Below are 144179 nucleotides of genomic sequence, written 5' to 3'. Positions count from 1 at the left end.
TGCTTCCTGTTTGTTAGGAATTATTTATTACTGCTGATTTATACAAGCAGTAAAAATTAACAGTTGTTTTGCAGGTATCTTCAAAAAATATCCTAGAAGGATTTCACCGTGAAAGTTGTTTTCCTTCCCGACAACACCCTATTCCAATTGTTTCCTTTAAATGCCAACAGAAATGCACTGCTGGCATCTTGCCTAAACGAAGACTATTTTTTATTGCATTTTTTTTCTTTGTTTTAAATCTTAAAGACAGTAACTGAGCTTTCTCTTCCGAATGCTTCAACTTTACTGTACTAATTTTTTTTTCAAAAAAAATTGGAATCGGTCCAAGCTATTTAAAACTGTAAACAGAAATAAATTGTCCACCGGGTAGGAAAAACAAATAAGTGAATTTTCAATGTCACTTCACCGATACGAAGGGAAGGGAATCCCAAGGGTGCTTTTTCAAAAGGGAGCTGGACTTTGTTTTTCCTTGAAGACGTTTCGCTTCTCATCCAAGAAGCTTCTTGGATGAGAAGCAAAACATCTTCAAGGGAAAAACAAAGCACAGTTGCCTTTTGTAAAAGCACCTTTGAGACAACCATGACCAGGATGACTGCTAATCTCCATAGACAATAGAATGGGAAGAAACATGACATTTCATAAGGGGGGAGGGAAGGATCAAACAAGAATTGATATCATTTCCATATCTTTTTAACTTACAGAACCAATATACGGATTAACGGCAGATTGACAATAAAACTAGAATCAAACTATTCACTAAGTCTACATTACTATTACTATTAAACTTCTCATTGTTCCTATCACCCTTCTCCTCCCACTTATGATTGTATGACTGTAACTTGTAGCTGTATCCTTATGATTTATATTGGTTGATTCCTAGTATGATTTGATTGCTTATTTGTATCCTAAAACTATCATTAAGTGCCTGGTGGCTCAGCAGACTGATAGCATTGTGATTAACACCAGCTGTCTGTAATTACTGTAAGTTCGAATCTCACCAGGCTCAAAGTTGACTCAGCCTTCCATCCTTTCTAAGGTAGGTAAATTGAGGACCCAGTTTGTGGGGGCAATAAGCTGACTTTGTATAAATATACAAAAGTATGAAGGCTATTGCTTAACACATTGTAAACCGCCCTGAGTCTCTGGAGAACGGCGGCATATAAATGAAATTAAAAAAAAGTGTTGTACCTTATGATTCTTGATGAATGTATCTTGTCTTTTTATGTACACTGAGAGCATATGCAACAAAGACAAATTCCTTGTGTGTCCAATCACACACCTGGCCAATAAATAGAATGGAATGGAATGGAATGGAGTGGAGTGGAGTGGAGTGGAGTGGAATGGAATGGAATGGAATGGAATGGAATGGAATGGAATGGAATAGAATAGAATAGAATAGAATAGAATAGAATAGAATAGAATAGAATAGAATAGAATAGAATAGAATAGAATAGAATTTTTTATTGGCCAAGTGTGATTGGAATTGTATTGTATTGTATTGTAAAGGGGAAGTCCAATATTAGCAATTATAAATTAACAGATACTTTCTTAGATAAAAAAAATAAAAATCCAGGTTAATGCATGTGTGTCTTTGCATGTGTGTACGTACATACAAAAAGGGCAAAATTAATCTGAAAATTTAGTGAGGTCACAGTAAATGACAAAGATGTGAGCATGTTTTTTTGTCTTCCATGCGCTCAACCAACTGATATAGAAGAATGGCGTATTGCAGAAATAAAGACGAGATTTATCATTCAGAAGAAGACAAGGGCAACCTTGGACAAGTTCATGAAGGATAGAGGTATTTCTATGACAACAAAGATAGTGAAATCAATGCTTGTTTTCAATGATAACACACAAGTGGAAAAGTTGGAGTTTGAGGGGAAAAAAATAAGGGGAAGAAGAAGGATGCCTTCAAAATGATGGACTTAGAAACAGTTACGGAATACCAAGAGGTGACCCCCCCCCCCAAAAAAAAAATCATATTATTTACCAAATAAAAACTGATGGTTCCACTGAGACAAGAATCAGAATGCAGGAACTTATATTGGCTATGTCATGAGCATGGGTGATGGGATTAAGAAATTGATACACCATAGGAAGATCCAAAGGATCGAGTTTGGGACAGGTCATTGTGGAGAAATTTTGTGGTGCTTGTTGAAAATCAATACCAATTTGATGGCACATAATCAATCTTTCACATTGAGTTAATTTGCCCTTCCAGGCTCTATTTTCGACCATGACGGTCTCCTGCCACCCTCTGCCAGTGAAAACAGAACTCAGGGAGGCCACATGTGGCCCACCCAGGCTCCATTTTCACTGGCAGAGGGCTGCAGGAGGCCATCATGGCTGAAAATGGAGCCTTGATGGGTAATGCCACCACCCCCCAGCCACGACCCCCCCTGACTTCCCTGATGTCAGACACGACCCTTATGTGGCCCTCAATGAAATTGAGTTTGACACCCCTGACTTAACCAAGCTTGTTAGATTTTCAGGGTTTATCCAGAATTTCATATGTACATCTCATTTGTGATTGCCATGGGCATAGTTATTATTATAAAATGTTAGGAATAATAACATGTAAAAAAAAGAGGTTCGGTGTAGAAAAATGGGATCTGTGAATTGATTCAGGCTTAATATACTGAATGGGATTCCCCTTATTTAATTATTCATTTATTTAGGAAAGTTATATTTTGGTCTGAGCATGGCCACTGTAAATATTCAATAAGCCATTGCAAAGAAGGGGATAATGTTAATACAAATGTACACATTTGTACTTTTAGAACAAATAAGGAAAGCAGGACATAATTACCACTGTTTACGCTTGGCTAGATTTCCACTACCTTGTGAGGAATAAAATATGTTTGCTAAATAATATCACTGAAAGTAGGTACATATTAGAAGAAGAACTTCAGGGAAGAATGAATCAAAAGTTCATTCGGAGTTCTTTAAAACCTGCAAATTGAAATGGAAACTCAGAAGGTAGAAATATTAGAATCTAAAGAGAATAAATATGACAGTTTCAATCATTTTTTCTTTTTAAAAAAGTGGAAATGGTGTTCGCCAATAGGCAGACTCACTACTAGGATTGCCCAGGGGTGAAATGCTACCAGTCCGGTCCAGTTCACGTGAACTGATAGTAAAAAATGCTACTGGTTCGCCGAACCGGTAGTAAAAAAATGTAAAAAAAAAAAGCTCCCACAATCAGCTGAGCAATGCGCAATCTCTGGAACTAATAGTTAAAAATGCTTTAAAAAGTAAAAAAAAAAAAAGTTACAACGATCACGGGTCACTCAGCTAATCATTGGAACTTTTTTTTTTTTACTTTTTAAGCATTTTTTTACTACCATTCGGGCAAATAGGTAGTAAAAAAATGCTTTAAAAAGTAAAAAAAAGGCTCGTACAATTATGCAGCACAACTGTAATCATCTAAGCCTTTTTTTTTGTTTTTGAAAGCATTTTTTACTACCTATTCGCCCAAACTGGTAGTAAAAAAATGCTTTAAAAAGGTTTTAAAAAAGGTTCCCAAGATCACAGCTGTGCCACGCGATCTTGGGAACCTTTTTTAAAAAACTTTTTTAAAGCACTTTTTTTACTATCAGTTCGGGTGAAGAGGTAGTAAAAAATGCTTTAAAAAAATAAAATTAAAAAAAAAAGGTTCTGACAATCACGCGGCAGAGCTGTGATCGTCGGAACCTTTATTTTTACTTTTTAAAAGCATTTTTTACTACCTATTTGCCCGAACCGGTAGTAAAAAATGCTTTAAAAAAGTTTTTAAAAAGGTTCCCAAGATCACGCATCACAGCTGATTTCCAGCCCCCTGCTGTTCTACTTACCTTCCCAAGCCTCCTTTTGGTGCGTACTGTGTGTCCATGCGCAGCGCATGTTTAGTGTGAACTGCGCATGCGCATACAATGCGTGCTTGGCACGTAGCACGCATGCACAGCCTGCAAACCGGTAGCAAACCAGTTCAGATTTCACCACTGGGATTGCCCCAATATAAATGATGACATATCTATGCATATGTATAAAGATAAAGAAAATATTTTCCCTGTCCAGTCATGTCCAACTCTAGGAGATGCTGTCATCTATGTTTGTTAGCTGAGGGAGCCAGCATTGTCTGAAGATGATTCTGTGGTCATGTGGCCAGCTTGATGATATGCTGAGGCATGGAATGCTGCTACCTTCCCACTGAAGTGGTACCTAATTATCTATTCCCATTTGCATTGTGTGATGCTCATGTCGTGAACCTCGGCTATCAGCTTTCCAGCTGACAAACCTCAGCATCTTTAACTGCTGAGGTGTGCTCATATATATGCATATGCATATGGATGTGTTCTCATACATACATATGTGCATACATTTACGTTTACACGCACTCACACACATACATTCATAAACTTTACATGCCATAAACATCAAAATCAGCTTGCATGCTTTAAGACCAACAAGGCTGGTTTGATTTTTTTTTTTTATTGAAAAAGTTTTCAATTACAAATTTTTTCCCCCTTTTTCCCCCCTCCTCCCTAACCCCCCCTCACCACCCCATCCCCCCTGTGACTTCTTCAAAATAAAAACCTAGTACATAACAGATTATATAATATTTTACCATCCCCTTACTCCCCCCTCCAAATACTGACCCTTACTTCTAGTGATATTATTAATATTATTACTTCCCCCTCTTACCAAACACTTCAAAATAACATTCCATTATAACACTGTATGATAACTTCTGATTTAACACAGTAATATTATTATAACTCCCAATTTATCGATAGTCTGCCCTTTTTTTCCCCCTTCCCCATACTTATGTCTGTATATTAATATAACATTTCAAAACAACCTTCCACTTTAAAACTATATAATAAATCCTACTTTAACATTTAATCTTTTGTGTATATTAATATAACATTTCAAAGCAGCCTTCCCCATGAATTCTAGTTTTACATTTATTCTACTCTATCCATTTCCTCCACTCCCATATATATGTCTCTTAAGCATCCCTTTTTTTAATCTATACAATCAATACACTAGCCTGTCTCCACCCACTTTCCTACAAGATTACCATGCACAACAATTCTTAATGTCTTTATTCTTCTGCCCATCCTACTAAAAAAAAATATTCCCTTATATAAACAAAATCAATGACTTTAAATTTATAATCCATATAATATCTTCTTTGATGTCTTTCCACTGGATTGCTGACTCCATCATCCGGACTAGGGTAACATAACATCCCCGTTGCAACAGAGTATTCAAAATCCTCAGTTATCATCTGCCCCCATCGGTAATGAATATCTTCACATATATATAAAAAAAAGAAAACAACCACCCGAGTGACTTTATAATTGTAATCCATATCTGTAATAGTGGCTTTCTTCAGGATTATTAATTCCCATTCTCATAATGGGGTAACATCCAGATCTTCTGCATGCCCCAGCATAACTCTCTTGCCTTATAGCTCAACATAAATATAATACGTTAATCAATAAAAAAAAAGCAAAAATAGATAATTCCAATCCAACAATTCATAGGCCCTTTTCACATCCCAAAATTACAGCATTGCAGAGGTCTGTCACTCTCCTCAGGATGATATCAACCACTACTTCGCCTCATCCATCTTTTCATATATTCAGTCATGTATTTTTTCAAAGTAACTGGCTTTACTGTTGCTTAGTTTAGAAATTTTTATTTTTGTGAGACCTGTTTCTTTTTTTCCTTTCTTTTTGTGGGTTGGCTCTCCATCCTGATTTCCTTCCTGCCAGTTGTGTATCAACTGGTCGATTTTCATTCTGTTTTATAACTTGATCCTGTTGGTTTTGTTTTTGTGAATCATATTTCTTTTCTGTAAATTGTATATCAATTGGTTGGTTTCCATGGTTATCTGTAACTTGGCGAGTCATCACGTTAGAATCCGATGCCACTTCTCTCTTATTTATAAATAATCCATCTGAGATATCTGAAGAATCCAGAGGCAATTCATCTGCAAAGGCCTCTGTAACTCGATATTTTTCATTTATTTCTGGCTCCTTCTGCTTGTCTTGTGTTGTACATAAAGATGTTAAGTTCATTTTTAAAAATTTTTGATAAAATTCTTCCGCTTTTTCAACAGTATTTAATTGATATCTTTCTCCTTGATATCTCAATATTATACCAATTGGAATATTCCATCTGAATAAGATATTTCTTTTTTTAAGCTCAGCCACCAAGAAGCCAAATTTCTTTCTTTCCAATAATATCTTAGGCGGGAGCTCTTTATAAATCCAAATCTTTCTTCCAAAAAATTGCAAAGTAGACTTAAAGGATTTCTGCACAATATTATTTCTTATATCTTTATCTGTAAAATAAATCACCACATCTCTAGGCAATTGCCTTTGCTTTGTAATCCAGGAGTTTATTCTATAAACTCTATCAATCCTACAAAGTACCTCCTCAGACTGAACCTTTAAAATCCCAGCCAGAACTTCAGAAGATATTTTTCTTAAATCCTCTCTGTTATTTTCATGTAATCCTCTCAGTCTGATCGCATATTCAGTAAAATTATATTGCATCAATAAAACTTCCTTTTCAATACATTGCTGTATATTTTCTACATTACAATCAGCTTCCATTTCAGGTTTTTCTTCTAAACTATTGTCTTGAGTATTTATCAAATCATTCTCAATTTTTTCTATTTTATTTTCCAAATTGTCTTCAATTTCCTCCACTTTGGACTCTAATAGATTAGTATTTGTATCCAGCCTGATCATAAATTCTGAGAAACCATGATTTTTTTTTTATCTGATATTTTCTGAAGTTAACTGTCCCAATCCATATTTTATAGAAGAAAGACATGATTACATTAATAAGAAGACCAGATACACTTCTTTTTGTCTTGATCACCAGTCCATTTCAACCTCCGTTTCAGAGGTTGGGCGGGGCTACATTTGGTGTATAAGATGCACCCAAATTTTCACCCTCTTTTAGGTGGGAAAAAGGTGCATCTTATTCTCCTAAAAATATGGAGTATAATATTTATAGTTACACTATACTTTCACTCAAGAGAAGCAAGAGGAGTGTGAAAGGAACCTGGAAAAAATAATCTGCACTCCATCAACATGCATGAAAGCAGCAATACCGTTGATGTGGGAATAACAGAAGATTAATTTCTTCATTGTAGCCAGCAGCGAGGAAGGTAAATAACAAAGGAGGCATCGAAGAAGCAGAGAACATCAGTTAGCAAAAAAAAAAAAAAAAAATTGTGGGTATTTTGTGCTACAATGAACTTGCCAATCACATGCAATGATGTTTCGGTTGAAATTGTTATGTTGTGCAGAATATTTATGGAATGATGATGTAGAAGGTAATTTGCCTGTCCGGTCAAAACTTTGAGTCCAAACAAATGCTTGTGTTAACAGAATATTAAGTATCCTTCAACAGATGTAGGTTTGTTTAATATTTCCTTGGCTGAGAAGAGGGTATTCTCTGAGCTCTGGTGGTGCAGGAGTTAAAATGTAGTATTGCAGTCAAACTCTGCCCACAGCCTAGAATTCGATCTTGACGGGCCTCAAGGTTGACGCAGGCTTCCATTCTTCCAAAGTTGTTAAAATGAGGACCCAGATTGTTGGAGGCAATATGCAAATAATGCTTACTTTGGAAATAGCCCAGAGAATGGTATAAAAAGTTATGGGACAGTATATAAGCCTAAATGCTATTGCTATTGCTAGTCTACATTTCCCAATGTTGTGTTGGAAGAAATCTCCTGGATTCGTTCCCCAGCTGAGACACAGTCACAGATGCTGAGAGGAAATAGACACGGAAGCAGGCTGCCAGAAAGCAGGATTCTTTAATTCAGAAAAGCAAGAAGCAGTAGTGACTCAGCTCAAGTGTTCCTGACCAGCAAGCAAATTGGGGAGGTAAACCCATGCCTTCTTAGACTTGATTTTCCTTTGAAGCTCCTACAGTTTGATGGGTTTTGATCACTTTATCTGAAGTGATTGCCCTGCGTTTTTGATTTCCTGCTTTACTGGGTTAATCCTGGTCCAAGGTATTTTGTTTTTTGTTTTTCCTATCCTAGGGGTTAATCCTGTCAGGGAGACAGGAAAGAGGAGTTCTGGTGTGCTTTAGTGGGTTATTTTAAGTGTTTTCTGGGGCTGCTTTGTAGTTAGGTTAATGGCTTTTGGCAGCACTGCCCAGACTTCCAATTCAGCCTGAGTGCTTGCTTCAGGACAGTGGTGGAATTCAAGTAATTTAACAACTGGTTCTCTGCCCTAATTATTTCTTCCAACAATCAGTGTGCCAAACTACTCAGAAAGTTAACAACCGGTTCTCCCAAAATGGTGCGAACTGGCTGAATCCCACCATTGCTTCAGGGTCTTTCTCTTTTTTTAAGGAAAAAGACTGTTTTTATTTTCTGCAATGTTTTAGGGGTTCCTGGCACTGTCTTTTTGGGGTGTACTTCCCTCACTTGCAAAACCAAACAGAACCCTTAGTTTAAAGCTCAATTGCTCCCTAACATTTCAACATTTTGAAATGGGGTATTTACGAGACCGCCTTCTGCCACCAATAGCCTCCCACCGGCCAGTACGCTCGCACAGAGTGGGCCTCCTCCGGGTGCCGTCCGCCAGACAATGTCGGCTGGCGACCCCCAGGGGGAGAGCCTTCTCTGTGGCGGCGCCCACCCTCTGGAACAACCTCCCCCCAGAGATACGTACAATAACAGACCTCCGGATTTTTCGTCGGGCCCTGAAGACCTATTTATTTCAACTAGCTGGGCTGGCTTGAGTTAAATTTTAAATTGATTTTAAATCGGATTGTTTTAATTTACAGCCAAAATATTTAATTATTTTAAACTGTTTTTTAAATTTTGTATGTTCTGTTTTTTACTTTGGCTGTTCACCGCCCTGAGTCCTATTTGGAGAAGGGCGGTATAGAAATGGAAACAAATAAATAAATAAATAAACATTTCAACCAATGATGGTAGTGCTGGCTGCAATTTGGAAGTTAACAAATGGGTAATTCTGCTTTGAGAGAAGAAGGTCCTACCAGCTTCCCTCTGTGCCACATTTGACAACATTTTTTTTAAATTTAAGATTAGAGCAAAGTCTTATTAAAACTGGACCATCAATTTTATCTCTCAGATCACATAGAGAAGTACAGTGAAAAAGGTATTGATGTAAACTAAATTTAGCTACCTTTATATTTCTTATCCCAAGTTTAATTTCTTTGGTTTATTTTTTTCCCCTTATCCTTGGTCTGCATTTTGCATAATTCTGCATAGACCCAAAGGTGATTCATAGCAATAGCATTCTTAGATGTTTATGATAAGTTCAAAAAGATAAAAACCAATAAAATGGGGCACCCTAAATAGCATGGGAATATTTCAAAATAAGGGAAAACCGCTTTTGCTTTAAAAAACATAATTTTGCACTGATCACAAAAGAGAAAAGAAGACTATTTTTTTTATAATAACACTCTCAATGGAATATCACTTGTGTGTATTATCTCTTCTTAGAAACTTAAAGTGGTTTTTTTTTTTACACATTCCCTTATTTTACCAAAGAAATTCTCATAATTATATCATTCTCTTTGCTGTGTTTCTAGTAAAGAGTACTAGAATGAGTATTAATCTTATGTTGCCAAAATATTGTACACACATTCACATTTTTCTTTAAAGCAGGCTTGGAGAAATCCCAAAATTTGTAGGTAAAAATTGTGCATAACTCCTTTCCACAGTCTGAAGAAGAAATATGTCAAGGCAGTCCAGTGAGCACTGCATATTCGTAATGGGCACATCATTCTGACTCAATGATGTACAGAATTAGAAACAGAAAACTAAACAGAAGACAAGCTGAAATATCAAGAATACTGGCTGAATTGGAATCCTTATTCTCTCTGTATTAATGAGCTGAGGAAAAAGGAAAGGGAAAATAAGTAGGTAGTAGGTAGGTAGGTAAATAGGTAGGTAGGTAGGTAGGTAGATGATAGATCATTAGAAAGATAGATAGATAACAAAAACCAAGTTTTGTACTTTTTAAAAAGGTTTAAAAGCAATGTAGGTTGGCAGGTGCCGAATGTCAAGATAGACAGTTCCAGTTTATTGAATATATTGCAAAGAGCAGGAATTGATGGTAGATAAATAGAGGATAGCTAGATTGAGCCTGCTTTACTTTTGAATGCAGTTACAATGAGACAGGATCTGCCATCCTACAGGGCACCGTAATGACAAAGAAGCTCCCAGAACTTTACTGCAAGCCTAACCATTTCATAATAATAGAAAATTTGTTTTACAAAGACTTAATACACTCAATTTGCTTGTTAACACCTCTCCCCTGAAACCTCTATAATGATGGTTTATGTTCTACTCGCGGGATGGCCACCTACACCGTGGCAAGAACAAGTATTGTTCACTAACAATTGGGAACAAAAAAAAAAGTGAGTTTTGTCTAACATCCATAATCACGCCTGATGATACAATCCATCAGAAGAGGGCAGTTTAGATGTTTGCCATGAATAGTGACAAATAGAATTGGTGAATATATTAGCGTTCCTTAGAAAGAAGTAATCTTGCTCAGTCTGCGTAATACAAAAGGGGCACTTCAGATCATATTGTCCTGTCCTTTATGGGGATAATCTGTATATTCAGCACAATATTCTGCTTCTTTATTGCTGGGTTAGTGTAACTACAATCGTTCTCTGCTTATAAAACTGTTGATGTGCTATTATCTCATGCTCTTCTGGGCTGGGTATTATAATATTTATTTGAAATGAAGGCAATCCCCGCATTTAATATGCTTTCCCCAGCTAAAGTGGGAGAGAGAAATGCGTAAACACAGAAAAATCCTGTAGAATGCCCGGCTTCTCTGCTTTGTGAACTCTTCGCTGAAAATCAGTCTTTGAGATTATTCATCGATTTATTTATCTGTCAGCTGCCCATCTCACATTCTGATTCTGAGAAATGCACAACATTTAAGCCGAATACTTAAAACGAAAATTATGAAAAACAATTATACAGTATATGTACATACGTGTGTACGCACACGTGTGCGTGCAGGCGCGCACAGATATGGGTATTTATGTGTGTCTGTCTGTGTGCATATGTGTGTCCATACATATTTTGCTAGGGGACTGGTGAAATCTTTAGAATGGTTTTATCACTGTGTCTCTGTTCTCTGTCATATGTTTTTTTAGAACATAGAATATCAGGGTTGGAAGGGGCATTTGAGGTCTTCTAGTCTGCTGAAGCAGAAGCAGTTTTATTTTTAAGTAATATTTGTTTTACATGCTAACAATGACTGCAGTTTTATGCTTGTTGTTTTAATTCATTTTGTATACTGTCCAGATGGGCACCTATATAAATAAATAATGTTAGAATATATATACACACACACATACATATACATATATACATACATACATACATACACTCATATATACATACATACATACACTCATACATACATACATACACACATACACTCGGAGGCTCCAGCTGGTCCAGAATGCGGCCGCGTGGGTGGTTATGGGCGCAACCCGTTGTGCCCACATGACACCCCTCCTGCGCGAGCTGCACTGGCTCCCAGTGGTCTTCCGGGTGCGATTCAAGGTGTTGGTTACCACCTTTAAAGCGCTCCATGGCATTGGACCTGGATACCTTCGAGACTGACTTCTGCCACCAACAGCCTCCCACCGGCCAGTTCGCTTCCACAGAGAGGGTCTCCTCAGGGTGCCATCGGCCAAGTTATGTCGGCTGGCAACACCCAGGGGGAGGGCCTTCTCTGTGGGAGCCCCTGCCCTGTGGAATGATCTGCCCCCGGAAATGCGTAAGATCTCCGACCTCCGTGTATTTCGCTGTGCCCTCAAGACCCTGTTGTTCCGCCAAGCCGGGCTATCAATGTAATGATTTTTAAATTGGGTTTTAAATTCTGGGGTTTTAAATCTGAGCCGAAATTATGTAATAATTTTAATTATTTTTTAATCTTTGTGTTTTTAATAGGCTGTACACCGCCCTGAGTCCTTTGGGAGAAGGGCGGTATAGAAATAAAATTATTTATTTATTTATTATTATTTATGCATACATACATACATATTATGTACTCCTCACAGGGGTGCTATTCAGCAGGTTCTGACAGGTTCTGGAGAACCGGTAGCGGAAATTTTGAGGAGTTTGGAGAACCAGCAAATACTACCTCTTACTGACCCCAGAGTGGAGTGGGAATGGAGATTTTGCAGTATCCTTCCCCCAGGAGTTGGGAGGTAATGGGGATTTTGCAGTGTCCTTCCCCTGCCACGCCCACCAAGCTACACCACACCATGCCCACCAAGCCACGCCCACAGAATCTGTAGTAAAAAAAAAATTGAATTCCACCACTGACTCCTCGCCTGGTTGGAACACCTGACTGACTGGTCAATGGGGAATAGAAACTGAGTCAGGTAGAGTTTGTACATGGATGGAAGACCAAAAGGAAATATTAGAGCTGTTGATTAGATTTTTTTTTTTAAAAAAAAACATTAGGCAATAACAAATCCCTTTTGTTCTGATGCCAGAAAAATTAAATCCCTTTAATGGGAGGTTCTTAAAATATCCAAACTACAGTAAAGTTCTTTACCAATTTATGAAAATAAGAAGAAGTGATTCTGGCAGTGAGCAGCCTATCGTGAACGGGACTATCCATGTGCAAATGACAGCAAAGATAGAATGACTCTCTTGAACCGTGAAGCCAAACTATCAGAATTGCCCAGATGGAGGAGAACTATGTGAAAAAAAGATCGGATGTCACTCTTCCTTGTCAAAGTTGCCCTACCAGAGGATCTAAGCATGGTCACCACTGTTAACAAACGAGGTATATCCGATATAACTACATTCAAGAGATATCCTACGGTTAATAGAAGAGCGATTAGTGTAAAATGTATACTGAATCACTCTAACTTCCCCGATGAACCGTATGCAAATATTTGGCTTTGCAATATATATATATATATAGCTTCAACTTCTCTGATTCAATCATGTATTTGCATCTTAATTATTGAACTAAAAGACATCTAGGGAATTGTTTGAAGTTGTTCTTTAATGGTTGTTTTTTCCTGAGTTATTTCTACAATATTATCATCTCTACAGAAGCTCTGAACATCATGGAATAAATGCTTTAACAAGCAATAAAGATGTTACCGAGTTTCCCCAAAATTATGACCAGGGCTTATTTTCTTTTGACCTCCCCAAAAAATGCCTAGGGCTTCTTTTTGGGTGGGTCTAATTATTGATTCACCTCATGCTGGCTGTACCAACAGCCCTGCCCAGCAGGAGCCCACTGCCGCTCCACTTCTGTGGATGCTTGCCCCCTCCGGATTGATCTGGAGCTCTTTTATCGGCTACAGAGAGCTTTCTGGAAGGTTCTGATGGCAAATGGAGGCCAGGGGGCGATGTGTGTGAGCGGCGCCAAGCAACCACAGGAGAAGTGGGCTTGCAAGGTGAGGCAGATGTCGGGTTGTGTGAGGCCTGGTAAGAAGGGCAGCTTTACCCTAGCTTAATTTTTACCTGTGTGCCTCGCCCCACCCCCTGCACCCCATGGTGGGCGGGGTCTTAATTAGGACTGATCAGGGCCAGGCTATCTTTGAAACCGCCTTCTACCGCATAGCTCCCAGCAAGCGTTAAGATCCCACAGAGTTGGTCTCCTCCAGGTCCCGTCAGCTAAACAATGCCGGCTGGCAGGCCCGTCGGGAAGGACCTTTTCTGTGGCTGCCCCAACTCTCTGGAACCAGTTACCTCCTGAGATCCGGACTACCCCCACCCTATTGGCCTTCCAAAAAGCGGTGAAGACCTGGCTTTTCTGGCAGGCCTGGGGCAGTTGATCTCGCTGTTGCAATCTTGCGAGATCCGGCCATGAATGGTGTGCATGGGCTTTTAATATTTTTAAATGTTTTATAAATGTTTTTTAATAATGTTCATATTATTTTTGTTGTAAGCCGCCCAGAGTCCCTTGGGAGTTGGGCGGCATTGAAATGCAATAAATTAAATTAATTTTGGGGGGAAGGACTTAATTTTAACTCATGTGTTCAAAAACATGAGAGGGCTTCTTTTCGGGGTGGGTCATATTTTCAGGGAAACCTGGTATTTTTCTTCAAAATGGATCTAATATTTCTGTTGGTTAGTTAGATTAGTTATATTCCATTTTGCTATCTTTAACAATGCAAAGAAATTGATTTATGATTGCTGCTGTAAATAGCTCTACTTTTTACGGAAAAGCAATCAGAGGTTACCGAATATAAATGCTTGGGAAATGTATGATGAAAGTGACATTATTTATAGAGAGAAGATTAAAAAAGCAAAAGCAAAATAAATAAATATACGAATAATAATGTCATTGTTCAGAGAGCTGGTCAGGAATCGGGGAATTGTTGAGAAAAAGAAATCACCTGGTAAATTCCATCAATAAATTCTCCAGGAATGGAGAATCATTCTACTACCAGCTATTTTTTTGTTATTCCGTATCCAACTCATGGTGTAGCATCCCCAAATGTTTGATTTTCATCTTCCTTTTTTAATTCTCCTCATTATCTTTTATTTGCAAGAGAAATTGTTCCTCAAGAACAGGAGTGTCAAACTCGCGCTATCACGGCATTGTCATGTATTGGGACTTTTTCCCCCTTTGCTAAACCAGGTGGGGGCGGGGCTAGCATGTGATTCATCCGGCCCATGATCCGCGAGTTTGACACCTCTGCTCAAGAAGGACTGCAATGGAAGCTGCTATGCTGGAAGAAGTAAACCAAAATAAAAAAAAATACCCAAAATTCCCATTACAAACCTTTTGTTCCCCCTATTTCTGCTCCACTTCCTAAATGTGGATTAATGGAAGTAAATGAAGCTTGGGGCTAATTGGCCACTCCCTTAGCTTATTTAAGGAGGAACGCTGACTGAAGCAATTTGCAGGGAACAGCTTCGTTCACATACCTTCGTGTCTTGTCTTGCTTATCTTATCAGCTTCCTGCAAATTGCTTCTGGGCATTCTGCCAACCATAGTAAGTTTTCAGTTATTATTCTTTGAATTCTTGGTGGCTGTTAATGCAATTAATTAACAGCCGTTGTTGTAAAAGACTGGTTTATTCAGTAAACTAAGGTTTGAACGGACTTTGTGTGTGCTGCGTTCTTTGGGTTCTGTAGCTGGGGCAGAACACACTGTCACTTCTTCCTCTGATTGCAATAAGGTACTGTATGTTGAAAACTTGATCTGGTGCAAAGGTCCCATGACTTAGAACAATGGTCTCCAAACTTGGCACCTTGAAGACTTGGGGATGTCAACTCCCAGAATTCACGGCTGGCTGAGGAATTATGGGAGCTGAACTCCACAAGTCTTCAAGTTGCTATGTTTGGAGACCCTGACCTAGCTAACAGATAATGCTATGTCACGGTTTATAAACCATAATGGCTGGTTTCAGACATGCTTCTAAGTCAACTTCAAACAAACGACACCATTACTCTCAATGATATATACCCCCACACCATTGTTTTATGCTTCTTTAGACTTTGGGGGGGGGGGAATGGTCTGTTTTTAGCAGACCAACAAGGTTAAGGCCAGAATTCCTCAACCTTGGCAACTATAAGAACACTGGGGAATTCTGGGAGTTGAAGTCCAGATACTTTCAAGTTGCCAAGGTTGAGAAACACTGCTCTATGCGCTCAAACTTCCCTCAAAATATTACTTTTGAGATTATTTCTCTCCATAGATCACTGGATTGATTTATAAATGCCTATATTTCCCTTTTGCTTAGAGCAATCCCCAAGAAGTGACATACGTCTTGATGACTCAAGGGCAGCTTTTCTGGGCCGCACTAGATAAATATGTGATGAAGCAGCTTTAGACCTTTAGTTCTATGAAAAGGATATATGAAGGCATCTGTGAAAATATTCCTGGAGGAGTCCTATTGTCATCTATTGATTGACCACATAAACACTTTGAGAGATGAAAACCTAAATGAACTACAAGGAAGACATTAGCTTCCACATCTGAGAGGGATAGAGCTTTTACTTGACAATAGGTAGTGAAGATAAATGTGGCAATTACGGCCCACAGACATGGCAACAAATGAAGGACTACAGAAATAGTGTCAACAGACATTTGTGACAGATGTTATAAGGATGGCAATAGACAGGTTGCCAGGCAGAAAAAACAGGAAAGACATTGACAAATATACTGCAAAGGATAACCATTCAAGGAAGGTCAGAGGAGAGAGAGAGAAAGAAAGAAGGAAAGAAAAATGAGCTGAAAGAATGCAAGTGGAATGCATATATGTGCCCAGCAAGAGCAGAATTCTAATGTAGCAACAGGAGAAGGAGAAGTAGGACCTTGATCATCAATGCACTTCCATGCACTTCCTTGACCAGAATGATCTTAATTTTCCCCCCTCCCCATATTTTCTACTAGTTTACAAGGCAATTTGGCTTTATCTCAATGGAAGCAACACAACTCCCCTTGAATAAGGAAGCTGTGTGTCAGGCACAAGAGATCAAGTCTACGTGTGAAGAGTGAAACTGCTTTATTGCTAAAAGCCTACAAACAGGAATCGTCTCATCTAATGGTCGGCACCTGATAAGAGTTAGATAAGGGTTCAACGGCACTCAAGGAATATTGGACTTGTAGTTCGCTTGTGGCTACCTAGGAATTCTAGGCTGATTCCCCTTTTCATTCTGCCCCCAGGTTCTGCCATCTCTTTTCCTACACTGTGAGTCTCCTTGATAGGTCTTTGAGTCACCTCAAGTTTTTATTCCAGCAGCTGTCTGGAAAAGTCCAAATCCATTTCTATCTGTGCATAATTCCTCTAAGTATGTTTGCATAACAAAGCAACCTTCAAGTGAAGCCATTTACTTCTAGAAGTAGGATGTGGGGGGAGGCATAGTCTCAAAGTGCTTTGCATAAGCCTATCCTATTTTATGGCTGGAATTATTAATGAAAGCACTCGCAAGTAAGAAAACGGGGAAAGTTCAGGATGGCTGTCAAATGGAATCTATGTTAGAAAGCAAAGAAAGAAGAATACCAGGTTATTACATCACCAGATTGAACCAGAGGTTTCAGCACTGAGCAGGATCAGTTAATCAAGGAACGGCGTTGTTTGAAACTGACTGCAATCTAGTGTGAGCCTGCGGTAGGCAGGAACACCATAAAGCCAAGAACTGTGAGTTTAAATATGGAATCTCCCTAGAGCAGTGATGGCTAAACTTTTTGCCATTGCGTGCCAAAAGGGGGAGAGCGGGGGGGTGGTTGTGTCTGCAAGTGACCACACCCATAATTATATGTGCCCCACCCCCCGCACATGCGTGTGACACCCCCCTGCTTTTGGCACGCAATGGGCCGGTGGGCCCAGTAGGCCTGTTTTTTGCTCTCCCCAGGCTCCAGAGCCTCTCTAGGAGCCTGGAGAGGGTGAAAAATAGAATAGAATAGAATAGAATAGAATAGAATAGAATAGAATAGAATAGAATAGAATAGAATAGAATAGAATAGAATTCTTTATTGGCCAAGTGTGATTGGACACACAAGGAATTTGTCTTCAGTGCATAAGCTCTCAGTGTATATAAAAATACATTAATCAAGAATCATAAGATACTGTTGGAAGAAATATCCTTCTGGGTTCAGATCCAAGTGGGGAAAAAAGACACTGGATTCATGGAAATCGCTTGGAAAGAAGGTATATTGATGAACAAGATCACATGGCTTGAGTTCCTGAGTAGAAAAGGGCAGAGATGCTGAGAGTGCCTGGGTTTTATGCCCTCTGTTGGGCTTTGAATTTGAGCTTGTATTCTGATTGGTTGTCAGACTCCCATGGGGCCATGCAGGGGCAACTCTGTAGGCTGTCCTGAGTCTCAAGCTTGGTTGAGCCTTGCTGGGTGATGCAATCTCCCCAGGTGCCATGTGGTGAGTTTTATTGGTAGATGGGTAGAGGGCTAATCCTATCTTTGTTGGATCTTGGGTGAGGGCAATTCCTACTATGGCTCTGCCTGAAGGAGGTAGATCTTTGCTATGTAAAGTAGACTGGCTCAGGCCTTAATGGCCCATTGACAAAGGTGAGGGGGTGGGACTATTTTTCTGCCTCCCTTTTAGGGGAAATATTCTGCCCTTTTAATATTTCCTAAAATATCTCATTTTTCTAGGAGGGGGTGGGTGCTAATTTCCTACAATACAACACTTAGTAATAGTCATAGAATACTAAATAAGCAATCAAAATCATACTAGGAAACTAAATAAAACAATATAAATCATAAAGATAGAAGCAACAAGGTTATAGTAATAAGTAGGAAGAGATAGATAATAGGAAGGATGAGAAGAATAATAGTAATACAGTCTTAGTAAATAGTTTGACAGTGTTGTGGGAATTAGTTGTTTAGCAGAGTGATGGCATGTGGGTAAAAATTGTCTTTGTGTCTAATTGTTCTGGTGTGCAATGCTCTATAATAGGGCTGTCAAACTCCTGGCCTACAGGCCAGATGCGTCACATGCTGGCCACGCCCACACCCGGTTTAACAAAGGGGGAAAAAGCCCTGATACGTCATGTGATGCCACCTTGACGACGTGAATTTGACACCCCTGCTCTATAACATCTCTTTGAGGGTAGAAGTTGAAACAATTTATGTCCAGGAAGTGAGGGGTCTGTAGATATTTTCACAGCCCTCTTTTTGACAGTATACAGGTCCTCAATGGAAGACAGGTTGGTAGCAACTATTTTTTATGCTGTTCTAATTATCCGTTGAAGTCTGTGTCTGTTTTGTTTCGTTGCAGAGCCAAACCAGACAGTGACTGAGGCCCAAGTAGGTATTATCAGATGCAATCAGTTCTAAACAAACAGATTTTATTAGAACAGCTGAGAATTAACTCATTCTCAGCGTAGTCCAAACTAATTCAAAACAAATTCTTCATAACACAATTCTTCAGCCTTATCACCAACCTTGGTCTAATTAGGCAACCTGCCAAAGGCTTTTCTCAGCAAAAGTTCAGAAGCAGAAGACGCCGACAAGAAATAAATGCAGCAAGACAAGAAACAAATCTATCAACGTTATTTTACAACAAAGAGCCCAAGAGCCATTGCTGGTCTTTTAAGCCTTATGGGAGGGGCCAATCATCTCTTGGCCTTACTCCCGAGTTGTCCTTTTTGCTTTAGCAGCTCTTCTCAGGAACAGGCTCCTCCTGTTCCTCTGCCTCACTGCTGTCTGCTTCTGGAGGCTCCGGAGTCCGCACATCACTCCCAGATGGCCTTGGCCCCATCTCTGCCTCCAACGCAGAGCCCTCATCCGGGCCTTCCCCAGCCTCCAGGACTGGCCCATGTTCTTCCTCAGCCTCATCACTGTCCGACTCCGCTACCAGTTCCGCAGGCTGCTGGTGGACCACAACAGACAGGTATAGAGGTATAGATTACACCAATGCACCTTACGTACAGTTGCATTTGAAAGTGGTTCGAAAACTACCGCCAATCCCAAATCCAGCTGCTGGAACTAGCCATTTCATCACTGTAATTCAAGTTCTGCCTTCACTGTGTTATCTACCAGTGGGTTTCTGGATTCAGTTCAAAGTGATTTGCACTTACCTATAAATCTTAGTGACTCAACGGCTGTTTAGCTGAAAAGCTCTTCCCAGTCCAAGCTGTGAAGATTTTTCTAAAAGAGGTTTCTGAGAGCCTCCAACCTAGAAGAGGTTAATGAGTTAGGGGTTCATGAAAAAGTATGTAATTGTGATGTAATATTAGAGAACAGCTTCTTTCTGGAGATAGAATTGACTCCCCCTTTATGGTTTTTCAAAAGGAAGTGAAGACCATTCTCGCCGAAGAATTTATGGGACACCATTTAAGCCCTAACAGTGAAGCTTTTCTGCTTTCTTTCTTTCTTTCTTTCTTTTTTTGAACAAATTTTATTGGTTTTTTTCTTTTCTTCTCTCCCACCTTTACCCACATCTTTCTTTCTTTCTTTCTTTCTTTCTTTCTTTCTTTCTTTCTTTCTTTCTTTCTTTCTTTCTTTCTTTCTTTGAACAGAGTGGTGGTCGTTTCTTATCTTATACAATTAGTCAAATTCAAATATATTTTACTCAATTACAATTTTTATCAATATCGTCTTTCCCCCCTTTCCTTTTATTTTTTTGAATATACCTCAGTATTTCTATACTTGCATACATAAACACCTTCTTCATTTATCCCTAAATTCTGACTTTACTATTTGTGCATATTTATCCTCTTTTATTCTTAAACAATTCATTCTTTTTTTTTAATATATTTATATTTGTTTGTTCAGAGCTGCCTTCCTTCCACTTCATCTTTTTTTTTTATTCTACAGCAATCTTTCTCCTCAAACCTAACCTCTCCCTCTTTTCCTTCCAACTTTCTTTCTCCACCTTCTTCTTCTCTTCTCTACTTCCCTTTCCCTTCTCCTTCTCCTCCTCCTCTCTTACCCCCCGTATTACCTTCGCTCCTACTCTGCTTTTCTGCTTTCTATTTGGAGTGGATTGGCATTGATTTGGGTGTTTTGTTTTTAATGGATAGTTGAAGTAGCTGGGAGGCACTGTGTTCTATGATATTTTAAAGCTTTTTGATTTGTATAAACCAGTGGTGAAATCCTCCACAAGTTTTCACCAGTTTGCTGCCCGCACATGAGTGGTGTGAGCCAAATGCATGCTGCGTACACATGTGCAGTACAAGCCAAACACATGCTACATGCGTGCACATATGTGGTGTGCACTAAACGTGTGCTTCACATGGAAAAAGAAACCTTTTGAAGGTAGGTATAACAGCGAGGGGGATACAGCTATGCTGTATAATTTAGATTCGCTAGAAAGCAGAATTTCCTGCTTTCTAGTGAATATAAATTGAGCGTCATAGCTGATTGTTGGGAATACCAGTTCAGACAAACCGGTCTGAACTGGTTTTTTTTTTTTTTTTTTACTATTGGTTCGCCTGAACTGGTGCAAACTGGTAACATTTCACTCCGGTATAAACCACTGAGCAGGAATCCAATTGGGCAGTATGTAAGTGGATGAATAATAATAATAATAATAATAATAATAATAATAATAATAATAATAATAATAGAACTAGAGAATGAAGAAATGATAAAGGCAGTAAAATCAGAAGAAGGCTACAAGTACTTGGGGATTTTAGAAGCCTCTGACTTAATGCATAATAAAGTCAAGGAATTAACTTCAGCCAAGTACATTCGACGAATTCATAAGATATTAATGTCCAAATTGAGTGGAGGAAACATTATAAAAGCCATAAATACCTGGGCTATACCTGTGATTAGATACTCTGCAGGAATAATTCACTGGACCCAGATGGAGTTAGACAATTTGGACAGAAAAACAAGGAAGCTTATGACAATGAATCATGCCTTGCACCCTAAAAGTGATGTTGACCGATTATATTTACCAAGAGCAGAGGGTGGTCGAGGACTCCTACAAGTAAAGCAGACTGTGGAAGAAGAAAAATGCAGCTTGAATGGTTACATCCAGAAAAGTGAAGAACCAATGATTAAGGAAGTAAATAAAGGAGGCCTTTTAAAGACAACTAAAACAAAAGCAGAATATAAGAAAGAAGTAATTGAGCAGCGAGCTGAAAATTGGAAACACAAAGCTCTGCATGGCCAATACTTGAAAAGTATTGAAGGCAAAGCTGACCAGAAACTAACTTGGAACTGGTTAAGATCAGGAGTACTGAAAAAAGAAACAGAAAGCTTTATTTTGGCAGCTCAAGAACAAGCCCTAGCCACAAACTGTATGAAGGCAAAAATTCAACATGTTACCACCAACAGCAAATGCCGCCTCTGCAATGAAAAAGAGGAGACAGTTGACCACCTGATCAGTGGGTGCAGCAAAATTTCACAAACTGACTACCTACAACGCCATGACCGTGTTGCTAAAATCATTCACTGGAAATTGTGCCAGAAGTTTGGATTTGAGTACAGCAAAAACCACTGGGAACATCAGGTTGAGAAAGTTTTAGAGAATGAGAAACTCAAGATCTTGTGGGACTTTAGGATTCAGACTGACAGGCACTTGGTCCACAACACACCTGACATAACAATAGTTGAAAAGAAAAAAGTATGGTTCATTGACATTGCAATACCTGGTGATGCACGAATTGAAGATAAGCAGCAAGAAAAAATCACAAAGTACCGGGACTTACAAATTGAAGTTGAGCGACTGTGGAAAAAGAAATTGTGTGTTGTCCCGATTGTAATTGGAGCCCTCGGAGCAATACCCAAAGGGCTACCCCGCTATTTAGAAATTCTAAATTTGCCGGACTTGAACATTTTGACTCTGCAAAAAACCACCTTACTCGGAACAGCTTACATCCTCCGACGATACCTTAACAGTTCCTAGGTCCTTGGTTAGGACTCGAGCTGCTGAGCTATTAACCAGCCTCAAAGGCTGTGAATCTCACTAAAGATTAACCAATTAATAATAATAATAATAATAATAATAATAATAATAATAATAATAATAATAATAATAATAATAGAAAAATGATATTCTGAATGCAAGGGGTCCTGGGAAATATCGGCAAAAAGATGAAGCATGTTTGGTAGAAATGGTGAATAAATGAATGAATGAAATCTATTACTGTCCTTTTGCCAGCAAATATAACAAAAAGAAAACGTGTTAAGTGAAAGTTATTTCCAGTACAAACAAATAAACAAATGGTTGATGCTAGATGAAGAAATGACTCTTACCTTCACAGTTTGCGTGGCTTAAACCTCTAAGAGTTTCAAATAACTATGTATGGCATTCAATTAAGACTTTCTGCTCTAAGTAGTATATCCTTATTAAGAGCCATGGTGGCGCAGTGGTTAGTGTGCAGTACTGCAGGCTACTTCTACTGATTGCCAACAATTCGACAATTCAAATCTCACCAGACTCAAGGCTGACTCAGCCTTCCATCCTTCCGAGATCGGTAAAATGAGGACCCAAATTGTTGGGAGCAATATGCTGACTCTGTAAACCACTTAGAGAGGGCTTTCACAGCCATACATTGCAACTGGGAAAACCACAAAAAACCATAAAAGCACTATAGTCAATCCTTAAAGATAAAGGTTTCCCAGTCCAGTCATGTCTGACTCTAGGGCATGATCCATTCATCTCCATTTCTTTGCTGAGGGAGCTGTGTTTTCTGAAGACATTTTCTGTAGTCATGTGGCCAGCATGGCTAATGCCAAAGGAACATGGAACACTGTTACCTTCCCACTGAAGTGCTACCTATTTATCTACTTGCATTTGCATGTTTTTGAACTGCCAAGTTGGCAGGAGCTGAAGCAAGGAACAGGAGTTCACCCCGCTTGTCTTTTCCCAGGAAAACATGGGAACTGCAAAAAGCAATCGTTTGATTCTGGAGATATGCATAGCTGCTGAGATATGCAGTGTTGCAGATATAATAATGATTGAAATACCGCTTTTCAAATAATCTCCAAAATGCTACAATATCCTAATACATGATATTCAATTTCTGGAGGCAAGTCATTCTGAGTCAGCCTGCCTTAGAAGAGAATCAGTTGTTTCATGAATAGAATAGAATAACAGAGTTGGAAGGGACCTTGGAGGTCTTCTAGTCCAACCCTCTGCTTAGGGAGGAAACCCTACATCACTTCAGACAAATGGTTATCCAATATCTTCTTAAAAACTTCCAGTGTTGGAGCATTTACAACTTCTGAAGGCAAGTTGTTCCACTGATTAATTGTTGTAACTGTCAGGAAATTTCTCCTTAGTTCTAAGTTGCTTCTCTCCTTGATTAGTTTCCACCCATTGCTTCTTGTCCTGCCCTCAGGTGCTTTGGAGAATAGCTTGACTTCCTCTTCTTTGTGGCAGCCCCTGAGATATTGGAACACTGCTATCATGTCATCCCTGGTCCTTCTTATCATTAAACTAGCCATGCCCAGTTCCTGCAACCGTTCTTCATATGTTTTAGCCTCCAGTTCCCTAATTATCTTTGTTGCTCTTCTCTGCACCGTTTCTAGAGTCTCAACACCTTTTTTACAGTGTGGTGACCAAAACTGGTTGCAGTATTCCAAGTGTGGCCTTACCAAGTGGTATTTACATTTTCTGATCTTGGTTGTTTTCTTGCAGATGTTTCATTATTCAAACTAGGTAACACCAATTGACAACCATGTTACCTAATTTGGCTAATGAAACATCTGCAAGAAAAGAAAAAACCTCAGAGTGTCCCGAGGACCCTTCAGATATACGTATTGGGGAGAGATCTGCACAGGAGAAGAAAATAATTGGTGTGTAGGAGGATTTTCATAGACCAAGGGCAATTATTACTTCTATGACTTTAATCAATATACTAGCTATGCTATTATGAGGAGAAAAAAAAAAGAGACAGAGAAATGCCAAGGAGAAATTCAAGAACTTAAAGCACAGAGAGATAAATAACATACATTAATAAAGGAGAATATGTGTAGTTCAGGGTTGAAAGGCTCAGACGAGGGCTCTGTGTTGGAGGCAGAGATGGGGCCAAGGCCATCTGGGAGTTATGCCAAGGGAGATAAAGGTTGGTGATTATCCCAAAGGACAATTTGCAACTAATTCGGTCTCAGCTGTGAATGGACATAATTCACAACTGTTGCAATAAAAGAGATTTTTGGGACTACTCATGTGTTTTAATGACTCAGTTTAATAACTTTAAACACTGCTATCATGTCTCCCCTAGTCCTTCTTTCATTAAACTAGACATACCCAGTTCCTGCAACCATTCTTCATATGTTTTAGCCTCCATTCCTCTAATCATCTTTGTTGCTCTTCCCTGCACTCTTTCTACTTGATCCAGGGATGGGATTCAGCCTATTCGGACCGGTTCAGGCGAACTGGTAGCGCCGAGAATCAGGTGGGCCCGCCTGCCCGCCCGCCTCTGCTCTATACTGACCTTTATTTTCTTTGTTTGAAGCCCAGCTGATTGGCGTGGCAGAGCAGATACTCAGCTGTTTTACTCATCGGGGCTGCAGTAGAAGGTAACTTTTAGAGCTGAATTCAAATGCACCATGCGTCCACTGTTTGACTTGATCTATTTTGAAACTTAAGATATTTGCATCATTTGTGGAGGGGGTTGCAAGAAGCATAAAAAGAACTCCCAACATTAGCGTGAACATTCTGGACAATTTTTCTTTCTCTACTCCCATTTGGCAGTCTTCGCTTAATTTGGCCATTCTTGTAAAATAGTGTCAGATCTATGTTAATGGGAAATAATGTTGCATCATCATCGTTGTTGTTGTTGTTGTTGTTGTTGTTGTTGTTGTTGTTGTTGTTATTATTATTATTATTATTATTATTTGTAAGTAGAAAATTGGCAACATGTCAATAAAACTCCTGCAGGCATTATACTAATCTTCTTCATTCAGGGTAGATCTACAACGAGCCCAAGCTCATTTCTGGAACTTACACTTTCTCCATTTGGGATTCTGAAACTCCAAATAAATCAAAAGATTTCCTGAATCCAGCATAATACGTCGTATTCTACTTATCGGTAAAAAAAAAAAAAAACCAAAATGGGGGAGGGGGGAAGGGCAATCAAATCAAGTGATTGGCAAGCTTAGTTTTTCATTTCAAAGACTAATTCAAAAGAAACTTTCAATCATGGCATTTTGGATGAGATTTTGGCTCCAGATTTGAGTCGACAAGACACTAATTACTTCCCAATGCTCCTCATAAATCAATACAAAGAGGCACCTTTTCCTAAACAATTCCTTGTCATGAATAAATAGTATCTATTCTATACATACAGTAGTGGCAAAAATGTGAAAACCTTTTGGGAAAAGTGTATTTTTGAGGTTTGATAGCTAATAAGACCACTTTTTTTTGGAGCTTCAAGATAGTCATATTCCACTGCTGGAATGTCCTGGGAATAGCCCAGACCTTAACCCAATTGAAAATCTATGGAACCGACTAAAGAAACTTGTTAGTCAGAAGCGACCCAGCAATAAAACCCACTTAATAGAAGCCATCATTCCATCTTAGTTTAACATTATAACAGTTGCAGAACTAAAAGATTTGGTTCACTCCATGGGAAGACGTTGTAAGGCCTTAATTCATGTAAAGGTTACCCAACTAAGTATTAACTGACACGGTGATAATTTTTGTATATCTTGTTTTTTTCTATGTGTTTCACTTTTCCTTTTTATATTGTAACTGCTATTCCAATAGCAAATCCTTCATAAAAGTGATTGCATTACATTCAATTACCTTTCCATTGATATATAATTTTATGGTACTACTTGTTAGGAAATGGCTATTGTCTAACTAGTTGGTCAGGCAATATATAAACTATCAATACATGTTTGTCAAAAGGTATTATATTGTTTTATGACTGTATTGCATCATCCTGTATCCTGATTGGCTAAGCTCTGTAGCCAATGTACTTAAGGGGAAGCCTGAATCATGGCTTGTGGACACTAGACCATTTTATCTGCTTATTTGCTGTTATTCTCTACCTGTTCTCTCTGTATGATCACTGTTTGATCATTGCTACTTGTTGCTTTCTACTATTTATTGAATGTTTTAATACTGAACTTGTTCCTGTTTGAAATTCAAGAAGAACTGTTTTATTGTGTAATAACAACAACTGGTAAGAAGACTTTGTACTTGGAATATCCCTGAATTGATATTTTAACTATTGCCTTATCTGTGTATGACTTGGGTTGTTATTGGACTTTGCTTTACTTTTTTCTAAAATCTAAAGGCTACCACAACTCAGTGTGCAGTATATTAACTGTGGTTATTCACTCTCAGCCACTTTCATGTGCGTACTCAAGGGGTACTCTGCTCAATAACCCATAACATGGGTTATGAGCCAAGAATATCCTTAACACTACTAAAAAAAGGTGATGCCATTACCTAGTTTCAGAAAATACACTTTTCCCAAAAGATTTCCACAATTTTGGCCACTATTGTATAGTGCTACAATACAACCAACCTTTTAAAATAATTTTCAATACAGCAGATTGAATTTAAATTCTGCCCCCCAAAGCATTTCATCTATTGTTTCCCAGATTGGCAGATTTCTTACCTATGGGCACTCTCAAAAAACACAATAATTTTAATTGATATTGACCAGCAACAAGGGACTTAAGGAATCCTTTTTTAAAGTATCTTAAATGTGTAGGAACCATTTCTATAAAAAAAGAAAAAACCCTCTCAATTTATCTGTTTGACATTTCAGCAGGTTGGAACCTCAGAAAAAGCTTCCTCATTCTTTCCAAAAGTTTGAATCTATTTTTCTAAATTAACCAAACGGAAAAGACCCTTGAATCAAACTCGATGCCCCTATTTTTTCATTGTTCGGAATTATCTTTCACATTCACATAAAATTCAAAAATTTTAGTAAGGGGTTGTTTGCCTAGTTTGCCTGGCGTGGCCATGGTGGGCGTGGCCTAGTAGGCCTCCTGCACTGCAGCAGTGTGTGTGTGTGTGTGTGTGTGTGTGTGTGTGTGCGTGTGTGTGCGTGTGTGTGTGTGCGTGTGTGTGCCCTCCCCAGGCTTCAGAGGCTTTTCTTGAGCCTCTGGAGGTGTGAAAATGGCCTCCCCAGCCCTGGAGGCCCTCAGGAGGCTGGAAACAGTTTCTGGCCTTCCTGAACTTCCAGTAGGCCCATTTTTCACCCTCCCTGAGCCTCCATGCATGCCCTGCACTTACCTGCATCCAAAATGGGCCACCTCCTGGGAGGGGCAGGGTGGGATGGGCAGGGCCAGCCAGGAATGGGATTTGGGGGTTCTCAGTACTGCATGGAATGTTAGCTAGAGGTTCTCCCGAACCCATGTGAACCCCCAGCAGCCCACCCCTGTTCACATCTGCAAACTTTGTCTTATTTTATTGCCAACTATTACAGCTATGTTACTGTATGTTGTAACAGCACTAATCAATGGGAGGAATGACAGTCAGGAATTGGTTCAGGATGGGCAGCCTCTGATCTGGTGAGAATCAAAGCAAGCAAAATCCCAAAGAGCCTTGAATTAAACCTTTTGATCAATGCACACTGCTAATTTAAATATGTCTTAGGTTTATTTTTATTTTTTTTTACTGCAGATTCATGCAGATATAGAATGAAATAGATTCATTAAAACACACACACACACACACATAGAGATGAAAACAATTTAGGACAAATCCATGTTGATTTCTCCCTCTATTGCCAGCTGAGAATGGAAAAGTCTATGTAGCAGATGTCTATTAGCCTAAGAATATTTCTTACCTTTTTGTGGCCAGGAGTGGTGCCTAGAGCTGGAGCTCTCGCCTCACAATCAGGAGGCTGTGAGTTCAATCCTAGGTAGAGGCAGTTATTTCTCTCTCTGGACACACTGAGAATATATCTGCTGAACAAAACTCCACATTGGCATCAGGAAGGGCATCCAACCATTAAAACACTTGGGAAAATTGGGAAAATGGGACCATCCTAGACCAGGCCAAGTCCAAAAATGCCAGGGAATTTCTAGAAGCCTGGCACTGACAAATCAACCATCAACAGACACATAAACATTAACAAGAGCTATAGACTATGCAAAAGAGACAATCAACCAGCCCAAAAGAGAACAAAAAAGACACCAGCACCTCTCCACCAGTAATCGGCACCCAGATCAGCATAGAGTAACTCCAAGGTTAACTTCAGACCAACGATCAAGTAAACAATACCTCAATCAAGAAATTGCCAAAGAGCCATCAGGAAACGACCCAACCAAAGAATCTCTAAGACCTCCCAAACCCATACAGACAGGCAAGACACCACAATATAAACTGATAGCAAACAGCATTCCTGATTAGCAGAGGTGGTATTCAGCCAGTTATGACCGATTCTGGAGAACTGGTAGCGGAAATTTTGAGTAGTTCAGAAAACTGGCATATACTACCTCTGATTGGCCCCGTCCCCGATTTATTCGCTGCCTCCCGAGTCCCAGCTGATCGAGTCCCAGCTCATCGACTGGGTCTTCTTTTGTTCCCCTGCACAGGAGAATGGAGCTGGAAAGCAGGTTAGTGGGGTAGGGTGGGAATGGAGATTTTACAGTATCCTTCCCCTGCCATGCCCACCAAGCCACACCATGCCCACCATGCCACACCCACAGAACCTGTAGTCAAAAAATTTGAATCCCACCACTGCTTACTAGCACTGATGACATTACCTAGTTAGGGTAATAAAAAGTCTGCAAGAAAACAACCTGTTGTGACCTAGGCTTCCTGAGTAATTAAAACACACGAGTAGTCCCAAAAATCTCTTTTATTGCAACAGCTGTGAATTATGTCCATTCACAGCTGAGTCCAAATTAGTTGCAAATTGTCCTTCGGGAAAAGTCCTTCGGGATAATCACCAACCTTTATCTCCCTTGGCATAACTTCCAGATGGCCCTGGTCCCGTCTCTGCCTCCAACGCAGAGCCCTCTTCTGAGCCTTCCCCAAACTCCAGGACTGGACCATGTTCCTCCCCAGCCTCCTCACTGTCTGACTCCGCTGCCAGCTCCACAGGCTGCTGGTGGATCACAACGTAACCAGGCTCAGAGAACACCAAGAACTCCACAGCTACCCCTCCTCCTCCTCCTCCTCCCCCTCCCACTCTCCTCCTCCTCCTTTCAACCCTGAGCTACACATATTCTCCTTTATTAATATATGTTATTTATCTCTCTGTGCTTTAAATTCTTGAATTTCTCCTTGGCATTTCTCTGTCTCTTTTTTTTTTCTCATAATAGCATAGCTAGTATATTTATTAAAGTCATAGAAGTAATAATTGCCCTTGGTCTATGAAAATCCTCCTACACACCAATTATTTTCTTTTCCTGTGCAGATCTCTCCCCAATACGTATATCTGAAGGGTCCTTGGGACACTCTGAGGTTTTCTCTTTTCTTGCAGATGTTTCATTAGCCAAATTAGGTAACATGGTTGTCAATTAGTGTTACCTACTTTGAATAATGAAACATCTGCAAGAAAACAACCAAGATCAGAAAATGTAAATACCACTTGGTAAGGCCACACTTGGAATACTGCAACCAGTTTTGGTCACCACGCTGTAAAAAAGATGTTGAGACTCTAGAAAGGGGTGCAAAGAAGAGCAACAAAGATAATTAGGGAACTGGAGGCTAAAACATATGAAGAACGGTTGCAGGAACTGGGCATGTCTAGTTCAATGATAAGAAGGACCAGGGGAGACATGATAGCAGTCTTCCAATATCTCAGGGGTTGCCACAAAGAAGAGGGAGTCAAACTATTCTCCAAAGGGGGGAGGAGGGCAGGAAAAGAAGCAATGTACGGAAACCAATCAAGGAGAGAAGCAACTTAGAACTAAGGAGAAATTTCCTGACAGTTAGAACAATTTATCAGTGGAATAACTTGCCTCCAGAAGTTGTGAATGCTCCAACACTGGAAGTTTTTAAGAAGATGTTGGATAACCATTTGTCTGAAGTGGTGTAGGATTTCCTTCCTAGGCAGGGGGTTGGACTAGAAGACCTCCCAGGTCCCTTCCAACTCTGTTATTCTATTCTATTCTATTCTATTCTATTCTATTCTATTCTATTCTATTCTATTCTATTCTATTCTATTCTATTCTATTCTATTCTATTCCATTCCATTCCATTCCATTCCATTCCATTCCATTCCATTCCTTAGCTACAAATATTATCCTTGATCAGTACATGTATTTTCAATCACTTTTTATGCTTGAGAAATATCAATGGGCTTGATTCTTTCCATACTGTGTATCAGCCCATGGAGGTGATCTGAAGGTGACAATAAAGCATTCTGAAGAACTAGATTTCCCTGGTGGATCAAACTGCAGCAGCACAAAGCTGTATTGGCTACTGCACTGACAATGCCAATGTCTTGGTCCATATTGTTAGTGCCCCCAGGCTGTCAATCAACTTGAAACATGGGCTTTGATTCATCCTTGGCATCCTTTTTGACCTACAAGATTTAACCGATTAACAGAGTTGGAAGGAAACCGTGTAGGTCATCTAGTCCAACCCCCTCCCCCACCCAAGCAGGAGACCCTACACCATCCCTGACAAATGGCAGTCCAATCTCTTCTTGAAAGCTTCCAGCGATGAAGCTCCCACAACTTCTGAAGGCAACTTCTATTCCATGGGTTGATTGGTCTCACTGTCAGAAAGTTCCTCCTCATTCCCAGGTTGAATTGCTCCTTGGTCAGTTTCCATCCATTATTCCTTGTCTGGCCTTCAGGTGCTTTGGAAAATAGCTTGACCCCCTCCCTCCTCTCTGTGGCAGCCCCTCCAATATCGGAAGACTGCTATCATGTCTCCTCTGGTCCTTCTCCTCACTAGACTAGCCATGCCCAGTTCCTGCAACCGTTCTTCGTATGTTGTAGCCTGCAGTCCCCTAATCGTCTTTTTTATAGTGTGGTGACCAAAACTGGATGCAGTTTTGAAGATAGTTAACTTTGTCTAACGGAGGCCTCAAAAATTTACCCCAAACGTGATCAAGCTAGTCATTTATTGGGAGACTGGTAGTTTGACTTTTCAAGGTGATGTGCTGTTCCAAATCTGTTTCAGCATGTTCATACAACCAATTTGGGGCTGAAACATATATCACAAAGCCATCTGCAATCTACAAATTACCCAGAGGTGGGTTTCACATATTCTTACTACCAGTTTGTCGCATATGCTCACTTCGCACGCACACCTTCCATGCATGTGCCCGGCCTTCTGCGCATGTGCTTTGCTTGCCTGTGCATCTTCTGCGCATGCGCCCAGCCTCAAAAATGTGGCTAAATAGGTCGCTATTACTCTGGGGCAGGTGGGTGGGCCACAGTCGCCGCTACCAGTTTACCCGAATCAGTCCGAACCGGCTGAATACCACCACTAAAATTACCCAACTCCTCAACGACAGAACTCGATGGGAGCAATTCAGCTGATCAATTATTTACTTATTACATGTCCACCTAATGGATGAGAGCCTTATTTCCTATTCACCTTAAATCAGGCTTAATAAATCGTGTTATAATCCATATGTAATGAGTTCCCGAAATATCTTTCCGAGTAAGAAATAAATTTATTCCATATAGTTAATCTCTTGAAGAGTGTAGCTTTCTTTTTTATATATATACATAAGATCATTTGTCAGCTTTATAATAGACTCGTATCACAGTTTTATACAGCTGTAACTGAATTGGATAAATACATTTTATTTTCCAGCATTGTCTGGATCTTGCATCCACTAAGAGATCAGAAGGAAAGTCCACTGTTCTGTCTTGGCTATGAGTTTATGAACATTAAGAAAGGTAACTCCTTCACCCTTACCTAGAACTAGATAACAATCTGGCTTCTAAGCAAGCTACAAATATATAAGTGTCATGGAAATAACAGAATAGAATAGCAATAGCAATAGCACTTAGAATTATATACTGCTTCACAGTGCTTGTACAGCCCTCTCTAAGCGGTTTACAGAGTCTACATATTGCCCCTAACAATCTGGGTCCTCATTTTACCCACCTCGGAAGGATGGAAGGCTGAGTCAACCTTAAGCCTGGTGAGATTTGAACTGCCAAATTGCAGGCAGCCAACAGTCAGCAGAAATAGCCTGCAGTACTGCATTCTAACCACTGTGCAATAGAATAGAATAGAATAGAATAGAATAGAATAGAATAGAATAGAATAGAATAGAATAGAATAGAATAGAATAGAATAGAAGGGACCTTGGAGGTCTACTAGTCCAGCCTCCTGCTCAAGCAGGAGAATCTATACCAATTCAGATAAGTGGCTATCTAGTTTCTTCTTAAAAACCTCCAATGATGGAGCACCCACGATTGCTGGAGGCAAGCTGTTTCACTGGTTAATTGTCCTCATTGTTAGGAAGTTTCTCCTTAATTCCATGTTGCTTCTCTCAATGATTGGTTAGTTTCCAATCATTGTTTCTTTTTCTGCCCTCTCCCCCAGTGCTTTGGAGAATAATTTGACCTCCTCGTCTTTGTGGCAGCCCCTCAAATAATGGAACACTGCTATGTCAGTGTCAGCTATGTCATGTCACCACTAATTCTTCTTTTCTTTAGACTAGCCAAACCCAAATCCTGCATCCGTTTTTCATATGTTTTACTCTCCAGGCCTTTGATCATCTTAGTTGCTCTTCTCTTAACTTTTTCCAAAGTCTCAACATCTTTTTTGTAGTAGTGCAAAAAAGAATACTGCAACCATGGCTCAGGACCAGGGTACTTACGAGACCGCCTCCTGCCACCAATAGCCTCTCACCGACCAGTTCGCTCCCATAGAGAGGGACTCCTCAGGGTGCCGTAGGCCAAACAATGTCGACTGACGGCCCCCATGAGGAGAGCCTTTTCTGTGGGAGCACCTACCATCTGGAACGGGCTTCCCCCGGAGTTACGAAACATCCAAGACTTACGCATATTCCGCCGTGCCCTGAAAACATTTCTATTCCAACAAGCTGGTCTGGCCTAACTCTCCCTTTTTAATTGGCTTTTAAACTGGCTTTTAAATTGGGTTTTAAACCTCTTTAGATAAATTTGGATGTTTTTAATCTTTGAGCCTAAATTACTTAATCTGTTTCTTAATAGTTTTTAACTTCTATATGTATTTGTATTTATTATGGCTGTTCACTGCCCTGAGTCCTTCGGGAGTAGGGCGGTATACAAATATGAAAAATAAATAAATAAATAAATAAACCAATACTGTTAAAGAATAACCCTTGCATAGCAAGGATGTGCCCATGAAAGCGGTTGAGAGTAATTTTGAATAAGCACAGCCACCACACAGATACACTGAGTCGTGTTTACAGTTTACATTCAGGAAAAATAAAGCACAGTCCAATAAACAAAGTCTCCATACCAGTCGTATTAATCATACACAGTAAACAGTTCTTCTGGAGTTGCAAACAGTAATACAGTACGTCAGATAAAGATATCAGAGAGCAAGAACAACAAAGAGAACAAACCATGTTTCTAGCTCCCTCTTAAGGACATTGACAATACTTAAGGACAAAGCTAACCAATCAGGACACAGTATGATGCAATACAGCAGTCTTAAAGCTATACAATACAATACAATACACTGCAAACATACATTGATGGTTTATATATTACCAACCCAACAAGTTAGGTAATAGTCTTATTCCTAACAAATACTGCAAAATTGGTTGAGTATTCCAGGTGTGGTCAGCCATCTCCTCCCACTTGTGACTGTATGACTGTAACCTTGTTGCTGGTATCCTTAAGATTTATATGGACTATTTCCCTATGACTATCATTAAGTGTTGTACTTTATGATTCTTGATGAATGTATCTTTTCTTTTATGTACACCGAGAGCGTATGCACCAAGACAAATTCCTTGTGTGTCCAATCACACTTGGCCAATAAAAAATTCTATTCTATTCTATTCTATTCTATTCTATTCTATTCTATTCTATTCTATTCTATTCTATTCTATTCTATTCTATTCTATTCTATTCTACTCTACTCTACTCTACTCTACTCTACTCTACTCTACTCTACTCTACTCTACTCTATTCCACATGTTCTAGTTTAAAAGGGAAGGCAAAAGTAGGTGAACATTCAAAAGAATTGGTTAACTACGATTGAAATGGATGAAGGAACATTTATCCAGAAGACACTGTCTTCTTCAATTAACATTCCAAAAATTACAATATTCTCCACTAGAGTTTTGTATGCAATATTTCTCTCTCTCTCTCTCTTTTTGTTTTGTTTTTGGAACAGAAATACATTTCAAATAATTGCAGCCCCCCTTTTTTTCCGGAACAAATCATACAGTTACAAATTTATATATGATCTTCTGGGCATTTGTGGGTTATATTTATTTTGATTTTACGGAATTTTCTTGTGAGCTGCGTAGGCTTATCACCTATAAGTGACCACAGAGGTACATACAATCACACTTACATATTGATCAAGTTTGATCTTGATTGGCCTTTTCAAGATCCTTTTTCAAAACTCTGCAGCCATAAGGGATCTGGGAAGACATTCAGAAAAGGAAACAAATATGTATTTGGTGAAACAACTGCTTGTGATTTCCCATAATACAAACTGTTATAAAAAGGATATATATATCTTAGGTACTGTCAAGTGCAGGATAAATCCAGAAAGTCAAGCGAGTTAAAAATCCTTCCAAGCAGTGATGAGTTCTTCGACAACCCAGGAACAGAACAGTGAACACAAAACATTTTTCCTGTTTTTTCTTCTTATTATTTATTTATTTTTCCCTGCAGCAAAATTTTCTACAAAAGACACTTTTCAAAAACTAGTAGCCGGAAAGCTCCAGACAGAGGAAATATGGATAAGATTCCTTTTGGTCTCAGCTCTGGTTAATTCTCAATATTAAAGAAATGTACTGTAAATTTTTAAAGATATTTTTTGGTTTGGGATACAATTTTGAAAGACTGCAACCATAATGCCAAATGTCACTTCCGCCCGTTATTAAAGAGTGTTTTCTGGAATTGTAGCTCTGCTTTTTGAGCATGACTGTCAAGCTGGGGAAATCGGGAGATTCAGGCAGTTGAAATGAGTATAAAGATTTATTGCAAGCTTAAGCTCCCTACAAGAATTTGAACTATTAACGGTCAAGGAAAATTAGCAGGAATTAAGAATAGAACAGAATGAAGGGTGGGCTGCATTAAGATCTCTTGTGGGTGTGCAGGGACTCATGGCTGATGATATATTTTATCCCTCCCTCAGGCTCAGCCTGGTCATCTCCTACAATGACAGAAAAATGTTTGGTAATTGTGGTGGTAGTGGTAAAGGAGGAGGAGGAGGAGGAGGTGGAAGAGGAGGAGGAAGGAGGAAGAGGAGGAGGAGGAAGAGGAGGAGGAGGAAGAGGAGGAGGAGAAGGAAGAGGAGGAAGAGGAAGAGGAGGAGGAGGAGGAAGGAGGAAGAGGAGGAGGAGAAGGAAGAAGAGGAGGAAGAGGAGGAAGAAGAGGAGGAAGAGGAGGAAGAAGAGGAGGAGGAAGAGGAGGAAGAAGAGGAGGAAGAGGATTATGCCTGGTAGTAATGAAGCAAATTGTGTGAATTATATATATATTTTTCTAATCCACACATGTTGGCTGGTAATGTAATTGTCATGGAAGAGACATTTCAATCCACTTTGTAGGCCAAATATTAGGATACATTTGCTTGTACAGTTTTTATTTTCCCTTTGGAATATCTGTAAATGGAGTGGAATCAGGTTGATTGCCAAATTTTATAGCAATTACTGCTACCTTAGGGCTGATTTACACATTCTTCTCCTTCAGCTATGGGCTTTTGATGAATACATGAACCTAACTGATTAAGTATGAGGGGCACGATGGCTCAGAGGTTAAAGACACTGAAATTATCAGTTAGAAACCTGACAGTCTGGGTTCGAGACCCAAGTGCTACATGATGGAGTGAGCTCCCGTTACTTGCCCCAGCTCCTGCAAACCCAGCACTTTGAAAGCATGCACACTTGAGTAGATAAACAGTTATCAGGTGGGAAAATTATGGCATTTTGTGTACTTCGGCATACAGTCATGCTGGGCACATGACCACAGAAATGTCTTCAGACAACACTGGTTACCTCAGTCAGGAAACTGAGATGAGCACCGCTCCCGAGAGTCATGCATGACTAGACAGAGGAAAACCTTAACCTTCAACTGATTAAGTGTCATCAAGTCAGTGTCAGAAACCACACAGAATTTTTTTTTTCCCCAAGGATGATTTGTGTCCAACCTAGTCCTCCAATTCTACACCCATTGCTTCAGGGGTGGGTTCTAAAATTTTTTACTACCGGTTCTGTGGGTGTGGCTTATTTTGTGGGTGTGGCTTGATGGTCATGTGACAATTCTTTAGGATTTAGCAGAGGTACTGGTCTACCAGGCTTTTAACTGCTTGCAGAACTGTACCAGTCTACCCATTTGTTCTTGAAGCGTCCTGGTCTACCCATTTGTTTTTGGAGCATCCTGGTCTACCCATTTGTTTTTGGAGCATCCTGGTCTACCACCACACTGCCTTTTAACACTGATCAGCTGTAGGGCGGCCTGTTGAAGCCCCGCGGCAAGAGTTTAAACAGTTTTTTTCTTCCGGCCGCAGGAGGCAGCAAAAAATTGGGGGTGGGGCCAAATAAAAGGTAAGAATAATGTGGGGGGTGGGTGGAAGGGCCCAGCTCCTGAACAAAGAGAACCGGTTCAGTGATGTCATATCGTCACTGCTACTGGCTCGGCGGAACTGGGCTGAACTGGGAGGAACCCACCACTGCATTGCTTCTATCACTGAGTCCATTTTATCTGGCCAACCTCTTCTTCTCTTTTCTTCCACCTTCCCCAGCATTATGGACTTCTCAACCCAAATGGGATCTTGTCTTGGGTGCCAGAAAAGGAAGTCACCATCTGCTAAGACTTATTGAAGAGATTAAGAAAATCATTTTTTTACTCCAGTAAGAATACACCTGTAAATTAGGATGTCTATTTAGACGTTGTAATTGCCAAAGTTAGGGGAAAGCTTCAGACATGATCATTTAAAGAATACAATGAAAATGTTTTATCTATGCAGCTGGTGCCTAAAACTATTAATGTAACTAATATAGGTTTCCAGAAACAGATGTCATGGAACAATGCTGGTGTTATAGTTTTGGGACACATTTTAAGGAAAGCTGTGAATCATTTCTGAATTTCAGATATCACTTTGCTTCCTCCCAAAATATTTCCATTCCTGTGATCAAGATAAAAAATAATAATTATAGTTCAAATGTATATCTTCAGTGAAATAGTGGGTTTCAGAGGATTTTCTCTTCCCAAAATATTATTATGAAAAGCCTTGAAAAATATTTGTTTTACTCTTTATCGTTTACCTATTTAATAGGGCGCAGAAATAGTTGCGTTTCATTTTTGTTTTCCTTCCAGTGAAAAAATGAACCTGGGAAATGTCTAATTCATTCATTTTTAATCACTTATGGATGCTTTCATTTTAGCAACAAGTCGTATCCATTACCGCATTCTGTACTTTATGTTCCCTGTCTCTTGAGTGCATACAAAACAAGAATACCAAAAGAATTAAGAGGAATCAATTAGTTCTTACTGTCCCTTATATATGTTCTTTTTTTTCTGTCTCTCTCTCCTCAAGGGCTGCATTTTCCCACAATTAAAATGCATAGTTCAATGTTTCCTGCAGTATTCTAGTAATTATGGATTCCTTTTGAATAAAAACAGTGCTTAAACAATTAAAAAAAAAAACACCTCATTACGGAAACAGTTTAGGTTCACTGCATTCCCCCTAGATAGTCACCTTGTTTCCAAGCATTAAATTATAGTCTTTTTTTTCCCCCAGTGTTAACTTAGACTCAAAGTATGTTTTTTTTTAAGGCATTACATCTATTTTGTGTTTTAGTGCAATTGGTAGGGTTCTGAATATATAACTCGACCTTCACTCTCTTGACTGTTTTATTTATCTCCCATGAAATCTATTCAAAATTACAGCGAATTTCATCTTTAAAACCTCAACTATTTCTGATTCGTTGGACACAGTGGTGGTTTTCAAATTTTTTTACTACTGGTTCTGTGGGTGTGGCTTGGTGGGCGTGGCATGGCTTGGTGGGTGTGGCTTGGTGGGCGTGGCAGGGGAAGGATACTGTAAAATCTCCATTTTCTCCCGATCAGCTGGGACTTGAGAGGCAGAGAATAGATGGGGGTGGGGCCAGTCAGAATTTTTACTACCGGTTCTCCGAACTATTCAAAATTTCTGCTACCAGTTCTCCAGAACTGGTCAGAACCTGCTGAAACCCACCTCTGGTTGGACACTCTATTAAATAGGCAAACTATAAAGAATAAAACATATCATGGATGGTTGCCACAAAGAAGAGGGAGTCAAGCTATTTTCCAAAGCACCTGAGGATAGGACAAGAAGCAATGGGTGGAAACTAATCAAGGAAAGAAGCAACTAAGAACTAAGGAGAAATTTCCTGATAGAACAATTAATCAGTGGAGCAACTTACCTCCAGAAGTTGTGAATGCTCCAACACTGGACATTTTTAAGACGATGTTGGATAACCATTTGTCTGAAGTGGTGTAGGGTTTCCTACCTAAGCAGGGAGTTGGACTAGGAGACCTCCAATGTATTTGAGTTTCATTTTCAGGATAGTGACAGATTTTATTTCCCTGGGCTCCAAGATCACCACAGTTGGGGACTGCAGCCAAGAAATTAAAAGATACTTACTCCTGGGGAGGAAAGCTATGGCAAATCTAGACAGCATACTAAAAAGCAGAGACATCCAACAACATGCCAACAAAGGTGCATATAGTCAAGGCTATGGTTTTCCCAGTTGCAATGTATGGCTGTGAAAGTTGGACCATAAGAAAGGCTGAGCGCCAAAGAATTGAGGCCTTTGAACTATGGTTCTGGAGAAGACTCCTGCAAGTCCCTTGGACTGCAAGGCGATCAAACATACTTGTACACATGTTATATTTCTATGACCCATTTGATACCTATTTTATTTGCTCAGTGCTGAATGTTACATGTCTATAATTTGTAGGTGTTTCTGACAAGAATAAAGAAAGTTTTGTTTGATGCGTAAAGTGTTAGACTCAGGTTATCTTCTTTCAGTTCTGAATGCAAGAAAAATATTGCAAGTCAGTTGCTTGAAGGCAAGACTAAATTAAAGGCACAAGCACACACATACCAAAAAACAAAAAAACAAAATCTACCTATTTATCTTATCATAAACCTTGTTGCTTTTATGAATGTAAGTATATCTACAAAATAGGAGACACTGGCATTTGCTAGTATGACAGCAGAAGGACATACAATATACTCATGTCCTTTTGGTATCAGAGTAGTGCTAATGTCCCTGATAAGATTGCAAAAGGAGGCAGAGTATTTCAGCTTAGAAGTGAAAGAGTATATATAAAAAAAGGGATCTTAACAGCAAATTATGAATTTCAAAGAGTGTTTACATGGACCATGAAACTAGAGGTGATATTATGTTGTACAAACCCTACATAGCTCAGTTATTTTGCAAAAAATGACACCCAAAAATTGCTTGGACCACTGAGCTGGCTCTTTCTCTCAAAGATTCATGATATATAAAAAGATGTCAGAATACAAAATAAGATGCTGAGACTAGAAAGAGTGCAAAGAAGAGCAACTAAGATCATTAGGGACCGAAGGATAAAATTTATAATGAACAGTTGCAAGAACTGGGTATGTCTAGTCCAGAGGTCAGCAACCTGTGGCTCTGGAGCCGCATGGGGCTCTTTCACCCCTCTGCTGCAGCTCCCTTGCTGTCACTCAAAATATGCATCACAACTGCCAATGTGCGACATCCACTGACATGTGATTTATTGAGCTTTGAAACTCCCGCTAGGCCAACCATGGATAAATCCAAGAAAAAAAAAGTTTCAGAAGAAAACAGAACATTTAATTCAACTACATATGCTAGTTTTGTTGCCGCTCAGGAAATAGTCAGGCACGGGAAAGGTTTTGTGGCTCCCGGTGTTTTCTTTTCTGTGGGAAATGGGTGCAAATGGCTCTTTGAGTGTTTGAAGTTGCAGACCCCTGGTCTAGGCTAATGAAGGGAAGGATTATGGGTAATATGATACCGTGTTTCCCCAAAAATAAGACCCTGTCTTATATTTTTTTGAACCCCGAAATAAGCGCTTGGCCTTATTTTCTGGGAGGTCTTATTATTTTGGGGCACGTGGTGCAAGATGGGGCTCCTCTTGCTGTCTTACCTGATTTCCAGCTCTGTCTCCCTAACCCTAACCAGAGGAAATGGCGAGGACTGGCTGTGCGTACATTTAAATATTTTCAGGGAGGGTTTATTTCAGGGGAGGGCTTATTTTCGGGGAGGGCTTATTTTCGGGGAGGGTTTATTTTGGGGGGAAGTCTTATTATCTGGGGAGGACTTATTTTCGGAGAAACATAGTAGCAGCCTTCCAATATATTGAGGGGCTGTCACAGAGAAGAAAGAGCCAACCTATTCTCCAAAGCCCAGGCAGGACAAGAAGCAATGGGTGGAAGATCATTACAGAAAGATTCAACCTAGAACCAATAAGCAATTTCCTGACAGTGACAGTAAGTACAAATGCAATTAAAAAGTTAAGACCTAGTTAGTACTCTGAAGTATGACCCACGGAACCTAAGGCTGTAAGCTCAACTGGAAAATCAGTATCTATTGATGAAGACAAAAAGAAATTAAACTCTTATTCTTGGCAAGAAAACTACAGGGATGTGTCCATGTAGACATCTAAGCTGAAGTTAGCTTGATAAGTCTTTACTTTTTCAGTTATTGCTGAAAAGACGAAATGGTAATGTAGAAATTATTATTATTGGTGTAGGTTGTTGTTACAGTAGCCCAGAAAGCACAATCATCCTCTTTTAATGACCGCATAATCCCTCATGGGGTGGAGACTGGGCAACTGAATGGAGCAAAGTATTTACTGGCCAGATGCCCTTCCTGTCACCAATGCGGAGTTTTTCTCAGCAGATATATTCTCAATGTGCCCAAAGAGAGAAATGTCTGCCACTACCTAGGATCGAACTCACAGTCTCCTGATTGTGAGGCAAGAGCTCCACCTCTAGGCCACCGCACCACTCACCCGGAAAGCACAATGCTATTGCAGAATAATAGTTTGGCTTGCCAAGGTACCAGCAATGCTTGTCTGTTTCCCAAGGTGAACCACAAAAGGGTGAGCTGGTTTTGCACCAGAAAGAGAGACAAACAGCTCTTCCTGCAACATCACCTGAGGCCCTGTCCCTTCCTAGAGCTGCCTTGTAAGCAGGCATTACAACTGGGAAGCTTCAGAACCATCAGGAATCTGACTGCCTGCACAGAGCACAGCTCGTCTCCCCATCAAAGTAGTACCCATTTTATCTACTTGCATAGAACATGCTTTCAAACTGCAAGGCAGGAAGAAGCAGAGGCAAGTGATGGGAGCTCACCCCACCATGCTGAGCTAGAGTTTGAACTGCTGGACTTGAGACCACCTTCAGCATCATTAAGCCACTGAGCCACCAGGCCTCTATCAATGTAGGAATGAGACTTTTTATTATATTATCAGTTGGGACCAGTGGTGAGTTGCTACCGTTTCGCCCCGGTTTAGGTGAACTGGTAGCAGCAGTGGGAGGCCCCGCCTACCCGCCCAGATGCTTTTGTGCATGCGCAGAAGCATCTGCGCATGTGCAGAAGTGCCGTGAGGGCACACGCGCCCATGAGCGAACCAGTAGCAGCAGGGTTTGGAACACACCCCTAGTTGGGACCTCATCTGAAATCTGCCCCAGATCTTCCTATACATCTATGTCATGCCCCCATCAGAGCCTGAATTTGTGAGGGAAGATTAGCTGGAATTGGAGCTGACAGAGATCGAGGGGGTGGCTTCCTTAGTTTCAGAGGAAGATGGGGTGGAGCAGGCCCAGTCAGGCCAGGGTCTTTCAGGATTAGGATGAATTGTAGGCAGGGAGAAACAGGGGCAGGATGATGAAGAGAGGTTAAGCAGGAAACAGGAGAGACAGAGCTCAGGTGATGAGCAGGGACTGCCCCTCCCGATCTTCAGGCACGGAGAGTGGAGAGAAGGCAAGAACAGCACAGACTGATTCATCTACTCAGGAGGAGAGCACCCCGCCCCTCTTCACAAGGCACACCTGGGGTTGAGACTTAAGGAGATGCTGGAGGAAGGAGATGCTGGAGGAAGAGGCATTTGTCAAGAACAAATACTGAATTCCTGGATTCCTTCTTGATTTGTGGATTCTTGCCTTGCTCCTTGGCTCTCTGGACTCTTTGACTTGCCTGCTGAATTTTCTTGCTTGCAGCCGTGGTGCTCTCAGTATTGGACCGGGCCATTTGCAGCCAGAGGCTGCTTGAAGTGTGTGTGTGTATGTGTGATTACTTGGTTCTGGGTCTTGCCAGAAACATGGGAGCATTGGGGGGAATTTGGAACAATAAAGGAGTGGTTTGAACTGCCAGCTGCCTGTGTGGCCTCTGTGCTAGACCCAGGGTCATCACCAGTGGTGGGATTCATCTGGTTCGGGCTGGTTCGGGTGAACCGGTGGTTAAATTGCTGGCTGGCACAGCCCCTTTCTGCCCCACCCCCTCCAGGAGTCCCCACATGCCCCATTTTGGCTCCCAGAATGCCCAAAATGCCCCCCACAGCCCATTCTTGCTCCTAGCAGGTTTCAGGGAAGCCTCCTAGGCCCAAAATGGGGCCCTGGAGGGGTGCATCCCCTCCACGGGCCATTTTTGCTCCCAGAGGGATTCACGAGGCAAGTGCTGCCTGTCACACACCTGGCCATGCCCACCAAGCCACGCCCACAGAACCGGTAGTAAACAAATTTGAATCCCACTACTGGTCATCACAATCTAGCTATACCTACCCATAGCATCAGAGAAAAGGTGTTAAGTGGGAGCTAAGAAGACTGTGAAACCTATAAGCAGTAAATCAACTGACCATGCTCATAGAAGGTACAGGAGTCCGATCCATCCAGAGAGTTAAGGTCTCTCTGTCTTCCTGTACACAAAGCAAAGTTAGCATTTCTTGATCTCATGCCTGACAATATTGGAAGTTCTCTGCGGGATCGCACGGAGGGCTCACCCTCCCCCAAACGCCACCTCGGTAAAGCTAAGAGCCAGTCGGCCAAATTTTCTGGCGAGGAAATCTGTTTGAATAAACAGCAAGACCTGTAACATTTCTTCAATGAAAAAAATAAATAAATTGTCTCTAGAATTAAATGTGAAACCACTCCCTCCTCAATTCTTCTTCACTGGAAACAGGATATTTTAATGTCCGTATTCTATTGTACTCTGGGAAGGTCAACAGTACTGTGGCTTAACGTGACCTTTTCAGAATTCCCTGTGGTTTTTCACACAGACAGACAACATAAATTAAGCAATGCAGGAATAGCAGTAACAACAACAATCTCAACGCTTTTGCCTGTTAGCAACGAAAACAGTGGTTACAGCCTGGGAAAATAAGATAAAGGCACCCAGGCTTGCCTGAATAATGAATTGATACAATTCAGAATAGTTTGCTGACATAAACGCTTACAGTACGATGCAAAAGTATTGATGCACGTTCCATTAAATAGAACTCCGCTTGTTTTCAAGCGTGCCGATGCAAACTTCACAGAAATCTAAACGATATTTCCATTTCCAGAGTCAGATATTGTGCAATGATTTTTTTTTTTTAAAAAAGGAAGTTTTTTATTTTTTAAAAAACAAAGATAAAGCATTCCATCTTTCCTCATGCAGTGTGTTGTCTGGGTACGAAAATCTCTGTGCTACATTGTTCCTCGTTTATCGCATCTTCACGTTCACATTAATATTATAATATATGAAATATATGAAACATTTAAATATTGTAAAACTCTCCATTTTCTTCTTAGTATCTTTTAGTAATAGTACCATATTAACATCAAATATCGTTATTCTCTTCATACATATACTAACAATTTTCATCTTATTTATATCTCTATCTTAATATATTTTCTATATTTTTGGTCTCCTTCATTTCCAAGCTCCGTTTTTATTTTCCAACCATTGATAAAATACTTCCCATATTATATAATATTCAGTTTGCTCTTTCTCCTTAATTGTTAATGTAAGTCTATTCATTTCTGCACATTCTAATATTTTCCTTATCACCTTCTGTTCAATGGGAATCTCTCCATTTTTCCAATGTTGTGCAAATACAATTCTAGCTGCAGTTAATACATATCATAAGGATACTGTAATTTTGTTGCTTGTATCCTTACGATTTATATTGACTGTTTCCTAATATGATTGGATTGCTTATTTGTACCCTATGACTATCATTAAGTGTTGTACCTTATGATTCTTGATGAACATATCTTTTCTTTTATGTACTCTGAGAGCATATGCACCAAGGCAAATTCCTTGTGTGTCCAATCACACTTGGCCAATAAAGAATTCTATTCTATTCTATTCTATTCTATTCTATTCTATTCTATTCTATTCTATTCTATTCTATTCTATCCTATCCTATCCTATCCTATCCTATCCTATCCTATCCTATCCTATCCTATCCTATTCTGTATTGTGCAGTGATGATTTAGGACCAATGCAGGACATTTATAGACATTGATATACTAATGTTCTTAATGCAAAACTATGCAAAACTATTTTGTAGTTTCCTTCTAATTTTTATTCATTCAATTTCTATTGCTGCCTATCTGAAACCAATTGATCAAGTGTCTATTTACCATATTAAGCTCATCTGAGATGCTATGAAATTAATCTGTTTGTTGAAGGAGAGGTTGATACCACAACTTTGAATGCTATGGCCCTCCCTCCCTCCCTTCCTGTTTTCTTTCTTCCTTTCCTTTTCTCTCTTTCTATATTATCAAGGTTAACTACACTGCATTTTGGTCACCACAATATAAAACAGATGTTGACAAACTAGGAATAATGCAGAGAAGAACAACAAAGATGATTAAGGGACTGGAAAATGGTTGTAGGAATTGGGTATGTCTAGTCTAGTGAAAAGAAGAACCAGGAGTGACATGATAGCAGTGTTCCAATATCTAAGGGGCAGCCACAAAGAAGAGGGGATCAGTCTATTCTCCAAAGCACCTGAAGTCTGGACAAGAAGCAACAGATGGAAACAGATGGGCGCAAAGTGCGGACGCACAGGAGCAATGTGGAGTTCCCATGTAACACCTCTCCTGCGCGAGCTGCACTGGCTCCTGGTGGTCTTCCGAGTGCACTTCAAGGTTCTGGTTATCACCTTTAAAGCGCTTCATGGCTTAGGACCTGGTTATTTACCGGACCGCCTGCTACCACCAATAGCCTCCCACCGGCCAGTACGCTCCCATAAAGAGGGGCTCCTCCGGGTGCCGTCGGCCAAACAATGTTGACTGGCGGCCCCTAGGGGGAGAGCCTTCTCTGTGGGGGCACCTACTATCTGGAACGAGCTCCCCCCAGAGATACGGAGGATCCCGGATTTGTGCACTTTCCGCCGTGCCCTCAAAACATTTTTATTCCAGCAGGCTAGTCTGGCCTAAATCTTCTCCCCTTTTTAAATGTAAATTTTAATTTGTTTTTAAATTATGGGATATTTTAAATTTGGTCAGCCAAATTATTTAATTCGTTTTTATTTTATTTTAAATTTTTGTATTCATGTTTTTTTATCTTGTGGCTGAGTCCTTCGGGAGAAGGGCGGTATAGAAATCAAATCAAATCAAATCAATCAATCAATCAATAAATAAATAAATAAATAAATAAATAAATAATCAAGGAGAGAAGCAACCTAGAACTAAGGAGAAATTCCCTGACAGTGAGAACAATTAATCAGCAGAAGGACTTGCCTCCAGAAGTTGTGGGATGTTCCAACACTGGAAGTTTTTAAGAAGATGTTGGCCAACCATTTGTCTGAAGTGGTATAGGTTTTCCTGTCTGAGCAGGGGGTTGGACTAGAAGACCTCCATGCTCCCTTCCATCTCTGCTATTCTGTTATTCTGACTGCGCAGAAGGAGATCTTCACAGCAGTATTTGTTTTCTGCATTTAAAAGCAAAGAGACCACATTAGTTTCCACTTGTTTCTTTGGCCGATCACCTCAACCTCCTCCCGTTTTCTACAATGTGCTATAAAGCACACAAAAGTCACTTCTAAAGCTTTCAGTCAAATTTGGAAACAATAGATGAGTCCTCTATGAAAAAACAATAACTGTGCTGAAACATCTTCTAGCTATTGGATCCGCAAGCAGAGGCTTCACAATGAAGGCTAAATAACCATTTAACAGTAACAGCACAAAGAAATGTCTGCAGTACGGTTACATCAATGGTTTTGTATCGGTGTAACCTTAGTTTACATGAAATTTATCAAGGGAATTGAGTATGGGCCTTTCGAAGCCTTAGATTAATACAACATTACAGGTATTTATATGAAGAATTTAGTTTATCAGGAATCATCGTCTTCTTTTAATGACCCCGTAATCCCTTATGGGGAGGAGTCTGGGCAACTGAGTGGAGCAAAGTATTTACTGGCTGGATGCCCTTCCTGTTGACAATGTGGAGTTTTATTCAGCAGATATATCCTCATTGTGCCCAGAGAGAGAAATATCTGACTCTACCTAGGATCGAACTCACAGCTTCCTGATTGTGAGGCAAGAGCTCCACCTCTAGGCCACCGCACCACTAATTTAGTTTATCAGAAATTAAAAAAAAGAAAAGAAATAGAGTTGTTTTGTATATAAATTCTCAATTATATCTAAAACATAGGTTGACTGATGAGATGACAGATAGGTTGAGGTGGAAGTTAATCTACAAGAGTTTATGACTTTAATACTGGGAAATTATATGTAACACAATTCAGAAAATACCAAGAATCCATTCCAATAATTTGCCACCTTCCATGGAAAATGGTTTTCAAATTGCTGGTTGAGAACATACTGTATATACAGTAGGTGGAAAGATTCTCTAAGTATATCAGTGACAGAAGACGTTTTTGAGCAACATTCTCAGCTAAATATGTTGTTTTTGTTGAAAACTAATGATATATCTTGGCAACTGAAACATTGCCAATGTTTGTGGTTTTTTAATGTTTTGGGCACGACTGTATTGGTCAAAAGGCAAGAAATGAGATCTTCTTCTTCTTCTTCTTCTTCTTCTTCTTCTTCTTCTTCTTCTTCTTCTTCTTCTTCTTCTTCTTCTCCTCCTCCTCCTCCTCCTCCTCCTCCTCCTCCTCCTCCTCCTCCTCCTCCTCCTCCTCCTCCTCCTCCTCCTCCTTCCTCTCCTCCTCCTTTATCTTCTTCTCCTTCTCCTCCTCTTCCTCCTCCTCCTCCTTCTCCTCCTCTTCTCCTCCTCCTCCTCCTCCTCCTCCTCTTTCTACTTCTCCTTCAACTCCAACTCCTCCTCCTTTATCTACTTCTCCTCCTCCTCCTTCTATTTCTCCTCCTCCTCCTCCTTCTTCTACTTCTCTTCCTCTTCCTCCTCCTCCTCCTTCTCCTCCTCCTCTTCTTCTTCTTCTTCTTCTCCTCCTCCTCCTCCTTCTACTTCTCCTCCAACTCCTCCTCCTTCTTCTAGCGTATTCTCACAGATGCAGGTCCCCTTCGAAATGAGATATTCCTAGATGTTGATCAATAAATCTATAAAATAAAATATAAAATAAAAGAAATAAAATATAAAACAAAAGAAGTAAAATAAGACCCAAACCAGACTGCCTTTGCCTTTCTTGGCTAATGATATATTTAAAGAGTACCACATGAACTAATGTCATAAATCCTTAATTTTTTTTTTCCATTTCACACTTAATGAAATCATACTCAGAGAAACAGTGGCAGTGTGTGTGTTTTTACAAGCAATGAAGATGGTTTCAGTGAAGAAGAAATGTAGCATTAACAAGTGAAACAGAACGTATGGCCATCACTCATATATATTTAAGAGCTCAAAATCCTAACTGGTGGGTAAAATGAAATACACCATCCGGTGTTACAAAGTGTCAGCATCCTACTATATCTCGTCCATCTTCTAAAAACATAGGTTAGAAGAACCATATATGGAATCGTTTCAAGCGACGTAGTTATTTGTTGCCTGACCAACAAACTGTCTTAAAGTTTTAATAAATACACTGGAAGGAACAGGATCTTAAATCCCATTTTGCAGAAAGGAAACAATTGCTCCTAAAACAATGCAGCCATAAAGTAGCATAAAAAAACCCTCAATGCCTGCATGAGATATGGATGGACTCATGGGCTCAATAACGCAACATGACAGACCTACTCCTGCCAAGGTAAAGTGTGGACTGCCATAAAGGACAGCGAACAAATCACACAGATCTAACAGTGAGCTTAATCAGACATCTAAGAAAATCTCCACGTCTAAGTTTTATAAAGCATCAGCACTGGTTGCCTTAGACAGAGAAAGCACTTATTATACAGTAAATGGTTATTCCAGACATAGCTATTATATTCATGTGGTTAAATCTGTGTAAACATTACAAACTCTCTGGAAATGAACTTAAGCCATGGTTTCTTGTTAGTGTATAAGAATTCATGAACTGGAATAGCCATAACAACAAGTCAGCCAATGGGAACTGTTTGGTGACTGAGACACAGGATTTGTTGTGAGCCGTATGAGATGGCTTGGAGCCTGGGCATGGCTTAGCTTAACTGTCCTGTGTATATAAGAGTTTGTTTGTCTTTGTTTGAGGGCCCTTGCATCTTGTCCTTGTCTTTGCTATTTCTTCTTCTCTCTACCACATTGCAAGAGCTGCATGGGTATTGTATACATGCCTCATGTTTTATATACTTGTATATAAAGAAGTTTCTTCTATATAATGAATCCTGCTGAATTATTTGCCTGTGTGCTGTCTGGATCGCTACAAACTCTGACAGTGACCACACGGGGATATCTATGTTTAAAAAGGATTTGCAATTGTTTTTTGTGATGGTGATGATGTTGATAATGATGGCGTGTGTGGGGAAGGTGTTAATGATGATTACATCCCTAGTTTAGCCTATAACCTGGAGATGTTCTGTAAATCTGCCATTGTTTGCTCATCCTTTTTTTGAGTTCAGCCAAGGTTAGCTATCCTGACCTATCTTTGCACACATACTCTTTAAGTTCTTTCTGGGGGCAAAATATCTTGCAATGTGGATGTTCGGTTATGTAGGAAGTTAGCACCCACCCCTCTCCTAGGAAAATGAGATATTTTAGGAAATATTAAAAGGGCAGGATATTTTCCCTAAAAGAGAGGCAGAAACTCAGCCCCACCTTTGTCAATGGGCCATTAAGGCCTGGGCTAGTCTATTCTACATAACAAAGATCTACCTCCTTCAGGCAGAGCCATAATAGGAATTGCCCAAAGCCCTTTCATTACATCATCACCCAGAAAGAGTCAACCAAACTTGGGACTCAAAAACGCAACCTACAAAGTTACCCCTGCATAGCCCCATGGGAGTCTGACAACCAATCAGAACACAAGCTCAAATTCAAAAGCCCGGAGAGGGCATAAAAGCCCAGGCAGTCTCAACATCTCTTCCCTTTTTCTTTGCCCAAGATCTTCAAGGCATGTGATCCTGTTCATCAATAAACCTTCTTTCCAAGCAACTTCCATGAATTCAATGTCTTTTTCCCCACTTGGAACTGAACACAGGTGGACATTTCTTCCAACAGTTACTTAATAAAGCTATGGTCAGGCAGGAGTGTTTTCTGCCTTTTCCAAAACTGATAAGGAGATGCTGATGATGTAATTAGATATTTTTTTTTTCATTTCATTGCTTAAGTTGTCAAATTGTCACATTAAAGAAGTGTTGCTGGTAATCCGATCACATCTGTGAGAGTATTTACGACTCTGTCACACTGTATTTTTTTATCATTTATTCCATTGTGCACCCAGAAAGGACTTTTGCCTTTTCAATATGAACAAATTCTATGCCAAACATTCATAATTAACTAGAGGAAGTTTGATCCACACATCACTTTTACAGTACAATGAAATGGGAGAAACTGGACATTTCCTTCTAAAGAATTACTGTCTTTTTTTTTTAAGGAGCATTTTCCTTTCCTTTCCTTTTCTTTTTTTAAATAATTTTTATTAAACATTTTTTCAAAAAACAAAAAAGACTCTTTAAACAATAGTTCCTTTCCAAAAGTTTTGCAACGGTTAAACATTTCTTATTTATCTATTTTTTTCTCCCTTATTTCATTGTATTCTTTATACACACAAGTCTAATATTGATTTATTTACATATATACATATATAAATAACAGTGTGCCCAATTTCATTTCCACAAACTGCATTTTTTCTGTTTCCTCTTATTTGTTGTTACATTTCTTCGCCTACATCTTCCTTATCTGATCTTTCCTTAAAGGAGCATTCTCTACAAGAGTGCTGTAGATGTTCATGACAAAGTATCATAAACAGCTTAACTTAGCAAATTGCTGAATCAGTAACTGCCTTTAAATCCTGGCCCCTACATGGAAACGTCCATCAAGTCCATTCAATTTTCCAGGTGAATATATTTGAAAGGATAGCAACATTTGCATGAGTGATTTGTCCTTGCTGTCTTCTTCTGCTTCCCAGGGCTAAGGGGAAGTTAACTGGTCCAAAAATCACCCAGCTGTTTTTATTGTCCTAAAGCAGGGGTGTCAAACTCAATTTCATTGAGAGCTGCATCAGGACTGTGGTTGACCTTGGGGGGGCTGGGGGGGGCAAGGCCGACTGGGTGGGTATGGCTGACTTGGACATGGCCAACTGGGTGAGTATGGCCAACTTGACACTCCCCAAACTGCTGGCATGTTTCCTCTTCCTGTTGGGTAGACCTGGCCGAAGCCATGCTACCTCGATGTTTTCTCTTCGCTCTGGATAGACTGGGCCGAAGCCATTTGGGCTGACCCCTTACAGTTTCCAGAATGGCCCTGCAGGCTGAATCTGGCCCACAGGCCTTGTTCTGACCCAGCCTTAGCAGAATCAAGAAATAGACTCCTTGTTCCAAAAAAAAAAAACCCTCTTTATTTAACTACTGTGAATTCATGGCATTCACACACAGAAAAGGGCAGGCAATAATCCTTCCAAGGGTTAATTGCAACAACAGACCTTATCAATCCTTGGATAATTGACAGGCCGAGAGCTTCCATTTTGCAAAGCTGTAAATTAATTCCTGGCAAGAAGTCTCTGAGGCACGAACCACAAATGAGCAAATCTTCCGAAAGAAATCCGAGCGGTTGTCTCCTACAATCACCACTCCCCTTTCCTCCTATTTATTCCCCAGCCAGGGAGGGGCCATTCAGCATCACATGTGCCTTTCTTCCTGAGTCGGCTCTTGGGACTCAGTTGTTTTCCTCTCCTGACAGCTCTTCACTAGCTGTTCTTCTTCTCCACTTATCTCCGACTTCGAAGGCAGCTGGGAAATGTCCGATGGCCCTGGCTCTATCTCTACTTCCAACGCAGAGCATCCATCAGAGCCTTCCCCAGACTCCAGGACTGGCCCAAGTTCCTCCCCAACCTCCTCATCATCCGAGTCTCCCATCAGCTCTGCTGGCAGCTGGTAGGCCACAACAGGCCTTGTGTTTGACACCCCTGCCCTAAAGGAAGACAAGAAGTCACGTTTCTTCACTCCAAGCCTAGTGCCTTAGTCATTTGACCAAACTGGATTTCTTTCTTTCAAATACTTGAATACTTCTTCCAGGAAGGAACAATTCTTCCTTCACAACAGTCACCTTGCCCCAACCCCAAGAAAATCTAACTCCATAGCTACTCTGATTGTCCATCATTTTTTTTTAAAAAAAAGTGCTTTGTTTACACCCTAAACAAAAAGAGATTTCAATTTTATGGGAGACCTCTTACCCACCCCCAAAGTAAAACCACTGAGCTCTTCTAAAATTCAACTGTATTATAAACACATTATATAATCTGATGAAAAATTAAAAACCACAAATGTCCTATTTCCCTCAACGTTCACGAATCAATCTCCGTTAGATTATAAAAGTGAATTTTGCAAGGAAGAATTCACATTTATTTAGGAAATAGTCTGCGTTAGTCATTCGCACATAAAATGAATCATAACTGCAAGGAGACGATAATAACTAAAATCCTGGCAAAAACAACAGAGGATTGACTCCAGGAATTGGAATTTTTACAATTAAATTTACTCCAATCATTCTAAAATATCAGGCTAAGACTTTCCAGCATCTGTCTCTGATAAATCTGTTCTTTATTTCTATTTTTAGCTAGAACCAAAACAAACATTCCATTAGCAATTATGATTTTTTTAAATATATATATATATATCTACAAGCTGGCTGGGATATTGGAGCCACAGTGTACAAAGAGCAGTAAATTACTTTCCACCCACAGTTATGAAAAATCATCCCATGCATCTCTTAAATCTGAATTATTGAGAAAATAACCTTATGCCCGTATCATTAAATATATTATTCAACCTGCAGTTTATAAGTTCACTGCAAGTTCATGCCTCCAAATTCTTGCCATTCTTCCACAAGGGCTACCTGAAAATTTGCATGTACCCAGCTACTTTAAAATGTTTTTCATTAAAAATACTTGTCGGCAAAGATTCGATAATATAAACAGTAGTGGCTTAGTGAAATATGACCCGGTATAATCAACTGATTTCTAAATTATTTCATTGCCACTAGCTTAGGTCCAGGGGTGAAATCTAGCAGGTTCTGACAGGTTCTGGAGAACTGGTAGCGGAAATTTTGAGCAGGTCGGAGAACCGGTAGCGGAAATTTTGAGTAGTTTCGAGAACTGGCAAATAGCACCTCTGGCTGGCCCCAGAGTGGGGTGGGAATGGAGATTTTGCAGTATCCTTCCCCCAGAAGTGGGGAGGGAATGGGGATTTTGCAGTATCCTTTTCCTGCCTCGCCCACCAAATCACGCCCACCAAGCCACACCACGCCAACCAAGCCATGCCCACAGAACCGGTCGTAAAAAAAATTGGATTTCACCACTGCTTAGGTCCCTGAGAACCAGTTTCAGCTAGTTCAGTTGATCTCTCATGTTCATTCTGCCTCTATTCCTCCCTGTGTACCAGCTGTCCTAGCTCTGAAAGGCCCTGCCCTGAGTGGTTCTGCCCTTCCCCATTTTCCTCCAAAACCAACTAAGCTACTCCCTCAATCTCTGTTGGTTTAGGTTCCAGCTTGTCTTCCCCTATAGATTCAGGCTCCGATGGGAGCATGACAATGTACTAGTTCCAGTACATCATCTTCACTGTCCTTCAGATATTCTTCTAATGGCCTTTGTTTCCTCTTTTTCAGCTGTCCGATGTTCTTGCAACATTCCATGTCCCCTCTGCACCTCTGAATGAACAAAGAATCAAAACAATTGATTCTCTTTATTTTTATAATATTCCTATCCAGAGTTTTTAGTTCTGCTTGAGTCCAGTCCATTAGTCTATTCGTATATCTACCATATTTTTCGGAGTATAAAATGCTCCGGATTATAAAACACACCTATTTTTTTTTTGATGAGGAAAACAAGAAAAAGAAATCTGCTTCTGCCTCTGAGCAATTTTGCCTCATTGCAGCAAACAGCAAATAGCCTGCTTTACTTTCATTTTCGTTTTCAGCATAGCTTGATTAGCACAAGAAAAAAAAAAAAGCTTCTCCCAGCAATTTACCTCCTTGCAGCAAGCAGCAGAGCCCTGCAGCGATAGGCAATGGCGATCCCTGCAGCCTGAAACAGCTGAGAGTCGGGAGGCCGATCCAACAATCAACTTGTGATAATTAGGCTGTGCTGAAGCTGAAAGGGGCTGTTTCTTCTTGCTGCTTGCTGCAAGGAGGTAAATTGCTGGGAGGCAGAGGCCAAAGGGTGGGGGCCAGTGGGTGGGCGGGGCTACATTCGGTGTATAAGACAGACCCAAATTCCCCCCCCTTTTAGGGGGGGAAAGGTGCGTCTTATACTCTGAAAAATATGGAAATCATTCTGCTTTATGTAATTTTTTTAAAAAATATACTGGCTCTGTCTTGTCATGTCCCTTTTCTGTTCTTCATTTGGATTTTCTTGTGGGGCAGTTTGGTCTTTCCATATTTTTCACTATTACTACAGATAGTCCTTGATTTATGACTACAATTGAGCCCCCAATTTATGCTGTTAAGTGAGACCTTTGTTAAGTGAATTTTGCCTGCGTTTTGCGACCTTTCTTGCCACAGTTGTTAAGTGAATCATTGAACTTGGTAAGACTCCTGGTAAGTTCCTTGGACTGCAAGGCGATCAAACTGGTCAGTCCTAGAGGAGATCAACCCTGACTGTTCTTTAGAAGGCCAGATCCTGAAGATGAAACTCAAATATTTTGGCCACCTAATGAGAAGGAAGGACTCACTGGAGGAAGAGCGACTGAAGGGAAAGATTGAGGGCAAAAGAAGAAGGGGACGGCAGAGAACGAGGTGGCTGGATGGAGTCACTGAAGCAGTTGGTGTGAGATTAAATGGACTCCAGAAGATGGTAGAGGATAGGAGGGCTTGGAGGAACATTGTCCATGGGGTCGCGATGGGTCGGACATGACTTTGCAACTAACAACAACAAAGTCCATTGACTTTGCTTGTCAGAAGTTCACAAAAGCGGATCCACATGACCCCAGGAGTCTGTAACTGACACAAATATGAGTCAGTTGCTAAGCGTCTGAATTTTGATCACACAACTGTAGGGATGCCACAATGGTAGGTAAGTGTGAAAAACAGTCATAAGTCACTTTTTCCGTGTTGTTGCAATTTTAAATGGTCACTAAATGAGCTGTTGTAAGTCGAGGACTGTGTGTATTTCCACACTACTCATTTTATTCTTATTTTACTAGGAACTAAGGTCTCCAAGGTTGCGTTGGAAAAAGAAAGTGGATAAAACAATTAGCACTTGGACTAGAAGCACCAGAAATTAATTGAAATGAGGACCTCTCAAGGGTTATGCTATTTAATTTTGGTCAAATCGCTAAGATATCTTCCCTGCCATCGATAAAGTACCAGCTATTTCTTTGATTACTTTAAGAAGGAGATGGGGTGGGGAAAACTGTTCCCATGGTAACACAATCTCTCCCAGGTCACACCATGGATTAGAAAATCATTTTTATTTATTTTTAGATTGCATCAGACAAAAATTGCTAGGGTTTTTTTGTCTTTTGTTGGGCACTTTTATTTAATTCTTTTAGTGGCATGCTCCACTCAGTCCGATAATTATATCAAAACAGTCCTTCTCTCATGTCAAATTCTTAGTTATACCAATTTCATTGTATACATGATGTACAATGACAATAAAGGCTTTGAAATGTAGGACTTAGTAAGTAGGTAGTAAACAAGTTTATAAAGGGAAAGAAAATCAAAATATTTCTGTAGCAGCTACTGAAGTAACTTATTTCTGATTTCCTTTACATTTGTTTTGAGGAATTCATCTGTTTTGTTCCTCTTAGCGGAATACAATTTTAATGACCCGTCTGTGGGTGAAGTTATGTGCATTCAAGTATATTATGTGTTTTTGTTGTTGTTGTTGTTGTTGTTTGTTTGTTTTTAAAAGAAAAACCATTTCCCTTCTGTGATGGAGAACACATATCTGAGCTGAAATTCCTAGATTTTCCAGTAGTGTCAATTTTTCTAACCAGCAGTTGGGGGATCCTACAAACACCCTGTTTCTTGGAAGAAGTGACAAAAGGAAAATGTAATTAAGTGTGTAACAATAGACAATAGACTTCCTTTTATTGTTTGCGCAGGCCGTAAGTTATAGAAAGGATGTTGTCACCTGTAGGGCGAGTGTGTTCATTGCATGGATTTATGCTTGTGAATACTTGAAATAGTAACAGTAAAAAAGCCCACACTTTATGTGTTACTCCAATGGAGAAGATAGGCATTTAGGGAGGGAGGGAGGGAGAGGGAGAGAGAGACACACACAGAGAGACACACACACACACACAGAGAAGGATAGATAGATAGATAGATAGATAGATAGATAGATAGATAGATAGATAGATAGATAGAGGGAGGGAGAGAAAGAGAGAAAATGAAAGAGAGAAGGGAGAGAGAGAGATATTATAAAGATAGAGAGAGATAGAGAGAGATGATAGAGAGAGAATGATAGAGAGAAAAATAGATCGATAGATCGATTGATAGATAGATAGATAGATAGATAGATAGATAGATAGATAGATAGATAGACAGAGGGAGGGAGGGAGAGAAAGAAAGAAAATGAAAGAGAGAAGGGAGAGAGAGAGATATTATAAAGATAGAGAGAGATAGAGAGAGATGATAGAGAGAGAATGATAGAGAGAAAAATAGATCGATAGATCGATTGATAGATAGATAGATAGATAGATAGATAGATAGATAGATAGATAGAGGGAGGGAGAGAAAGAAAGAAAATGAAAGAGAGAAGGGAGAGAGAGAGATAATATAAAGATAGATAGAGATAGAGATAGATAATAGAGAGATGATAGAGAGAGAATAATAGAGAGAAAGATAGATAGATAGATAGATAGATAGATAGATAGATAGATAGATAGATAGATAGATAGATAGATAGATGAGAGAGAGACTGAGAGACAGACAGACAAAGAGGCAGAGAGACACACCAGAGAGAGATTTTGCAACTTGATTTATAAATGCTGAATACAGGCTCTATTCTAACTCTACAGTATATCTCACCCTAGACAGATATCTGCAGATGCTGATAGAAAAAGGAAATACACCCCCCCCCTTCCTCAGTGGCAGTTCTATTCCAGGTAGATTATAAATTGTTTCTGTCATTTAGGACAAGATGTTTCTGGATTTTTTTTTTCTTCTTTCTTTCAAAAGAAAGCAATTGGCAGAAGGCATCTTGGAAGAGATCCTACATTACCATAAACCAGCTTAGGTGTAGTAATCATAGAACTGGAATGGGTTCTTTAAGCATGCTCCATATTGCGCATTTGTCATATACCACCTTGAATATTTTGCCCAGTTCTACAACAGCCCACATTTTAAGAAAGTTTCAGAGAAACTGGGACAGGTACAATAAAAGGCAGAGAGATGTTTAGTTGAGGGACAGCAATCATATAACAATAGCACTTAGACTTATATACCGCTTTACGGTGCTTTTAAGCCCTCTCTAAGCGGTTTTACAAAGTCAGCATATTGCCACCAACAATTCAGGCCTCATTTTACCCACCTCGGAAGGATGGAAGGCTGAGTCAACCTTGAGCCTGTTGGGATTTGAACTGCTAAATTGCAGGCAGCCGGCAGTCAGCAGAAGTAGCCTGCAGTACTGCACTCTAACCACTGTGCCACCATGGCTCTTAATTTATGGAACAGATTAAGGGAAATGAGTATATTTAACTAGGTGGGATGATGCTATGGGACAGGGAAATAACATATTTTCAAGGACTGGAAGCCTATGACACTGGAAGAGGACAAAACCATCAGTCTCAACTGCAGAAACTAATTAAGTTACAGGCAGATTCCAGTTGAATGTTAGGGATATTTTGTTTCTGAAAAGGTAAGAGTAGTTTGACAGTGTTACAATTATCAAGGGAGGCATTGGACTCTCCTTCCTTGGATGTGTTCCTGAAAGCTCGGGAACATCTGTCAAGGATTTCTCTATTGAACAGGAGGTTGGATTTGATGTCTGGCCTGAATGATCCCTTCAAACTTTATAATTCTGTAAGATGATGGGTAACAGATGTGTCTGGCTTGCCACTACTTAAGTCAGCACAAATGCTGATTCCAGGCAATTTCCTTGCTAAAGTGACATCTGCATAATGGCACAAAGGTGTCAAGGGACAAGGGTTTTTTTTTTTTTCCTCCCCAGCTCTCTCTCATTCTCCTTTCATAATAGAAGAATTTAAGGTCACACAATTAAATCGGTAGCAATTTTCAACAAAGCTTCGTGTTAACATATAAGATTCACTGTCCAAAGATGTGCCTTTGGTTTTCAGCTTGAGTGGGCTTCAAAACATGGCTTGATAACCCATGTACCACGTTTTGTGTCTTGACCGATGGAAGTGGATCCAACAGAGAAAAGAAGAGAAGAGAAGAGAAGAGAAGAGAAGAGAAGAGAAGAGAAGAGAAGAGAACAGAACAGAACAGAACAGAACAGAACAGAACAGAACAGAATAATAGAGTTGGAAGGGACCTTGGAGTCTTCTAGTCCGACCCCCTGCTTAGGCAGCAAAGGTTTGGATGGTGGCGTCTAGAATAGAAATCTCATGCATAGAATATTGTGAGCATGCTTGAGATAGACTGAGCTTTGGCAACACTGATGACACATTGGTTAAAATGTGTCCAAAATGAAAGGTAGTATTCTTATCATTAACAGAAAATGCTGTGTAATACATAATTAGAATAGAATAACAGGATTGGAAGGGACCTTAGAGGTCTTCTAGTCCAATCCCCTACTCGAGTAGCAAACCCTATAGCATTTCAGATAAATCTCTTCTTAAAAACCTTCAGTGTTGTAGCATTTACAACTTTTGGAGGCAAGTTGTTCCACTGATTAATTGTTGCAACTGTCAGGAAATTTCTCCTTAGTTCTAGATTGCTTCTCTCCTTGATGAGTTTCCACCCATTGCTTCTTGTCCTACCCTCAGGTCCTTTGAAAGAATACCTTGACTCCCTCTTCTTTGTTGCAGCCCCTTAGATATTAGAACACTGCTATCATGTCTCCCCTAGTCCTTCTTTTCATCAAACTAGACATACCCAGTTCCTGCAACTGTTCTTTCATATGTATTAATCTCTAGTCCCCAAATCATCTTTGTTGCTCTTCTCTTCACTCTTTCTAGAGTCTCAACATCTTTTTTACATTGTGGCGACCAAAACAGTTGATAGAGTTGAGTATGAACTGAAGGGAGACAGCAAGAGAAGTCTCTGTCTTTGGGTCCTGCTATAAGGCTTTCAGAAGACAATATGGATGATACAGCAGGAAACGTAACCCTTGTCTAATGAAAAAAGTATTGAAGTGTAAGCTCAAGGTCCATGTGTATGTGAAAGCTCAACACAAACCCCACAGAGTCTTATCTTGCATATAATGACAGCATTGAGCAAACGATGCCATCATGGGACATGCTTGTGACACATGACAAAACCTGTGTCATTTAATGAGGAGATCATTTAACTCACGTATCTCCTCCTTGCAGTTTCTATTCCACAAACCATTTCATCAAAATTGTTGATTTAAATATATTTGAGATAATTAACATCTGAACTGCAAAGAAAAGAGCTATCAACATATCTGTTTTTTTTTTCCTGCCAGGGTGACTTTGCCACTTAAAGTCACTTTGAATTGAGAGACAGCTGACAAATAATTGCAAAATATGATTTTATTTGGAACAGCTTACATCCTGATATAAGGCATCTGTAACACCATCATCTATATCTCCCCATCCCAGATCCTTGGGAAGGACTCTATAGGTGGACAAAATCCAGTCTGAACATTTGGCTGACTATGAGACAAACCATAACAACAACAAGAAGAGAAAGTGTTACATATAATAACAAGATCTGGCAATAGCTAAGAACAGAAAAGTTGAAGAAAAAAAAATAGAAGGAGTAATTTTGGCTGCACTAAACCAAGCCTTGAGAACAAATGCATTCAAAGCCAGATTAAGCAACCACTTTCAGTTCTTAAAAGTATTTTAAGGAACGAGGGGAAATTAAAAACCATCAATGGAAGGAAATGAAAATGTAGAACTTTAGCAAATGCCTGTTTTTCTTTTTTCAATTTTTATTTATAAGTACAAACTAAACAGAACAATGAAACGTACAAAACATAAAAACATATAAACATCCATTTCAATACATGTCCAGTTTGTCGCAACTGTAATATACATTTCTCTTTGTATTTTGACTCTTCCTTATTTGGTCATTCCCTTTTGTCTATCTACTATTGATCTTTGTTGACCTATGTCTGTTCTTTGTTTCCATCATATTATATTTGGTCATTTTGTTTACTTCCTATTGCTTCATCTCTTTCCTATCTTTCAACCAACTATACCACTTTTCCTATACTAAGTAAAAGTCATGTTCTTCCCTATTTTGTAATTCCTTTGTGAGTCTATCTAATTCCGCACATTCCATAATTTTATTGATTACTTTATCTGGTGTTGGTATATCACTACTCTTCCAGTGTTGCACGTATACTATTCGTGCTGCTGTTATCATATGTATAATTAAATGCCTGTTAATTTCAGGTAGGGACAACATCAATAGGAATAGAATAGAATAGAAGTCCAACCACCTGCTTAGGCAGGAATCTTACATCACTTCAGACAAATGGTTATCAAACATCTTTTTAAAAACTTCCAGTGTTGGAGCATTCACAACTTCTGGAGGCAAGTTGTTCCACTGGTTAAATGTTCTAACTGTCAGGAAAGGACTTTTGATACATACTAGACAATCTTCCTAGACAGCATTAGCAATAAAACATGTCGTGACAAAGGGCATCAGTCACATTTCCTGCTAGTTCATGTCCAGATAAGTCTGGGCTTTGTGTTAGCTATGGTGATCACACCTTTTTCCCAGTTCACATTCACAAGACAGAATGTTGGATAAGTAGACAAGTTATCCCAAAGGTGATTTTTTTTTTTTCAAGAGGCAACTGGACTTTCTTATTTTTCTTTAAAGATGTTTCTCTTGTTATGCAAGAAGCTTCTTCAGCTCACCTCAGAGCTGAAGAAGCTTCTTGGAAGAGAAGCAAAAACATCTTTAAAGAAATACAAAAAAGTACAGTTACATCTTGGGGAAAAAAAAACCCACCTTTGGGACAGCCATGACCTGGATGACCGAGACTCTCCGTAGACAAGTAGACAAGTTATTGCAGAGTTAGGAAGACGGAAATATAAAGTACCATATTTTTCGGACTATAAGATGCACCGGAGTATAAGACGCACCTACCTTTTTTGGTGAGGAAACAAAGAAAAAGAAATCTCCCTCTGCCTGTGTCTCTGAGCAATTTTGCCTCATTGCAGCAAACAGCAAACAGCCTGCTTTACTTTCAGTTTCGTTTTCAGCATAGCTTGATTAGCATAAGGGGAAAAAAATCTGCTCCAGCAATTTTCTTGCCGGCAGCAGAGCTCTGCGCAAAACAGCTGAAAGCAAATCAGCTGAGAGTCGGGAGGCCAATCCAATCAACTTGTGTTAATTAGGCTGTGCTGAAGCTGAAAGGAGCTGTTTTTTTTCTTGCTGTTTGCTTGCAAGGAGGTAAGTGCTGCAAGGCAGAGGCCAAAGGGTGGGGGCCAGTGGGTGGGCGGGGCTACATTCGGTGTATAAGACACACTTAAATTTTCACCCTCTTTTAGGGGGAAAAAGGTGCGTCTTATATTCCGAAAAATACAGTAGTCTTCTATATATACCCTGTTTTCCCCCGAATAAGACATCCCCTTATAATAAGCCCAATTGAGCTTTTGAGCGAATGGCAATAAGTCCAAGCACTTATTTCAGGGTTCTAAAAAACATAAGACAGGGTCTTATTTTTGGGAAAACACGGCATATTTTTCCCTAAGGTCACATTTTTCCTAACTTAATGAACCAACGAGCAGGTAACTGCTAAGTTCTCGCTTTGACGTTTTACCAAATGGCTCTCCCTGACAACACAACTAGATGCTCTTCAATATATGTGGAAACAAGACCTTGAATAAAGTGGTCACATAAGAAAGAGTCAATGTCAGGGGTGAAATGCTCCCGGTTTGGACCAGATCACCCAATCCAGTAGCGATGGTGGCGGGTGGTTCGGAGAACCGGTAGTAAAAATCCCTGCGCCCCGCCCACCATGCCCAGCTGAGCCGCATGATCATCAGAGGCTTTTTTTTTTTTTTACTTTTAAAAACATTTTTTCTACAACCTCTTCCGGTGAAAAAATGCTTTTAAAAGTAAAAAAAAAAAAAAAAGCCTCTGATGATCGTGCGGCTCAGCTGGGATCGTCAGAGGCTTTTCAAAGCATTTTTTTCTGCAGTCTCTTGGCTGAAGAGGTGGTAAAAAAATGCTTTGAAAAGTCTCTGATGATCCCAGCCAAGTTTCCTGATCGGCAGAGAGGCATTTTTTAAACAGCCTCTCTGACGATCCCAGCTGAGTTGCCTGATCGGCAGAGGCTTTTCAAAGCATTAGAAAAAATGCTTTGAAAAGTTTTTTTTTTAAAAAGTTGGCCACGCCCACCCAGTCACATTACCCCCCCCACCAAGCCACGCCCACAGAACTGGTAGTAACAAATTTTACATTTCCCCCCTGGTCAATATAGTATCTTTCTTCACTTATTGTAATGCCTGCACTGGGCTGGTACTTTATTAACCCAGCTGCATCTACAGCAGAGACAGATAACCCAGGATAATCCTGTAGATATCATCCTTGTTTAGTTTATCAGACCTGTTGAAGTTCCACTGAGGTGAGAGGATGAGGGACGAAGATAGAGAAGGTGAAAGTGAATGAAAAGACTAATACAACAAGATCTAAATGAAACTTAGCCGAGAATTCCAGGATCCCCAAAATGAATCATGACTGACTTTGGAACATGATAGAAACATTTGATTCTAAAATTTAAATCCTCTCTGAAAAGTTTTGAAAAAAATAACTCATAGCAAAAAAAAAAGAAAGAAAAAAAAAAAGAATAAGCATTGGCTTAATAAAGTCATAATTTCAGCCACCTGGTGTGCAATCTTTCCATCTTAATTAGAAACATTGCAGTCCTGTAAAGCAGTTTTTTTTTAAATAAAAAATCATTTAAACTACTAGCCTAATGCAGAATACCTCTTAAAATGGATGAAGGAAACATTCATCTCACTCTGTTTTTATTTCTTGCAAGGCAAACTTCGAATCGTATATATTTAGAAGAACCAAGTAAATTAGCTTTACTGTTTTGCAGTGAAAAATGTACACAGATGCATGTTTCTTATACGTTTGGTATATTTAAAAAGTACCTAAATAATTGGTGCGATTCGCCTTACTACGTGTTTGTTTATTCCTTGGCTTCATATGATGACTGTCCATTTCACAAGAGTAGTTCTGAGTGGCTATCATAAAGTAAACAAATCAAAACAATAATAGGACAAAGTAAACAGCAGAATCAAAAAATATGTAAAGGATATCAGTAGAATTTTTATAACTCAATCTATCCTGGACTGTCCTTGAAGAGCAATCAGAAACTACAGCTGCTCTTGGTAGCGATGGGCACATGGATCATTTTGCTTCATTCAACTGTTGGAAGAAATATCTATCTGGTTCAGTTCCAAGCTGGGAGAAAGGCACTGGAGACAAAATGGAGGCCGGAAGCTGTTTGGAAAGAGGCTCCATTTATTGATGAAGCAGAAGCACATGAGTTCTGGTGCAGCTGACCACATGGAATTGAGAGTGAGGGTTTTTTTATACCTTCTCTTGGGCTTTGCACTTGAGCTTCCTGTTCCTGTGTAGGGGTTATGTAGGGGTTGTCTCTGTAGGTTGTCTGAGCTAAGGTTGGTTTGAAGTTTGCTGAGGCAATTTATTTATTTACTGGTTCGATTTATATGCTGCCCTTTTCCGGAGACTCAGGGCAGCTTACAATGCATTTAAGCAATAACCTTCATACTTTTGTATATACCTGTTTAGTAGGGCTTCTGGCTCCCCCTAAGCGATGTTCTTTTTTATACAAAGTCAGCTTATTGCCCCCACAAACCGGGTCCGCATTTCACCTACCATGAAAGGATGGAAGGCTGAGTCAACCTTGAGCCTGGTGCGATTTTTTTTTTTTAATTTGATTTATATGCCGCCCTTCTCCGGAGACTCAGGACGGCTTACAATGTGCTAAGCAATAGCCTTCATCCTTTTTTGTATATTTATACAAAGTCAGCTTATTGCCCCCACAACTGGGTCCTCAATTTACCTACCTTAGAAAGGATGGAAGGCTGAGTCAACCTTGAGCCTGGTGAGATTTGAACTTGCAGTAATTGCAAGCAGCTGGTGTTACTTAACAGTGCTTTAGTCTGCTGTGCCACCAAGGCTCTATGCAGTGAAGGGGCATTGGGCAATTCCTATTGTGGCTGAGGGCTAACCCTACCTTTGTTGGATCTTGGGTGAGGATATTTGCATATGAGTAGAGCTATCTATTTCTTTATCTCTTAAGTGCTGACATCTGCTGAGGGCTGTTAAGAAAGGTGGGGGGGGGGGCTGCTTTCCAAAAGCATGTTTCTCCATTTCTCATCCAGGGAAATACCATATTCTGCTTTTTTAATATTTCTCGAAATGTTTCATTCTTCTAGCAGAGGGGTGGGTGCTAACTTTCTACTCAACAATTCAAAATGCTGGTTATCACCTATGAAGCTCTTTGTGTCAGGGAACCTGGATGCCTGAAGGACCACCTATCTCAGTATCTTTCCACCTGTTCAATGATGTCAGGTAGAATGGGCAGACTTGGGGTTTCATCAAGAATGAAATCATGCCACCCTTGTAGCACCCAGAAGGCATGCCTCCTCGGTAGCAGGATCCTGCCTCTTTAGAGTGACAGTGAGCAGAGAACTATACTGCTCACACCTCATTGATCTTCTGTAAAATATTTACTGTTATTTCTTATCCTAGATCCGTGATGGCAAAACTATGGCACGCATGCCACAGGTGACACATGGAGCCATATCTGTGGGCATGCAAGCATTCCCCTAGATCATGCATGCGAATGCTGGCCAACTGATTTTCGGGCCTTCCTGGCCCACCGGAAGTCGGGAAACGGGCTGTTTCCAGCCTCCGGGGGTGGTGGGGAAGGCCATTTTCACCCTTCCTAGTCTCCTAAAAAGCTTCTGGAGCCTGGGGAGCCTGGTGAAAAATGGGCCTATCGGGCCCACCAGGCCATCACATGCCAAAAGCAAAGGCAGTGGGGGGGGGGGATCCCACACGCACATGCGTGGGAGACAGGGGGCTTTGAATTATGGGTGTGGGCACATGCACACACGACCCCCCCCCCTCACTTTTGGCACGCAATGGCAAAAAGGTTAGCCATCACTGTCCTAAACCATGTTGGAAGAAATATCCACCTGGTTCAGTTCCAAGCAGGGAGAAAGGCACTGGAGACAAAATGGAGGCTGGGGGCTGATTGGAAAGAGGCTCCATTTATTGATGAACAGAACCACATTTTTGTAGTTCTGCTGCAGCTGATCGCATTGAGAGTGAGGGGTTTTTATACCTTCTCTTGGGCTTTGCACTTGAGCTTCCTGTTCCTGTGCAAAAACATGTATTCTATTGGCTGTTATAGGGTTAGGTAAGGGTCATAGCTGGCTCTGTAGGTTGTCTGAGCTCCCAGGTTTGGTTGAGGTGCTGCTGAGATGATGCAATGAAGAGGCTTGTGTTATGAAAGGGTGTTGGGCAATTCCTATTATGGCTTAATGGCTTTGTCCTTGTTTGAATCTTGAGTGAGGGCTATTTGCTTATGAATAGAGCTACCTAGATACTTGGCTTCTTTCAAGGGTGCCGTCGGCCAGACAATGTCGGCTGGCGACCCCCAGGGGGAGAGCCTTCTCTGTGGTGGCACCTGCCCTCTGGAACGACCTACCCCCAGAGATACGCATGATACCAGACCTCCGGACTTTTCGTCGGGCCCTTAAAACCTACCTCTTTCAGTTAGCCGGGCTGTCCTGATTTTATGATGGGTTTTTAAAATTTGAAACTGGTTTTAAATTGAAATGTTTTAAATTATGGGCCAAATTATTTAATTATTTTAAAATCTATTTTAACTTTTGTATATAAAGTGTTTTACTTGGCTGTTCACCGCCCTGAGTCCGAAAGGAGAAGGGCGGTATAGAAATTCGAAAAAATAAATAAATAAAAAATAAATAAATAAGCTCTTTATCTTTTAAGTGCTGACATCTGCTGAGGGCTATTAAGAAAGGTGGGTCCTGCTTTCTGTCTCCAAGGGTATGTTTCTTCTGTAGGGAAATATAATAATCTGCCTTTGTAATATTCCCTAAAACATTTCATTCTTCTAGGAGAGGGGTGGGTGCTAACTTTTTACAAGACTTGAGATAGAAGGTCATCATATCCTTTTTTTTTGTTGTTGTCATTTATTTGGATTTTTTTATAACTTGTCTCACTCAGTTGTATTCCTTTATACATATATATGGTCTTTCTTTTAATTGTAGGCTGCTTAGTGTCACTGAGAAGTTGAAAAGCCTCAATAATGGATTGCATAAATAAATACCAAGGACAGCACCAATTATCATAAATTAATGTCAGTCCCATTGGGCACCACTAACCTCTTGACTTGCATGCATGGGGAGAAAAGTAGATTTTTGAGCAGCCAGCAATCAACAGTCTATTTGGGAGTAAAAAAAAAACAATTTCAAGGAAGTAACTTTTCATCTTTTCTATTACCTATTTCCTTATCCTCTTACAACGATAACTTTGCTGCTTGCATTTTATAATTTATATTAATTGCTTGTTTAGTATCCTATGACTATCACCAAGAGTTGTATTTTATGATTTATGACGATTGTATTTATGATTATGACCATGGTTTATCGTTTGTTGCTTGTATGTACACTGAGAGTTTATGAACCAGAGACAAATTCATTGTCCTTGTCCTTCCAATGACATTTGGCCAATAATTCTGTTCTGTTCTGTTCTCTATTCTCTATTATTTTCTATTTTCTATTATTTTCTATTTTCTATTTTACTCTATTCTATTCATTTCTACTCCGCTCCGCTCCGCTCCATTCCGCTCCACTCCACTCCACTCCACTCCACTCCACTCCACTCCACTCCACTCCACTCCATTCCATTCCATTCCATTCCATTCTACTCCACTCAGCTCTGCTCCACTCCACCCCACCCCACCCCGCCCCACCCCACCCCATCCCATCCCATCCCATAATCCATTCCATTCCATTCATTTCTACTCCACTCCACTCCACTCCACTCCACTCCACTCCACTCCACTCCACTCCACTCCATTCCATTCCATTCCATTCCATTCCATTCTATTCTATTCTATTCTATTCTATTCCATTCATTTTTACTCCACTCCACTCCACTCCATTCCATTCCATTCCTTTCTATTCCACTCCACTCCACTTCATTCCATTCATTTCTACTCCACTCCATTCCACTCCACTAGACTCCATTCCATTCCATCCATTCATTTCTACTCCACTCCACTCCACTCCACTCCACTCCACTCCACTCCATTCCATTCCATTCCATTCCATTCCATTCCATTCCATTCCATTCCATTCCACAAATCCTTTGGGACTACTAGATTCTGGATGAAAAACTGATAGTTAGAGAGCTTATGCAGTCCACTTACATTTTTTGGGGGTCACCTTTATACATTAGATGGATGCAAATATTGGATCCATGCTTTTACCTTGGAAATATCTACTTTGCCCATCTTACCACTTAATGTACAGTTCCCCCTGCTATTTTGCAAATGTTCCGAAGGTGCCAAGCTTTGAGCTAGATGACCATTTTCCCAAAGAAGATTAAAACTCCAGGAACAGAGCCAATAAGGTGATACTTCTAGTTGCGTTGTTATTATGCAACTTTGTCCTTTGAATTTGAAATACTGGTTTTAGAAGAGATGGTTTTTTTTTAAAAATGTAAATGATTTATTTTCTTTCCCAACCAAAGTTTAAACCATCTCTTACAAGTTGTATTGCTTAAGTATTCTGGTTTCAGTATTCTGCTGCATCTTTCGCTTATTTTATTTTTTAAGTCTCTTATTCAAAATGCATGAGTCCTCTGTATGCTTTTTAAAGCATAAGAAAAAGGGGGGAACAGCCTTACAGGCAGATAATCTTGCATATTGTCAGGGTGAAAGGTCAGGGAGGGAAACAAGTTACAGCTGGGTTTTTTATTTTATTTTATTTTGTTTGCTTGTTTCGATCAAGCTTTGTTATCTGAGAAAGAAGAGAGAACAAAGGGACATAGCTTTACAGGGTGACAAGCATTTTTGCGTGCTTCGGAATAAAGTTGAAGCGCCTTGAATTCAAGGAATATACAATCATTTCGCTTGGAGGGAGCAATATGGTCTTAGAGTGACCCCTACAGGCACACGAAGGAATGGCTGTGAAAACAAAGTATTTTGAGACTACAAAATATTTCGAGCCTCAGAGAAGCTTTGCATTTCACCTCTCTAGAGTTCCAGATGATGATGATGATGATGATGATGATGATGATGATGATGATGATGATGATAATAATAATAATAATAATAATAATAATAATAATAATAATAATAATGCCGCCTCTGCAATGAAAAAGAAGAGACAGTTGACCACCTGATCAGTGGGTGCAGCAAAATTTCACAAACTGACTACCTACAACGCCATGACCGTGTTGCTAAAATCATTCACTGGAAATTGTGCCAGAAGTTTGGATTTGAGTACAGCAAAAACCACTGGGAACATCAGGTTGAGAAAGTTTTAGAGAATGAGAAACTCAAGATCTTGTGGGACTTTAGGATTCAGACTGACAGGCACTTGGTCCACAACACACCTGACATAACAATAGTTGAAAAGAAAAAAGTATGGTTCATTGACATTGCAATACTTGGTGATGCACGAATTGAAGATAAGCAGCAAGAAAAAATCACAAAGTACCGGGACTTACAAATTGAAGTTGAGCGACTGTGGAAAAAGAAATCGTGTGTTGTCCCGATTGTAATTGGAGCCCTCAGAGCAATACCCAAAGGGCTACCCCGCTATTTAGAAATTCTAAATTTGCCGGACTTGAACATTTTGACTCTACAAAAAACCACCTTACTCGGAACAGCTTACATCCTCCGACGATACCTTAACAGTTCCTAGATCCTTGGTTAGGACTCGAGCTGCTGAGCTATTAACCAGCCTCAAAGGCTGTGAATCTCACTAAAGATTAACCAATAAATAATAATAATAATAATAATAATAATAATAATAATAATAATAATAATAATGCTGCATAATAAAGTCAAGGAATTAACTTCAGCTAAGTACATTCGGCGAATTCGTAAGATATTAATGTCAAACTGCGGACATGTTCTCCAACAAGGACATCCATGTTCTTCTCTGAATGTTCCCATCTTTGTAACATTCAACATACAATCTGTCTAACATTGTAAAGTTTCTTCGGTTCCAACACAGCAATGCAGCATCCTTTGCTGGTAAAAGCATTTTTGCATTCAAAATGTGTAGGTGCATTCACACCTTGAGACAACAGGCCTCTAACCTTATCACAAGCCTTCTGTTTTCATCCATGAATACATTAAACAAGAGAGAGGCTGTCAGTTAGTCTCACTGTACTCTCTACTCATTGATAAAATATTTGTTTAGCGTTCCATTTATTTTCATGCTCTACATTCTATCCTCTATCACCCACATTGCATTCAACAATGTTCTTCAACTCCAGATTCTCTCAAAATATTCCCTAATTGAAGGATCCCACTGGTTGAACAACCAGTTCGCTGAGCGTGTGCTAATCTAGGAGAGAAGCCCCCTAGAACTAAGGAGAAATTTCCTGACAGTTAGAACAATTAAAAATGCTATATCAAACCCCGCACCAGTAAACAGTGGTGTTCCCCAAGCCAGCGTTCTAGGACCAACACTCTTTCTGCTTTATATTAACGACCTTTGGGATCATATTGCAAGCAGCTGCATCCTCTTTGCCAACAACGTAAAGCTATTTAACACCACAGACAATTCTACTACCCTATGAAAGAACCTAGATTATGTATCTGAATCAGTGGTGGGTTCCTCCCGGTTCCGTCTGGTTCCGCCGAGCCGATAGTGGTGACAATATGACATCACCGAACCAGTTCTCCTTGTTCGGGAGCTGGGCCCTCCTGCCTCCCCGGCCCTCGCCCCCCCCCGTTATTCTTACCTTTTATTTGGCCCCACCTCCAATCTATTCGCTGCCTCCCGAGTCCCAGCTGATTAGCTAGAAGGGAAAAAAGTGTTTAAACTCTTGCTGCGGGGCTTCAAAGGGCTGCCCCACAGCTGATCAGTGTTAAAAGGCAGTGTGGTAGTAGACCAGTGCCTCCAAAAACAAATGAGTAGACCGGTCCCTAGTGCCTCTAAAAACAAATGAGTAGATCGGTGCCTCCAAAAATAAATAAGTAGACAGCTCTGCAAGCAGTTAAAAGCCTGGTAGACCAGAACACTGCTAAATCCTAAAGAATTGTCACATGACCATCAAGCCACGCCCACAAAATAAGCCACGCCAACAGAACCAGTAGTAAAAAAATTTAGAACCCACCCCTGATCTGAACAACTAAATAATAAAAATAAAAATCAGAACATTGAATACAAGCTGGGCGGAAACAATCTAAAAGATGACCCACTCTCTATCAAGGACTAGGAGTATTCATTTCAAAAGATCTAAGCCCCAGAGCTCACTGTAACAACATTGCTAAAAAGGCATTAAGAGTTGTGAACCTTATTTTACGAAGTTTTCTCTCTGGTAACTCTATACTTTTAACTATAACTCTAAATACAAAACCTTTGCCAGACCTATCCTTGAATACTGCTCACCTGCCTGGAACCCACACTGTATTTCGGACATTAGTACATTAGAGAGGGTCCAGAGGTATTTTACAAGAAGAGTACTCAACTCCACTGCTCGCAATAAAATTCCTTATACCACCAGGCTTGAAATTTTCGGCCTGGATAACCCTGAACTACACCGTCTATGTTCCGACCTAAGCTTAGTACACAAGATTATCTACCATAACGTCCTACCTGTTAATGACTTCTTTAACTTCAACCGCAATAACACAAGGACTATCAATAGATACAAACTAAATGTAATTCGCTGTAATCTTGATTGCAGAAAATACAACTTCAGCAATAGAGTAGTAAATGTCTGGAACACTCTACCTGATCCTGTTTTAAGTTTCTCTAATCCCCATACCTTTTACCTTAAACTGTCTACTGTGAATCTTATATGTTTCTTAAGAGGTCCCTAAGGGGGCGTGCATAAGTGCACCAGCGTGTCTACCATCCCTGTCCTACTGCCCCCATTTATATATACTCATTCTATGTGTTTATGGCTATGTTTTGCCTATTTATAGCCATTTATTTGTGCCATTTGTTTCAGGTGTCCATGTCTATGTCTATAATGATACTTGTTTCCTTGCATTTGTTGGCAAACAATTCAATCAATCAATCAATCAATCAATCAATCAGTGGAACAACTTGCCTCCAGAAGTTGTAAATGCTCCAACACTGGAAGTTTTTAAGAAGAGATTGGATAACCATTTGTCTGAAACAGTTTTAAGGTTTCCTGCCTAAGCAGGGGGTTGGACTAGAAGACCTCCAAGGTCCCTTCCAACTCTCTTATTCTATTCTAATTATGTACTACACAGCATTTTCTGTTAATGATAAGGATACTACCTTTCATTTTGGACACATTTTGACCAATGTGTCATCAGTGTTGCCAAAGCTCAGATCTATCTCAAGCATGTTCACAATATTCTATGCAAGTGTGATTTCTATTCTAGACACCACCATCCAAACCAACCTATTGTATTTTGCCTACATCCCAAAACTTGCAATTATATTGGAAATCGGATTGAGATGGGCTGCTATAGAAACTGAATAATTAACACAATTAAGTATATATTCAATGTACAGATATAAACTCAGAATGCATTTAAATCTTCCAAGGTTAGAAAATCAAATATCTTATATGGATGGCACAGGTTTTTAGCTTCCTAGCTTTCTGTATCCATGCTGGTCTGCTAGGCAAGAAACTGACAGCAGGAATAAAGTAAAATGTTAAGGAATAAATATTCCTGGCATGCATTGTTGATGAGATCGGATGAAAACATATGACTTCAAAGGGATCGATCAAGAGATGATAGCGGTATAAATATGAAAGCGAGAGATTTAAATATCAAGGGGAGGGTTTGTATACTTCTGGGAGAGATGAGAGCCGAAAAAGTAAAAAGGAAAATGTATGTGCTTACTCCTGCGATACAACAAGAATTTATCTTTAGCTTTAGTAAGGCTCTTACATCTTTTCATTCAAACAGAAGGGAAGGCATAATTTAATTTAAGAAGAGAACAGACTTGGGATCATGGAGTGCAGTCTAGATGTACTCTAATTAATATATATTGCTTCAAACTTTCTGCAGGCACATCCCCATCTCTTGAAGGAAGATTATTTATGTTCAGTTTACAACGTTCAAACCTTTCACTACAATTTAGCTGGCTGGATCAAAACTTGTTAATCAACACACACAGGCTGTGCTGGTATGTGTTTTGTGAAATCATCTTATTTGATGCAATCCATGACTTCTTGGCCTTTTGGCTTCACATCGGTTTTATTCTCCCAAAGGTGTTTTTTTGCTTTGCTTTTCCATGAAGATATTTTGCTTCTCTCATCCAAGAGAGAACTGTCAGAACTGAAGAAGCTTCTTGGATGAGAAGTGAAATGTCTTCAACGAAAAACCAAGAAAGTCCTGTTGCCTTTTGAAAATGCAACCTTTGGAACAGACCTGGATGATTGAGAATCTCCAAAGACAATCAGTTTTATTCTCAACTTTGCCTTAATTCGTATGAACATAATGTGATCCTTTTAAAAAGTGTTAATAACATACCGTTTAATCTGATGTGTGAAGTTGTTGCTAGGATAGGATAAGTATTTAAGGAACAAGCAATATTGAAATGACATTTTGGACAACATCACATCTCTGTCTTCATAGGTTTAGTTCTACCTGGGATCAGTATAATTTCTTTCTAAATTATGCATCTGTTTTTCTAGATTCTAATAAGCTCTTTTCTGGAAATCTGGATATTTATGTCATCCTGATGAAGCTGTACTGCATGAACACGGACTAAAATTATGTTGTCATGCTTTGTAAGCTGATACTCCTTAATGCAAACTGTAGGTTAGCATTAAAAATACATGATTGAACATCTAAGCTAATATTATCCCGAAAAACATCATAATTCCATTGTATCCACTGGAAGAAGTACAAAATCCGTGAAGGCATGGTTAAGTCCATGAAGCGAGGAGAAATATTTAGCAAACATCATCTTCCCTAACGCAATTTGCCTGTATTTTCACCTAACTTTCAGAAGAAATCCAACACGTATATCTTCTCATGCATATCCATCAGAACCATCTGTTGAAAAATCAATGCAATGTCCAATCAACGGCTCCAAAATTTCCATACACAAATGCACATTGGGGAAGTTATCATACAAAAATATGCATTTGGGGAAAAAGTTATATACATTAGAAATGCATATGTTAAGAACACTGGATATCCTCCAATCCCTAATTTGGAAATGAAATAGCAATAGCGCTTAGACTTATATACCACTTCACAGTGCTTTACAGCCCTCTCTAAGCGGTTACAGAGTCAGCCTCTTCCCCCAACAATCTGGGTCCTCATTTTACTGATCTTGGAAGGATGGAAGGCTGAGTCAACCTTGAGCCAGTGAGAATCGAACTGCCAAACTGCTGGCAGTTAACAGTCAGCAGAAGTAGCCTGCAGTACTGTATTCTAACTACTGCGCCACCACGGCTCTTATGGACAACCTCACAGGTGTATGATTGACAGTTACCTTACAGTATTGTCTTTTTTTCTTTAAATTTATTTTTTATTTTTATTCATAAACGTTTTGAATACAGTGTATTGTCAGTGTATATGATTTACAAAAGAAAAACATAGAAAAAATATTGACACATATATTTGTACCATAGTACCGTAGTACCCAAAGCAATCTTATTTTTAAAACTTCCTGCAATCTTGCGTAGCTTCTTCTTTGGTAATATCATACTACTAACTAGAGAATACAAACCATTTGTTAGACCAATTCTTGAATACAGCTCATCTGTCTGGAACCTGCACTGCATATCAGACATAAATACAATTGAGAGAGTCCAGAGATATTTTACGAGAAGAGTCATCCATTCCTTTACCTGCAATAAAATACCTTATGCCACCAGACTTCAAATTTTGGGCTTAGACAACTTAGAACTATGCCAACTTCGGTCTGAGCTAAATGTAGTACATAAAATTATCTGCAATAATGTCCTACTTGTCAATGACTATTTCAGTTTCAACCACAACAATACACGAGCACACAATAGATACAAACTTAAGGTAAACCACTCCAAACTCGATTGCAGAAAATATGACTTCAGCAACAGAGTTGTCAATGCCTGGAATGCACTACCTGACTCTGTGGTTTCTTCCCCAATCCCCCAAAACTTTAACCTTAAACTGTCTACTGTTGACCTCACCCCATTCCTAAGAGGTCTGTAAGGGTCATGCATAAGTGTACCAACCTGCCTACCATCCCTGTCTAAAATTCCTTTTTACTCTTACTCTTTTCATGTATTCAAATTATGTTTATACTTTTATCTGTTATCTTATATATGCTTGACAAATTGAATAAATAAATAAAATAAAAACTAATTCCTTAATGAAAGAGAGAAACTCTTGTGAAAACGATACTTTGTGATCACACAACATCTGCAAGGGGAACATTCCCCCCCTCTCCCCCCAGCTACATTGAAAAAGAGCAAAGCCAGAAGTTTTTAGCTGCTTTACAGCTTTTAAAAGAAATAAATAACACGGGAGGCGAGAGAGCAGAGAGAGAGAGGAAAACACATCTCTGGCTGTTTTATAAATGAGTGTTAAATCATTTTGTCTCTACCTATACCTGGTTATGGATTGCGCCCAGCCTTTTGAACTTTTGATCCCGTATCAATTCACTCAGGTTTTAATTTGAATGTGCGCCTCTAGCTCATTTTTAATTACTGTCCTGTGTTTATTGTGTTGTTTTACGGTTTAAAAATATACGCAGTAAATTTCACGGTGCATGCACAACTGCTCTTATCTAATTGTAAATTGTGAATCGGGATAGTTATTTAACTATGAATATATAAGCGAAGGAAGGAAAGAGTAAATAAGATAAAATATCACTCCACTCTGTATCCTTCCCAAGTTGAGCAGGGAGAGAGAGTGCCGTTAAAACAGTTCGTTATGCAGAAAAGAGCAGAGCAATATCCAGGAACAAAGCAGAACTGTCTTTCCAATAAAATAATAAGCAATATCAAATTCTAATATATGCAAGTGTTGGATCTGGCTTCTTCTGCAGTTCATAATAGTTGTTTTTTTTTCCTTTACTAAGCTCCTGAAATTCAAACTAGCTGGTAATGTTGGAGAGCAAAGTTTTGTTTTTATGTTCTGTGTTTACATCTTTTAGAATTCCTGGGTGGGGTGATTGATGGATTGATGGAGTGATGCTGCTTCAAAATCGCAATTGCATTATTTAGGAAAATGGGGCCAGACCTGCTGAATGGCTTTACTCATCTGTATGAAACAAAGCAACAGGGTTACTTTTCAAAAGTCTCTTGAGTTATTTTAACTCCTTTAAGAAAAAGGAGGCAAATAATTACTGGCTGCTAGTAGACCTAGCAAATCTTGTTCCCCTCTTTTCCACTCTCGGTGACTGCCTGCCAATGCAAGCAAACATTACCGTCAATACGAATTAAGCACCCTGGCTTCTTGCATCCATCTTGTGACACAGTAAATACAGCAAGAACTTCAGCTTTGCTCAGGATACACTCATTTTAGGCCCCGTCATGTTGCGGTGGAAACGTTGACAGGAAATGCCTGGTTGGGAGTAGAGGGATAAGACCGAGGTAATATGTAGCTATGTATACACGGTGTGTATATGCAGTGGCTCAGTGGCTAAGACGCTGAGCTTGTCGATCAAAAGGTCGGCAGTTCAGTGGTTCAAATCCCTAGTGCCACGTAACGGGGTGAGCTCCTGTTACTTGTCCCAGCTTCTGCCAACCTAAAAGTTCGAAAGCACATAAAAAATGCAAGTAGAAAAATAGGGACCACCTTTGGTGGGAAGGTAACAGCGTTCCGTGCACCTTTGGCATTTAGTCATGCCGGCCAAATGACCATGGAGACATCTTCAGACAGTGCTGGCTCTTTGGCTTTGAAACAAAGATGAGCACTGCCCCCTAGAGTCAGGAATAACTAGCACATAGGTGCAAGGGGAACCTTTACCTTTACTTTTTACCTGTGCAAGAAACAGAAATAAGAATGAAAATACCGAGACACAGAATGCAAATTTTTGTTATGTTTTGTTGAATGAGTAACGAAGGTGGAGATTGAAGGCTAACAGGACAGAGGATTTATAGAAATACGTAATTTTCATTGTCATCTTCATGGGCCTTTTGCAAAGCATAAAGAGAGGAGACCCAGATTATATCTGATATTTAATGCATGTTCTAAAGTAAAAACGAATGCATGCCAAATTTTTCATACTGTGTGAGGCACACATACAGAAAATAAATTGTCTTAAATGCTTTTTTTTTTGCTTCCTAGCTTTTGTAGCCATGGAAATCAATGCTTTGGGAATATCAACATGAAAATGTTTTCAAACATTTACTCAAATATTATCCACTGATCAATATATCAATTTGCTAACAAACCACATATACACAGCATACTGGCCAACTCAGCATAGATTCTGCTCCACGTGTTTCAAGCTACAGTTTCCTCTATCCTTACTCATTGTGATACATCTCGTCATCATTTAGTTTTCAAAAAGATTGCTATAAAGAATGAAAAGGGTTGATTTGGTGCATATATTCCAATCAATAATGTTTTTTCCCCGTCTATTAAGATTTCAATTGCAATATATCTTCCTTGTGCATCTGCTTCAATTAATTTAGCTATTAAACCTTTTTTCAGGTATATAACTAGACTTTTGGTGGCACAATATTGGAAGAAGGAAGAAATACCTACTATTGAAGAATGGACATTAAAAGTAGCTAACCTGGCGGAGATGGCTAAAATCTCTGCATATTTGAAGGACCGTTTGAATGAAAGATATGTACTGGAATGGAGAAGATGGATTGACTATATACAAAACAAATATGGGACTAAAAAGTTGCAAATAGCTTATGAATGAAATATTTAGATGATTTTTCTTTTTACTCTGACATTTTAGTACCTATGGGGGAGTTAAAGAGTAAGGGGAAGTTAAGAGCTTATAGTTAGTTTGTTTGTTAGATTATGTTTGCTAAATGCAATACCCTGTATTTTGCTCTGGGAAGTCGGGGGGGGGGGGAGGGAGAAGGGAATGGGTGGGGGAGGAGGGGGGGAATTTGTTTGTAAAACATTTTAAAACTTTTTAATAAAAAAAAAAAAAGAATGAAAAGGGTTGAAAAGCCCCATTTCTTCACAGGTTGATCACCCCATACTCATTAGCTGAAAAAAAATCATCCCATACTCATTAGCTGAAAAAAAATCAGCTAAGTGTGGTAAAAATTGGTAAATTATAATATAAATGACTGAAATGTAAAGATCAAGTAAAATGTAGTTGAAATAAAGAAGATAGATAGCAATATGGAATAAGATAAAGTTAAAATATGTATAAATAGTAAATATACACACACACACACACACACACACACACACACACACAAATTTTGATTTATATGCCGCCCTTCTCCGGAGACTCAGGGCGGCTTACAATGTGCTAAGCAATAGCCTTCATTCTTTTGTATATTTATACAAAGTCAGCTTATTGCCCCCACAACTGGGTCCTCAATTTACCTACCTTAGAAAGGATGGAAGGCTGAGTCAACCTTGAGCCTGGTAAGATTCGAACCTGCAGTAATTGCAGGCAGCTGGTCTTAATAACCAGCTTTAATAACAGGGTGCCTTAGACCACTGTACTACCAAGGCTCTTTTTGGTATTTTGGTATATTAAGAAAGGATCACTATGAAAGAGGTGTAAAAAGGGTTTATGTATATAAATGTTGTATGTTTGTGTTTTGTTTTAATGTGTTTACCATAAAAAAAATTAAAAATTTTTAAAAAAATCAGCTAAGTGTAATGATACTAGTATAAGAAAGCATATTTTTATCCCCAATCCTTCGGTGATTATTTATTATTCATTATTTTTCTTTTTTTTTAGAAAACACTGCGTAAGTTTCATTCTTTATATAAGGAGAAAATAACTTTCGCCTCGTTCTGTACAAAGTTAGCACCCACTCCTCTCCTAGAAGAATGAAATATTTTAAGAAATATTATAAAAGGCAGAATATTATATTTCCCTAAAGGAGAAACGTGCTCTTGGAAAGCAGCCCCTACCTTTCTTAATAGCCCCAGCAGGACTGGGCCAGCCTATCTACAAGTCAAAAGACCTTCAGCTCCAAACTGATGGGATTAAGACATGGCCCTTCAGGACGTAATAGGACCATTTAGCAGAAGACACAGAGTTCACTGCATTGCACAGTCTCCTAAGGACATTGCATCACTCAGCAAATTTCAACCAAACCTGGGAGCTCAGACAAGCATGACTCCATAGGAATCTGACAACAGCCAATAGAATACATGTTCTTGCACAGGAACAGGAAGTTCAAGTTCAAAGCCCAAGAGAAGTTATAAAAGCCACTCGCTCTCAACTCCATGTAGACAACTGCCCAGGACCATCCATGTGGTTTCTGCTTTACCATTAAACCATCTTTCCAATCAGCCTCCAGCCTCCATTTTGTCTCCAGTGCCTTTCTCCGGACTTGGAACTGGATATTTATTTCAACAATTCATTGCTCATGTATTATGGTTAGCTGCACAGTCAGCCAGATGTTCGGACTGGATTTGGCATTTTTTCTATCTATTCAATCTTTCCCAAAGACTTTTTTTTTTAAAAAAATTGATTTATATGCCGCCCTTCTCCAGAGACTCAGGGCAGCTTACAATGCATTAAGCAATAGCCTTCATACTTTTGTATATTTTATATAAAGTCAGCTTATTGCCCCCACAAACTGGGTCCTCAATTTATCTACCTTAGGAAGGATGGAAGGCTGAGTCAACCTTGAGCCTGGTGAGATTCGAACTTACAGTAATTGCAGACAGCTGGTGTTAATCACAATGCTATCAGTCTGCTGAGCCACCAGGCCCTTGGAATAGGCAGATGTTGATGTTTGATAGTGTTCGATGGATCACCACAGGATGTGAGCTGTTCCAAGTCAAACTGCCTTTTGCAATTGACTGATGGTGAATTTGTTAACACTGATGGTGTACAAATTGTTGTTGTTATCTTATTCTTTATTCACTTTTAGTAATGCAAAGACTTTCTTGAGTCAAGTAGGACTCCTGGAGATTATATGGACTCATACCTTTTTGAATATTCTCAATATTATTGTTACTACTATTATTATTATATTTATATACTACTTTTCTTCAGAGGTGGAATTCAGCCGGTTCGGACTGGTTCGCCCGAAATGGTAGCGGAAATCGTGGGTGGGCCTGGCCACTCACCCCGGCTCTATGCCATCCTATTTAGGTACTTTTTTAGCCGCATGCATGCATGCAAGCATGCGGGCACACACTCACATTTGTGAACTGGTAGGGAAGGTAAGTGAATACCCTCCCCCTCAGTGGTGGGTTTCTCCTGGTTCGGCCCGGTTCTGTCGAGCCGGTAGCGGTGACGATATGATGTCACCGAACCAGTTCTCTTTGTTCGGGAGCTGGGCCCTCCCACTGCCCCCCGCGTTACTCTTACCTTTTATTTGGCCCCACCCCCAATCTATTTGCTGCCTCCCAAGTCCCAGCTGATTGGCTAGAAGGAAACTCTTGCCGCGGGGCTTCAAAGAGCCGCCCTACAGTTGATCAGTGTTAAAAGGTAGTGTGGTGGTAGACCAGTGCGCTCGAAAAACAAATGGGTAGACCGGTGCCTCGGAAAACAAATAGGTAGACCGGAACGCTCCAAGAACAAATGGGTAGACCGGTACAGCTCTGCAAGCAGTTAAAAGCCTGGTAGACCAGTACCTCTGCTAAATCCTAAAGAATTGTCACATGACCATCAAACCACGCCCACAAAATAAGCCATGCCCACAGAACCGGTAGTAAAAATTTTTAGAACCCACCCCTGCTCCCCCTGCTTTTCTTCTAGAGCAGTGATGGCTAACCTTTTTGTCGTCGCGTGCCAAAAGCAGGGGTGGGGGTCGCAGGCATGCATGCCCACATCCATAATTCAATGATCCCTGCGCCCCCCCATCTTTTGCTCCTCCTGCTTTTGACACGCGACGGCAAAAAGGTTACTGGTGGGCCTGGAAGTCCTGTTTTTCACCCTCCCCAGGCTCCAGAGGCTTTCTTGGAACCTGGGGACAGCGAAAACGGCCTTCCCCACCCCCTCCATGGCCCTCTGTAGGCCGGAAACGGCCCATTTCCTGACTTCCGGTAGGCCTAGAAGGCCCAAAATCAGCTGGCTGGTGAGCACATGCGTTCTGGAGCTGAGCTAGGGCAATGCTCATGTGCCCACAGATATGGCTCCGCATGCTACCTGTGGCACATATGCCATAGGTTCGCCATCACGGTTCTAGAGGATGGCATACATAACAGATCCTCATCCAATTTTATCTCCACATCATCAAATCTATGCATTAGATTGGGGTGCCAGTCCAACCCTTAAACCATTATATTACTTTAGTTCTCAGACCAGACATTGATTGCCAAATCCCTGAAGGAAATGTAACCTTTTTTTTTTAAAAAAAAAGAGGACAATACTTGAAGTCTCCCAATTATCATTCTCTAGCAACTGAAACTTAGTAAATAATTCATAGCAACGTATCGATTCAGTTCAACCTTTTTTTTTTTTTCATTTTATTTATTTTGGACCTGGAGATTGTCTTGAATGACTTTCCTCCTGACCTACATGAAGGTGACTCTCAATCAGAACTACCGAACTCAGATTTCTAAGCTGGCATTTGTTCAGCTTATGTTCCTTATGGTAGCAATTCACATTGAGCAACATAACCGATCAACATTACGTTATTGGACGGGAGATAGTTTAGTTGCTACAGAACAGGACTGCAGGAAGGATTGATCTGAAAAGTAAAATATGACAAGGCCAATGTGGAGTGTTCTCCCAGGGGGAAAAATATCTGTTAATTCAAATGCACAATCTTTTTAACAATTGTCAGTTACCCACAGAGATGTATTGCAATACAAAGTCAGAAATACGGACAGAGTTTAAATACCTCTAACTTCATCTATTGTATATATATTCAAAAGATCCATGGATTAGACATTAAATCGAAACACAGTTGTTAGAAAATGGGGGGGGGATCCGACATAGTGTATTTTAACCAAACATAAACCACACATTTTATTTATCTTATCTTATTTTATTACTTTATTTTATTTTACTTTACTTTATTATTTTATATTTTATTTTATTTTATATTTTATTGCATTGCATTGCATTTTTATTTATTGTTTTGTTTTGTGTTTTGTTTTGTTTTGTTATTATTTTATTTTATTATTTTATTTTATTTATTTTATTTTATTGCATTGTGCTGCATTGCATTGCATTTTTATTTATTGTTTTGTTTTGTTTTATTATTTTATTTATTTATTTTATTGCATTCTATATTTTATTTTACTTAGGCAGGAAACCCTACACCACTTCATAAATGGTTATCCAACATCTTCTTAAAAACTTCCAGTGTTGGAGCATTCACAACTTCTGGAGGCAAGTTGTTCCACTGATTAATTGTTCTCACTGTCACGAAATTTCTCCTTAGTTCTAGGTTGCTTCTCTCCTTGATTAGTTTCCACCCATTGCTTCTTGTTCTGCCTTCATGTGCTTTGGAGAATAGCTTGACCCCATCTTCTTTGTGGCAGCCCTTTAGATATTGGAAAGATTAAACCGTAAAAGCATGTTGTGTAAACACCCTTCTCATTTGGTGAGTGTTTGTACCTTCACATAGGCAGTGCTTGAAAAATGGTTTCCTGTGATGAGTAAATAAATGTTGAAGATGAAATTGGACGGGCATTAGGCCAACTAATGATTTTTTATCTTTTACCTATGCAGTTTCACTATGTGTTACTGTCAGCATCTCTTCTTTTGTCCTTCTTACTACTCAGTCTTCAAGACACAAAGAGGCAGAGAGACACACAAGAGTTCAACAAGCTAGATTAATGAGCTTTTTCCATTTCCAAAATATTGAAACAAAACCACTTTTCTAAATATTCGCTCTCCACACTCACTTGAGCTGGCCTTCCTGTGGTTCCAAAAGAAAATGTTTTCAGTGACAAGGAACCTCTAGACTAAGCTTAGAGCAAAATATCAATGGAATCACATCAAGTAGAGAGCATCAGGGTCCTAGGGATTTTCAAATGAATGAAAAGCAAGTGAATTAAACTCTCTACAAATATTAACGGTGTCTCTCCTCAGCCACATTTCTTTTGCAGTTCCAGGATATTAGGAAGTAGTTTTGTGATGTTCATTGCCAATCTAATATTTCATGCCATGCCCGCAGTGTTTGCAATTTCTGAGTAGATGTCAGTTGGGTGTTTTTACTCTGATGATGCAGGAGTGACTTTCCTATTTTTATATTCATTAATTTAGATTTTCTTGTTCCAGGTGGACAGATGGCTGCCATTGCTATTTGTTGATTTTATTAACAGACAAGCCGCGAAGCAAAGCTATTTACTTGTTTTAGAGCAAATTGGCAAATGGGATAAGCATACAAGATTTTAGAACCAGCAGTAAAAACACAGATTATCAGGATAATCGACAACAAAGCTGTTGCAATATTTTCAGGATCAGACTCAATAAAGATAATAGAAGTTAAAGATTTAAATATATTTCTCTTTAATCATAATAGGCATTCTATATTCGCTGAATATTCAAGATAGAAGCAAGGAAAATGGGGAGGATGGCTCCTTTTATATACAAGGGGTGGAGCCAGGAATGGGAGTGGTAAATTATGAATACATTAAAGTCCAAAGAATAAGTTAACCCCTGATGTTCCATATATATACATTATTTACACATTAGAGAATAAGGCATTTACATCTGACAAATCCCCCTCTAAATGCCGGTTCGTTATACAACACCAGTTACATTCAGATTCAGGACAATATAATACATATAATTTTGAAGTTAAATATTTGTGTTGTTTAGAAGGTAAGGGTTTTGTTAATATGTCAGCTAATTGTTCAGAAGTATCACAATGTATTGCTTTGATGAATCCGTCTTGAGATAGTTGTCTCACGTGCTTAAATTTTATATCAATATGCCTGGACCTTTGTCCAATTGCATCGGATCTAGATATTTCAATGGCCGCTTTATTGTCTTCATGCATAATAAATGGTAAAGTAGGTTTCTTCCAAACATCTGTGATCAAATCATTGAACCATACAAGGTTATTTGCAGCTTTAGACAAGCAAACATATTCCGCTTCTGTGGTAGAAGTGGCTACCAGTTCTTGTTTACCAGTATACCAGTAAACTGGACAATCGTTCAATAGAAAAACATAACCAGAGGTACTCTTTCTGCATGATGTATCACCAGCCCAATCTGCATCAGCATAACAAGTAATTTTTGGTTCTTTGTCATTATTGGGTTCCAATATTAAACAAAAATCTAATGTACTTTTCAGATATCTTAAAATTCTTTTGACAGCTTCCCAATGATACAAGGTTGGTTTGCTAACATATCTTGACAATAAATTGAGAGGTAATGCAATATCTGGCCTAGTCCAATTAGATATATAAAGGAGTGAACCTATAACTGATCTGTAAAATGTGTTGTCTTTAAACTCAGGGGAAGATTCATCATTGTTTCTAAGAAAATCAGTTTGCATAGGTGTGTCACATGTTTTGGCATTATTTAAGTTACATTTGTTTAGGAGTTCAATGATTTTATCTTTCTGAGTAAGTTTGAATCCCCTTTTAGTTTTGTTAATTTGTACACCAAGGTATTTATTCACTCTACCTAGTGATTTCAATGAGAAGTGTTCGTTTAACTTATTTACAAAGATTTCCCTGCTTTCTTTATGCTTTCCAATATATAAAATATCATCCACATAAATTAATACAAATTCAATATGATCATTACTCTTTTTTACAAAGAAACAGTTATCAGCAGTGGTGGCGTTGAAATCCATGGTCTTAAGTACTTTTACCAAACAATCGTACCATCTTTTGCCAGATTGCTTCAATCCGTACAGACTTTTATTTAATAACCAAATTTCGTTCTTATTAGTGTATTGACTGTGTGGTGCCCTTACATATATTTCCTTATCTAATTTTGCATGTAAGTATGCAGTCTGTATGTCATATTGAAACACGTCTAGATTGAGTGCAGATGCTACTACAAGAGCTGTTTTGACACTCTCTGTTCTCACTGTGGGTGAATATGTGTCAGTATAGTCTTCTGGATATTTTTGTGCATAACCTTGTGCAACTAGTCTGGCCTTGTATAAGGTATTACCTCCTTCTAAATTCTTAATTTTATAAATCCACCTGGTACCTATAATTGTTTTATCCTTAGGTGCGATCGCAGGTGTGAATACATTTAATCCTTGTAAACTTTCCATTTCTTTTTCCATAGCTAGTTCCCATTTTTCTCTTTCTTCACGGGGAAGTTTCAATACTTCCTCATATGTATTAGGTGTTATTTGTTCTCCATCCATATGCATAATATAATCTTTGTATTTATTTGGTATTTGGTTTCTATTATTTCTAATATTTCTTTCAGGTTTGCTATGGTTGTCATGCAAATATCTGGCTTCCTTTTTTGTTAATGTGTCTGTCTTTATTTTATGCTGACTATTTGTCCAAGTTTTGGTTTTGTTCTTACTTTTGTTAATATTTTGATTTTCTGTTGTTCCTTCCTCGCAAGATATATTATCTTTGCTTTTATTAGGAAAAATTTCATTAAGGTGCAACTTAGACCAATTGGCCTGCTCATGAAACACAGCTGTTCTGGATACTATAAATTTGTTATTATTATCAATGAATCTGTACCCTTTGGTTCCAGTTTCGTATCCCATGAATCTTAATCTCCTGGATACGTTTTCTCCCTTTCTCCTCAATTGTTTAGGTATGTGCACGTCTGCAGTAACTCCAAATATGTGCATGTGTGCTAATTTAGGTTTTCTATTGTACATCACCTCATATGGTGTCTTATTCACAATACTGGACCATGTTCTATTTTGAGTGTAATTTGAATAATGTAAGGCTTCTGACCAAAATTGTTTGCCTAAACCAGCATCCTCTAATGTGCATCTAATCATGGTTTGTAGTGTGGAGTTCTTTCTCTCTGCAATCCCATTTTGAAATGCAGAAAATGGATTGGACGTGAAATGTAGCATCCCTCTATCCTTTAACCATTGGGAGAATTCTTTAGACATGAATTCACATCCCCTATCTGTCATAATTTGTTTTATTCTGATATTATGTTGTGTTTCTATGCGTTTGTAGAATTCCTTAAATTTCTGAAAGGTTTCATCCTTGTGCTTTAATGTGTAAACAAAACCATAGCGACTGTAATCATCCACTATTGTTAGGAAGTAACGTTTTCTATAGGTAATTGATGGAGTTAATGGACCAACTAAGTCCATATGTACCAAATCAAAAATATTGTTAGTTGATCTGTTAGATTTTTTTGGTCTGGGACTGGTTTTTAGTTTGGTGGATTTACATACTGAGCATTCTAAATAATTTTCACAATTTTTTATTTTTACACCTTCTGCGTGTTCAGTCATTTTTTGCACTACAGGAAAGCTTGCATGTCCTAACTTCCTATGTAAGATGTGAGCACACTCATCATGAATTGGTTTACCTATTTTTGGTTTCTTCTCATTGTGTGTATTTTTGTTATCATGAGTTATTTTACATTCATCATTGTCATTGTTACTGACATTTTCATCATCTGCTTCAATACAATCTTCCATATTTGAATCAATGTTATGTAACCATCTTTCTTTGGTTATCAGATAGGGTAGACCCCCTTTTATCATCACAGTGCCTACATTTGTTTTGTTCTTTTCTATTGTTGCTTTCCCCTTTGAGAAAACTATATTGATGTCAGATTCTCTGCTTAGTTTTATAGCACTTAGTATGTTGTGAGGTATTTCTGGGATTAATAATACCCCCTCTATTTTCCCTAAACCAGGCAAGGTCACATTTCCTCTGCCTAATACTTGAACCTTTTCTTGATTAGCTACCTTTATCACAAACTTATCTTCTGTAAATGAAGATAATATACTTTTGTTGTTAGTGGTGTGATTTGTTGCACCAGAATCAATAAGCCAATTATTGTTCTCATCTTGTTGTGTTTTGGTGCTGTCTTGTTTATTTAGCCCATTTAGTGACCCAGATTTTCTCTCTTTTGAATTTTCTCTACCCCCTCTACTTTCTCTGTAATTTGGTGGACTTCTATATTTGTGTCTATCTGTGGAAGATTGTCTGTAATTGTATTTGCTCCTATATTCTGGCCTATGTCTCTCCCTTGGGACTTTGGGACAGTCTCTTCTACTGTGTTCCCTGGATCCACAATTGTGGCACCTAAAGGCCTCATTATATTTATCTTGAAAGACTACTTTCCTAAAAGATTTGTGTTCTGTTTGGTTACTGGAACGATTTTTTCTTGAATTGTCTTCTGCTATCAATTTGTTAGATAGACTTTCTATTGATAAATATCCCAAATTAATGGTATCTAAGTGTGACATAAAGCTATCCCATGATGGATCAAGTGAATTGATAATAACACTTTTCATAGTTTGATCTGAAATCACTTCCCCCCTCAATTGCAGCTCAGCTCTTATTTTGTTTAGATTTATCAAATGTTCACTTATAGAAACCCCTGGTTTCACTCTAGAAGAAAAGAAATCCTTAGACATTCTTGTGGTTGTGGCTACGCTATCGCTGTGAAATAGATTAAACATGCATTGAATTATTTCTGATACAGTTAGGTTTGGTTTGATGCTATGATACATTGCAGGAGACACGCTAGAAATTATTATGAAAAATGCTCTATGATGTAAACAATCTATTTTTAAAGTCCAAGGTCTTCTTGGAGGACTAGTTATAAAGAATAGTAAATTTTCTTTCATAAAAATAACCTGAAGCTGTTGGTACCACTCTTGTAAATTAATGCCATCAACTCTAAGTTTTGGGAAGTCACTGGGTAAGTTCCCCACATTATTTTGTCCATTACTTACAACCTGAGGCAGTCCGTGGTCTCTCAAGTGCAGGAAATTACAGAACGGCATTGGGATGCTTGTAACGAGTCTGCGCGGTTCTCTGGCCAGTTCAAGTCTTTCGGGGCCGTCTACGTAGTTTTGCACATGCGCGTTGCTCATTTCTTCTTTGGCGCCGTTGTGGAAGGTTCTCTCCATTTCAGCTCTCTCGATCCGCTCCTCTTCAGATGAGTCGGTCTCTGGCTCGGTTTTTGGGGCTTTGGTGATGGCGGCGGTTCTTCTCTTTCTCTTGTGTGCGCTGGCACTCGATTCTGTCTGCGGTGTAGGACGGAATCGGCATGGCTCTCTGGGCTCGGGTGTCGTCGTTTTCGAAGTCAGGATGGGAGCGTGCAGGTCTTGAGTTGTCGATTTGATTTCTTGCTTCTTCGTTGATGTCTTGGAAATTTTCAATCTTGGCCCAAAAGCAGCAAAAAGTGTTTTCATTGCTGACTTTACTTGAGACTTTGTTAAATCGTCTTCACTTTCTGATTTTGGTTCATCTGAAGAGTTTGAGACTTCTTTTTCACTTTCTTCGTCTGATAGCGTTTTTCGCGCCAGAAATTTTGAACTGAGCGTTTTGATTGGCTCTGCTTCACTCTCTTTTGAAGTTCGTTGAAACCAAGATGGCTGCCATTCAAAATTTCGCGCGGGGTCACATCTTTTCTTTTTTACAACTATTTTCTCAGTAGTCATTTCACTCACAGTTTTTTGATCTTTGGGTTTTTCTTTAATGATGTTTTTCTCTCTCGCTGCTCCGCTGTTCCTCAGCATCTCCTGGAGGTCCGCGATGAGGCTTTCATCATTCTTTTGGCTTTTTAGTATTTTTAATATCTCTGACCTGAGTTCGTTATTTTCTATCTCGATTTCTTCCTGGTCGTTATTTTCACTCATCAGTTCTTCTTCTTCAGTGGTGTATTCTTCGGATTCTCTCGAAATCGCATTAGTGGATTCGTTGATCATCTCTTGATCAGTTTCTATTTCTTTGCTGTAGGCCCTGGTGTTGGGCCTATCTTTCTTGGACATTTTTAATTACTTATTGAGTCAATTAACCATCCTCTGCTACCAGCTTGTTGCAATATTTTCAGGATCAGACTCAATAAAGATAATAGAAGTTAAAGATTTAAATATATTTCTCTTTAATCATAATAGGCATTCTATATTCGCTGAATATTCAAGATAGAAGCAAGGAAAATGGGGAGGATGGCTCCTTTTATATACAAGGGGTGGAGCCAGGAATGGGAGTGGTAAATTATGAATACATTAAAGTCCAAAGAATAAGTTAACCCCTGATGTTCCATATATATACATTATTTACACATTAGAGAATAAGGCATTTACATCTGACAAAAGCTTTGATTAATAGATTTAAGATTGATTGTAGTAATGTAGCTTAAACCTGGCTTTGTCATTTGAGGCCCCCTTTCCTTAATTTTTGTAAACTTTAGACAATGTATTATTCATTCAATGTATTTCTGTTAAAATACATATTTGATATTTCTAAGATATACTTTTTTATTAATGGTGACAGACCCTCTACATTTTAATGGTAAGCTGTGTGTTTAGGAGGATGGGAGAACTACTGTATGCAGAGATAAACACATAACACACACTGATTGGCTGTTATTTTTATTTTTTCCATTCTGATTTTTATTTTTTTTTTGCAGATATTATCTTGTGGAAGTGATAAGAACGCCAAAATATATCATGCCGGAACAGAGTAGTTACAACAAGTGAAACCTGGTACTTTCATTTAAATAAGAGCCGAGGTGGCACAGTGGTTAGAGTGCAGTACTGCAGCTACTTCACCTGACTGCTAGTTCAGCAGATCAACGGATCAAATCTCACCGGCTCAAGGTTGACTCAGCCTTCCATCCTTCTGAGGTGGGTAAAATGAGGACCCAGATTGTTGGGGGCAATATGCTATTTAGTATATTGTCTTTGGTGTAAGCAGCCCAGAGTCCTCAGAGAGTGGGCGGCACAGAAATATGACTAATAAAAATAATAAAATAAAAAAATCTTTGATAACAAGTCAAAACTGAAAAAAAAAAAAGGCAAATGATTATGAGGATATCAACATTACCCTACAAGAATAATAATGCTGGAGAAGGGTGGTATACAAATCAAATCAAATAAATAAAATAAATAAATAAATACATACCTACATACATAGAAGGAGTGCATGATGGGAAGATGTAGAAAGATTTGGCCCATAGAATCACCAAAAGTCGGACATAACATTCTCATTTCATGTGTACACACAAACACACATGTTATATAGCATTGCATACATTCTTTTTCTTGATCATAGAGCAATTAGAACGTAGAATAATAGAGTTGGAAAGGACCTTGAAGTCTTCTAGTCCAATCCTCTGCTCGAGCAGGAGACCCTATATCATTTCAGATAATAAATGGTTGTCCAGTTTCTTTTTGAAAGCCTCCAGAGATGGAGCATCCACAACTTCTGAAGCCAAGGCATTCCATTGGTTGATTGCTCTCATCGTTAGGAAATTTCTCCTTAGTTCTAGGTTGCTTCTCTCCTTAGTTAGTTTCCAACCATTGTTTCTTGACTGGCCTTTTGGTGCTTTAGAAAATAGTTTGATCCCCTCGTCTTTGTAGGAACAGTGCTATCAAATCCCCATGATTATTGTACCCCATCCCTTTATGCTGCTCTACAACTCTAATAAAGGCTGATTTGATTTGTTCCTAGAATCAATAATGGAGCAAATGTAAATTATCATATACATTATTAGTATCTTACCAAAGACTATGACCATGTATTAAATAAACACAGTGATGGCCTCAGTGTCTACAGTTTATGAGTCAACATATACAAAAATTGCCTATTGTGATGGAGACAATCATCCAGTATGCAGCTGCCTTGACAAAGAATGTGAAAGTTTGCCTAATGAACAGACCACAAACTTTTAAGTGTAACGCCAAGCTGACATCCCTGTGGAAAATTAGCAACATCTAATTTGTTCTGTCCCCACTACATGTTAGTCTGTGTGCAGCTCGACATGCAGCTAAACCCACCTATCCTCTAATAAAACAGACCGTGCGCATAGATCTGAATGCTTTATTGAAAGAACAGGATATGGTGAAACTGGGGAAAATAGGGATGCATACAACGAGAACCAGATACAAGATAGGCAGTATTGGATTACTGCTGAACATAAGAATTAATAAATACAATCAATCCAAATCTCACCAGTGATGCTCTGTGTGTGGGATGTGGGTTTATCCTTGGATGACCATGTGCCACAGATTGAGATGGATTCTTCTTTGTGCTTCTGCCTTCTCCAAATGCTAAAGGAAATGGAGTCTGGCTTCCCAGCATGCACTTGGTTTGAGAGTGCGGGTTGATGGGTAATGGGGTGGGGTCAGCTTCAAACAATATACTTTGCATTTTTCTCTCCAGCCATTAGATGGTGCTAGAGAGCAACAACACTATATAAAGATAGTATGATATAGCATGACATAATTCTTTAAACAGAATGGAAGGAAACTAAGTCTGGACTTCATCACTAGAGTCCTGGGAACTCCACCTAAGTCGTCCTAAGCTTTTCTAGCAAGAGTGGATTTTAAGCAGAATAAATGAAATCTAAAAAGAAAGAGGATTTGCAGGAAACAAATGTCTTTCAGCTCTAGCGGAAAGATGGCTGTGAACTGCTGACATAAAAAAGAAAAAGCCAATGCAGCAAAAATCAGAAATCATCAAACCGGTACATAGTTAAACCCATCTATAAATAGGAAGGCAGGAAAGAGGTATGGATTTTTTTTAAAAAAAAAATACTAAGTGTTAAAACAGAAGTAGGCGATGCCATTTCTATCTTGGATTATTTCAAGCTCGGTAAAGTAGCAGTGATAAGTAAACTAGGACAACTTAAAGCTGATAAATTACTGAAGCTGCACTTATCCACCTGTGGGAAATAATGCATTGAGAAAGATATTGCATACAGAGAAAAAAAAAAGTTGCAGAAAGTTTTTTTAGGTTGGTGTTAAATTTTAAAGGGAGAAGATCAGGGCTCCATAAAATGTAGAACACATAATAAGAAAGTTGGAAGGGACCTTGAAGGCTTCTAGTCCAACCTTCTGCTCAAGCAGGAGATCCAATACCATATCAGACAAATGGTTGCCTCAAAAGAGGCTCTTCATTCAGGGCAACAAGTTGCTACTAGAAGTTCTGGGTGCTCCATCACTGGAGGTTTTCAAGAAGAGACTGGACAGCCACTTGTCTGGAACGGCATAGGGTCTACTGCTCAAGCAGGGGATTAGAGTAAATTTATTTATTTATTTATTTATTGGTTCGATTTATATGCCGCCCTTCTCCAGAGACTCAGGGCAGCTTACAATGCATTAAGCAATAGCCTTCATACTTTTGTATATTTTATATAAAGTCAGCTTATTGCCCCCACAAACTGGGTCCTCATTTTACCTACCTCGGAAGGATGGAAGGCTGAGTCAACCTTGAACCTGGTGAGATTTGAACTCACAGCAATTGCAGGCAGCTGGCAGCTAAGTGCTACTTAACAGCGCTTTAGTCCGCTGCTCCACCAAGGCTCCTCCCAATGACCTCCAAGGTCCCTTCCAAATCTGTTATTCTCTTAGCTAAAATAGTAGAGGGTCTCCTGCTTAAGCAGGGATTGGACTAAAAGACCTCCAAGGTACATACCAACTCTGTGGATCTACCTCCAATGATGGAGCAACCAGAACTTCTAAAGGCCCCCTATTCCACTGATGAATTGTTCTAACTGTCAAGAAATGTCTCCTTAGTTCTAGGTTTTATTTAATGTATTTATTTGTAACTTGCCTTTATCCTTTTTACAAATAACTCAAGGCAGTGAACATATCCACCTTCTTCCTCCTATTTTTCCCACAATAACAAACCTGTAAGATGAGCTGGGTTGAGAGAGAGTGAGTGACCCGAGGTCACCCAGCTGGCTTTCATGGCTAAGCCAGGACTAGAACTCAGTGTCTCCTGGTTCCTAGCCTGGTGCCTAGACTGAGTTGCTTATTAGATAGATTGATGGTAGATGGTAGGTTAGATAGATAGATAGATAGATAGATAGATAGATAGATAGATAGATAGATAGATAGATAGATAGATAGAGTGGTGAAATCCAATTTTTTTTTACTACCGGTTCTGTGGGCATGGTTTGGTGGGCTTGGTGTGGCTTTGTGGGTGTGGCTTGGTGAGCATGGCAGGGGAAGGATACTGCAAAATTCCCATTCCCATTCCCTCCCCACTCCTGAGGGAAGGACATTGGAAAATCTCCATTCCCTCCCCACTCTGGGGTCAGCCAGAGGTGGTATTTGCTGGTTCTCCGAACTACTCAAAATTTCCGCTACCGGTTCTCTGAACTACTCAAAATTTCTGCTACCGGTTCTCCAGAACCTGTCAGAACCTGATAGATTTCACCCCTGGATAAATGATACAGGGTGGGTTCTACTTAACTTTACTACTGGTTCGCATTGTGCCCGTGCTCATTCTTCTGCACAGGCACAGAAGCTTCTGTGCATGTGTAAATCTCCTATGATGAAGTCCAGGTCAAAGGGTGGAGCCTCCCAGCGGTTTTACTACCGGTTCTTGTGAACTGGTCTGAACTGGGGGCAACCCACCACTGAGATGATAGATAGATAGATAGATAGATAGATAGATAGATAGATAGATAGATAGATAGATAGACAGACAGACAAACAATAGAAATAGATGATAGATGATAGAGATAGAGAGGTAGAGAGGATAGATAAATAAGGACAGCAAACTCAGCAATGATTAAAGTTAAAAATATCTAGATATCTACCATCCTAGTGTGATTTGAGCATAGTGAAGTGACATAATACAATCCTATCCTGTTTGACCTGCAGTGTTCAGCCCCAATTCTCAGTGACCCTGGTCTCCGGCTGTCCTTGCTACATGCCTAGTTGGTGTGTTGCAAGACTTCTCTCATCCATTAACACATTTAGGTGTATGGCATACATTTGTTGGAACGAATAAAAACTTATGAAGCCAAAAAAAAATGTATTATTTACCTGCTATTAGTAACAAAGTCAGCCGCTGCACAGCAGTGGAAATACTTGGATAATCTTTCGCTTGAAAAATGGTTTGATATGTCTGGGTCAATGGCCCTGCTTCAGAAGGTCTCCAATCAAATCCACATGCTTAAAAAAATAAAGTGGTAAATCATTATTTTATCGGGATTTTTTAAATGAGAAATTACTACCATTGGGTTGCATGAAAAACTAATTGGCCTGATATAGAATTCTTTTAGGTGGATGCTATTGTGCATAAAGAAACTTTATAATAAACCTAGCAACTTACCAATTAGTTATTCCCTACACTGTACAAGCATAGACTCAAGAGAGCAAAGGCTGCCTAGAAGAACGTACTCAAGTGATACACAGCAAAAATAGCAAAGACTTAGCAAACATCTCCAAATTATGAAGAATAAGAAGGATCAGCAACAGACAAACAAACTAGCAGACAAAGTGACGTGTTTAACAAACAACATTTTTTTTTTTGCCCGTAGCATTAAAGAATAGAAACTTTCCAATTTTGGGTGACTCAAATTAATAGCCTACTTCCATGGATTAAAAGTTTGGTCCAGTTAGAATAGTCATGAATAATTGATGTGCTATGTCATGTTTAGATTAAGATCAGCTTAACCCCTTAGTGGAGATTTTATTCCGTTTTTAGCCATGATCTCATGGCTTCACTTTTTGTTAATAATACATATCTTAGTGAAGCATGCAAACCAGCATCTGCATCTCCTGTGTCGGATGAGGACAGCACCTCTTTCTCCTTTTATCCTGGCCACTTTTTACAGAGGCACGACTGAAAGCATTTTAACAAACTGCATCACTGTTTGGTTTGGTGGCTGCAGTGCCTCAGTAGAAAGTCCATACAGAGAGTGGTAAGGACAGCCGAGAAGATTATAGGAAGCTTGCTTCCCATTATTCAGGATACTGCTTATAAGCGTTAAGTGCTTAGAGCTCAAAGCATTGTTAGAAACCTCACACACCCACTTTATGGTCTGTTTCTGTTGCTCCCCTCCGGGAGGAAGTTTCAAAGTATTTCTAGCAGGACTACCTGATTCTGTAACAGCTTTGTTCCCTATGCCATCTGTCTGATGAACTCACAAGATTCATTTTTCTCGCCGTGTATATGTATACATCCGAACTAGACTTTGTTGTTTCTCTGTGTCATACAATATATGTGAGTATGTGCATAATTTTGTATTTATTTATTTTATCATGTTTATGTAGTGTGCAAAAGGGACGCGGTGGCTCAGTGGCTAAGATGCTGAGATTGTCTATTGAAAGATCAGCAATTCAGTGGTTCTAATCCCTAGTGCTGCATAAGGGGGTGAGCTCCCATTACTTGTCCCAGCTTTTGTCAACCTAGCAGTTTGAAAGCATATAAAAAATGCAAGTAGAAAAATAGGGACCACCTTTGGTGGGAAGATAACAAGTGTTCCGTGTGCCTTTGGCGTTTAATCATGCTGGCCACATGACCACAGAGACATCTTCAGATAGTGCTGGCTCTTCGGCTTTGAAACCAAGATGAGCACCGCTCCCTAGAGTCGGAAACGACTAGCATATATGTGTGAGGGGAACCTTTACCTTTTGTTGTGGCTCCGTTACCTGAGCCTATGTCATCGGCAGGAGAGGACTCCAAGAGTGAAGGAGAGGAGTTGGCAAGGACTCCCTCTCCAGGACCCTCCTCTCTGGCAATTCCTTCGGTGTCTGCCAAAGGGCAAGAGATAGGGCTGGGGCCAAGCACGTCCACGCAGCCATGGATGGACAGTGATGAGGGTAATGAGTCTTGGCTGGATCCACGGCAACGTCGCAGAGATAAGTGTGCTGAAGAGAAGAAACAGCGTGCCCGAGATTAGGCTGAGTCACTGGACCACACCCCACAAGGTATAAAAGGGAGCGTGGTGGCCAGTCAAACCTTGTGACAAACAAAACTGAAAGCTTCCACGCCATTCTGCATTGCCGGACTTTTGTTATAGACTTTGCTGGATTATCTTTGGACTTGATTGACTCTGTACTTATTGAGCTGTTTCTTTTGATGTACCAGAAGTGGGGAGAAGTTATCTCTCCTCTTCGTAAGTAATAAAATCTTGGCAGGCAGCCACTATTTTGTTGCCAAGTTCCGTTATCATAAGGAAAAGGATTTTGCTGGCTGGTTTAACTCTTGAACGTCTGTTGGTGTGTGTGCATGTGTGACGGGGACAGAATACCTTTATGTAGTGTGTATTGGAGATGGTGAGTCTTTGAGAGCTGTATGCAATAAAATTTCATTTTAATGTATGCCGATTAGTGTACATTCAAAGTGACAATTAAGTTATTCTAAAGTTACTCTAAGTCTAAGTCTACTCAGAAGCAAACTCAGCAAGTCAATGAAATGTGTAGCTCAACTCCACTCATATCAAATCAGAAGTAAGAGCCACCAAGTTCAATCCTAGTTATTAGTAGGTATGTGTGTGTGTGTGGTTTTGTAGCCTGAAATGATAAGTGAGAAAATTAATGCTATACAAAAGGAAGCTTAACTTCCCTTTCTAAGTTGCAAATGCAGTCTTACTTTTGTAGAAAGGAGATATTAGATCATTTTCTACTAATGCATCACAGAATGCTAAACTTCGCTTTTCCAGTGAGCATCTTTTTAAAGAACTCAGTTGCCATTACAGTGTTAGCTGTATTAAGATGAATCCATTTGTGAACTTCAGCTTTGCAAAATCTTATGGGTAATTTGCAATGCGATCCAATACGTCTCATTGAATTCTGTTCTCTCGTTAGTGCCACAGAGCAGCATGGTTTGACTCAAACTATTTTAATCTGAATTTACGTTGCTACACTTCAGAAGTGAAGTTTGATGCCAAAACATCCACGGTTAAAAAAAAAGAAAAGAAAACCTCAGTTTTGCAAGGTAGCTTAGAAGACAAACACTTCATTTAAAAAAAAAAAAAAGCAAAGAAAAATAGCATGACAAAAGTAGACAAACAGCTTTGTATGTCATGGCAACAGCAATTAGGCTTATATATCACTTCACGGTGCTTTTTCAGTAGTTTACAGAATCAGCATATTGCCCTCAAGTCTGGGTCCTCATTTTATCAACCTCAGAAGGATGGAAGGTTGAGTTCAACTTTGAGCCAGTCAGGACCAAACTTGTGACAGTCAGCAGGATTAACCTGTAATGTTTATTCTAACCACTGGTGGGATTCAAATAATTGAACAACTGGTTCTCTGCCCGAATGACCAGCTGAGTGGGCGTGGCCATGGTGGGTGTGGCCAGGGGCTGTGACAGACAGCACTCGGCCTCCTGTACCCCTCTGGGAGCAAAAATGGGCCACAGGGGGGATGTGATGCCCCTCTGCACCCCATTTTCGGCACAGTAGGCCTCCCTGCAGCCTCCTGGGAGTGAGAACAGGCGGGGGGGGGCACGCCACATCCCCTGCACCCTGTTTTGGGCTTAGGAGGCATCCCTGAATTCCCCCATGCCCCATTTTGGGCCTAGTAGGCCTCTCTGCACTTATCTATATGCTCACCTATAAAGCTCTTCATGGCTTAGGCCCGGGATACTTGCAGGACCATCTCCAGCTGTTCTCCAACCGTCCTGTGCGCTCTCACAGAGTCGGCCTCCTCAGGGTGCCATCGGCCAAACAATGTTGGCTGACGGCCCCCAGGAGGAGGGCATTCTCTGTGGGAGCCCTGACCCTCTGGAATGGATTGCCCACCGAGCTCAGAACAGCCCCCGACCTTCTTTCCTTCCGTCGTGAGCTGAAGACGTGGCTCTTTCGTCAACTCAACTGATCCATTTGGGGATACACTGTCATAATTTTAAACTGTCTTTAATAGGGTTGCTGATTTTAATTTTATTTCATTGTGATTTGTATTGGAATTTGTCATTTTGTAAGCTGCCTTGAGTCCCTAGGGAGAAAGACGGCATATAAATCGCAATAATAAATAAATAATAAATAAATAAATCTGGGAGCCAAAATGGGGTGCATGGGGACTCCTGGAAGGGGCGGGGAGGGGAGGGGTGGGGCCAGACAGCAATTTGACTACCTATTCACCCAAACTGGCCCAAACCGGCTGAATCCCACCACTGATTCTAACCACTACACCACCATGGCTCCTTTCGAGGCCTTTCATATGGAGGAATGTCTCAGAAACCAGGATTTGGCACCGGAATGGGCATCCAGCAATGTCGGTGACTAACAGATAATGAGGGGAGGAGACAAACCCTTCTTCCTGCAGGGAAGGCTGAAATCCCTTGTGAATTTCAGCCTTGGGTATCTTGGAATGTTGTCCTACCCCGTTACAGACTGCTAGATTTGATACAATTTTGACTCATTTTGTTTGTGTTTGGGTTTGTGATTTTTCTTCCCAGGCCTTTTCCTAAATTCCAACTTTGTGGAACAATATTTCAGGAAAACGTGGATTTTTATTTTGCATATGTTCTGGAGCCTATAGAAAAATCTACCACCTGACAAATATTTCAAGGGCAGGTAAAAACCCTTGGAGTACTCAACTCTAATGACCTAAGTGCCAGAGCCCACTGTAACAACATTGCCAAAAAGGCATTAAGAGTTGTTAACCTAATCTTGCGTAACTTCTTCTCTGGTAATATTGTACTGCTAACTAGACCATACAAAACTTTTGCTAGACCAATTCTTGAATACAGCTCATCTGTCTGGAACCCGCAATGCATATCGGACATTAGTACAATTGAGCAAGTCCAGAGATATTTTATAAGAAGAGTCCTCCATTCCTCTGCTCGCAACATAATACCTTAGGCCATCAGGCTTGAAATTTTGGGCTTAGACAACTTAGAACTATGCTGTATTCTGTCTGACCTAAGTGTAGTACATAAAATTATCTGCTACAATGTCCTACCTGTCAATGACTACTTCAGCTTCAACCATAACAATACATGAGCACACAATACATACAAACTTAAGGTAAACCGCTCCAAACTCGATTGCAGAAAATACGACTTCAGCAACAGAGTGGTCAATGCCTGGAATGCACTACCTGACTCTGTGGTTTCTTCTCCAAACCCCCAAAACTTTAACCTTAAACTGTCTACTGTGGACCTCACCCCATTCCTAAGAGGTCTGTAAGGGGCGTGCATAAGCGCACCAGAGTGCCTACCATCCCTGTCCTACTGTCCCCATTTATTCGTATCCTTATCCTGTATTCATAATCATGTTTATACTTATATCTGTTATCTTATACATGCTTGACAAAATAAATAAATAATGAATGAATGAATAAATAAATGAATGGATAGATAAATAAATAAATAAATAAATAAATAAATAAATAAATAAATAAATAAATAAATAAATTCATATACTCCTTGGGGAGTGAGGTCATAGGATCTCATCATTCCCAGTCTGTAGATATTGTTGTTTGGAAACTGACCTTACCCTTTTTTTTTGGTGGCATTGTAAAAGTGGAATAAAGGATATTCATAGAATATTTTCTTTTAGTACATGATCATGAAAAGGAATTCTCACTACTGTTCTACCACTTACAAAGATTGGGAGGTGGGTTGTAAATGTCTAGAACTTGACTCTTTAAAACTGAATTTGTAAAAAAAAAGAAATTATTGAAATAATACAAAATTCAGTTTTGTATTAAAACAGAAACAAAATTGTTGTGCCTTCTTATTTATCTCTCATTCCAGTTTTGGCAAACTATTATTATTATTTTTTTAAAGATAGATTTGCTTTATTCAGTTTTGGAGTGTGTTAACATCTTTCACAAGATGTTTGACCCCTTTCTCATTGTCTCATATGTTTCCATAGTTGCACAGTTTTGCTTTAAATAGCCTTATACCTTTGTGTAATGCTTTTGAGGAGTTTCAAAGGCCTAGATGGGTATTCACACTGTCTTTAGCTCTGAAGTGAGTGCCTTCCACAATTTCGTGACTGTGAGAAAACAAAATCATAGAACATTAATGTCAAATCATTATAGTAACAGAATAGAATAGGTATATATTAGAAATATAGGGGGTGCAATGGCTCAGTGGTTAAGAACGCTGGAAAGTTAACAGCCTGGGTTTGAGACCTGAATGCTGTGCAATGGGGTGAGCTCCTGTTAATTTCCCCAGCTCCTGCCCAACCTAGCAGTTTGAAAGCATGCAAATGTGGGTAGATAAATAGGTGCCATTTCAGTAGGAATGTAGCAGCATTCTGTGTGCCTCGGTCAGTGGTGGAATTCAAATTTTGTTACTACCAGTTCTGTGGGCATGGCTTGGTGGGCATGGCAGGGGAAGGATATTGCAAAATCTCCATTCCCACGCCACTCCAGGGGAAGGATATTGCAAAATCTCCATTCCCACCCCACTCTGGGGCCAGCCAGAGGTGCTTTTTGCCGGTTCTCTGAACTACTCAAAATTTCCGCTACCGGTTCTCCAGAACCTGTCAGAACCTGCTGAATAGCACCCCTGGCCTCAGTGTATAGGCCTGCTGACCACATGACCATGAAAGTATCTTCAGTCAAAGCTGAATCCCTCCCTTTAGGAAACAGAGATAAGCACTGCCCCCAGAGTAAGGTTCTACATTTAGGCAAGAAAAACAAAATGCACAGGTACAGTATATGTGGTACCTCACTCAGTAACTGTGAGAAGGAACCTGGAGTCCTAGTGAACAATCATTTAACTATGAGCCACTAGAATGCAGCAGCTGCCAAAAAAGCCAACACAGTCCTAGACTGCATTAACAGAGGGATAGAATTAAGAACACGTGAAGTGTTAATACCGCTTTATAATGCCTTGGTAAGGCCGCACTTGGAATATTTGCATCCAGTTTTGATTGCCATGATGTAAAAAAGATGTTGAGACTCTAGAAAGGGTGCTGAGAAGAGCAACAAAGATGATTAGGGGACTGGAGGCTAAAACATATGAAAAACGGTTGCAGGAACTGGGTATGTCTAGTTTGATGAAAAGGACTAGGAGTGACATGATAGCAGTCTTCCGATATCTCAGGGCCACAAAGAAGAGAGAGTCAAGCTATTCTCCAAAAGTAAGGCAAGACGCAATAGGTGAAAACTAATCAAGGAGAGAAGCAACCTAGAAGTAAGGAGAAATTTCCTGACAGTTAGAGCAATTAATCAGTGGAACAACTTGCCTCCAGAAGTTGTGAATGCTCCAACACTGGTAGTTTTTAAGAAGAGATTGGATAACCATTTGTCTGAAATGGTATAGGGTTTCCTGCCTAAGCAGGAGGTTGGACTAGAAGACCTCCAAGGTCCCTTCCAACTCTGTTTATTCTATTAGGTTTCTAGAGTCGGACACAACTGGACAGGAGAAATCTTTACCTTTGCCTTTTTATATTAGAAATGTGATCAAAATATGGATGGGGCCTTTAAAAAAAATAATCCAAATTGTTGCAGACATGGAAAGGGTGAAGTGAAGAGAAGAAAGATGAAACAGTGACATTGAGATTGGCATTTCTTGACAACTTTAATGTTCAGGCCTGTTCCCTCATGAATTGTGGCTCTGATCTGAAAGCTGTTCATACTATAAGAAACAGATTGTCATTATCACAGTAATGCCAATATCCCCAATAAAGCTGAAGAGGCAATTTCAATAGAGTAAATGGCAAACCCACTGATCAAAGGTTCATCTTCCTAGCAGCTCTGGAGGTTCCCATACTCCAGGGGTGAAATGATCTGAAGTCTTCTACCGGTTCGCTTCACTACTGGTTCACTTTGGCTCGCATGCACAGTGTGGGCCAAATGCGCACTTTGCATGCATGTGCACCACAGGCACTACCACATAGCACTGAAAAAGGAGGATTAAGAAGCCTTTTCTGAGTCTGCAAAGGATTTCCTGCTTTCTAGCAAATATAAATCGCACAGCACAGCTGATCATCGCACAGCTGATTGTCGGAAATACTGGTTCACCCGAACTGATAGCATTTTTTTACTACTGGTTCGGGTGAACCGGTCAGAACCGGTAGCATTTCACTCCTGCCATACTCCCATTGTCAATGAAAAACAGGCTGGTTCAAAGAACTCGTGTTTTGGTGGCTGGAAAAAAAAATGGAACAGCTATAGAGATGGATGTCCCACATTTTCAGTAATAAATTCAGGACAGGAAATGGGAAATAACGGCTTGAAAATTAAATTTAATCCAGTTCTCCAGTCAAATATTTATCAGGCCCTGGGGCAACTAGAAAAAAAGTATAACTATGACTTAATGGCTTTCTAAACTTCTGTCTAGCCATTCCTGGTCTATCAATAAAAATTTTAAAATGAAAAGGGCGACACTAATTGTTGCATTAAGTCACAAAATATGAAAATATCTTGTAATTACCATGCATCTTGCAAGATAAGACTAATGACCAATTAAGATCTGTGAACTTATCCCATCCTTTATGATGCTAGTCTTTACTGAATAAAAAGAGAATAAAAAAGAAAGAGATTGTAACAACATGATATGGATATCGTTTAATTGGTCTGGTACACATGTTTCTTTTTAAGAAGGAAGGGCTTTCTTCAGAATTTGAATAAAATGTTTTTGATATTTATCACCTGTTATCAACTGAAATTCATTATTACTGTGCAAAGGGCTCCATGTATTCATTAGAAGCAATCCTACTAAGATTCAGTTCAGATATGAAACCCAAAGACAAGGCAACAGAGTGTGATTTAACCTAATCTGAGATTCAGTTTGACAAGATTAGACCACAAGCTATAACGTGTACATAATGAATCATCTAAAGCTTCTAATTTGGTTGACAGAATAGGATAACAACTCAAAGTAGTACCCTTCAAACCCAAGAATACAATAAGGCAGAAGCTTGTCCACCCCAAAGATAAAACATCAGACGTCAGACACAAACTGAGCAATGTGGTATATGAAGTACAATGAAGTGAGCTATGTGAAGATCTGTACATTGGGGAAACAAAACAACCACTTCAAAAATGCATGGCACAACATAGGAGAACAAACCCATCAGGGCTAGATTCAACAGTCCATCTTCATTTAAAAGACAAAGGCCACACTTTTGAAGGCAGCAAACTCTACATTTTGGACAGAGAGGACCACTGGTTTGAAAGGGGGGGGGGGTCAAAGAGGACATCTGTGTCAAAATTGAACAGCCCTCTCTCAACAGAGGGAGAGAGATACAACACCATCTATCTACAGACTACAACACAGTCCTTTCAACATTTCTAAGAAACCTCCATACACGTTTGCACCATTTAGGTGATCCTGAGGACAAGATAAACCTCCAGATGGCCTTAACGACCCTCTAAAAGAATGCAAATGACCAGCTATTTGCAAGGAGTATAAATCCTTCCATTACTCACTATCCAGTCAGAGCTGAAGAAGCTTCTTTGATGAGAAGCAAAATGTCTTCAAAGAAAAACCAAAAAGTCCAGTTGCCTCTTGAAAAAAGCACCTTTGGGACAATTATGACCTGGATGACTGAAAATCTCCACAGACACTCAACATAGTAGATCATCACAGACATTAACCTTGCAAAGTTTCATGGTAAATATTTGAAATATTCCTCTTCCGAATCTTTTAAGGCACAGGTACTTGGAATGAGGAAAAAACAGCATCTCAGTATCCAAGGTTTCCAGCAAAAATCTGGATGACTGCAGAACACAGTAAGTGTCTTACTGCAACTAGTTCTTTTATTTGCTAATTAAATTTATATGCTACTCACTCATTATTGAAGAGACTCTACGTGGCATCTAAATTTAATACATCAGTTTCAATAATAAGTTATATAAGGCCTTTGCTCATAATGTATCATTGGAGAAAGGAATAAATAATGTACATAAGCACATTTCAATGGAAGAAAATGGCCAGGAATATAATTTACTCAGACTCAAATTTCATTGTATTTTCATTGACTTTTCAATACTGCTTAGAAATTCTTTTCTATGTCTAAAATATAAACAATTGACAGATATAAGATCCTTTAAGAGCAAAGCAGGGACCAGGCTGTCACTGATGAGACCAGAAAATGCCTTCATAAGCTTAAAAAGAACAGATAATAGAAAATGATCTCATTGAATTCATTGACTATTATGAATTTAGGGGTAACATTAATATTACAGGAAGCCTTTGAGAGAAGGACAATATGAGTATGACACCCATTTTGATAAAAGCGGCCCAAACAAAAGAATGGAAAGATTATTTTTTTCTGAACTCTCTGGAATGTTCATCAAAATTAAATTAACAGTATTAGTTGCAGAATCCGGAATACCTGTCACATTAAAGGAGATATTGTGATTTTGGGAGAAAGATAAGGATCTTTTACCAGCCCTGTTAAAGTAATCCATGTGGCCATCACTGCATTTAATATCTATCCCGTGTCAACTCAAGTTACCCGATGATAATAAAGATAAATTGGGACACAGCTTCTTGATACCATGCTAAATGAAAGACTTGGGCTAGGATTTGTTATAGTGTCTGAATCTTAATAGCAGAAAGAAATTCAAGGACGGATGCACTTGTTACGGGCTCTGCATCCCTTCAACGGATGAACGCTAGAAGGATTGTTTTTAATTGTTTATGTGATGTATCACTTGATCATTTTCAGTCCTCTTACTAAGCCAGAACTGGGTAAATTAATAATAAGCTCAGGCACAACTGTATAAAGTAGGTGCTTTGGGATAAAGATTGATTTATATCTCATGCAAGGAAGGTTACGCTTCAGATGAATAAATAACAAAAATCTATTCTCCTAAATATTGGGCTTCTTCCTCTGAAACTTAAGTTTGCAACCTGCTTCTCTCTTCAACTGATTTTCAACAACGGCACTTAGGTAGGAGTAGGAGTTAGCAATGCCCAATCAATTTCAACCACGTAAGCATTCCTCCCATTCATTTCAGTGGGCCTTGTGAAGGAGAAGTTTTCAGCCGGTATTTCTTATAATGGATTATCGTTGAAAAGAAAAACAGGTTGCCTTGGTGCTACTATGCTCTTTAGCATCGTCGCAGAAACACTAGACAAAAATCTATAAAAGAAAGTAAAACCGTTAGAAATAGGTTTTCTCCAAGAAACTGATGGCAGTGTTAAAGTTAAATTGATTTAAGCAGAAGGCTTCAGGTGTCTCCCTCTCCCCCTTCAAGTTTCAAAATAAATACCTACCTTTTCCAGTTTGATAGAACATCTCACCTCTAGTTGCTTATGAAAGCAGCAGGAAAACCCTCGGTTAAATGGATCCTGGAGAATACACACCACGAATTTCAGAAGACAATCTGTGATGTAATCTATTTTCTCAGGTTATATTTTGTGAGGGACTTTTTTTTTTTTAAAGTGAGATAAGCTTGTGTTGCCTCAGTGGAGGGACGTGGTGGCTAAGATACTGAGCTTGTCGATCGAAAGGTCGGCAGTTCAGCGGTTCAAATCCCTAGTGCCGCATAATGGGGTGAGCTCCCATTACTTGTCCCAGCTTCTGCCAACCTAGCAGTTCGAAAGCACGTAAAAAATGCAAGTAGAAAAAATAAGGACCACCTTTGGTGGGAAGGTAACAGCATTCCGTGTGCCTCTGGCGTTTAGTCATGCCAGCCACATGAACACGGAAAGGTCTTCGGACAGCGCTGGCTCTTCGGCTTTGAAACGGAGATGAGCACCACCCCCTAGAGTCGGGAATGACTAACACATATGTGCGAGGGGAACCTTTACCTTTACCTTTTAAGCTTTTGTGATCAGTTCGTGGAAATGCTGAGTAGGGAAACATCAACCCTTGGAGGTAATGAAACACACACACCTGGAATGGGAGCCTTATTTGTGGTTGGAAACTACAGCACAATCTGGAAAACCTGTCTAAGTTTCTCTCTGGCCCATAATGTACGAAGCAAAATCAAGGAATCTTGAGTTGCTTCAGTCTCTGGACTGCAAGATCTCTGGATCAGGTCCTTCTTCAAAGACTTGCTTTTCTTCCCTCCCATCCCCAAATTACTCACTCATACATTCTCCAAAGTCAGCTCTGCATTCCTTTACTACACTAGGGACAAAATTATCCCCCATCTTCACTCAGAACTCCATAGTGGCTTAAAGGCAGAGGTAATAGGGAAGTACTTCCTATCTATCTTGTGCAGAAAATAGCTAGTCTTATTTGTTTCACACTCTCTCAGATAGGCTTCCTGTAGGTTACAGTCTAATTAACCCGAGCTATAAATACAATGAAATAGAGGAAAGGAGGAGAGGAAGCTAACAAACAAACTCAGAGACATTTAAATGCCTATTTTGGCATGTGGCATGTGAGAGAAAAAGGGCCCTTTAAACTAGTACATCAGGGGGCTCCCCAGGGGTGGGCTGCTGGGGGTTCGCAGGGGTTCAGGAGAACCTCTACCTAAGATTCTGTGTAGTTCAGAGAACCCCCAAATCCCACTCCTGGCTGGTCCCACCCACCCCGCCCCTCCCAGGAGTCCCCACGTGGCTCGTTTTGGATGCAGGTAAGTGCAGGGCATGCACGGAGGCTCAGGGAGGGCAAAAAATTGGTCTATCGGAAGTTCAGGAAGGGCCTCTGGAGCCTGGGGAGGCCAATTTTGCCCACCCAGAGGCTCAAGGAAAGCCTCCAGAACCTGGGGAGGGCAAAAATGCCCCCCACTGCAATGGTGCAGGAGGCTGACTAGGCCACATCCACTATGGCCATGCCCACCCAGCAACAGGGCAGAGAACCCCTTGCTAAAATTTTTGAAGCCCATCTCGGGGGCTCCCCTTAATTTTGCCGACTAAGGACTACTTAGGAGAAAGTTGTGGGGCTTAGAGAAAGGAATGCCAGGAGAACAATTGGCCATTCGCTGTCCCAAAGGTGCTTTTTGAAGAGGCCACTAGTTTTTCTTTGAAGACGTTTCGCTTCTCATCCAAGAAGCTTCTTCAGCTCTGACTGGATGGTGGGGAATGGAAGGATTTATGCTCCTTGCAGACAGCTGATCCTTTGCATCCTTTTAGTGAGTCATTAAAACCACCTGGATTAAATCATGAAATGTCAGAGAACCATCTCTAGATGCTTCCTGCTGACCTTCAGAAGATGGAAGGCTAGATTGCACCCCCTAACATTACTCAGCTCTCCTTGAAATCTTTCCAGGGGTATGGTTTTCATCAGATTTGTCCCTCCCACCCCCCAAAAAAGATGTTAAGGAAGGAAGGAGAGAATATTTTGAGATATTTACAGTGCTTAGTAGTGAAACCAATTTTGTCTGATGTAGAATATAAAAATGTGCAGATTATAAAACAGAAGACAACCAAAATGGAAATATGGATAGATAAGACCTATGGATAGATAAGATCTTAATTACTGGATATACAACTTTGGTGGTTGAAATCTGCTTAATAATGAAAAATATATTACACCACAACCAGGGCAGCAAACTACTTTAGAAGGCTACACGTGATATATATTTGTCTCTTTTCAGAGAATGATGGACTCCTTATTAACACAGGAATAAGAGTTGTGCTGTTTACTTACCATTGGAATATTAAAACAGGTTTATTTATTTGTTTTCCTGTATTATATTCATTTATATCACCTCCCATTTTGCAGTTAGGGACCTAGGTTGCTGTTGTGGCTCCATTACCTGAGCCTGTGTCATCGGCAGGAGAGGACTCCGAGAGTGAAGGAGAGGAGTTGGCAAGGCCTCCCTCTCCAGGACCCTCCTCTCTGGCAATTCCTTCGGTGTCCACCGAAGGGCAAGAGATAGGGCCAGGGCCAAGCATGTCCACGCAGCCACAGATGGACAGTGATGAGGGTAATGAGTCTTGGCTGGATCCACACCAGTGTCGCAGAGATAAGCGCGTGCAACAGAAGAAAAGGTGTGCCCGAGATTAGGCTGAGTCACTGGACCACACCCCACAGGATATAAAAGGGAGCGTGGTGGCCAGTCAAACCTTGTGACGAACAAAGCTGAAAGCTTCCACGCCATTCTGCATTGCTGGACTTTCGCTATAGACTTTGCTGGATTATCTCTGGACTTGATTAAATCCATAATTATTGAGCTGTTTCTTTTGATGTATCAGAAGTGGGGAGAAGTTATCTCTCCTCTTCGTAAATAATAAACTCTTGGCAGGCAGCCACTAGGTTGTTGCCAAGTTCCGTTATCATAAGGAAAAGGATTTTGCCGGCTGGTTTGGTCTTTAACTCTTGAACATCTATTGGTGTGTGTGTGTGTGGTTGGGGACAGAACAGTTGCAAACATAAGGTTTAAATATGCAAAACTAATATAATAAATAATAAAACACAAGATACAGTGGCAATGAAGAGCAATTAACTCAACCAAACTCATGTCAAAGACAATCACAGTAGAGGACTCATATCTTGGCACTCATGCCTTGGGAATATCCAGGTCTTCAAGGATTTGACAGAGTTTGCAACAGCAATCAAATCCAGGAAGCACACAGAGGTAACTGATTCAACAGGATTCGTTAACTCCTCTTTATATCCATAATAACACACGAAATAAATATACAATACCAAAAGCAGATTTTACAATGTGGTAGTAGTTACAGGAAAAACACAGGCAGAGGAGAGAACAGTTTCAGTTTCAATTTCAATTCAGCAGACTAGTTTCAGTTTCAGCACAGACTCAGAACTAAGCCACGCCCAGGCTCCAAACTGTTTCAGCTCCCATAGGCTGACCTTGTTATTAAGCCCTATTCATTGGCTGACCTTGTTACCATGTCTCTGCCAGTCATGAATACACTGACAGGATTGGTGAACTGCCCACAGGAGTGGGGCCAAACAAATCTTAGGAGTGGGGATTTTATGTTTTTCGGATGGCCGTCTGCTTCCCTTTACTTTCTGTTACTTCTAAGACTAGTTCTTCCCACTGTTAGGAATGTTATCGCTAGGGATTATAAAACTCAATGACAGAATAACAGAATCACCGAGTTAGAAGGGACCTTGGAAGTCTTCTAGTCCAACCCCTTGCTCAAGCAGGAGACCTTATACCATTTTCCTACAAATGGTTGTCCAGTCTCTTCTTAAAAGCCTCATTAATGGAGCACCACAACTTCTGGAGGCAGCTTGTTCCATTCATTAATTGTTCTAACTGTCAGGGAATTTCTCTTTAGTTCCAGGTTGGTTCTCTCCTTATATTCAGATTAACAGAGTTGGAAGGGACCTTATAGGTCATCTAGTCCAACCCCTTGCCTAAGCAGGAGACCCTACACCATTTCTGACAAATGGCAGTCCAATCTTTTCTTGTAAGTCTGAAGTGATGAAGCTCCCACAACTTCCGAAGGCAACTTCTGTTCCATTGGTTGATTGTTCTCTCTGTCAGAAAGTTCCTTCTCATTTCTAGGTTGAATCTCTTCTTAATTAGTTTCCATCTGTTGTTTCTGCCTTCAGATGCTTTGGAGAATATCTTGACTCCCTCTTCTTTGTGGCATCCCCTGAGATATTGGAACACTGCTATTGTTTCACTCCCTAATCCTTCTTTTCATTAAACTAGACACCCCCAGTTCCTGCAACTGTTCTTCATATGTTTTAGCCTTCAGTCCATTCCACTAATTATTACAAATTATATAAATTATATATTATAAATATTATATACACAAGAAATCTGAAAGATGCAAAAACCTCCAGCATTTTTTTTAAAAAAATCTGCAAGGTCTAAAATAAGGGGAATATGGCAGAAAGGGACGCAATCAGTGGTGAAATCCAATTTTTTTTACTACCGGTTCTGTGGGCATCGCTTGGTGGGCATGTCAGGGGAAGGATACTGCAAAATCTCCATTCCCTCCCCATTCCAGGGGAAGGATACTGCAAAATCCCCATTCCCTCCCCACTTCTGGGGGAAGGATATTGCAAAATCTCCATTCCTACCCCTACTCTGGGGCCAGCAAATAAGTGGTATTTGCCAGTTCTCCAAACTGCTCAAAATTTCCTCTACCGGTTCTCCAGAACCTGTCAGAACCTGCTGGATTTCACCCCTGGCTTCAATTATTAAAAGAAATGACTAGATTTGTGAATGCTGAGGTAGGTTTTTCACTGAAAAGAACTGCTCCAAATCTGCTGTGGCTTTCCTAATGATACTTTTATCAAACAAAAGGCTCTTGCTATACTCCAGCCCACCCTGTTAGGTCAAATGAAACATTAAAAAGTAATTATAATTAGATGTAAAAGATTTGTTTTCGTGAAGATTCTTAAAATGCAGCAAATTAGATTTGCTTAGCTTCCGTTCATTCCAAATGCAGTGTTTATTTTATCATGGGCCATTTAATTGAGACAGCAATAAATTAAAACAATACTAAATGCAGAGCTAACCAATTACCTATCGTGCCTCAAAGGAAACAGCTTTCTAATTCCCACAAACACTTCACTGCATATATTCTACAAAGAATTATTTCTTTGTTTGTCACATTGCATCTTTATTTCAGAATTATCTTTTCCCACTTTCAAACGTATTGTTAGGAGATCTGCCACTAATCAACCAACCACTTCTAAGATATTTCCAAACCAATTAAAGCTCACCAAGTGACTTTTTTTCTTTTTTAAAAAAGAAGGGCTCTTACATATTTTTCTTAAGGTTGATAAAATGTACAGTACATTAGAATATCTTTATGATCGCATTCCCAATCTTGTTATTCTACTACTAGTAGTACATTTACCCATAGGGTATGGCTGTATTATGATTCTCACCTTCTCTACTACCTCCTCTTATTGGTATCATTATTACGATTATTATTGCTCTGTTGTTTTGCATGTAGACTGAGAGCTTCTGCACTGGAGACAATTTTCTTTGGTGTCTAATCACACTTGGCCAAATAATGTCTTGTCTTGTCTTGTCTTGTCTTGTCTTGTCTTGTCTTGTCTTGTCTTGTCTTGTCTTGTCTTGTCTTGTCTTGTCTTGTCTTGTCTTGTCTTGTCTTGTCTTGTCTTGTCTTGTCTTGTCTTGTCTTGCCTTGCCTTGTCTTGTCTTGTCTTGTCTTGTCTTCCTCATCCCTTCCCTTCCCTTCCCTTCCCTTCCCTTCCCTTCCCTTCCCTTCCCTTCCCTTCCCTTCCCTTCCCTTCCCTTCCCTTCTCTTTGGTTCCATTCCATTCCATTCCATTCCATTCCATTCCATTCCATTCCATCCCATCCCATCCCATCCCATCCCATCCCATCCTATCCTATCCTATCCTATCCTATCCTATCCTATCCTATTCTATTCTATTCAAATGTTGAAGGCCCTTTTGCTTATTGATAACCATTGCTAGTTCTTATCTCTGTTTGCATTACAACAGATGGGAAGACTTTGTCCAAAACATGCTAAAGTGAACCAAATATCTGGGAATGAAATTAGAAATCAGAGTTGGAAGGGACCTTGGAGGTCTTCTAGTCCAGCCCCCTATACCATTTCAGATAAGTGACTGCCTAGTCTCTTCTTAAAAACCTCCAGTGATGGAGTGTCCACGATTTCTGAAGGTTCACCATTTGCATTAGAAACTGCAAGATAGATATTGAGAAGAGACGAGTTGAAAATGTTTTCAGATAATAGCCACAGTTACAACTGTAAGAAGAGATATGAAGTTGCATGTTTCATGTTCAGTCAGTTATTTCTCATCACAGCGTGTAGGAACAGATGGTCCATAATTAATAAGCCCCATAACAGGTGGAGCTTTCAAGCAAGAGGTACAACAAAGAACAAAGTGCTAAAGAAACTTCCTCTTGGGATTCTTGGATTTATTTATTTTTCTTTCTGCTGTCAAAAGATTTCATTTTGATTAGCCAAGGAAATGGTTTCTTAAAGGCCTACACAAGATCCAGTTTATAATTGTCAAGAGAATACATTTAGCTATTTTTGATGCTTCGGAACGGTGACATTTTTAATATTCATTCTCTTAAAATAGTTTAAATATATATCTTATGAACCTTTTAGTTAAAAAAGCATTATTTTCAGAAATCCTATTGGAAGAAAAACTTTGAAAAAAAAATCTTGCAATAGGTGCAATATATGTAGGATAAGAAGCAATCGGTGGAAACTAATCAGGGAGAGAAGCAGCTTAGAACTAAGGAGAAATTTCCAGACAGTGAGAAGAATTAATCAGTGGAACAACTTGCCTCCAGAAGTTGTGAATGCTCCAACACTGGAAATTTTTAAGAAGAGATTGGATAACCATTTATCTGAAGTGGTGTAGGGTTTCCTGCCTGGGCAGGGGGTTGGACTAGAAGACCTCCAAGGTCCCTTCCAACTCTGTTATTCTATTCTATTCTATTCTATTCTATTCTATTCTATTCTATTCTATTCTATTCTATTCTATTCTATTCTATTCTATTCTATTCAATATGGGCATTGGGGGAGGGGACACAAAACCTCCCCCAGAATTCATATCCTGGAGTGATGGGAAGAAGATATTTATAAATTGTCTCAGTTGAATCTTTACTCTTTTATTTTGATTGCAATTATCTTAAAACCATCTATTGCTTTTTGGGAATAGATGCTACATTGTGTTCGGGAGAAACCGTTGTTGTAAAGATGACTTCTCGCTTCCCTTGTTTTTGTATTTGTGTGTGCATCTCTCTCGGTGTGTTTTATTCATAAATGATGATAGAAAAGTCCATAATAGGTAATCTGTAGCAACTGAGGTGGAAACCTTTGAAACATACATCAAAGAGGAATACAAATGCAGAATCAAATTAACAATTTTATGTGTTCAACTGCTGTGTCTAATCTTTTATGACAGCTGGTAGCTGACAGTGAGTTATTTAACCTAGGCTCCACTTCACTAGCTGTTCAATAAGCCTTTTCATGGCCACAAAATCTGCTGAGTAATGCAGTTTCAACCCTCCCTATCTCTCCTCCTTTTTTTTTTTTTATTACACAGTAGGATTGAGTTGAAACTACTTCATTTCCATTTTCGCAACCCAGATTTTGGAACTGAAATGATTGTATTGGAGACGGAAAATTTTTGAGGATCAGCCTGGGGATAAAAGTAACTTCAGTCGTTTAAATATCTGATGATTGTGAGGGAGGAAAGGAGAGATAGTAAGGCACATTTTTTTTAAAAAAAATGTTCCAATGTAGCTTTTTTAACAGCATGTTTCCAATCTCAATATTCTCTGGATTTAGGCATAGGTACAATGCTAATATTATCTTAGTGGGAAAACTGGAACTGGCCAAATCCTGTACCTATTCACACCTTCTAGATGGGCAAGAACATCAGTGTAAATGGAGCGCCTGGTGGCTCAGCAGACTAAAAGCATTGTGATTAACACCAGCTGTCTGCAATTACTGTAAGTTCGAATCTCACCAGGCTCAAGGTTGACTCAGCCTTCCATCCTTTCTAAGGTAGGTAAAATGAGGACCCAGTTTGTGGGGGCAATAAGCTGACTTTGTATAAATATACAAAAGTATGAAGGCTATTGCTTAACGCATTGTAAGACGTCCTGAGTCTCCAGAGAAGGGAGGCATATAAATAAAATTAAAAAAAAAATCATAATTGAACTGCGTCATAGAAGATCAGAGAAATGTAAAACAAACTGTTCTAAAAGTTGACACATATAGGTCAATATTTCAGTTTCCAATATCTGGCACATAAACTGCTGGTCATTACCAAAATATTCTGTAACTACAGATAGTCCTCAATTTACAACAGTTCATTTAGTGACCATTCAAAGTTACAAAGGCACTTTGACTTATGACCATTTTTCACACTTACAACCGTTGCAGCTTCCCCGTGGTCCCCTGATCAAAATTCAGACACTTGGCAACTGACTCATATTTATGACCGTTGCAGTGTCCCGGAGTCACGTAATCTCCTTTTGTGACCTTCTGACAAACAAAGTCAAAATGGGGAAGCCAGATTCACGTAACTAACTTATCAACTGCAGTGATTAATTTAACAACTGTGGCAAGGAAGGTCATAAAATGGAGCAAAACTCACTTAAGAAATGTCTCACTTAACAACAGAAAGTTTGGGTTCAATTGTGGTCATTAGCTGAGGACAACTGCAGTGATTCATTTAACAACTGTGGCAAGGAAGGTCGTAAAATGGAGCAAAACTCACTTAAGAAATGTCTCACTTAACAACAGAAAGTTTGGGTTCAATTGTGTTCATAAGTTGAGGACTACCTGTGCAAAAGCCTTGCTCTGTTGTTTCAGGGGAACATGCAAAATAAAATGTTGTCCATTAAATCCAAAGTCCGCTAAATAGAGATCCAAGGAATCAAGGTTTGCCTGTCAAGCCTGAATCTGATCGGGGTGTGGGATTGTTTATATTCTTGGTTACTCTAACATGAATTCAGTTTGACATAGTTTGGAGCTGAAGGGGGGAGACCTGAGGAGGATGGAGTCTTCAGTCAAAACAACATAGCTAGCCGATGAGTCAGATACATTCCAAAGGCTGGCTGGCAAGAGGAGGCAGAGAGAAGTAACCAGGCAACCAGTTCTCATCTTGGTTGGACAACGTGACTGATTGTTTTGGAAAATTGAGAAACTCTTACTTATACTGGGGTGGAAAGTGCGGGAACTTTCAGTCCTGGTTTTCCACCAGTTTGTGCCAAGATGATGTAACTAAATAAATTTGTTCTTTGAGGAAGTGGAATGCCTCGGACTTCAATTTGTGATGGGTGCGTTACTTGGAACCTGACATTGCCATGTAGGAAGAAATATTCTTCTAGGTTCAGCTCCAAGTGAGGAAAAAGACACTGGAAACATGGAGACTGCTTGGAAAGATGGTTTAATGGTGCACAGGATCACATGGCTTGAGTTCCTGAACAGAAAAGGGGCAGATACAGTAAATCTTCGGGTTTTTATGCTCTCTCTGGCTCTGCATTTCTTGGGCCCCCGAAAGAGTATCCTGATTGGTTGTCAGACTCCCAGGGGGTTTTAGCTAGCCTTTCTGGCTGATGTAATCTTCCCAGGTGAGTTTCTGTCCTAGATGGGTCCTATTGTGTTGCAGATGATGGTCCTTTGACAAAGGATTTAGTTTCTGCCTCTGGCCCATTAACAAAGGTGTGTGTGGGGGGGGTGGAGGCAGGAAACTGCTTTTTCTTTAAAACATGTTTCTCCATTTCTCATCCAGGAAAATATAATATTCTGCCTTTTTAATATTTCCTAAAATATTTCATTCCTCCAGGAAAGGGGTGGGTGCTAACTTCCTACAGCCATTTGGGCTTCCAATTACATTTCACAGAGGCTCTTTCTGAATAAACTGCATCCCACCAACAGCTTGGAAATAACGTTTAGATTAACAACAGAAATTTGGGGCTCAATTTGTGGTAGTAACTTAAGGATTACCCATACTATGGAAACCCTCCCCAAGTAGAAATCTTAAACAGAAACCATGGAGCATACAAAGTCTCTGCCATTTAAAATCATTTCACTTGTTGTATTACCTTAACGGGTCCCTTTGCCATTTACAAATATGGCTGGCTGGTAGATAAACGGAGCAATTCTGTGATTGACACCTTGCTCAAATGTGTTAGGAGTGACAAACTCACATCATCACAGCGGCATCACGTGATGTATCGGGACTTTTTCCCCCTTCGCTAAACCGGGCAGGGGCGGGGCCAGCATGTGACTGGCTCATGGGCTGCGAGTTTGACACCCCTGTGTTAGAGGAAGACTTAAGAGAGGGTGGGGTTTTTTTGTCTTTAGAGAAGAAAGAAGACAGTCCAAATTCAGCAGAGCAACAAGTAATGTAGGAAATTAGAAATTCAAAAGACTCATTAACTCACATATTAAAGAAATAAACTCCAAGTAGCAGCAATTATTTCCGAGCTCAATAAAATGGAAGCACATGTGCAGCCTGCAATCAGCAATAATGATTAAAGGAAGCTGACTAGTCTGCATGAACGGTTAGCCAAAGCAAACAAGCTGGATGCTCCATGGGAGTTGACGGCAGATTTAGGGGCCAGAGAAGCAATTTGCATCTTTCCAAAATACATTAGGGGAAAGACCGTCTCTGTGGGGGTGAAATGTATGCAGAAAATGAAAACTAGATTTTGTAGGTGTATAAAATAAATGGGGTAACTCAGAAATTCTCAGAAGGTTAATGAAATATGCTCTCTCTCTCTCTCAAGAAAGTTTGGCCGGGAAAAGCAAAATCTTTCAAGTAAGCATAAAATAAATTTGATGAAGTCCGGGCTGGTGGAGCCACGTGGCAAAGACATCTGTAGAGACCAACCAAGTTCAGCATTTATCATCCTCAGGAACGACTACATCCTCCAGAAAATGGTAGCAAAGCAAAGAAAGAAAAAGCATATTTTATTTTTTGTTGCACAAATCGATACACTTCCAAGCTCCAACAATAAATTTTCAGGTAAGCATTTCCGTAAGAGACTTCATGTTAGCTTGTTGCAGCTAACCGTGAAATATAATAAATTACCATGAAATATAATAAATTCATTAAGGCAAATATGGAGGTGTCAGTTCAGACATCACATTCAGCCAATGAAAGACATTACTATTCAAATGTGCAAATTTGTGTGAGACACTATAGAGAGTCAATGTGCAAAGTACTATAGCCTACGCCTTTCCTTGGATGGATGGATGGATGGATGGATGGATGGATGGATGTGTTGCAGTGTTATATCAAAATCACTCTCACCAAAATACTAATGTTTTAAATTCAACAGATTTAATATCCATTTAATACTTTCCTTAGATTTATGTTTTGTTGGGCTTTTTGCTCAACAAAACATTTTAAATTCTTAAAATGATTAATTTCCTCCTTTCTATATTTTTATCCAGAATGAAGTCTGACTCACCAAGTGGTTTTTCCCCCCCTCCTGCTGGGCTGAAGATCTCTCTTTCACATTACCATATCCAGATTTGTTGCTTGGCCAACACAACATCTTCTCTGCACCCTCGAGGATATCTCATTTTACCATATTTGTCACCCAGGAACTAAAGTCAACTGCTATGACCAATATGTATGTATTGTACAATGGATGGATGGAAAGAAAAATGGATGGACAGATGAACAGATTGGCAGATGGAGTGAGTCCATAGATTGCTCCACCAGTTTTTGGGAGAATTAGCCTACAGAGTCTTGGAAAACTGTTTAGATCAACTGTAGTGAAGTTATAGAGTGTAAAGAAGATTATTTTGATGAAGAGAGAGGCTATCAATGAGAAGCAAGATAGTTTTAGACTTTCTTTGGTCTGTTGTACATCATGAAGAGACAGAAAACAACTTTCTAATATTGTTGGGACCTAGTCATTAAAACACATGAGTAATCCCAAAAACCTCATTTATTACAACAGCTGTGAATTACTTTCATTCACAGCTGAGTCCCAATTAGTTGCAAAAAGTCCTTCTGGAGAAGTCCTTCAGGAAAATCACCAACCTTTTTCTCCCCTGACATGCTGCCAAAGACCTACTTGGCAAAGCTACATGGAGTCCAGAATCAAACAGAGATGCCGATTGGGAACAGAATTAACAACATTGCTTTCCTGCAAAGGGCCCGGGTGCCTTTCCTCCTCTTTTAAGCCTTATGGGAGGGGCCAATCATCTCCAGGCCTTACTCCTGAGTCGTCCCTTTTGTTTTAACTGTTCTTGCCTTCTGGCAGCTCTGTGTATGCGCACACTAGGAACAGGCTCCTCCTGTTCCTCTGCCTCTCTGCTGTCTGACTCTGGAGGCTCCAGAGCCCATGCTTAACTCCCAGATGTCCCTGGCCCCATCTCTACCTCTGATGCAGAGCCCTCGTCCAGGCCTTCCCTAGACTCCAGGACTGGCCCATGTTCCTCCCCAGCCTCCTCACTGACTGACTCTGCTGCCAGATCTGCAGGCTGCTGGCAGACCACAACAAAATGCAAAATATATGTTAAAAAGTTAAGTTGAAAAAGCACTTTTGGGACATTTTTTAAAAAATCTACATTTTAGAAATGTAGAATCAGCTCTTGGCAAGATGGATGGCATATAAATTTAATTAATAAATAATTTCTCATTTCACCACTGTCTTGTCCCTCTTCAATATACCAATGTTGTAGATCATTTCTCCTCCAACCCTCCTCCAACTCTTCAATCTAATCCATCCAAAAGTATTTTTCAGTCATATGAATAAAAATCTCTCCTAGTTTTACCCATTCATGAGAAACCTAGCTACCTACCCCTCCATGTCTGAGAACCACATCGATATCCAACTGTTGTCAATTCGAAGATGAGAATTATGGGAAAGGTAACATATTTATAACAAGACAACAGAGATGTTAACTTTTTCACAAACCATATTTTTTGGAGTATAAAATGCTCCAGAGTATAAGACACACATTAGTTTTTGGGGAGGAAAACAAGAAAAAAATTTTTGTCTCTGCCTACAAGCATCCATCGGTATTCATCTGGCTAGCATCCTTGCAGCAAACAACAAACAGCCTGGACAACTTCAGCATGTTATTGCAGCCTGATTCAGCATGAGCAGCTGATTGGTGGTTGAATCAGCCTCCCAGAATACCACCAATCAGCTGTTCCAGGCTGTGGGGATCGTCAGAGCCCATTGCCGCCTCTGTGCGTTATGTTTTTGGCCTCCGGCATCGTGTTTTTGGCCTTTGCATGCTCTGTTTTAGACCTGTTCCAGACTGTGGGGATCGCCACCGATTGCCACATCTGTGCGTCATATCGCCGCTGATCCCCCCACCTGGAACAGGTCTAAAATGGGGCATGCGGAGGCCAAAAATGTGACACACGATGGCCGAAAATGGCCGAAGGGTGGGGGCAGGCAGGTGGATGGGGCTTCAGCAACATTCAGTGTATAAGATGCACCACAATTTTCACCCACTTTTTTTTTGGGGGGGGAGTGCGTCTTATACTCCGAAAAGTACAGTATTTCACCTTCATTTCTTCATTTCTTTCATTTCATCTGTTTTTACTCTCAACAAAGGTTGAACCCTTTCAAAAGTTGAGTTTAAAAAAAAGAGGGAGAGAGAGAAAATGATGAGAGGAAGAATCTGGAGTTTGGAGCAGGGGTAGTCATAAAAAATCCTTCCCAATCCTTTTCATCTGCTTTAAATAGCATTCCATTCCATCTGAATCGCACACCGTCCATTCCAGGTATGATCTAGTTTGCTCTGCAAATACGTCTGGAGATGCACGAAACAGTATTAGAACAATGCCTTTCCACACTGAAATAGTTTGAATTTTTTTGCTGACCTGACAATGAGAGATTTGCAATTTTGAGTTAATTTACAACCTATGTAAATTTAAGCCTCCAGACTGAAACTAATTACTACCATTGCTCATTTCCCTATTAAATGCTGTGCTTCCCTCTTGTTTCCGTGCTATAAAATATTGATGTTATTTTCAACAGCAGGGCCAGGGAACTGATGCTGAATAAGAATGCTACCCACATTTCCAAATTAACAGCTTCAACAGCACATGTCAATATGTTTTATTATGAAATAGAGAGATGTCTTGGCATGGTTAGAGTGTTCCATAAACCATCGTCTTAAAATGATCAGCTTTCATCATCAGTCAAACTCTGCATAATTATTTTTCTTTGTTCTCCCATTTAACTTTTGCAAATACCAACATCTTACTAAGGAAAATAATTATCTGGAATTTTAATGCAAATTATTAGGGATTTGTAGCACCGTGATTTGACAAGTCAGCTGGCGGAACCAGCCAATGAATCTTCACAATTGCAAAATATCCATATCTGAGGGAGAGAGCTGGGGGTTCTCCATAAAGTGGAATTCAGAGGAGCCTAAAGCCTTTCCATGCTAAACGGAATGAAATAAATCATTTCTGTGGGAAAAGAGATATGTGAAAGTATTGGGTAAACTTTTATGTTATGTTTTCATGAGGTTCATGACTAAAGTCTTCCTACCATTGCCAATTATATGGTATATATATCACAGAGAACTGTGTGACATGTAGACACTAAGAAGTCCTTTAAGAGGGATCGTCATGAGGATGAGAAGATGGATTTGGGGGAGGGGGGAATCATTAAGTAGAAAAAGGAAAGGTGGTAAATAAACAGAATGACTGAGTAGACTGTGAATAATTTATTTAGCATTTCTCCATCAGTGTAGAAGAAAAGCAGGCAAAGCTGGGGAGGGGAGTTAAAGAAGTCAGAAGCCTAGAGTCAATATTTTCCCCAAAACAGTATAGAAGTCCAACCACTTTTGAATTCCATAGATCCTTAAAAGTAAAGGTAAAGGTTCCCCTTGCACAGATATACTAGTTGTTCCTGACTCTAGGGGGCAGTGCTCATCTCCGTTTCAAAGCCGAAGACCCAGCGCTGTCCAAAGACGTCTCCATGGTCATGTGGCCACCATGACTCAACGCCAAAGGCGCATGGAACGCTGTTACCTTCCCACCAAAGGTGGCCCCTGTTTTTCTACTTGCATTTTTTACGTACTTTCAAACTGCTAGGTTGTCAGAAGCTGGGACAAGTAATGGAAACTCACTCCGTTACACGGCACTAGGGATTCGAACCACTGAACTGCTGACCTTTCTGATCGACAAGCTCAGTGTCTTAGCCACTGAGCCACTGCGTCCCATTGACCCTTATCTGGTGCCAATTTAGTAGCAATAGCAATAGACTTATATAATTATATACCACCTTACAAACTCCTCTAAGTGGTTTACAGAGTCAGCATATTGCCCCCAACAATCTGGGTCCTCATTTTACCGACCTCAGAAGAATGGAAGGCTGAGTTGGTGAGAACTGAACTGCTGAACTGCTGGCAGCCAGCAGTCAGGAGAAATAGCCTGCAGTACTGCATTCTAACCACTGCACCACCATGGCTCTTACCGTACCACCAAATCTCTTAGTACTGGACTTCAGTTGACTAGATTCTTATGTATAGGTTTAAGCAATAAATCTTCTGAACTATGGCTCTGATCTTGCACCTGATAACCAGAAACATTTGAAGAATTGTTTTTTTTTTTCACTGTTGTCAAGGCCTGTTGGCCGCCGATCCCTCCAGCTGCTGAATCAGATGAGAAAGAAGTGTGGGAGTCAGGGTCAGTTCAAGACAATCTGAGAGTTCTGAGGGGGAAGAGGGAATGGAGCTGGCAGAGAGAGAGAGAGACAGAGATGAAGTCTGAGCCATCCGTCAGCCCTCAGATGGAGTGTCAACAGTCCCCAGGTCTGGAGATGGCTGATGAGGAAGAGGAGGAGCATCTGGGTTCATTGCCTGATGGGCAGATGCACAGAAGGCAGAGGAGAGGAGAGGAGTGGAAATCCGTGGGCTGATCCTTGGGAAGGAAGAGCCACATCTGCTAGCAAAGCCCTATCCGAGCTCTGGGAATAAAAGGCAGGGGGCGGAGATGAATAGGTGTGGCAGACAATTATTCATCTCCCTGCCAGACAGACTTTTTATTTATTTATTTATTTTTTATTTTAAAAAATTACAGGACATGACATATACAAACACAAAACATATATTCCCTTTTTACAACAATTTTGCAGTGGTAATCTTCTCTTATTTACATTTTTCCCTTATTCTTCTTTAAATACATATTTTCTTATTGTCCCATTATCCCATATGTCTCTTTATATTCCGTCACATATAATACTATAGCTATAAATTATTTTACAAACATTTATCCGTTTGTAACCTTTCCTCATTCATTTTTATTTACTATTTCTAATCTCCAGCCAGTTGTACCATTTGTTCCATACTGCATAGCAATCTGTGTCTTCTTTTTCTTTTATTTCCTTCGTTAATTTGTCCATCTCAGTGCAGTCCAGAATTTTCCTTATCAGTTCTTCCTCGGTTGGTATCTTATCATTTTTTCAGTTCTGTGCATATGGTATCCTTGCAGCCGTTATTGTATGTAAAATTAGATAGTGTATTTCTTTAACATATTTCCTAGTAAATATTCCCAACAGTTTCTAATCTATGGGTTGATCAATTATTTCTTCCAACCATTTTCTGATTTTGGCCCAGTACTTTTTTTGCAAAGGGGCATGTCCACCATAGATGGTAATACATTCTGTAAGCCTGTTTACATTTCCATCATGTTGGTGAATTGTTCAGAAACATCATGGCGAGCCCTGCCGGAGGGAGGTGACATCTATAAAACATCTTAAACTGGTTTTCCTTGAATGCCGCAGACATAGTCGATTTTATATTTGCCACATTTTCCCCCATCTCTCCAGTTCTATATTATATCTGAAATATTTTGCCCATTTAATCATTGTTTCCTTAACGACTTCATCTTCCATCTTATATCTCAATAGGTATCTCTATATTTTACTAATTAATTTTTCCTCTGTTCCTGCCAGACAGACTTGTTAGCTTGCGGTGAAAGAGAAACTTTTTGCCGGGGCTGCTGGCACTCCAAATAAAGGAATCATTGCTTCAATGATAGAGGATTTGTCAGTGCTGTAACAGACAAAAAAGCTCTACAGAGAATCATTAAAACTGCCCAGAATATCATCGGGCTCCAGCTACCAGCCCTGGATGACATCTTCAAATCTCGCTGTTTGAGAAAGTTGTAAAATATTCTCAGAGACTCTTCCCATCCTGCTTACAATCTTTTTGGACTGTTGCCTTCTGGCAGAAGATACAGAACAATTAAAACTTGGACCACACATTTTCTGAATAGTTTTTATCCCAGAGCTATAATTGCACTCAACAATGAACTAAAGGGCCACCATCAGTGAGCTGTTGGACAGTACTACTTGGTCTGTTGTGTGGATGTTTGGGTGGTTTAGGGGTGGAGAATTGTGGTGGGTGGAGGTGCGTTTGGGGATTGTTATGTGTGTTGGACCTGGTCTTTGGGTGTTAAGTGAATTTCATTGTATGGGTATACTGTGTATACACGTACAATGACAATAAAGTTATTTATTTATTATTTGTTGTGTTTGGGGAACTGGGTCAGAACAACTATACAAATAAGCAACTCATTGGATTCCATCCTTCCTATTTCTTTATTAAACTTAGACATTCATCTCAGATGGTACAGTTATCTGAATGGAGCTTATTGATTCTTCCTACATTATTTCCTAACAAAACATATTCAAAGATCCACATCATATAACCCAGGGCTTACCAACTTGTAAGAACCAGATATACAAAGATATAGATGTACAGATGCCAGATTCCCTGATCAAGAGGGAAAGATCTAGTGATGTAAAATTGGCTGCATTTGAATGAACCTTCCCCCCCTCCCCAATGGAACCAAATCAATTAGAGTTTCAATTGGAAAACCATTAAACACCATCTGAAAAAGAAAAAAAAAACTGATCTAACCCTTTACATGTTTTATGAAGCTAGCTGAGATGGGAAAATTACCTGCTTTAATCAAAGAATACATCAAATGTGGTTTCTAGTTAGAAATTGCTTTTACATTTTGTGCTCGCGATAGGAAAAAAAAAAGAAATTCTGATTTTGCGATTTGCAGATAAGTGAGGCTGTAATTTTATTACCGTTATTCTACTGCACTTAAAAGAATTGACAGTGTGTGTATGTGTGTGTACATATACATACATACATACATACACACACATATATGTATATGTATAAGTATGTATATCTGTTACACGCTATGAGATTCCCTGAGTGGAATTTTGGGTTGTGATTGCATGCTTGCTGCTGTGGGAAGCCACCCCCCCTCACTCCTAGAAGAATGGAATATTTTGAGGAATATTGAAAAAAACAGATTATTATATTTCCCAAAGGGAGAAACGGAGAAACATGGTTTTTAAGAGGCAGAAAGCAACCCCCACTTTCCTTAATAGCCCACAGCAGATGTCAGCACTTACGAGATAAAGAGCTTATTGAAAGAAGACAAGTATCTAGATAGCTCTATTCATAAGCAAATAGCTTCACCCAAGAGCCAAAACAGGACGAAAGCCGTTAAGCCACAATAAGAATTACCCAACACCCTTTCAGAAGACAAGCCCCTTCATTGCATCAACCTCAGAGCAGTCCAAACTTCAACCAAACTTAGCTCAGACAAACACCTAGGATTTGTACTTTGCCTATAGCGGGGGTCAGCAACCTGCGGCTCTGGAGCCTCATGTGGCTCTTTCATCCCTCTGCTGCTGCTCCCTGTTGCTCAAAATATTACATGTGTGATACTCGCCACCACATGATTTATTGAGCTTTTCAACCCCCGGTAGGCCAACCATGGATAGATCCAAGAAAAGAAAAGTTTCAGAAGAAAACAGAATGTTTAATTCAACTACATATGCTAGTTCTGTGGCCGCTCAGGAAATAGTCAGGCACAGGAACAGTTTTGTGACTCCCGGTGTTTTCTTTTCTGTGGGAAATGGGTCCAAATGGCTCTTTGAGTGTTTAAGGTTGCGGATCCCTGGCCTATAGAGCCAACTATGACCCCTACATAACCCCTACATGGCCTCATGTGAGTCTGACAACAGCCAATAGAAAACATATTCTTGCACAGGAACAAAAAACTTGTTATGGAGGGTTGGTAGACCGCAACCTTATCTCTTTACAATTCACCAAAAGACAAGTCTCAGAAGAGTTTAAACTAAACTGCTTTTATTTAAATAAAACGAAGTCTATTAAAAGAATATCAGTAGTCAGTTTCCTTTTGCAGTGTCCGGTCAGCTCTTTCTGCAATTGCTCTGTGCAATTGGAGTCCGGGTCTTCCTTCCTCAGAAGGAGGAGGCTTTAGTGACTTCAGCTCTGCCTCTGACCCCGAACTGAGTTGCTTGCTGGCTAGCAGCTCCTTATATACTGTCTCAGTGGCAGTTAGAAAAGCCCGGGAGATTCAAAGCTAGGAGCTGCGCTCTGATTGGCTTATTCAATTATCTAAGCCAAAGGTCATTAATAGGCACATCAACTGGGAGAGAATTTTTCTCTCACAAAACTCAAGTACAAAGAGAAGGTATTTAAAAAAAAAAAAACCACTCTCAACTCCATTTTGTCAGCTGCCCAGAACCACAAACCTGCTTCATCAATAAACCTGCTTCATCACAATAAACCACAAACCTGCTTCATCAATAAACCATCTCTCCAATCATCCTCCATGTTTCCAGTGTCTTTCTCCCGACTTGGAACCGAACCAGAGGGATATTTCTTCCAAACACTGCCACTATAGCAAGTATTCTGACCACTCAACCAACTACAGCACAACAAATGTATGCTATGAAAAGGATGATCAGAAAAATCCTGAAACAGAAATAAGTTTCTCTGAAACAACCAACAGATGATTGCAACCACTGTAGCATACAAACCAACTATAGCCAATCTCATTCAACTTTCAGAATGGTGGTTATTTCAATTATTCCTTTTCCTTATGGAGAACATACTCCCATAATCATAATTGACTAAAGTGCTTTGATAAATAATAGAGAATTTTTTTTTTCGGCTTATCCCTCCTGCAATTTAATTTAATAAAATAATATGTCTTTTCCTAGGTTTTAATTTATAATGGTGAAGATCTAAATCTATTACCATAGCAGGGACCTCATCAAAGTTTGATTTAAAGCATGCATTTTATTCTGTGTCCGTGCATTTTTAAGGAGAGCTGCTTTCAAAATCTGGCCAATTCTTAAATCAAAGTCAAGAAATGATGAGGATGGTAATCATGATGACAATACAACAGGTTTCCTTAAAAGATAAATGATTGTGAAACTAGCCAAGAACTAAAAATATGTTGAGGATTTGCATTAAATTCTGTCTTTTAATCAATGAAGAGTTCAAGGAAAGTTCAGAGTCTAATCTTCCATTAATGGATTCAATTATTTTTTGAAATTTTGTACGTGTGACAATAAGAATAACATATGACTATTACACCTACGTAAATGCTGTAATGCAGGCAGACTAAATCACAAAAACAAAGTTTTTTCATGCATTTTCTAGCCCATGAAGACATTCATAAACCTCTGTTCAGGACAAAAGATTTTTGAATACCACAGAAGAGTGATCCCAAGGGGGGGAAAAAAGAATATTCTGGATTTTTCAGGAACATTCTCATCAAAGAAGAGTCACTTTTGCATACCTTTTCCTCTGATTCTTTCGTAGATTTCTGTTAGCAGAACCAGAATCAGAAGCTCTTTTAGCAATAGCAATAACACTTAGACTTATATATCACTCCATAGTGTTGTGACCTAGGCTTACTGAGTCATTACAAGACACAATTAGTCCCAAACAAACCTATTTTATTGTAATAGCTGAGAATTACACTCATTCCCAGCTGAGTCCCAATTAGTTTCAAAACAAGTCCTTAGGAAGAAGTCCTTCGGGATAATCACCAACCTTTATCTTCTTTGACACCCTGCCAAAGGCCTTACTTGGCAAAGCCCCACAAAGTTCAGAAACAAACAAGAGATACCAACTGGAAATAGAGTTAGGAACTGTCAGATGTAAATGCCTTATTCTCTAATGTGTAAATAATGTATATATGGAACATCAGGGGTTAACTTATTACTTGAGCTTTAATGTATTCATATTTTACCACTCCCATTCCTGGCTCCGCCCCTTGTATATAAAAGGAGCCATCCTCCCCATTTTCCTTGCTTCTATCTTGAATATTCAGCGAATATAGAATGCCTATTATGATTAAAGAGAATTATATTTAAACCTATAACTTCTATTATCTTTATTGAGTCTGATCCTGAAAATATTGCAACAAGCTGGTAGCAGAGGATGGTTAATTGACTCAATAAGTAATTAAAAATGTCCAAGAAAGATAGGCCCAACACCAGGGCCTACAGCAAAGAAATAGAAACTGATCAAGAGATGATCAACGAATCCACTAATGCGATTTCGAGAGAATCCGAAGAATACACCACTGAAGAAGAAGAACTGATGAGTGAAAATAACGAACTCAGGTCAGAAATATTAAAAATACTAAAAAGCCAAAAGAATGATGAAAGCCTCATCGCGGACCTCCAGGAGATGCTGAGGAACAGCGGAGCAGCGAGAGAGAAAAACGTCATTAAAGAAAAACCCAAAGATCAAAAAACTGTGAGTGAAATGACTACTGAGAAAATAGTTGTAAAAAAGAAAAGATGTGACCCCGCGCGAAATTTTGAACGGCAGCCATCTTGGTTTCAACGAACTTCAAAAGAGAGTGAAGCAGAGCCAATCAAAACGCTCAGTTCAAAATTTCTGGCGCGAAAAACGCTATCAGACGAAGAAAGTGAAAAAGAAGTCTCAAACTCTTCAGATGAACCAAAATCAGAAAGTGAAGACGATTTAACAAAGTCTCAAGTAAAGTCAGCAATGAAAACGCTTTTTGCTGCTTTTGGGCCAAGATTGAAAATCTCCAAGACATCGACGAAGAAGCAAGAAATCAAACCGACAACTCAAGACCTGCACGCTCCCATCCTGACTTCGAAAACGACGACACCCGAGCCCAGAGAGCCATGCCGATTCCGTCCTACACCGCAGACAGAATCGAGTGCCAGCACACACAAGAGAAAGAAAAGAACCGCCGCCATCACCAAAGCCCCAAAAACCGAGCCAGAGACCGACTCATCTGAAGAGGAGCGGATCGAGAGAGCTGAAATGGAGAGAACCTTCCACAACGGCGCCAAAGAAGAAATGAGCAACGCGCATGTGCAAAACTACGTAGACGGCCCCGAAAGACTTGAACTGGCCAGAGAACCGCGCAGACTCGTTACAAGCATCCCAATGCCGTTCTGTAATTTCCTGCACTTGAGAGACCACGGACTGCCTCAGGTTGTAAGTAATGGACAAAATAATGTGGGGAACTTACCCAGTGACTTCCCAAAACTTAGAGTTGATGGCATTAATTTACAAGAGTGGTACCAACAGCTTCAGGTTATTTTTATGAAAGAAAATTTACTATTCTTTATAACTAGTCCTCCAAGAAGACCTTGGACTTTAAAAATAGACTGTTTACATCATAGAGCATTTTTCATAATAATTTCTAGCGTGTCTCCTGCAATGTATCATAGCATCAAACCAAACCTAACTGTATCAGAAATAATTCAATGCATGTTTAATCTATTTCACAGCGATAGCGTAGCCACAACCACAAGAATGTCTAAGGATTTCTTTTCTTCTAGAGTGAAACCAGGGGTTTCTATAAGTGAACATTTGATAAATCTAAACAAAATAAGAGCTGAGCTGCAATTGAGGGGGGAAGTGATTTCAGATCAAACTATGAAAAGTGTTATTATCAATTCACTTGATCCATCATGGGATAGCTTTATGTCACACTTAGATACCATTAATTTGGGATATTTATCAATAGAAAGTCTATCTAACAAATTGATAGCAGAAGACAATTCAAGAAAAAATCGTTCCAGTAACCAAACAGAACACAAATCTTTTAGGAAAGTAGTCTTTCAAGATAAATATAATGAAGCCTTTAGATGCCACAATTGTGGATCCAGGGAACACAGTAGAAGAGACTGTCACAAAGTCCCAAGGGAGAGACATAGGCCAGAATATAGGAGCAAATACAATTACAGACAATCTTCCACAGATAGACACAAATATAGAAGTCCACCAAACTACAGAGAAAGTAGAGGGGGTAGAGAAAATTCAAAAGAGAGAAAATCTGGGTCACTAAATGGGCTAAATAAACAAGACAGCACCAAAACACAACAAGATGAGAACAATAATTGGCTTATTGATTCTGGTGCAACAAATCACACCACTAATAACAAAAGTATATTATCTTCATTTACAGAAGATAAGTTTGTGATAAAGGTAGCTAATCAAGAAAAGGTTCAAGTATTAGGCAGAGGAAATGTGACCTTGCCTGGTTTAGGGAAAATAGAGGGGGTATTATTAATCCCAGAAATACCTCACAACATACTAAGTGCTATAAAACTAAGCAGAGAATCTGACATCAATATAGTTTTCTCAAAGGGGAAAGCAACTATAGAAAAGAACAAAACAAATGTAGGCACTGTGATGATAAAAGGGGGTCTACCCTATCTGATAACCAAAGAAAGATGGTTACATAACATTGATTCAAATATGGAAGATTGTATTGAAGCAGATGATGAAAATGTCAGTAACAGTGACAATGATGAATGTAAATTAACTCATGATAACAAAAATACACACAATGAGAAGAAACCAAAAATAGGTAAACCAATTCATGATGAGTGTGCTCATATCTTACATAGGAAGTTAGGACATGCTAGCTTTCCTGTAGTACAAAAAATGACTGAACACGCAGAAGGTGTAAAAATAAAAAATTGTGAAAATTATTTAGAATGCTCAGTATGTAAATCCACCAAACTAAAAACCAGTCCTAGACCAAAAAAATCTAACAGATCAACTAACAATATTTTTGATTTGGTACATATGGACTTAGTTGGTCCATTAACTCCATCAATTACCTATAGAAAACGTTACTTCCTAACAATAGTGGATGATTACAGTCGCTATGGTTTTGTTTACACATTAAAGCACAAGGATGAAACCTTTCAGAAATTTAAGGAATTCTACAAACGCATAGAAACACAACATAATATCAGAATAAAACAAATTATGACAGATAGGGGATGTGAATTCATGTCTAAAGAATTCTCCCAATGGTTAAAGGATAGAGGGATGCTACATTTCACGTCCAATCCATTTTCTGCCTTTCAAAATGGGATTGCAGAGAGAAAGAACTCCACACTACAAACCATGATTAGATGCACATTAGAGGATGCTGGTTTAGGCAAACAATTTTGGTCAGAAGCCTTACATTATTCAAATTACACTCAAAATAGAACATGGTCCAGTATTGTGAATAAGACACCATATGAGGTGATGTACAATAGAAAACCTAAATTAGCACACATGCACATATTTGGAGTTACTGCAGACGTGCACATACCTAAACAATTGAGGAGAAAGGGAGAAAACGTATCCAGGAGATTAAGATTCATGGGATACGAAACTGGAACCAAAGGGTACAGATTCATCGATAATAATAACAAATTTATAGTATCCAGAACAGCTGTGTTTCATGAGCAGGCCAATTGGTCTAAGTTGCACCTTAATGAAATTTTTCCTAATAAAAGCAAAGATAATATATCTTGCGAGGAAGGAACAACAGAAAATCAAAATATTAACAAAAGTAAGAACAAAACCAAAACTTGGACAAATAGTCAGCATAAAACAAAGACAGACACATTAACAAAAAAGGAAGCCAGATATTTGCATGACAACCATAGCAAACCTGAAAGAAATATTAGAAATAATAGAAACCAAATACCAAATAAATACAAAGATTATATTATGCATATGGATGGAGAACAAATAACACCTAATACATATGAGGAAGTATTGAAACTTCCCCGTGAAGAAAGAGAAAAATGGGAACTAGCTATGGAAAAAGAAATGAAAAGTTTACAAGGATTAAATGTATTCACACCTGCGATCGCACCTAAGGATAAAACAATTATAGGTACCAGGTGGATTTATAAAATTAAGAATTTAGAAGGAGGTAATACCTTATACAAGGCCAGACTAGTTGCACAAGGTTATGCACAAAAATATCCAGAAGACTATACTGACACATATTCACCCACAGTGAGAACAGAGAGTGTCAAAACAGCTCTTGTAGTAGCATCTGCACTCAATCTAGACGTGTTTCAATATGACATACAGACTGCATACTTACATGCAAAATTAGATAAGGAAATATATGTAAGAGCACCACACAGTCAATACACTAATAAGAACGAAATTTGGTTACTAAATAAGAGTCTGTACGGATTGAAGCAATCTGGCAAAAGATGGTACGATTGCTTGGTAAAAGTACTAAAGACCATGGATTTCAACGCCACCACTGCTGATAACTGTTTCTTTGTAAAGAAGAGTAATGATCATATTGAATTTGTATTAATTTATGTGGATGATATTTTATATATTGGAAAGCATAAAGAGAGCAGGGAAATCTTTGTAAATAAGTTAAACGAACACTTCTCATTGAAATCACTAGGTAGAGTGAATAAATACCTTGGTGTACAAATTAACAAAACAAAAAGGGGATTCAAACTTACTCAAAAAGATAAAATCATTGAACTCCTAAACAAATGTAACTTAAATAATGCCAAAACATGTGACACACCTATGCAAACTGATTTTCTTAGAAACAATGATGAATCTTCCCCTGAGTTTAAAGACAACACATTTTACAGATCAGTTATAGGTTCACTCCTTTATATATCTAATTGGACTAGGCCAGATATTGCATTACCTCTCAATTTATTGTCAAGATATGTTAGCAAACCAACCTTGTATCATTGGGAAGCTGTCAAAAGAATTTTAAGATATCTGAAAAGTACATTAGATTTTTGTTTAATATTGGAACCCAATAATGACAAAGAACCAAAAATTACTTGTTATGCTGATGCAGATTGGGCTGGTGATACATCATGCAGAAAGAGTACCTCTGGTTATGTTTTTCTATTGAACGATTGTCCAGTTTACTGGTATACTGGTAAACAAGAACTGGTAGCCACCTCTACCACAGAAGCAGAATATGTTTGCTTGTCTAAAGCTGCAAATAACCTTGTATGGTTCAATGATTTGATCACAGATGTTTGGAAGAAACCTACTTTACCATTTATTATGCATGAAGATAATAAAGCGGCCATTGAAATTTCTAGATCCGATGCAATTGGACAAAGGTCCAGGCATATTGATATAAAATTTAAGCACGTGAGACAACTATCTCAAGACGGATTCATCAAAGCAATACATTGTGATACTTCTGAACAATTAGCTGACATATTAACAAAACCCTTACCTTCTAAACAACACAAATATTTAACTTCTAAATTATATGTATTATATTGTCCTGAATCTGAATGTAACTGGTGTTGTATAACGAACCGGCATTTAGAGGGGGATTTGTCAGATGTAAATGCCTTATTCTCTAATGTGTAAATAATGTATATATGGAACATCAGGGGTTAACTTATTACTTGAGCTTTAATGTATTCATATTTTACCACTCCCATTCCTGGCTCCGCCCCTTGTATATAAAAGGAGCCATCCTCCCCATTTTCCTTGCTTCTATCTTGAATATTCAGCGAATATAGAATGCCTATTATGATTAAAGAGAATTATATTTAAACCTATAACTTCTATTATCTTTATTGAGTCTGATCCTGAAAATATTGCAACAGGAACATTGCTTTCCTGAAAAAAGGCCCAAGTGCCTTTGTTTCTCTTTTAAGCCTTATGGGAGGCTCCTGGCCTTACTCCCAAGTCGTCCCTTTTGCTTTAGCTGCTCTTGCCTTCTGGCAGCTCTGCGCATGCGGGCATTAGAAACAGTCTCCTCCTGTTCTTCTGCCTCTCTGCTGTCTGACTCTGGGGGAAGCAGAGTCCGCGCATCACTCCCAGATGGCCCCATCTCTGCCTCTGATGCAGAGCCCTCGTCTGGGCCTTCCCTGACTCCAGGACTGGCCCATGGTCCTCCCCAGCCTTCTCACTGTCTGATTCCGCTGCCAGCTCTGCAGGCTGCTCGTGGACCACAACACATAGTGCTTTAGAGCACTCTCTGGAAGTTTTACAAGGTCAGCATATTGCCCCTAACAATCTGGGTCCCCATTTTACTGATTTTGGAAGGACAGAAGGATTGAATCAACCTTGATCTCATCAGGATCAAACTCCATGTCACTGTGTTTTTTTATTTACCAGCTGAGCTCTCATTTCTGGACTGTCAGACTTTCCGTAGCTTGCCAACTTTTGTTATCAGTAACTGATATTACGTGTATCCTCATTCCTTCTCACACACTTTCCTTTTGTTCTCTTGCCAAGAAAGGTCCGGCTGCTGAGAAGCAGCTGGCACGAACTTTATTTCAAAATGTAACTAATTAGATCAGTAAGATGTTTTATTTTCTTTCTTTTTTTTTTAATTTTTTTTTATTATTAAAATATAAACACAGATATAAAGACAATACAATACAAAGACAAACAAAAAACCCACCACCTACAAACCCACCTAACATTTTACATTTACGTTTTTGTCATCAACAGAATATATGTCATTGAGCTTATATAGTTTAATAAAGAGTAATTATTAAATGTCTAATTCCAATGTTATAACTTTTCACTACAAATTTACATTTCTAATGGGTTCATCTCCTTGTGAAAGTCTTTACCCTAATTTCTGTCCTCTACATTTTTGCTGATTTTCCTTTCCAGCCATTGATACCATTGGTGCCATACAAGATAGTATTCGCTTTCTTCCTTTTCCTGGAGTTCCAGCGTCAATCTGTCCATTTCAGCACACTCTGTTATCTTTGCAACGATTTTGTCTTTGGATGGGAGTTGGTCTGATTTCCAGTTTTGCGCGAACAGTAGTCTTGCTGCTGTCAAGATATGTATGATGAGATATTTCGTTTCCTTAAGATGTTGTGCCGTTATCATGCCAAATAGAAAAAATTCTGGACTGTTTTCTATTTGAATGTTCGTTATTTCTTCGATAATATTTTTTATATCTTGCCAATAGTGTTGGGCTTTCCTACATTTCCACCAAGTGTGATAATATGTCCCCTTTAATGTTTTATTTTCTTTATAACAAATAAATGAGTTTTTCTTAGAAGAAATATCTTCGGGTTTTATTTTTCTTAAAGTATACTTGCAAGGAAAAGTCTCGATCCACCCCTCGTAATCAAGGTGCGATTATCCCAAAGGCAGAATGGGATTAATCAGCGCCCTGACACTCCAGGCTGTGGGCAGAGTTAGCCTGTAATATCCCAAAGCTGTTTCTTTCAAGAGGCAACTGGACTTCCTTGTTTTTTATTTAAACACCTTTCACTTCTCATCTTCAAAGAAGCGAAACGTCTTCAAAGAAAAAAAGAAGAAAGTCCAGTTGCCTCTTAAAAAAAGCACTTTTGGGACAACCATGACCTGGATGACTGAGAATCTCCACAGACATTTAGCCTGTAAAACTGCATTCTAACCAGAGGTAGTATTCAGATGGTTCAGACCAGTTCGCCCAAACCAGTAGCGGAAATTGTGGGTGCCCCTCCCCACCCTATACCATCCTATTTAGGCACATTTTTGAGGCCGGGTACATGCATGGAAGGTGCGTATGCCAGCAAATCGCATGCGTGGAAGGTTGGGCACATATGTGGACGGGGACATGTGTGAGTGCGCACAAGCTCACATTTGCGAACCGGTAGGAAAAGTAAGTGAATACCATCGCTGATTCTAACCACCAAGGCTTTTTTCCCTTCTGCAGTCATTGGATAACTTCAGAATCTACACTGAAGGATTCTTTATCCTTTCAACCGCATAAAGGATTCAGGATGTTCTTGATTCACGGATGCAACTTTTGTGTGTGTGGGGGGGGTTGCACTCATGTCAGAAGCACCAAGACACTTCCAGACTGAAATGATTACCCGATGACACAACCATTGCCCTGAGGACACCCAGTTGAGGGTCTCCTTTCATGTTCCCAACAGAGACTGGAGGGAAGGACGTGAGCTCAATCCCACCCCATAGCAGCTCTCGGGTCTCAAACGTGGAGCTGTTAACCTCATGCCTAGCGTCCAATCCAGGGGTGAAATCCAGCATGTTCTAACAGATTCTGGAGAACAGGTAGCAGAAAGTTTGAATAGTTCACAGAACCAGCAAATGCCACCTCTGGCTGGCCCCAGAGTGGAGTGGGAATGGAGATTTTGCAATATCCTTCCCCCAGGAGTGGGGAGGGAATGGAGATTTTGCAGTATCTTTCCCCTTGGGTGGGGTGGGAATGGAGATTTTGCAGTATCCTACCCCTGCCACACCTACCAAGCCACACCCACCAAGCCACATCACGCCTACCAAGCCACGCCCACAGAACCAGTAGTAAAAAAAATTGGATTTCATCACTGGTTGAATCACTCATGCCACTGTGTTCCTGATGAAACAGTTTTAATGGAGGGACTACATTATATTGTACGTAGCATGTCCAGATGACCACTTATTCTACCTTCCCAATTTAAAATCTACTAAAGATGGTTCTGGACTCTTTTGATGGCATTTTCAGACCTATTCAGAGATCAGATATGGTAAACATAAGCACTCTACCAATTCAAGCACAAATAAGTGATATATTATTCTTTCTGAAGTAGCAGTTTCTGTCTTGAAGGATATATTGAAATTATTTGGAACTGCAAGGCCAGTATGATGTCATTTGATCAGTATAGAACCCTTGTTCCAAGTCCTTGACTTTTTCCTAATCTATCTTTAGAAAATAAAACAGAAGGAAACTATACACTGCCAGATTCCCTCTCCCATATGTTCCTTTTTATTATGGAATTCCTAAGATGACTTCAAAGGTTGCATTATTATAGCCCTTTGACCTCCAGCAGAAAATAAACTCTTTTATTTCATCTACACACCAATCAATTATATACAAGATATGAATAGAATTATTTCAAGTGTCACTAGTGTGAACTATTAAAATAATAGCAGTAGGTAATGTAATATTAAAATTAATTCACATAATAAAAGAGACTGTATTTTAATCTAGGCTATTACATTTTTGAAGCCCTTTTCTTTGTAAATCATTTTTATTTTTGCATGAATAAAAGCCAAGAAATGACATCTTTGTATAAAATATAGTAGAGACAATCTCATTTTAGCCCACTCCAGTTAAAAATGAAAGTCAAATGACCAGAAAAGACAGTATCTATTTTGAAGAAATATGGCATGGTTAATTAATTTCTTATCATATATATTAGCTATTTCTGCCAGAAAAAGCACAGTCGGCTGTATTTATATACATTTTGAGCTTAGTAAAAAAAAATAAATGAATTGAAATACTTATCTTCTCAAGAAATATCATATAAATACAGTCACGGTATATAAAGTGACTTTATATAAAGTGAAGGATGAATGCAAAATAGCACCAACAATAATTAAATAGATCTTATTAGTTGTTGAAACGTATTCTGGGCAACCTAAGCAAATTAGTACACTTAGCAGAACTATCATTACTGGTTAGGTCTCATAGTAAGGATGTATAAAACAAAACTCACATAAGAAACCTTGCACATCTTCCTTTAACAAATAGCTATTCTAATATCCCCACTCTTACATTGAGGGAGGCCCTTCCAATTCAATTTAAACTACTGTATTTTCAGAGTATAAGACGCACCTTTTTCCCCAAAAAAAGAGAGTGAAAATCTGGGTGCGTCTTATACTCCGAATGTAGCCCTGCCCAGCTTCTCAAACGGAGGTTTCAGAGGCTGAAAAAAGCATCAGAAACGAAGCTTCAGAAAAGAAGCCCCCAAACAGAGTTTCAGAGGCTTTTTTTCTGAAGCTCTGTTTCAGAGGCTTTCAGAGGCAGAAAAGAAATTTATTTTCTGAAGCGGAGTTTCAAAAGTTTCAGAGGCAGGAAAAAAAAGCAAAAAAAAGCAAGGCACAGAGCTCACAACCAAGGAACCTGTTGCTAAAATTCACCTCTGGGAACAGCTGTTTGGGGCTATTCCAGGAGGCCGATCCACCTGCCAATCATCTTTTTTCTTATTTTCCTCCTCAAAAATTAAGGTGCGTCTTATACTCCGAAAAATACAGTAGCTACCACCTAACTGGTTGGAACATAAGGAAGACTGAGCGCTGAAAAATGGATGCATTCAAATTGTGATGCTGGAGAAGACTCTTGAGAGTCCCTTGGACTGCAAGGAGATCAAATCAGTCAATCCTAAAGGAAATCAATTCTGATTCTTCTTTGGAAGGGCAGATACTGAAGCTGAAGCTCAAAAACTTTGGCCACAAAATGAGAAGAGAGGATTCATTGGAAAAGATCCTGATGTTAAGATTGAAGGTAATGTCAGGGTCCCAAGTATCATACCGATAACAAAGAAAAGGTAAATTCCTCAAAGAATAAGTTTATTGGATATGTCATATTGGCACAGGCTGGTGAAAAGCGACTCTGAATATTCCTGCGGTTTTCACTTAATTAAAAGTAGAAGTTTGTCACTTTCCCAAAACAACCAGTCACATGGTCCAATTAGGATACAGTCCAGTTGCTAGGTGACCTCAGTCCCCTCCTTCTGAACATCTGCAGAGATGTCCTTGGTTCCCAAGAGAAAGTATTTTGTTTTGACTATAAAGCCCCAACTATCTCTATTCCCTCCTTCAGTGTCAGCACTGAAGTCTCAAAATGACCTCAGTCAGGCCATCTTCAGGGTTGACAGGCAAAAGGAGAAGGGGATGGGAGAGGATGAAATGGTTAGATAGTGTCATTGACACAATGAACATGAATTTGGGCTTCACGTGCCCGAAACCAGGAGACCAGGTGGCTGGTGCACATGCATAGGTTGGAATCCGGAAGATCACCTTCCCGGCGTGTGCATGCACACCAGGCAGCAGCTCTTCCGGTTTCCGGCATGAGTGCACGCACCCGTTTCAGAACTCGGTGCTGTAAAGGTTTACCAACACTGCTATAGGATATTGACTGTGTTTTCCTTTGCTTGATTCAGATTGGAGTCCATTGTGTTGATTGTAGTAAATAAATGAGGTTTATGTCATTAAATGAGGCAATTGAAAAAAAGAGGAAGGCACATCCTAAAGGGCCGGGGTCAGCAACCTGCGGCTCTGGAGCCGCATGTGGCTCTTTCACCCCTCTGCTGTGGCTCCCTGTCATTCAAAATATGCGTCACAACCACCAATGTGCGATACCTGCCGGTACATGATTTATTGAGATTTTCAACCCCCGGTAAGCCAACCATGGAGAAATCCAAGAAAAGAAAAGTTTCAGAAGAAAACAGAACATTTAATTCAACTACATATGCTAGTTTTCTGGCTGCTCAAGAAATAGTCAGGCACGGGAAGGGTTTTGTGGCTCCCGGTGTTTTCTTTTCTGTGGGAAACGGGTCCAAATGGCTCTTTGAGTGTTTAAGGTTGCAGATCCCTGCTATAGGGTAAAAAAGTGATGCTGGTACTGTCCTACTGACTGTCGTCTGATGAATATTTCCATTATTTTATCATGACCACAAATGTTCCCTGTAATTCAGAAAAATAGATTTCCCAGGTTTTTTTAGTTCCACTGACTCCAATGAATTCTCTATGGGAGAAGCAGCTGTCTGGATATAAAAGGCACAGCCTCTTACAGGGAGTTTCATTTTGTTTTAATGATCAATGCATTATGCTAGCTCTTAAATTTTATTCATCCTTTTAAAAGTATGCATAAATCGGGACTGAATTTGGACAGCAGTTTCATGAGCTGCATTAGCCTCAGGACAGGACAACCGATTGTTTGCATGCCCAAAGATGGCAATGATGTGATAGACATCCTAGTTTGCTTTACAACAGCAAAGATATTCTCTTGATGAATATCTTGCACAAGGATGCCCTGGTTGAGACATTCCCTCTGCTAAAATTGCCAGAGAAAAAAGACTTGGCTTTAATCTATGGATTCAGGAAAGCAATAGGAGAAAACAATTTCAACAAAATAGAAGTAGATATTTTGATTCCTTTTACCCCCATGAAGACGAATGCATTAAACAAAAAAGGCTTGTAGACATAGTGTATATTTATTCTATCAGTTATGATTATATGAATAGAATAGAATAGAATAGAAAAGAAAAGAAAAGAAAAGAAAAGAAAAGAAAAGAAAAGAAAAGAAAAGAAAAGAAAAGAAAAGAAAAGAAAAGAAAAGAAAAGAAAAGAAAAGAAAAGAATTCTTTATTGGCCAAGTGTGATTGGACACACAATGAATTTGTCTTTGGTGTATATGTTCTCAGTGTACATAAGGAGAATAAAATACATTCATCAAGAATAAAAAGATACAACAGTTACTGATAGTCAAGGTAACTAATAAGCTATCAAATCGTACTAGGAAGCAAATAAAAACAATATAAATTGAAAGATACAAGCAACATGGTTATAGTAATAAGTAGGAAGAGATAGATACTAGTAAAGAAGAGAAGGGGACGTGGTGGCTCAGAGGCTAAGACGCCGAGCTTGTCGATCAAAAGGTTGGCAGTTCAGCAGTTTGAATCCCTAGTGCCGTGTAATGGGGTGAGCTCCCGTTACTTGTCCCAGCTTCTGCCAACCTAGCAGTTCGAAAGCAGGTAAAAATGCAAGTAGAAAAATAGGGACTACCTTTGGTGGGAAAGTAACAGTGTTCTGTGTGCCTTTGGCATTTAGTCATGCCGGCCACATGACCACAAGACATCTTCGGGTAGTGCTGGCTCATCGATTTTGAAACAGAGATCAGCACTGCCCCCTAAAGTTAGGAACAACTAGCACATATGTGCAAGGGGAGCCTTTACCTTAAAGGAAGAGAAGAATAATAGTAATGAGTAATGAGATTAAGAAGGTGCAACAAAGCTTTCTAAAGTCGTGCAACTCCAACTTAGAAACACAACGTGAAATTTTGATGTGTTCATATCTCACAAAAAATGCATTTATGATGGAAATTTTAAGAAATGTTGTGTATATTCAACAACGTGTTGACCAGAGATAGAAGTTAATTGTGGGGCTTTTTTTCCTTCTTCTTTAGGATGAAAGATTGCAGCAGCATTTTAATATGTTTTAGGAGAGATTTCCATTTTTTCTGACCCAGAAAAGACTTCAAGGAGCTTCAGCCACATTTACCTGGATCTCTAATGATAGCAATCACTGTAGACAATATTGTATTAAATGTTTGTAACAAAAATCAAAGAAGGAAAAAAAAATTCCACCACCTCTTTTCATGCAAATGATCTACAAAGCAGATACTTAAAAAAGAAAGTTCCTTGTATGGCAGAGTCATGTTGTGGCTCCGTTATCTGAGCCTGTGTCATCGGCAGGAGAGGACTCCGAAAGTGAAGGAGAGGAGTTGGCAAGGCCTCCCTCTCCAGGACCCTCCTCTCTGGCAATGCCTTCAGTGTCCGCTGAAGGGCAAGAGATAGGGCCGGGGCCAAGCACGTCCACGCAGCCACAGATGGACAGTGATGACAGTAATGAGTCTTGGCTGGATCCACGCCAGCGTCGCAGAGATAAGCACATGCAACAGAAGAAAAGGCGTGCCCAAGATTAGGCTGAGTCACTGGACCACACCCCACAGGATATAAAAGGGAGTGTGGTGGCCAGTCAAACCTTGTGACGAACAAAGCTGAAAGCTTCCACACCATTCTGCATTGCCGGACTTTTGGCTATAGACTTTGTTGGATTATCTCTGGACTTGATTGACTCCGTAATTATTGAGCTGTTTCTTTTGATGTATCAGAAGTGGGGAGAAGTTATCTCTAGGCCTTCCTTAGGCATGAAAGCTATTTGGGTGAACTTGGGCCAGTCACAGCATTGAGATAGTTAGACCTAGACCTAGACCTAGACCTAGACCTACCTACCCTATGTTCCCCAAAATAAGACATCCCCTGATAATAAGCCCAATTGGGCTTTTGAGCACATGGCAATAAGGCCAAGCGCTTATTTCAAAAATATGAGACGGGATATTATTTTCGGGAAAACATGGTACCTACCTACCTACCTACCTACCTACCTACCTACCTACCTATCATCCATCCATCCATCCATCCATCCATCCATCCATCCATCCATCTATCTATCTATGATGTACAGATATAGATGATAAGTAGAGCTAGAGATGCATAGGGATAGATGATATAAAGGTGAAAAGGACTCAGTAGATGGATAAAATGCCAAATCCAGTTTAATCTAAAAAAATGTCTATTTCTTTTTCTTTCCTTCACAATGTGTATTTTTGCAATGTTTGGCGAATTCCTACCAACTTTTATTCTCTTCTTTAAATAGTTCGCAAGCAGACAATCCGTCTAGCAATCAATAATTATAACATCCGGAGGGAAAAAAAAATCTCTGAACACTCAATACATAAACTTTAATCAGTCAAGAGTTTTCAAAGTAAAAATATACTAGAGAAACCACGGGGAGGTCAAATTAGATATTAAATGCTTAACATACTTATCGCTCTGGGAGAAATCCATTGTGCCTGCAGGTGGTTTCCTCTGCCTTTCATTTCCTGATGTTCAAGGCCTCTGTTAATGCAACAGTCACTGGGAGAACATCCAGTAGCCTGACAATATCAAGTTGTGTTGTGACCAATTAATAAATGCTTTTAGCTGCAAAACCTAAACAAAACAGCTTTCGTTTCCTCATCTGCATCAATCTCCTTGTGTGAAATATTAGAGAAACAGTTTAGATGAGTCCTTAACCCAGCTCAAAACATTTTTACAAGACCTTCACAAAATTCCCCAATTAAATTAAGAGATACACAAGTCCAGACTAGCTACTGAGAATATTTTGACGTAAGATGACATACAGGTTGAAGTGCACCTTTGATGAATGGCTGCCATCCTATAAATGCTAGGACTGTGACTGTCCAAGATTTTAAAAAGTTTTGGAAGGCACACTCAGACCTCACCTAAGGGCAAGCACAATGCTTCTCTTCTACTCATTAATGCTCCCTTTTTCTTGGTTCCATGAGAGTCGCACACAAGCAGGCAAGCAAAGCAACAAATAATTTGGCTGTTTTATGAAATGGACTCATTTGTTTAGGTGCATACAGAAAGCTGGAAAAAGACAAGGTTTCATAAAAACATTTTTAACATGTTTTTAAGAGAGGAGTAAAATATTTTATGTTACTGATGTGATTCAAAGGAAACATTGATTTGATTGGGTCTTTGAAGTACGGAAAATATATGAAATACTGATTGTTAAAATGATAAATGAATATTATAAAGAGGTGTTTAGATTTGGAGTTTAAGATTTAGGGAGTCTTAGGGATCTGTCCCCGTCTCACATGCACACACACCAACAGACGTTCAAGAGTTAAAGATCAAACCAGACGGCAAAATCCTTTTCCTTATGATAACGGAACTTGGCAACAACCTAGTGGCTGCCTGCCAAGAATTTATTACTTACGAAGAGGAGAGATAACTTCTCCCCACTTCTGGTACATCAAAGCTCAATAATTACAGAGTCAATCAAGTCCAGAGATAATACAGCAAAGTCTATAGCAAAAATCCGGCAATGCAGAATGGCATGGAAGCTTTCAGCTTTGTTCGTCACAAGCTTTGACTGGCCACCACACTCCCTTTTATATCCTGTGGGGTGTGGTCCAGTGACTCAGCCTAATCTCAGGCACGCCTTTTCTTCTGTTGCACGTGCTTATCTCTGCAATGCTGGCGTGGATCCAGCCAAGACTCATTACCTTCATCACTGTCCATCCATGGCTGCGTGGACGTGCTTGGCCCTGGCCCTATCTCTTGCCCTTCGGCGGACACCGAAGGCATTGCCAGAGAGGAGGGTCCTGGAGAGGGAGGCCTTGCCAACTCCACTCCTTCACTCTCAGAGTCCTCTCCTGCCGATGACACAGGCTCAGGTAACAGAGCCACAACAGGGAGATACATAGTAGAATGTTGAATCCTAGAATAAGATGTTAGACTGAAAGACAAAAATTGGGTTTAGATTTGTTCTCTTTTTCCCCCCCTTTTTGTCTTCTTTTCTTTAAGATGTTAATGGATGAAATTTGGAACTTATACTTATTTTATACCGGATCAAACCCTTGCTCTAAAAAGATGTGTTTTATGTTTAAAAATAAATTAAAAAAAAAATCAAATAAAAAAAAAAGAAAAGAAAAAGACAAGGTTTCTTCAATGAACTGCAAGTAAGTGCTGCTACTATACTCATGTTTCAGCACACACATAGCCTCCATGCTTATATTACTTGATCTGTAAGGGCAGCACAAAGGAACATGGTGGCTCAGTGGCTAAGGCACTGAGCTTGTCGATCGAAAGGTCGGCAGTTCAGTGGTTCAAATCCCTAGTGCCGCGTAACGGGGTGAGCTCCCGTTACTTCTCCCAGCTTCTGCCAACCTAGCAGTTTGAAAGGACATAAAAAATGCAAGTAGAAAAATAGGGACCACCTTTGGTGGGAAGGTAACAGCGTTCCATGCGCCTTTGGCATTTAGTCATGCCAGCCACATGACCATGAAGACGTCTTCAGATAGCGCTGGCTCTTTGGCTTAGAAATGGAGATGAGCACCGCCCCCTAGAGTCAGGAACGACTAGCACATACGTGCTAGGGGAAACTTTACCTTTACCTTTTTTTTTTTTTAATTTGATTTATATGCCGCCCTTCTCCGGAGACTCAGGGTGGCTTACAATGCGTTAAGCAATAACCTTCATACTTTTGTATATTTATACAAAGTCATCTTATTGCCCCCACAAACTGGGTCCTCAATTTACCTACCTTAGAAAGGATGGAAGGCTGAGTCAACCTTGAGCCTTGGAGAGATTCGAACCAGCAGTAATTGCAGGCAGCTGTGTTAATAACAGGGTGCTTAGACCACTGTACTATCAAGGCTCTTTTAAAGGCAGCACAATCCTAAGTAGCCACAGTGAAATTGATATACTTTAATAAGCCAGGCTGATTGCTGTTTTTTAAAAGATACACTCTTACATCTGCTACGCATCACCATTCCTTAGTAACTTAATATATGGCCAATAGTCAGAAGCTCAGAGAACACCAAGGACCACTCATTTCAACCTTGAGCTACAAATATTCTCCACTATTGGAGTTACATCTCCGTTTAGGAAGGGTACTGAAAAATCAGGAAGAGTGGAGAAAAAATGCTATCCAAAATTAGAAAGGTAAAGGTTTCCCTGTCCAAGTGTGTTGGATTCTAAGGTATGGTCTGTAGTGAGTCTCAGTCATCCAGGTCATGGTTGTCCCAAAGGTGCTTTTTCAAGAGGCAACTGGACTTTCTTGTTTTTCTTTGAAGACCTTTTGCTTCTCATCCAAGAAGCTTCTTCAGAGAGAGTGTGTGTACGTTCACATCTTTTAAAAAACCCATTTCCTCTAATTTTGAATACAACACAGCTGAAGACAATCAAGTGCCCTTCAGAAATTTCAGACTACATCTTCCATCATTCTGTGACCTTGCCATGGAGATATTGAAATTCTAAACAGCTCTGACTGGATGGTGGGGAATGGAAGAGTATGGTGCTCATCTCCATTTCTTGACAGAGGGGACCACCATTGACTGAAGACATTTTTGTGGTCATGTGGACAGCATGGCTATATGCCAAAGGTGCACAGATCATTGTAACCTTCCCACCAAAATGACACCTACTTTATCTATTCATCTTTTCATGCTTTTGAACGGCTATTCAAAACTAATGCCGAATCATCCAAAAATATTGCCCTTTTCTTTTTCTGGTTATTGGTTGCATTTAATTATTTTCCCTAATTGTTTATTGGTTGCATTTAATTATTTATGATTGAAATACAATTGCTACCGCTGCTAGTAGGACATTGTTGGCTAGGTGCACTATTGTCTGTATCCAGTGGGAGGATTCAAATAATTTAACAACCAGTTCTCTGCCCTAATGACCTGGCTGGGTGGGTGTGGCCATGGTGGGCATGGCTAGGGGGTGTGACAGGAAGCACTCAGGGACTCCTGGAAGGGGCGGGGCAGGAAGGGGTGGGGCCAGCCAGAAATTTAACTACTGGTTTGCCCGAATTGGCCCAAACCGGCTGAATCGCACCACCATCTGTGTCCCTATATCGTTCCTGTAAATTAACTCACTTTTTCTCATAATTAGCTTAGATTCCTGATTATCTTCAATAGATAAATGATTAGTTTCAGTCATTACATTTATGTGCTGGAGGAACAGTATGAGAAGGAAGTCCTTAAAAATAATAATAATTCACCTCAGCAAAACAAAGTTCCACAACCTGATAAAATAAAACAAGATGTGGGTCACAAACAAGATTTGGTGGTATAGAAGCCAATACAATCATTCACGTAAGTTATGGAATGGGTTAACCATATTTCTTAACAAAATATACTGCCCATCATAGCAAATTTTCACCAGTGAGTGTGAAAAGAGGGAATTATTTCATATATATCTGAAAGCTGAGATTCTGGTGAGAAATATACCAAAATACATTTGAAAGACAAATTATACTCTTTGTTGAAACTATTAGAAGTTGATGAGTTTTTTTCCCCCCCGCTTTTTCCTCAAAATAGAGTTTCACTGCCAAATCTTTGGCTAAGTATCTATCGGTTGTTGTCTGGAGCCAAAAGTATTCCCAGCTGTACCTATTGTCTGAAAAGGGAACTATTCAGCTCACAAAAAGAGAGAGGGAAAGACCTACTCAATTTTTCGTACTTTCTTTGCCAAGATGATCTGTCAAGCACCCA

This window comes from Pituophis catenifer, unplaced genomic scaffold (genome assembly GCF_029215685.1).
Source record: "Pituophis catenifer annectens isolate HBS135680 unplaced genomic scaffold, rPitCat1.0.hap2 SCAF_4, whole genome shotgun sequence".
Taxonomy (NCBI): Eukaryota; Metazoa; Chordata; class Lepidosauria; order Squamata; family Colubridae; genus Pituophis; species Pituophis catenifer.
Note: the sequence above shows the minus strand (reverse complement) of the source record.